Genomic DNA, 144,179 nt, shown 5'->3' with positions numbered 1-144,179 from the left:
GTGGCAAACTATAAGTAGGTACATGTATAAGTAAAAATTTTACTTTATATCTAGGCTTAGGTTTCTTTGATTTTTTTTTAATAAGTGAACTATCTGATAAACAAAGACTATCTATGCATGCCCAACATGGAAATATAGTTATATAATTTAGTAACTTACACTAGGTACATTTTTTGAAGGATTAAATAGGAAGAAATAAACAGTCCGAATACTGACCGTACTTACTACACTTAATCTCTCTTTTGGTTGTTTCTCATTCACTTAAATCTTCGAGTCTCCTTAGGAGACGCCCCGCGACTGTTGTTGCGTAGTCTTTGCGGCCTCCACGGCCCACGTCCTACTTCGCTGTGAAAGCCAGGGCTGCTAACAGCACAGAGGAGGTTTTAGTCGGTATGGGGTGTCCGCTAACGCGGACACTCGAGTCCGACATATTACGCCCCCTTCCGGGCCGTAAATACGTAACAGTATTTCCTCCTCTCAAAAAAAAAAAATTCACTTAAATCATATTACATTCTTAACCTTTATGGCCAACCTTATAGTTATTATATGGTTGGCCGTATTATAATTCTGATATGCGAATAAGATCTTCATGTTACAGTATCTTCACCAACTTTCGTAAAGCTTTTGACAGGGTGTACTTTTAGGGCATTTGCATATTTATTAAGCTTGTTGCGATGATTATATATTTTAAGTTCTCTTATACAGTTTGTAACCGAACACAAAAAGTTGTTATTAATGGATAGCAATCGGAATCTGTCTTGGTGAGCTCAAGTATCCCTCAGGGCTCAATTTTTCGGCTGCTATTATTTATAATCTTTGTCAATGATATGCATACTCTACGATGATGATGTGAGGATTTATCACAGTATCGAAAGCTATGATAACCACTGTACATTTCAGGAAAATCTAGATCAATTATCTAATTACTGCTGTGATAATAATTGATAGTTTTAGTTGAATAAGTGTAATACCTTCACAAAAAATAAAATAATAAACAGTTTCATATTTCGCTCTGTAATAAGTTCACCCAGCCTTTTTCTTTCCTCAATATTTATTAATCATAAATTCTGTCACAACTTAAATTTCCTGTACCCGTGTACATACACAATAATATTATAGTATATACAAGGAATAAATACACAGACCCGATGATATGACATGAATAAATTGAGAAAAAGTATTGAATGAATGGTTACGCGTAAGAGACTTTAATAAAAAGGATGTAGAAATCTATCATGAAGAGGTAGTATTAAGTTAATATAATGCAATAGAATTATGTTCATATTATAATAATGTATAAGCCAACTCAAAGTACAGTTATTGTTATCTTGAAGTTGAAGAAATTTTTTGAATAAACCATTTCCAAACTACCATATCATCAAGTAACAACAATGCCGAATTTAGGATATTAACAGATAAGTTTTCTAAAAAATTTAAATATCAAAAAAATTTTACAAAATCATATTCTTATTAGCACTGAAGGTAAAAAATACTAACAAATTTTAATACTTTCACGTTCACGATTATGTTAGAAAAATATACGCAATGTATTACGTACATCATTTTACACGTCATGCCTTGAATTTAGCGCCTGTTTTATATGATATTTATAGAACCATAATAAAGGTTCCAGGGCGTACCTTATCTCACAATGTATTAGCGCTTCGTACTTTACTTTTAAAGGTAAATTTCTTAGAATGAAATTTTGGTAAAACTTTATTAGACGGTTTGCATTCTACCTATTCCGAGAGAGATCAAGATAGGAATCACAAATGAAACATTCCTTGGTTTTTTGGTATTGTTTGAAATTTAATTAGAAATGTTGAATCACTTTATAATAAACTACTGGAAGAACCAATTTGAACATTATTTTAATATCCCAATTTCAAGGATACGAAGCCAGTTAGTTGCACCTCTCAAATAAGAAAATGTTTTAAGAAAGATGGATATTGTGTGATAACAAAATATTCAGATGATATTGAAGATATAAAATACATATTTCATGGAATAACTATAATATTATTTGAAGCCGAATTTTATTGTACTCTCCATTGAATTTCAAAATGGGATACTCTCCGAAATACTTTCCTTTGTGTATGTAAATACTTTTCTCTGATCTATTTTGTTATAATAAAATATAAATTCAATACAAACAATTTCCGCTTCTTTATTTTATCTACTCAGCATATTGCAAGATATTGATGTTGATTAAATGGAAGTAAGTATTTTCTTTGATTAACGGGAGTGTTACATATTATAGAAAACAATTATTAATTGATTATAATGCGAGAAATTTAAATTGTTTTCAGAGGGAGAATTTTTGTACATGTAAAAAAAACTTTTCATCTCTTTGCAATTTTTGAGCACATTTACCATAATATAAGTAATGTTTATTTTTACACAATCAAAAAGTAAAAATTTCAACAAACAAAACACTGACATTCGATTTTTGAAAAAGTATATTTTGTTGTGAGAATTTCCGATTGAATATTGTTCTTTATAGATATTAATTCTAAATTAGGCGAAAAATAAATAATTTAAAAAATACAGTGTATCTGGGATATGAAAAGGTAACTTTTCACCAAATTTTCAAAAACAAAAAAAAAGAGTGTAAAAGTAGAAGTTGCAGACCTTTTTATTACCTACAACTTTGCTAATTAACTTTCTTCCATAGGACTCATAGTTTCGCCAGAAAAACGATATATTTCAATTTTTACCCTTAAACGTTATTTATTTTTCCTTTTTTATTTTATTTTATTTTATTCCCTACCTTTTCCAATGGGTATCATCCTACTGTTTTTGTTTTTTTTTTAATTTTCCATCATTTTTGGAAGGCTTCAGCTATCTATAATAAAAGGCATAAAAGGCATTTATTTTCTCAAAATTGAAGAATTCTTTTTGATGTCATTTCTTATACTACTAGATACTACTACCGCTTCGGAAACAAATGGCGCTCTGAGAGAGAAGTAGCGGCGCAAGAAACTCTCCCAGCATTCTTTTTTTTGCACTCTTTTCAATAAAAATATACAATATTGTACAGTCATTTCTATCGCTATAAAATACTCACAATCTAGTCCCAGGCTGTCCGATCATTTAGATATTCAGCAGTGGAGTAATAGGATTCATTTAAATTTATTTATGGATAATGCCTGAACAGTGGCTGGGACTTTATTGTAGAACTGTAATATGTAACAATTCGAGGATCCACACGAACTCATTCGATTTCTCGCCTTATTTTGTTATTAGGAAGTGTTATTTTCTTTTAAAATTATAGTAAAATAAAAGTCAGTTAAATTCTGTACAAATAAGAGTAAATACAATAGGATGTTGGCATTCAAAAGTTAACAGAAAAGGGTGCGAGGACCTCTTTATCCGCCACTGACGTGTTAGTGAAGCGGATGCATTTTTGTTTTTTTTTTTTTCGAAGTTTCACTCAATATTTGGCAAGTAGCTATTTTTATAATACATCTAGACTATTATATTTTTAAGACATTAGATTAAGTTTAATTATATGATATATAGTATTTATTGATATAAATTCAACTTGAAGTAGCACCCGTTCAATTTTAATAAGGACTTTGATACGTCGTTTACTTTGTCTGTTTATTATTAATTATTTTTTAGCAATATGTTGAAATAATGTTTTCTTTACTTGAAAAACTATCTATATATATCTATCAAATATATTTCAGTAGCTATGTTGTCCACATATAGAAAAGTTTATATATGTATTTTATATATATATGCCATCCCGCACTTCAAAGTCGATTAAGGTCAAGGTATTTTTCTTAGTCTTTCGGAAAGAATATCTATTTATTACTATAAAGCATGTATATTTTACTTTGGTTTTAGAAAGAACACATTAAGTTGCTTTTTAATCCATAAACACTAATTAATAAAACCATTTATCATACTAATTTGTTCTAAAATATAACGCTTTTGCAACTTTGTGTCGTGTGTGTAAAATAATACATAACACAATATGAATAATTCATGCATGGTCTTATAGCTTATTTCAATACTTTTGACTGTACAATAGCTTAGAGGATCGGATCGCGAAAGGATAATTAATAATGTAATTCGGCTAATATATCCCTTACATCATAAACATATCCTGATTATAAATGTGATTCAATCCAGTTCATTCAGATGCAAAGTGCAGTGACGTTCTTGTTTCTACGCCATTCGTAATGTGGAAAATAAATTTATGCTAGACATGCTGAATGTAGCTTACATCTGGATCATTTTGATCAATTTGCCGAAAACTGCTGTTTTATCAAAGCTAAGTTTTATTGTATCAGATTTTCTAGTGAAATAGATAAAGTAACATAATATATTTCATGAAACAAAGAATAAGAAGTATACTGTTCTGGTCGAGTAGACTGTTCTTAATTTAAAAATCTCATTGTACTATTTATAAATGTAATGTAGAATTAATGGCATATTTGTGAAAAAAAATTAATATGTATACGAATATAAATATTCCATAAACTTAAGTCACGATTGACGCAACTGTTAAATTCTCTATTAAAATTGTACAGGTAATAAATCTATTTCCCTAGAAAGCAGAAACTTTTTTCAAATCTTCTATTGAAATGTGAATCTCCTCGTTGAAGAATAGACAACCTGTCTTCTTCTCGAAATGTTAACAAAACCTAGACGTTACTATCTGTTATTTTTTATTCTAGTAAAATTGAGTGGTCTTGGAAATGTTTCTTCATTTTTAAATGAAAAGATATTTGATATTGAAGAAAAATTTTGCAGAGGTTCACAGCTTAAGGACTTAAATCGAATGTATAGTATGCAAATATTTTTGTAGCAAACCCAACTAATATTATATTCTTTTTAAGTGATCCATAGATTCAAAGATTAAAAATGTTTATTTCAATTAGGCCATGACAGGCACTTTTGAATATCACACATTAATATTTTTTTGTAAATAATGCATGAGCTGTATAGGGACTCATCAACAGAATTAATAATTAACAACTAATTAGTTTTGTCCATAATATTATCCTGTGCAGCATTCTTCCAAGACTTCTTCAAAGAGGATGTAAAAACTACGTAATAAGAGGTCAATAGAGGTATACTGCCTAAGTAAAAATTGAAATTTAGTTTAGTATGAAACATGCAGTAATTTGACATAAATTTGAAATAGTAGTAATTACAGTATAGTGATTGGCCACGATGTATAATCCGGCTAAGTTTGAAAGCGAACAGTTGCCCGTTGCGAACAGAACGTAGTCGATTTGAGTATCTCCGTTTTTTACAAGATTAAAGCAGTCGTTTGTCAATCTATCAATGACTACACGTTTCATACAATTAAGTGAATCGCTTTTTTCTTAGAGAGTTTCGCTGGATTTCTTGTCTTCCATGTATTCTTCTAAGTTGTAATAAGCTTCCTTAGAAAGTGTATTTTCAATATAAGTTTTATTTTTTTTACCTTTACTTTCATAGTTATAGGTTTTATTGCTACTCATATTGGACATTTTAAATATTTCGGGTGAGTAATTAAAACGTTAACTTAAACAAAGCTTCAACGTATAAAATTTCGTTGTGTCATTGCGGTGATTTTAGAATATCCTGAATAAAAATGATTGATTATTTGAAATTATGTGACCCTGGTATTGTTATACGTATAATTCTGGATACTAGATCTGAAAATAAGGTTACTGATAATAACAAGCATATATAAAAATATATAAAGGGTATGCATTCTTAAGCCGTCTCACTTAATTGTAATCATATTTTTAGTGTGAAAGTATTTGATCTCTGTTTTGTTGTAAGTAATAGATGTCATTACAGCATCGTTCAACTATTATAGATAAAACGGGTACATGTAACTATGTGTCCCATTTGTCATGTAGAACATTACAAGCAAAACATCTCTACTGAAATAATTTTTTACCAGTGGATGGCTCCTTTGCACAGGATGCCTAGATTATGCATACCAGAACGGCGCCTATTTCTGCGAAGCAGTAATGTGTAAACATGCGCCCATTCTTCTTAGGTCTGAGGCAGTCTCTTTTGAATGGCTGGTAGTTTTTGACGTTCAATAAGTGATTTTGAATCCTATTTTGAATAAAAATATTTGAATTTGAATTATTGTATTTCGATCTAAAGGGCGCCGTAGCTAGTGAAATTATTGGACACATCAGAGTTAACATCTTATGTCTCAAGGTGACGGGCGCAATTGAAGTACCGCTCAGAATTTATGTGGTTTTTCAAGAATCCTGAGCGGCACTGAATTGTAATGAGCATGGCGTATCAATTACAATCAGCTGAACGTCCTGCTCACCTCGTTCCTTATTTTGCAACTGCAATGTACGATGCGGGCTGCATAAGCTTTCTAGCGTAATTTACATAGTAAAAGCCCTTAAATTGTTTATAACAAATAAGACCATATTTTAGGGAGATAACTGAACTCAGAAATGCTAATTTTGTTTATCTACACATAATTGCGGTACGAAGGTAATCGGAACACAAATCATTTATCGAGTTCATACTCACATAATTGGACCGCGCTGTTTGTACGAATATATTATTTATTCTACCCTCTGTATTGTAAATTTGCGGTCGTTGATACTGTATTGTTGGTTATTTATTATTAGACGCTTAATAATTTGTTATTCAAGTCAATAATAGCACGTTACAGATTAACTAAAGTTAACCGAAGTTATACTTTCGGATATAAGTGCAATTTTTAAAATGAGTAATAGATTTGAGCTTTGATCTCAGTTGAGAATATAAGATGATTTTTTATTGATTGAGTTTTTTCGGTTATAATCCAGGTTGTAGATAATATTATGTTACGTTGATGGAATCGGATGGTAATATGTAATCCAACAATAAGAAATCCAGAAATTCAGCGAAAGCATCAAAATCTTGTCATTTGTTTGTCAACCACCTATCCAGAACTTTAATTTAAAATAAATAAAGAGTGTGATAAAACGACCTTAAATCTAATGTTTGCTTAAATCATTGACATATAATTCTCAAAATTGTTTAATTTAAGAAAATTTTGTTAAGTTACCTTTGAATATTAATTGTCGCCTAGAGATTGAAGACAGATTAAAGACTCGATATTACTCAGCGGTCGTTAAGTTGTAAACCAATCATAAACTTCTGTTACATAAAATAATTTCTGTAATGTTTAATTTTTAGATAATATGGTCTGTATAGTGGAAACATTTTCATTTTAATAGTTAAAAATAATTTCAATGTGAAAATAGGCTTATTCTTTCAGGTGATATGGCAAATTATGCTACATTTAAATTGAAGATTAAATGCGTAAATTAAATATAATTCTCGAAGCCATCTTATATTAGAATTATCTTGAGCAATGAGACCACTTTGGTGGAGAGTCCACCTCAAAAGAAACCGAATGAGATACTTATCGTCGACCGAAACATACTTGGAACTTACTTAAGCGCTTGAAAGCATAGATTGTGATAATATGCAAGGTATTTCAGAACGAAGAAAATTGGAATAAAATATTTTAGAAGAACTATCTAACCCGACAGATGTTGTTCTGTACATAATAAATAAAGTGCTGTTTTTTATGCATTTGAATATTTCATAACATGAAGAATTATTTCGTAGAATATGCTTCCTGTTGTTATAATGAAATTGTTTCACAGCAGAAATGTCAAACCTTGCGTAGAAAATGCTATATCCATACAAAACAAATACTGTAAATAAAAATATTTATGGGTCCCAAATTGAAATGAAAACTATCCTATCTATAAGTTGGACTAAGTTGCACTTCATGAAGTAATTTCCATTAAAGTCCATTCATTAGTTTAGGAGTTCACTGGAAATAAACATCAGGACAATGGATTTACATTATAAAGATGTTTTCAAAATATTATGAGTTACTTTACGTTCAAATTTTATGTCCTCATTATTTCATTCAGACATATACTGCAATGGAAACCGAGGGAAATCAAACGAAGCTGAATTTTTTATCGGGCTTAAATGCATGTGCATTGGCTGGCAATAAAACAATGGCATTAAAACATTTTAACTCAACAAAATTAAAAAGCGTTTAAAAATACAATTGACTATTTTATGTCAATTCTTCAAAATTTGTATCATATTTCGAAGTCCTAAGTAATCATTAATTTCCATCCGATCGTAGACTTTTACTAGTTCTCCAAATATTTTGCGTTTTCTTGAGTGTTAATTCCACCAATATTTGTTTTCAAACAATTCGGCACGTGTTTCGCCTCTACACGAGGCATCCTCAGGAGATGTTGGCTCGCCAAATTCTGGCACGAAACTGAATTCAATTAACCGGAAACCGCTCTTCTATACCTTTGTCGCATGAGTTGGCGTGCTGTGATTGGTCGGCTAGTAGCAACGGTGAAGAGACCAAATTTGTTTTTTCATTCAACAATGTAAATATGTTACTTTTGTGTTTTGTTATTTCTAATTATTGTAACACATTTAAGCGGAATCCTTTTCACACGACGTATGTAAAATATTAAAATTATTATTGATTTCGAGTGAGTGACCGGTGTCAATTAAATGTTTCGAATTACATCTCAAGAAAACTTAAAACACTTGGATTATTTTGGATTTCCGCAAAATAAAGTCTACTTCAATAAATTTAAGGAGTTCATCTAAAACATTCGAAAATTAGTAGGAAAACATATAGGTCATAATATATATACAAACATTCAATAACGGAAGAAGTCCAACACCTTACAGATAACTTAAATTACATAATTAATGAAAAACAAGACCTTGTAAATAGCCCTAACCGTAAGAAAAGAATCCGTTGAACATTTCTCTCGTAGAAAGTTCGCTGGGTGAGTTTATATATCAAAATAGGTTTAAAAATCTAAACCAACACCCTAAATCTAAAACCTAAAACTACCACCCATTCCAAAGACCATGCAACAAGAATGAAAACTTATTTTTTAAAAGATATTGATAGCCATATTGTAGAAGTAATTAGAGATTACAATAAAACAAGTCGGAGCTCTACTATGAATTAAAATGGTTTCTAATTATATATAAGAGAATACAATATTTGACATTACATAATTGTGAATAGTGACAGAAGACATTAAATACTTTATATTGATTTTAGGGGATAGTTTTGGTCTTATGGGCTGCGTTCATATTTCTAACACTCAGACCTGAGAAGAACGGGAGCAAAAAACTCGCGCAAGAGTTTACGCACCATCAGGCAACTCGTAGGTATGCTCATTTGACCTCGTCTTAAATAAAAAAAAACGACTAAAATGCAACGTACGTTAAGTTGATTGTTTTTAAAGCTTCTAGGGCCATTATACAATATGTTTAGAACCTGATGCTGAGAGATAAGGGGCTTTGATAGAGAAAAACAACTATAGCGAGATATGCTTCTTTTTTTCTAAAGAATAACAAAACATTAAAAAAAGATTAAAAAAAATATTTTATAGGCGGAGATATTGATATGTGTGCTAATAATTATATAACACAAACAATTTGTATTGATAGATATGTTCTAGGTTCCATTATTAAGAGAGGTGTGACGAACGCACACAGATCATTAGGTATCGGGACTGTGATATTTGATAAAGCTGCCTGAATTGCAAACAAAGATGCAAATTTTTTAAGTTGATTGTCTTTTCTTTGGTTTCATTAAGATTAGAGATTTCTGTGTATATCAACTATGAATCGGAGAAACAATTAATATGTTTTTTCATTAGTATTTTAAGTACTTCTAAAATACTAAGAAATTAACATGAATGTTCCTTTTTCATAAATCAAAGTAACTTAATATTATTTATACTCTTTGTTATGTATAAAGGAAATCATACATTATTATCTTCTATATATTCTGTTACACTATAGCTAGCCTTATATATAGCGTAATATGAATAAGTTTCAATATATTTCTTATATGTGCTCATTCGTGGTATACTGTCTGTCATTTTATTAAAAAACTGAATACCTATGAACGAGCCCTTTCCTGTAGCTATCCGATTACATCCCCTGATAAAAACTCATACATTTTTTTTACAAAATAATTCACATGCTTGACTACCCTTCAATTACATAACAGTTGATAGAATAAATTTGTAATTCATTGCCACAATATCATTCTTAGCTATAACTTTCTAAAGAATGAAAGAAGTAAATTGTTATTTCAAGTCAAAGTGGGCTCTATAAGAACGCCGTTTGATTTGCGACTTCTCGTTGGCTGGGCTATCGTGCAATTAGAATTTGTTTTGCTGAAGAAAACATTCAATTCTGTTGAACTTGCATTCAATGGAATATTTTAATGGAAAAATAATACTCTTGTTTTAATTTAAGAATTGTGTATTCTATCTCTTCGAAATATTTTCTGCATCTTCGATACATAATAAATAGAATAATTATTGTTTAATTACTCACAGTTTTTAAATAAAAAAATCACAACAAAGATCTAGAATGGGCGACGCACTTAATTAAATACCTTTGAGTAACCCACACTCAAAATACACAGTCATGAATGAAAATACGAAATAAAGCTAAATATAAAGAACAATAATCATTATTTCAGCTGGAAGACGTCCACTGCTGGACAAAGGCCTCCCCAAAACAACAGTTCTCTAAAAATTTTAAAAAAGATTGTACTATTGCCAAGTCAAGGTATAAACGAGATAAAATAATCAATAGTTCTAACGTGATAAAAACGACTTGGAAAATAATAAATGAAGAAGCCGGAAGGGTGACCCATAAAATATCCGAGTTAAATATAAACTTTGATAACAGGTCTGTAAAGTCGAATTGCGTAGTTGCAACAATTTTCGAAACATTCTTTACAGATATACCTGTTACCACTACAAATTCGTTGAACTCATCACCAGACTCCGCTCTTTCACTATTGAAAGATAACATTTTTGAATGTGATAAAATATTTAAATTTGATCATGTTTCTGGCTCTGATGTTATAAAAGCTATTAAATTTATTGAAAATAAGGCGACAAATGATCTTTGGGGCATATCAGTTAAACTTGTTCAGTCTTCGATTGATATAATTGCGCCAGATTTAGCTATAATATTTAACAATTGTATAGAATATGGTGAATTTCCTGACCTAATGAAACATAGTAAAGTAGTTCCACTATTTAAATCAGGTTGTACCAGTGACCCTATTAATTATAGACCAATATCTGTGCAACCCACTTTTAGTAAAATCTTTGAGAAGTTAATTTTAAATCAATTGCTTCGTCATTTTTTCCATAATAATTTATTGCACTCCAAACAGTTTGGTTTCACCCAGGGTCGTTCAACTACCGACGCTGGTATTGACTTGATACATAATATATTTGAAGCCTGGGAGGAGTCCCGTGATGCACTTGTCGAATTTTGTGACTTATCCAAAGCGTTTGATTGTGTTGAACATGAAACATTGGTTAGAAAACTTCACCATTACGGTATTAAAAATAATGCATTGGACTTAATGACATCCTATTTAAATTGTAGACTACAAAAGGTGGATATCAGTGGAAAGCGGTCCTCTGGATCAGTAGTTAAAATGGGGGTTCCACAGGGGTCGATTTTAGGACCTTTTCTATTCCTTATTTATATAAATGATCTCCCTTATATTGTAAAGGATAAATATCAAATTGTGTTTTTTGCTGCTGATACATCACTCATGTTTAAAATAAATCGTTGCATACCAAATTTTGATGTTGTTAACAATGCTTTAACTAAAGTTGTACATTGGTTTGAAGCTAATAACTTGTTACTTAATGGTAATAAAACGAAATGCATTGAATTTACTTTACCTAATGTGAAGCAAGTGTCAATCGATATACAGCTTAAAAACGAGAAATTAGATATAGTTGATACCGCTGTTTTTCTCGGAATAACGCTAGATGCCAAACTCCAAATATAGAACTCTCCATATAGAAAATTTATCAAGTAGACTAAGTTCTGCTGCATACGCAGTAAAAAAGATTCGTTCCTTAACAGACATTGAAACTGCAAGATTGGTTTATTTTAGTTACTTTCACAGCATTAAGTCATATGGTATATTATTATGGGGTAATGCTGCTGATATTGATTCTATTTTCGTGCTGCAGAAAACAGCTGTTCGGGCAATTTATGGTATGAGACCAAGAGAGTCGCTTAGGACTAAATTTAAAGATTTTAAAATTATGACTGTTTCTAACCAATATATATATGAAAATTTAGTGTATGTTCATAAAAATGGCAATAAATTTCAAAAGGTATATGAAAAACATAATATTAATACTAGAAACAAAAATAAACTGTTAATGCCCACTTCTAGGCTTAGTAAACTCGAAAAGTCATTCATCGGTAATTGCGTTAGATTTTATAATAAGCTTCCTGAGAACATAATGGAAATGTCCCTCAACAAGTTCAAAGCCTACATTAAACATAAACTTATGGAAAAATCGTATTACAATTTAAAGGATTATTTAGACGATAAGAAAGCATGGGTATGAATTGCTCTAAAAGATTTGAGCTTTAGTTACCCTTAATTAAACATAATAGTATTTATAATTATGAATAATTTTTGAAAAATGAATAATATATGCTAAAAGCAAAATGGTCAAATGATAAGTAGAGGTGTTCAGTGATTGTTGTTGAATATATTTTAGATGAACATTCTTGTTTTTTGTTGTTTGGTTGAGTTCCTGTGACAGTTTTCATCATGCTCGCTTAAATGTTACTGCTTGTGGCGGCGACGTGGGACGGGTCGTTCCCTTCCCTAAAATATGGTCGAGGGAGGCGATGGTTGGCCCATGCGTCATGCTCGTGAACGGGCGCTGCTTGTGGTGGCAGGATGATCCTGTAGCCGGAAACTCTGCCTCATGGTTTTAAATTAAAAATTATATTTTTTTATAATTGCTAATAAAATGGTCGCTAAATACCTTTATTTATTTAAGGTGTGTGTGGATTGATGCATCTACTGTACCATAGCCTGGTATTATTGTTGATACAGTAGGAGTCGGCCGTGACTGTACTCAATAGCTCTTGTTTTTACGTATTAATTTACAGTTTTTTTTTTGAGTATTTGTAGTTTGAGTATTATTGCTGCATCACTTTACATATATTGTAACTGAAATGATTTGTGTGTGAGTGATTGTCACAAAGAGTTTCTTGCCACTTCTTCTTATTAAAGCTCAACCGTCAAAGGAGGTGGATATAAAAAGAAAAGTCATTTCCTTGACCTGCCTGAATAAGATGAATTTGATTTGATTACCCTAAAGGATTGAGCTTTTGATTACTGTTAGTAAAAATATAATATTAATTACAAGTTTAAGCAGAATTGTCAAAATGTAAGTAGAGGTATTTGGTGAGTATTGCATGATATGTAGATAAGAATTATTTTTATTGTTGTTTGCTGAGTTCTCGTAACAGGTTTCGTCATGCTCGCTTAAATGTCACTGCTTGTGGCGGCGACATGGGACGGGTCGTCCCCTTCCCTAAAATATGGTTGAGGGAGGCGATGGCTGGCTCATACGTCATGCACGTGAACGGGCGCTGCTTGCGGTGGCAGGATGATCCTGTTGCCGAAGACTCGGTTTCAGATTCTTAAAAGTTATTGTGTGTATATATATGTATGGATATATACATATTTATTTATTTATAATCGCTTATAAAATGCTCACAGAATGCCTTTATTTATTTATGGTGTATGTGGATGATGCAGCTACTGTACTCAATAATTTTTGTATTAATTCACGTTTACTTTTTTGACTTACTCGTGTAAGACATTGACTATTTGAAGTTTGAGTGTGTCTGTTTCATCATTTTACATTTTATATTGTAATTTGAAATGATTTGTAAATCGATGTACTTAAATGTAAATCTTGACATAAAAGAATGGCAATGAGTTTCTTGCTACTTCTTCTCATTAGCTCAACCCTTTACGAACCATGCCGGTGAACTTGTCCAGATCATCGGTTCATCTTGTGAGGGGGCCTACCAACACTGCGTCTTCCGGTACGTGGTCGCCATTCGAGGAATTTTCTGCCCCAGCTTCCATCTGTCCGTCGAGCTATGTGCCCAGCCCACTGTTAGTTCAGTTTCGCAACCATCTGCGGTATGTCGGTGACTTTAGTTCTGCAACGGATCTCTTCATCTTGATCTCGCAGGGAAACTCAATTGCAAGGAACTTTCCTCCATGTAAAACAAACTAAAGGCTGGGCTACCTTGGGCGGTGTTTTCAGGATCAAATATTATGGGTACCTTAAAAAAATGCATACACTTTTCTTAAAGGCCGTCAACACTCCTGTGTTTCCTCTGGTGTTGCAGGGGAATGTGGGCGGCGGTGATCATTTAACATCAGGTGAACCGTACGCTCATTTGTCCTCCTCTTCCATAATATATCTGAAGTACTTGCTATGTTATCATTTAGTTATAAATTATTATCTTTGTGTAAATAAATTACAATGAGCTTTAAATATTTGCTGACAATATATGCCTGAGGAATTAATAAATAATTTAATATACTTTTATTTATTAAAACTAACTTATAAAATCTTCAATATAAAGTATCACTACTAAGTCTTCTGTCTAGACGGTGACCTCTCGTCTTTTGTAATCAATATCGACATTCAAAGGGATGAAAATTGAAGATAAAATCATGTACCATGAAACGACTAAAACGGATGATTGGATAAAGAATGAAAATGCATGGAACCTAGAACTTGGAATTCAGTAATATTTCTCAATATACAAGATTATGTAAGCCAGAAGACATTACTGAACAGCTATTACTCTGATAATGTTACATATTAACAGGATTATTGTATCTATTAAATAGGTACATCATTGCGCCAGTAGTTACTACTTACTTCCAGGTTACAGGAAGTATTGCTTGCCATTACTTTGCAAAAATTAAAACACAAACAATAATTATTGTTGAATGAAGAACAAAGGATTCAGAAAGCTCTTAACATGAATTTGTGGATGTATATGGAGGTTGCATTTATCCAATCTGTGATCTATAATATATCGATATCGTTAAAAATAACAATTGTACTAACAACCTAGATTGAGCCAATATTATGTTCTAACAAAATCTAACAATATCTAACATTTTAAGTATTTTTAAGTGAAATGGAAGAAATGCTTTCATCTAAATATTTTAGATTGTAAGTAGGCAATATGTCCATGTTTATATTTGATTTGTTTTTTTTTTTGTAAAGGCATTTGCTATTGCTATTTCATACATACTTAAAAATTCTTTCTTCAATCTTTATATATATAATTCTTGTGTGCGTGTGTATGTCACTGAACTCCTCCTAGACGGCTGGACCGATTCTAATGAAACTTTCTATTTGTATTCAGGTGGATTCGAGAATGGATAAGATTCACAATTGAACTACCTCCTAAACGGCTGGACCGATTTTGATGATATTTTTGTGTGTTCCAGTGAATTTGAGATTGGTGTGTGTCTTCAGGTGGATTCGAAAAAGGCTTAGATTCACAATTAAACTACCTCCTAAACGGCTGGACTGATTTTGATGACTTTTTTGTTTGTTTCAGTGAATTTGAGATTGGTTTAGATTCTCAATTCCGCCCATATAATATAATTCTCCTGCTCATGTGTATGTTAGTGAACTACTTCTAACGGCTGGACCGATTTTTCAAATTTAAAACATGTGTACAGGACAACGTCTGTTGGGTCCACTAGTTATATATAAAATATAAGTCACATATTTTCTGAACTATCCGATTAAATAGTGTGAGTACAATTTTGTTGTAATTGCCAAAGCCTACATTAATAACGTTAATTTATACTTTAGGTCTTTTCAGCTATAAATAGTAATAGTAAATAAAGTTGAAATTTCTCTACTACATTCCAGAGTCGAGGAAAAGTCAAACATGAAAATTACTCTAGGCCCTTTTTGTTGTAATGTAATTCGCATTCGCGCTTTATATTGATCACACATAATACCTGCCAGTTTTGAAGTCGGTTAGTAAGAAGAGGACACAAAATATCTATGATTTCAAAATGTTATCCTTGCAATACTTGATAACGTACATACATGCGACTTACACAAATAGTACAGGGGCTGATAAATGATGTCTGAATCTGAACCACTGTCCAGCACTGATAATATTCATAACAAATGAAGGTCTGGGACGGACAGATCCTTCTGGATTTATACATACCGCTTCTGTTTATCAAAGGATAATAAACTCGTGTGTAGGCGACATTTACCTTATTGCATATTTGCTGAAAATGTGACGTACTTATTATCTAGATCGTTCTTATTTAACAATACTGTTACAAAATGTAATTTTTTTTTTCGTTTATATACTCGTAATCACTGCTGCCTCCTAAAAGATTAGGCAATTATAAGAATATTTTGTACATATATTAAAGCTTTAAATAAAGTTCTGACCTACATGTATACCTACTTGCTATCTTTACTAAACCTGGCATATTTTAATGCAGCCCGGATACCCTAGAGCATATAGCTAGATGGACTTTTACCAAAACTTGGAAGTACACAATCGCTCTATGAATTGATGCAACTTATCTCCCTATATATTTAATATTATGGAAATAAGTTACAATTTTACTTACACTGGATACATAGACCATGACTAAAATTGTTTAAAGTTTTAATACGTAAAATTAATTTTCCCACAAGTAAATAATTACTGATACATTGGAATATCTGTGAAAGGGCTATGGTGAGTTTCTTCCAGGTCAACGACAGGACCTTTTAAAGAAGTGCACAGCCCACCTCAAAAATCGCCAACGCTGCTGTGTTTCCTATTCTAATAATTCTAATAATAAATTAAAATATTTTATATTATTTTAGTTGTCACTAGCATTAAACTAGGCCGGGCCTTTATTTTAATACTAGCTACTTCCAGATACATTGTTTTTTACAGTTATTTCAGCGTTAAGCGTATATAAGAATTTAAGTATAAAACAATTTTTAGCAACTCTACGAGAAAATAAATAGCATTTATCTATCATGCATATTACTGGTTAGTACTTGAGCGGTCAGTAATAAAATTGAGTGTATTCTTAAAAACACTTGCGTTGACTACAAAGACAACAGTCTTGGTTTATTTTTATAGAATAATAGAGTAAGGAATTATTGATTGGGTGTATTTTGAACTTTTAAAGGTAATAAAAGAGATTTAGAGAATGTGAATCAATCTAAGAATTTGCTTCTTCTTTTCCAATTAAGGCGGCTTTATCAGAAACGGCAACCGGGGAACCTAATGACGTGTGTACTTTCGTTACACCTCACTTAATAGCAAGGAAGTTAAGATAATGGCAGCAACATTGATATTTCGCATTATGTATTATCGCAGTATTGACCTCACTGCGATTGATTATAGTCAATAGGTGCTGGGTCATCCTACGTCCGAGCCAGCTGTGTTATTAAACATGGAAGCGTGATAAAAATGGTCTAGAGTAGACTAGATTGATGCCGTATAGCCGTAACTTTAAACGCTGATAGTGAATTTAATAACTCTGTAATATATGTCAGGGTATATTTTACAGTCAATAATATTACTCAATTAGCCTACGTTAACATTATAATCATGTATATCAATTGAATGGCTGATTATTATATAAAAAAGCAAATATATTTTAAGATGACCCGACTAAGGCCCCAAAATTAGAGAGATATTTTACTAAGAAACTTTAAAATTTTCAGCCACCTTTTCGAAGAATCTAGGTGAAGACTAGAGTTTTATTTGAGTTACAATATTAATGGATGTAGGATGTGACAACTCATTTAGTATCGCTCGATCCATTTGACCGCGTGCAACGCAGAGCAGCTTGAATTGTCGGGGACCTAGTGCTCTGTGAACTGTGGCTGGATCACTTTGCGTTGCGTAGAGACGTCGCTTCATTGTGTGTCTTCTACCGAATTTATCACGGGGAGTGTTCCGAGGAGTTGTTAAACCTGATTCCTACCACAGAATTCCACCTTCGCACAACACGGCACAAGTTAGGATACCATCCCCACCATCTGGATGTGTGGCGGTCCTTCACAGTGCGGTTTTCAAGAAACTTACTTCCTCGTACTACAGAGCTGTGGAATGAGCTTCCTTGTGAGGTGTTTCCGGGACGATACGAAATGCGTACCTTCAAAAAAGGGGGGGGGGGGGGGGAAACTTTCCTTGAAGGCCGGCAATGCTCTTGTGATTCCGCTGGTGTTGCAAGAGAATGTGTCTATTCCATAAAAAAAAATCACATAAGATCCTTACTAAAAATATTTATCATTAAATTTGTGTACAAGCCGTTAAGAATCTAGCTAGCTGAGGCTTTTTAAGAATATATTAATTCTAAATCAATATTAATTTTCTGTCGCGCTCATGCGGGCGGAACTTAAATCAGCGTGGCCAGGATAACTAAATCTGTTCAAAATGTTCTCTACCATTTCCTTCTCCTCGGAAACTTAACGAACGAAATATTTTGTGTCGGACTATTTTAATTTTTCTGCTCATTATATTTACACAAATTTATGAATGGTGCGGGACTCGAACTTGCAACCTCTCGTGTTCTATGCGAGCGCTCTTCCACTGAGCCATCCTTTCGAGTGACGCAAAGTATATAAATTTTGATGTGTCCTTGTAGAACTTTCAGGTTAATAACCTTCTTAACCGTAATAATTTGCTTATTAGAAAATTTACTTGCGATGTCGCTCTTTTAAATCTTAACAATGTGTTATTTTTTAAAGTGATGGCCGTAACTTTTGGGATTAATCATTACACAAATTTAATTTAAGAACAAATTTAAATTTCCTAAAATGCAAATAATCAGCACGTTTTCAGCACTGTATATAAAATAAGTAAAAGAGATAGTTATAGATAATAATGATTATGATCTTATTTAAAATCTAGGCTTCAAACCTAACGAGAAAACAGAATGCTTGTGTGGAATAATCACTGCTACCAAATATTACTTGAACTTTACTTTACCAAATATTATTAAACTATTCATTTGTCATATAATTACCATTAACATCTGTTGTACTGCACACGGGTAGTGTCGATGTAAACCATTCTGTGGTGTAACAGCGGTCAGTAATGTGGTTCATAACACTCATTTAGTGCTTTATGTTAAATAGTTTTCAATTATTTAAAATTGCAAATGATCATTAATTGTAGCACAATGCTATATTAGTAAATCTAAAACTAAATAGTCCAATAATAAAAATTTTAAACTTTTATATTAGCAGATGTGAACTTGAAAGTTTGGTTACGATGAAATGAGTAATTTGGTAAAAAGACGTGAATGATCAAATTAAGTCACTGATAAAATTTCTTTGCACTACCAATTTCAATAGAGTTTGGTTATAATTATATTATTTAGCCTTTTCTTCAAAATAGTGCGAACAGGCGTGAATCTTTTATATGAAAAATATTTTAACAAAAAACAACCGACATCAAAAACACTATTCCAAAACAATAGATATAATATGCACTAAAAAATTTTAAAATTTGTGCATATTTTTATACAATCTAATTAATTAATCTAATTCAAGTTTTTCCTTTTAATTTTGTTTAATAATTAAAAATAGAAAGAAAAAAAGATCCTTACTTATTTTTAGGTCACTAAATCTAAACTTTAATTCAAGACAAGGACTGAGTATGAATTGGCTCTGTATTACTCTCCTTTCAACACTTTTAAGAAATGTTCAAGCATGAACAAAATTCTTGCAACCCATAATATGAATAATATCTATAGTTAGTTTATTAAAATATTACGTCCATCGATTATTTTTTTAATTTAAGAAAAGCATAAACGAGCTGACGGTCATCTGATGTCATATCGTCATGCACAACACAGCACAAGAATGCTCATTCCACAGCTTGGTTGTACGTGGAAGAAAGGTCCGGGAGAATGGCACTGTGGAGGAACGCCGGACATCCAGATTGTGGGGATGATTTCCTATTAAACTTATTGTTTGGAATAATTTAATAGCTAAATAAGGAGTCTGAGTGACGAATAAGCAAGCTTTGTTATATGAATTATGATTATACAGTCGTATATTACAACCCATTAAGCGTATTTTTTTTACTTTTTTGACAATTCTGTTGCCAGAGTGCTATTTTTTATGGTAGAGAAGGATATGAGCATACGTGTCACATGATGGTATATGATCACAGCTCGTACTCTCTGGTAAGACCAGAGGACCAGGAGTGTTGCCGGCTCTTAGGGAAGGTATCCGCGCTTTTTTGAAAGTATCCCGGAAACAGTGCACAAAGGAACTCATTCCACAGCTTTTTTGTATGTGGAAGAAAGTTCATTGAAAACTGCTCTGTGGAGGAACGCCATACATCCAGATGGTGGAGATGATATTCTAATTTGTGGCGTGTCCTGCGAAAGTGAAATTCGGCGGCAGGAATCAGGTGAAAGAGCTCTTCCAAACACTCCCTGATAAATGCGGTACTTCTACCGCACACACAAAGAAGAGATTTCTCGACGCAACGCCATGTGATCACCGTTCACAGAGCACTGGGTCCTAGACAATTCCAGCAGTTCAGCTTTATTAATTTGATAACAACTATTACGCTATTATCAGCACTACCTCATAAGTGTGTGGATTAAACATGCTAATTATCCACTTCGTATTTCTAAACGAATTAAAAATTTTAAATAAATACTGAAAACTGTTAATACTCTTATGCAAATAATTTAGTCTATGGAAACAATTCAAAAGGTTTCTGTTACGATAGTTGCTTTATAAAAGTCACGTAGGAGTCTCAGATATTATTTGTCAAGCTCGCCACGGCCTTCTAGTAAATAAGTTATATACAAACTGACAGTGAGAGACATGATTTCTTCTATAAATTTTAATGCATCTCGAGAATCATATGTTACGTTTTTAAGATTTTTTTTTTCAAATGAAGATTAATTTCATCATAGATAAGGTTTAGATTAGTAAATTTTATACCTCACGTAGTTAGTGTTAAATTTAAAATTTAATATCTGTGAGCCATAGAATTAAAAAGCTATCTGGCTGGGTGGCTTAAAAAAATATTATATTACTTAGTTCAAAAATCATTCCCGGTTCAATCAGACAATTATTTAAAAATATTTGAATGCAGTTTTAATTGTTTTTTAAATTATTGTGTGTCTTCTACCGCATTTATCACGGGGAGTGTTCCGAAGAGCTGTTTAACCTGATTCCTGCCGCCGAATTCCATCTTCGCACGACACGCCACAAGTAAGGATATCATCCTCACCGTCTGGATGTGTGGCGGTCCTCCACATTGCGGTTCTCAAGGAGCTTTCTTCCACGTACTACAAAGCTGTGGAATGAGCTTTCTTTGTGCGGTGTTTCCAGGACGATACGACATTCAAAAAAAGCGCGTACACCTTCCTTAAAGGCCGGCAACGCTCCTGTAATTCCTCTGGTGTTGCAAGAGATTGTGGGCGGCGGTGATCACATAACAACAGGTGACCCGTACGCTCGTTTGTCCTCCTATTCCATAAATAAATAAAAATAAATAAATAATAAACAAAAATTAAAATAAAGTCTTCATATGTAAGGTTTTCCTTCCATGTGGCATAGGCGTGGGCGCCGTTATATATATAAAATATATACTTTTTAAAATTATAAGCAAACAATCTGTGTGAAAGAAGATTTCATAACTTCCACGCTATTAAGTAAGGTGTGATGAACATGTTCAAGTCATTAGGTTCCGGGATGTGATGCTTAGTGAAGTTGCCTAATCTGTTAACAAAAAAGCAATTTGTTTGTTTCCTCTGTTTCTATGAAATAATTCCTCCAATAAGACTATGCAACCTCTTTCTCTTTACAAAATGTGATTTTATGAAATAGACATCATTTTATCATTATTTTGATAATGTTATTCAAAGGTTAAAATTTATCAGTGGGAGACTCCTTTGCACCGGATGCCGGCTAGATTATGGGTACCACAATGGCGCCTATTTATGCCGTGAAGCAGTAAAGTGTAAGCATTACTGTATTTCGGTCTGAAGGGCGCTGTAGCTGGTGAAATTACTGGGCAAATGAGAGTTGGTAAATAATGAAAATATATTTAATTATTTGATATACTCAAATATCATAAGCCCTCCATGATGCGTACAAGCACCGTACTTTATGACCACCATACAAATATATGTTTTGTTAGAACAAATATCTTACCTGTAAAATTTTTATTATTGTTAAATAATAACATCGATTTGCATTAATATTATTTCATTCAAAATTCGAACATCTCTACAAAACAAAGAAATTTTATTTTTGACTTCTATTCTATTAACAGTCCAGTTGATGTTTAGTTCGAAATAAAATGTCAGTTTGCATATAGATGTGACAAATGTTGTACGTAAGAAAGGTATCAAACGAGTTGGGGCCAACTCTAGTTTGTCTCTGAATTCAAAAAAAAATATGACAGCTGCCAGAAAATTTTTCATCACCGCCATTACTGGTTAAAATTTATGGTGGTCAAAGTATGCGACTCCTCCAATGCATCATGGAGGCTTATGATATGTGGGTATGTACACAATTAGGCGTTAAAATAATCGTGTAATGTTGTTATAAAATTCTACTTTGGTTCATTTCATATGCCTACACTTGTGTTGAATGCCATTCATTATGTATAGTCATATGAGCTACTATTAATTCTTTTATTATTTACAATATTTATGTGACTATACACAAATAAAATTTGAAAACAAAATTTTCATAACGATGCGGGACTCGAACCCGTTCTCTAGGTTAGGGTTCGAGTCCCGCATCGTTCATAAAATTTTGTTTTCATATTTTATTTGTGTATTAATCCTATAAGTGAGGGTTATCACTTTAAAAATATAACAAATTGTTAATGTGATTATATCAAGTAAAACCCGTCACTATTAGGAATATAATACTGTTAGCATTTCTGCTTGTTTTCTAAGCGAGGCTGATCCGTTGGCTGAAAAAGTTGCCAGCGCTTGGGTTTCCAGTATACCGGATTGATGCAATGATAGCTTTTTGTAGATTCTCCGTGTATAAGTGTCTCGACATTAGAATGCAGAAACATACCAGATATACCAAGATCGACACATTGGAACATTTGCTGTCGTACCAACTGTATAAGTAGAGTAGGAGACAGAGTGTTTAATAAAATTACATTAAACATTCATAATATAACCCATGACGCGGAAACAAACCTTCATATCCATCTACATTTGATTCGCACGCGGTATTTCTAGCTTTTTAAGCCATGAACACCATTAGGTATTATCAGATTGCCCTGATTTACAGATTTGACAGACTTTGAATTTCAGTTGTTCAATATCAGATATGAATACTTTAAAATTTTATTATTATTTAAAATACAGTAAAACTAAATGTTCAGTTGACATATTATATTATTACAAAGAATTTTATGATTTTTCTCCTTTACAGAATCAAATCAAATACGCAATCTTTCTGTCACAGTCACAAAATATATAAATGAGTTATGCGTGAATATTTTGTGCAATAACGAATATATTCACCTGATATGACTTAAGTTACATATGAGAGACGTTTTTTATTAATGCCAAGGAAATTTTTGTCATACCGACCCTTCGCAAATTATTTATTATTGCATTGCCTTGTAACGTAATATTGAAACTTTTCATTTACAGTTTAATCGCTGAAACTGTTAGATTTTGATAAATTATTATTATTTGAACATTCCATTACGCAAGAATTAATATATAAAATCGTAATCCTGCCTTATTCCCACTAATATTTTCAAAAAACAAATTAATTATTGGTTGTCGGTACTTAGATATGCTATAATATATTAAACTAACTAAACCGGTTAGAATGTGGTTTTCGCTGATTTATTGTGGCAAGCTCCCCGTTACATTAGCGCACAACAGTGGATCTATCGCGACGGACTTTCTGCAAATGAATGGCCTCTTCGCATGCATTCACCGACACTCGGCTTGCAAAACGTATGTATACCTTCTCATTGATTTTAGAAAATAAAAAATATCAATATGCAGGATCCAGTCCTTCATTTCTATATTTGCGGCCTTCAAAAACTTATTCGTTTCCTTAGTGTTAGCTTGCCGTGATCAAGGATGACTTTGCATTTTACAAATCCGTAATTGTTTTTCAAAAGTCTATCGGTAATCGGTATTTGGTAGTGGGCACCCTTTTCTGCTCCTGCCAGAAACTAAGATGTTTCATTTCCTATCGATAGTAAAATACTAAGATCTACAAATTAATCCGTACACTCGAGCAAACAAGCTTTAACAATAGCAAGATTTGGATAGAAATTATTTAAAAAAAATTCCACTTGTCATCTACAGTCACTTGTCTTACAGACACCACTATCTATTTCAGCACCCTCGAAATCCATGAAAAAGACACGCGTGACGAAAAACTTGATAATTTTTTGCAGCCGCCATCTTAAATTTTCATTTTAGTAGTAGGTACTAGCTGGTATTGGTTATAACACTCGCGAAAACCATGACAAAACACACGTAGGTAAGTATTTTTGTCCAAAATAAATAAATATAAAAAACATCCTAGAAAACCATTAAACCACACTCATAAAAAATTATAATAAATATTGCAGCCATCTTAGAGTAAATTGTGAATTAGGTTCACGAATTTATTATAATAGATCTCACGGACTTATAATTCGAATACATACTAATTATAATAATAATATAACAATAAATCATTCTTATATACTATACAACTTTATAGTTTAAATAACGAAAACTGGCGTTTTGATGGAGCCGAGTTCAAACAGCCGTATACCACGCGATACGCTGGCATTTTTAAAAAGATCGCGGAAGCAAGTTACAACGTGACTCGCTACTGCAAGACCGCGAAAACTGCTTAGGGGCCTCGTCGATGCGTATGTTTGTGTGAGTGTGTCATTTCGAACGATTGTAGGTAGTTTCCGTACTGGTACATGTGTCAACTGGATTGGGCTTTTGGATTGGGCTGTCTTATCTTAGCTCAGTATAATTTCAGCTGTCAAATTCAAAAAATCTTAATATTATTACTATAATTATTCACTTCTACTTGTCCAAATATATATTTTCTCTGTCTTTTTCTTTTATAATACTACCTTACCTAAAGCTAGTTTTAAAATCCCTATTATTGTTGTATTTTAATAGTTATTAATTTATGCTAAACATGCTGAGTGCACACCCTCGTGGAGTTATAGCCTATCTTGTATTTAGCTGATAGTTTTTTTTGTTTATTATGTATTTGTTGTAATTCTGTTGTGTGTACCTATTAAATAAATAAATAAAAAATTACTATAAAAATGAACGACATAAAAGATTATTACACTCAGGTACTCAGGTAAGTTTTATGTAAGTAAGGCCTGAGCAAAGTCTAAGTAAGCTCTATAGATCTAAGCCTAAATTGTGTGACATAGTGCAGAAGGCCAAATGGGAAACAAACTAAGATCACTAACGAGATGGCTGAATGATATTAGCAAAACAGCTGTCAGGATGAATACAGAAGACACAGGATAGAAAAAAATCGGCTTATTTGTGGAAACCATCTTGAGGAGGAGGGATTCCTTAAAAAAATGTGATAAATTGTAAATGTATGAACTGAAACATGTAAAGAACGGCGGATAAATATGACATCATTTAATATTTTGTAACACACTTGGAAGGAAAAACAAACAAGTATTGCATAAATCGTTCAAACAAAATATGAAAATTATGGTAAATGGCGCACAAGTTTTTATTTGCACGCGCCAAATGTAAGGTGATTGATTACATAAAGGACTAGTTCTAGACTAGTTCAAAATTATAATTTTAGTGATTAAATGCATCAGGATAATTTTGAATCGGACATAAATCACGCCTTGGACAAAACAATATTGTGGCTTAATGCAAATAAATCATTAGTAAATCTAAAAAAAACTAGATTAATGCAATTTTATTAAAGAAATTATAAATTTGGGAATCTGCAAATTAAACAAGAAGATCAATGAAGATTAAACAGCTAGATTCTTAGGTATAACAATTGATAATAAACTAACCTGGAATCAACAGACGGACACAATTGTAAAAAGGGTGAACTCGCAGGCATACGCACTATTTCATTTATCCAAGAGTACCCATATAAAAGCCCTACTGTCTGTAAATTACGGGTTAGTTGAATCTATACTTCGCTTTGGTATTATATTTTGGGGCAACAGTAGCGGAGGCCATGCACTACTTTTTTTGTTGATTTGACTTGTTTCTTTCACAGAAAAGCTGTATAAGAGCTATGTTTAAATTAAAAAGGACAGAAAGTTGCGTACCCTACTTTAAAAAACATAGTATTTTAACGTTACCTGCGCTATATATTCTGGAAGTACCTGTCTTCGTAAAAAACAACCCCCTCCTATACACAACGAGGTCCGAAGGCCAAACGGGAAATTTACGTTTTGAAAATCGCTTATGTCTGGAGAAATCAAACATTACCTTAAAACACTCAAGTATAAGCTACATGGCATAACAAATTTATAATATATTACCAGAGCATGTGAGAAACTGGCCTAAAAGGAAATTTAAACATAAATTTAAAATATATTTAATGCATAAATGTTATTATAAGATCAGTGAATTTTTTAAAGAAAATCACTTTGAAGCCTTGAAGTAACATTGACAAATAAGTATTTAGTTACTGCCTATTTTGAACATAATTTTTAATTTAACTATGACATTTATAATAATTTTTCTTAATAATGATATGGTCGCTCTCATTTTTAACTTCATGATGCAATTAATTTAATTTAACTTTAATTAATGATTTAATCAATTTTGTTTTAAGGTAATTATTTTGATTTGATTTGATTATAATATCTATGTGTCAAATATTTGTATGCTCAATAACGGGCACGACTTGGAGAGTTAAATGTATTTAAATCATCTATAATCCTAATCCATCTAAAACCCTAGTCAACAAATAAAGATCTTACTTTTATTTAATTTGTGAATTATTAACAATTACTTTTTGTCTTAATTACCGACTCATTTATTTATTTCAAAAATGTAAATAGATTACCAGCGGCGTAAAACCTCTTTGTTGTTACAAAATAATACTGCTTTACTTGCTTAAAATGAAAATGCTTATTTTACGAGTAAAAATATTTTTATTCAACAATTGAGTGTACATGTGACATGAATTACAAATAACACTATCAGAACTCCTTCTGTTATAATATTATGTTATTTTAACCACAATTATTTTCCTGCGTCAAAACAAATTTCCCGTAAAATAGATAATAATAATAGTGATATAATGTTTACTTCAACCAAACAATTAATTATTTACGTTGTACTACAATATTATTTCAGATTTCCGACGAGAAACAATAGATACGATCCATCATTTCGCAAGTAAAGACGCTTCATTAGGTTGAATTATTATTTCTTATGCCAAAACGGATGAAATTCATTCAACAAAACATCAAATTTATTGGAATTCCATACCAGTAACATACAAAAAAGTACTAATTATGGACTGAATGTGAAACTTTTTTGTGTATGTTTTACAAATCCACCAGTGCAGAAAGCAGTACTAAGCATGCTCTACTATAATATGAACTATTTGCTACTAATTTTCGAAACTTTTTCAAGGTTTGATTTTGATTTAAGATTTAATTTGATATTCATAAGATCCTCCATGTCGTAATTTTTATATTCGACTAGCAAACCCGGCGAACTCCGTTTCGCCACCAGATGGCTTCGTTTTATGTAACATTTCTTTTGGTGATTAAAAGAAGAAGAAAATTTTTTTTTGTTTTATATTTGTAAAGGAAATATTTTATTTCATTTCACAACAGTAATGAATTCGAGGAATACATATATTTTCACCTGCGTACTTTCCGTTAATAATGGTTGCCTCAATCAAATTCGGCATAAGTCTTTATACCGAAAGTCGAGTATCATTGCAAAGTCGCGGTGGATTCAAATTACGCAATATCATAATAACTATACCAACTTTGAGTTGCAAGTTATGTGGTGGAAATCCTGGTAACAGAGAGTTCAAAAACTCCGTTGGATAATTTACATCATCGGGATTTGTTATGGAATCAACGGATTTGAATGTCACCAAATCGCCAGCAACGGCCAGCGCCGTGTACATCATTATTCTTTGCGGCCAGAATTGCTCGTTGACCTAACCAAGCATAATTCTGATAATTCTCACTAATGTTTGGAAAAACATTTTCAATAAGAGCTAATTGATAGTCTACAAATTGGCAAAAGTCGTTGGTAAGAGTAATTAATCCAGATATCGCATCAACTGGGACTTTTCCATTTCCAACAGCTAACAATTGTTTGGAAAATTATGAGCACTTTGATCATTTTGAAGTTGAATATAGGTGATGCCTTCAGGCAAGCATTCAATTCATCTGCAGGCGTTCCACGGGGAATTACTGGCAACGTCTGCCTGAAATCGCCTGCCAACAATATCATCAAGCCGCCAAAGATGTTGTTATTTCGTCGAAGATCCTTCAGTGTGTGTGTGTGCTTCAAGTGATTTCTTATGTGCCATTGTGCACTCATCCCAAACAATGAGCTTGCATTGCACCAACAATTTTCCAATTGCACTGGATCGGGAAATATTGCATTTTGGAGTATCAATTGTGTTTAAATTGAGTGGCAACTTAAGCGCAGAATGTGCAGTACGACCGCCATCTAGAAGAGTGCCGCAATTCCAGATGATGCTAATGCCAAAGCTATGATCGAATAGTGGCCAAAATCAATGAAATGACAAATGTTTTCCCTGTTCCTCCAGGTGCGTTCAGAAAGAATAAACCACCAGTAATTATTGTCCACCGCTTGCATTAATGTTTCGTATACTTGTCTTTGCTGTTCATTTAGCAACGGCACATTATTTCGAACGAATTCCTGCAATGTATCAACATTGTATTGCAGCTCTCGATTTAATTCTTGGTTGAATTCATCGTGAATCGATCGATTTGGCGCAATCATTCCTACTTCAATCAGTAGCTTGTTTGCAATAGTCAAGCATTGATCCTCAATCAGAATCAATCCTTCATTGTAGATTTCATCGGTTATTTGGATGTCAGGATTATTCGTTTGAATGCGCAAGCGATGCATAATCGATATTCGAACAATAATTGCAGCACTTCATTAACGGTGGGTGCATTGAATCTTCCCACATGTTCACCTGTTGGGGTACAATCCGCTCTTATGACAAATTTGTGCGTATCCGATGGCATTCGTTCCAATGCTGTTTTGAACATATTAACCACAGAATTATTAGCGTGAAAAAATGCTTGCAACTGTTCAATAATTCGTCTCTTTAACTGTTGTGTTCCCTGTATATTGCACCGCACATTCAGCTGATCCACCATCGACGAAATGAAATATATTTGCAGAAATTGATGCGGTTCATCTGGTGTTGGCACCATTGAACCATGCTAATGATATATTTGTCCTTGTATATGTAATTGCAAACAATCATTTGTTGAAGAATACGGTGTAACTTCTGATCGTGTGATGGTGTAGTGTGTGGTATATATGTAGTTGTTATGTGTTGCAATTCATTGTGTTGGTGTGAGTGATTGGTTATGTGTGTTGTATCTTTTACCTTGCAAGTCACATGAAGCCGCCTTCTCGAATGATATTAGCTCCAAAGGAAGTCATGCGAAAGCAGTTATTGTATTCAAGGATGTGTTGAAGAAAATGGCTGGAATCGGGATCACTTCCATCGAACAATGGTTTCAGTGGCTGTGGTGGTGTAAGTAATAGATCCAGTTTGACTTTGCCACTTGCGCAGCACAATCCAGCCGTTTCTCTTTTGAACTTTAACGTATTGCAATATCGGCATATAGTCGTCATTGGTCCAATATCTAAATTTTTATCATCACTGAAGTTCGCAGTGGGATCATATTGGAATGCCAAGCGATTGTATGATGCCAATGATCTTCGTGTGCTCACGCGTTGTCTCAATCGGGCATTTTCTCTTATTATATTTTGTCTTTCTTCGCTTAAGTTCTATGAATACACTTGTTGCTGGCTTGCATGTCTTGTGCGGCGGCCGACGTTCGCACGTCGTCCTCTAGGCATTTTGGACTATGGACAAAGTAGTGAATTTAACCTCAAATGCACGATCCACATAATTTACACAGTTCAACTTACCACCTTAAAGACAAATGCCTTCTGTTGAAATTCAATAAAAATTTGCACAATACACGTGATTGATTTAATGGTTTCCAATTGAAGTGTTAGGAAACGAATAACTTATTTTTAATCACAATTTTACAGTGAACACAATACTGGTTTGTCACATGAAATTAACTGAGCAGAGAAAAATGAGTAGCTGTCAAACAATGTGTCACGCACCGGCGCCATCTACTTAAAATATTGGTTTGTAGTACATGCCAATGCCAACCAATATCAGAGATGGCGGTGTATGTAAAAAGAGTTTCCCGCTTTTCTGTTGAAATTTTTCCTGAATTTTCTTTGCTATAAACCTCACGGAGGCATTCGTTGGAAAGGTCTCGGACCTTTCCAACGAATGCAAATCGTGGAAATCGGTTCGTGCGTTCTGGAGTTATAGCGTCAGGAAGGAAAACCCGACTTATTTTTATATAGTATATAAAATGTATGCTATCTCATCCAACACTATGTACGAAAGTGATATATGCTGTAAAGGGCAGTAAGAAGCTCAGTGCACTCAGGCAAATATAAATAGGACAATATGGTATATTGAAAGATCTACAGAATGTACCTATTCAAAAAAAAAATTAAATTTTTAAGTAACTTTTCCATCCCCATATGATAACAGTTTTTCCATTTTCAAACTCCATATTACTCGTATGTTGTTTATTTACGCCAATCATGTGTTGAAAGTATTGTTGAAATCTGGAAGTTTCGACGACTATAACTTTCAATAAATTGTTTTTTTACTTTTTTGTTTCCATGCTAGGGTAGTAATAACACAAAATAAATAATTATTACTTTTCATTTTAAGCATACACCGTCATACAGGGTAGTAATCACCATTCTACGTTTGTATGGAAGAACGGCCGGCTAGCGAGACCTTAAAAATATTTTACTTTACATAATCGTAGAACATTCACTGACTGATAACCCTCACTTCTGAGATTAATTACACAAATTAAATTTGAAAAGAAAATTTATGAACGATGCAAGACTCGAACCCGCGACCTCTCGGGTTCAGTGCGAGCGCTCTTACACTGAGCAATCGTTCAAGTGACGTCACCTTCATAAACCTTGATATGTTTTGTTCAACTGTTGTAGCTTCATGAAGCCCCAACCTGAGAGCCGCACGAAACACAAAAGTTCGCGGGTTTAAGTCCCGTATCGTTCATAAATTTTGTTTTCAAATTTAATTAGGATATATTATTATACTGGACAACTTATATATGTAGGTCTTTTATCTATATTTTTTCATAAATTTAAATCTTTGTAACCTTTTTATTAGTTCCACAAAGTTTCTGAGACAACAATATAACATCATGATATGAATTCAATTATTTGAGTTTGAAGATACGAGTATGTCTTTTACTAAGACTAAACCGAGTCTTGTGCCAGAGCTCCGCGAGTCAATATCTCCTAATGATACCTCGTGTAGAGGCATACACGAGTAATTTTTTTATTTTATTTAATGTCACCTGGTGCTAAGTGATCACCGCCGCCCACACTCTCTTGCAACACCAGGAATCACAGGCGTTGCCGGCCTTTAAGGAAGGAGTACGCGCTTTTTTTGAAGGTACCCATGTCGTATCGTCCCGGAAACACCACACAAGGAAGCTCAGTCCACAGCTTTGTAGTACGTGGAAGAAAGCTCCTTGAAAACCGCACTGTGGACCGCCACACATCCAGATGGTGGGGATGATATTCTTACTTGTGGCGTGTCGTGCGAAGGTGGGATTCGGCGGCAGGAATCAGTTTAAACAGCTCTTCGGAACACTCCCCGTGATAAATGCGGTAGAAGACACACAATTAAGCGACATCTCTACCCAACGCCAAGTGATCCAGCCGTTCACAGAAGACTGGGTCCCCCACAATTCCAACTGCTCTACGTTGGTCAAAGACAGTCTTAATGAAATTAACACACAAGAAAACAAAAAAATAAATGATATGAATAGCTGTATAAGACCTACCCATGACCTAACTGCCGTAATATGAAATAGCTTTATAGTGTCCGTTAGTAATATCCAGATATCGGATGCATCAAGCTCCGCACAAGCTGTGCTAATGGCTTGAACGTGATGCCACAATCTGAGTTAGTGCAACTTACACGTAAATGTGCTATTTACTGAGCTGTTGCCACCGACGTTGCAGCGGCAATAAATAACAGGAGATTAATCATTCTGCTGCTTGCTATTTTCTTTTGGGTTGCTAATTGTTCTTGTTATTCTATGTTTATTTGCAATTCTATTTATGTTTTCTATTTTTAAATACTTTTTTTGTGAGCATAGAATCCTTTTTCAAGTTACTCAATAATTTTATTAAGGCAATGAATATTATTATTAATTTGTTTGTGATTATAATTACTCTTTTATATTAGAAAGGTGTATTATTCAGTAAGTGAGTACAAAAATGATGGACCTGTTTGGTCTGGGAAAAATTGAAACTAATAAAAATTGAAAATACTAATAGGGAATAATAACTCTTTTTCTATGTTATACCATAATTGTTTAAGTAGAGTTTTAATAAGTTAACTTGAAGGGTTATTTAGTTCTTCATAATTATTAAGACCATTTTATAAATGTTATTGTTTGTAATTATAGCTAATAGTACAGCTTCTTGTATTACAAGTCCTTACAAGTAGGTAACTTAACCCTGATAAAATTCATAAACTACAGAGATAAATTATACATATATATATAATAAACTATGAGAGCGGTTATTCAATGTATTGTCGAAATTTATTTGATAAACATTCTTACCAATCTTGAAAGTCTTTTAAATTAAGGAATATATCACAAAAAGTATATGGATTTAGACAATCTAAGATTTATACTAAACATACGAGGAGTATATCAAATCAATATTGAGGTAAATTGAACAAAAAACGTTTTATAACTTGGTAACTTAATGGTAATATATTTTGTGTATTTTATTCTGTTGTTGTAGTAGTCGAATATGCTAAGAAAATTATTAAAGTTGAATATAAGACCGTTTAATATTAAAAACTTTACTATAAAGTTGACTTATCATGTTACAAACAAAGTTTCAGGTCAAGCTTTATTAGCCTGACCTGGAACTTTGTTACAAATAAATCATAAAAAGTAAAAATAAATTGTAGTCAAAGAAAAAAATTTATCATTCCAAAATTAAAGCTAATGAATTATAATATTTCAGTTAAGTAATTTAAGCCTTCCCATAAATTAATTTATTTGCAAAAAAGAAACGGGCAGTTTTAATTTTTATCAATTTACTTTACTTTAATACAATACCAAAAGAGGTTTTAATCATTTAAGAATATTACTGGCACATTTATAAAGTGTTATAGTGAAAAAAAAGTTTACCCCAACTTTAAATTTAAAACATATAAGTCTGAATTTAACAAGAATTGCAGTTAATTGCGTATCGTGGCGAGAATCAATGAGAGTTCGAATTAACTCTTAATCATTTTTATATATTTACTGTCGGATTGTCTTATTTCCTTGATATTTTTAAGTATTGGTAGATAGAACGATAACAGCGAGCGAAAATATAGTGCTACTTGAGGAAGGGTGTAGTCAATGTTATGGATCCCAGAAGCAAAATGAGAGTCATTCGAGTGTCCAAAGCACTTGGCGACGATATCAAGGGACTGGTTCTTTCGATGCCAACTCAATGCTTGAGAAACCGCAAATCTTCTTATGTCGACTTCAAAAAGACTCTAGAGGAAGTGAGAGGTGTGTTGAGCAGCATATGGACTGTCAGGACTAGGCTTCTCGCTGCCAACATCATATGCAGTCGCCGAAATTTTGCTACGTGGACTCAAGAGGACTGGGGTAGAGTATTGTACAGAATGAAGCCAGAATATTACTATAATTTGGTGAAGACCGCCGTCGACGAGTATTGCAAAGGAACGTTTTGCAGAAGTTTGTTTTGAAGAAAAAACCCCTTGCGGTGGAGGCTCAGTTATGTTTTGGGCTGCGATTAATGTATTGGACCGTACGGAGTTAGTCTTCATAGAAAACGGCACTTTGAATGCACACCAGTACATATCAGAAGTTCTAATTCTTAACGTACAACGCGCATTAACGGTTACGATAACGCTCGCGCTCACCGTTCTGGCGATGTGAAAGTGTATATAAAAGAGGTAGAGTTTGTATTGGCCAATTCGAAGACCCAACCTTAATCCCATCGAGCACATTTGGGATGTTCTAAAACGAAAAGTAGGATCGGTGCAGCCCGCTCCGCAAAACATCAGGGCATCAAAGCATCAGGTACAAGAAACAATTAAGATTTGCGTCGATAGTATGCCCGGACGAATACAAGCTGTCATCTTAGCAAGAGGGGGCCATATTCAATATAAATTTTTTATGTTAAAAAAAAACTTAAGTTTTTAGCCATCTTTTTTATTTAATGAACAGATACGCAACTAGCTGTTTCGACACTGGGATATTTTTTTATTAATACCATTGAAAGGTACGAAATTGACAGTAACTACTTTTTGCTTATTTATTTAAGGTATTATGATTCCAGTGAAACAGATTATTTACCCAGATGTCGTTCTTCTTCTTCGTGTATCTGCTTTGTTCACAATCCTCCTATGAATTATTATTATTAGACGTAGATCAATAATAAAATTGCTCGAAATAAATCGTGGGTAGATGTCCAATATATTTGATTTACAGCGCGAGTAATCTCCGTAGTGACGCGATACGCGTCAGGTGTCAAGAGGAACCACATCGGGCGTTATTGTCACGTACAATCGATTGAAAACACACGGGAATACTTTAAAGCGTCTATGAAAATAATAATATAATAATTTGCTCCTATAAAACTCTCGCCGAGGATAATCTTGTAAACTATAATAATTTAAAAAGTAATTATATTTACTCATTAAATTATTACTATTTATGGTAACAATTTAATGAGCAATAACAATTTGGTTTTTCAAGGGGTCGCTCAACAACAGATGCTGGTGTTAAGCTTATTCAGCAAATTTTTGAAGCCTGGGATACTTGTCAGGATGCCGTTGGTATTTTCTGTGATTTATCAAAGGCATTTGACTGTGTTCATCATTAAATCCTAATCAGAAAACTACATCATTATGGTATCAAGGGAGAAGCGCTTAGCCTTCTGAAGTCTTATTTAGGCAACAGGGTTCAGATGGTTGAAGTGAACAGTAAGAGGTCAGCTGGATCTCCCATTACCATGGGCGTTCGACAGAGTTCGATTCTTGGGCCATTCCTATTCCTTGTATACATAAATGATTTACCATACTTTGTACAAAATAAACATGAGATAGTACTGTTTGCAGATGATACTTCTATACTTTTTTAACTACATAGACAGCATACTGCTTTTGATGATGTGAACAATGCTATCTCCAAAGTAGTGGAATGGCTTACTACGAATAATCTCCTTCTTAATGAAAAAAAAAACGAATATATTAATTTTTCCCTGCCTAATGTTAGACAGGTTGACACAAATATTGTAGTAAAAGACGATGAATTGAAACCTGTAGATACAACCGTATTTTTAGGGATTACCTTAGATACCAAACTTCAGTGGGGTCCTCATATTATGAATTTGGCGAAAAAGCTTAGTTCTGCAGCATACGCAGTTAAAAAAATTCGGCAACTTACGGATGAAAATACCGCGAGGTTGGTCTACTTCAGCTATTTTTATTGTCTGATGACATACGGTATTTTACTTTGGGGACATGCTGCCGATGTTAACACCATTTTCACACTGCAGAAGCGAGCTATTCGTGCCATCTATAAATTAGGACCAAGAGTGTCACTAAGGGAAAAATTTAAGGAAATAAAAGTTTTGACTTTGACATCGCAATACATATATGAAAGCCTTGTTTATGTAAAAAAAAATATAAATTCATTTAAAAACATTAGTGACACTCATAATGAAAATACTAGAAATAGGGATAGGCTTGCTGTTCATGTAAGTCGACTTCAAAAAGTCACAAATTCATTCAGAGGTCTATGTATACATTTTTATAATAAGGTCCCTATTGACATTCAGAACTTACCTTTAAATGAATATAAATCAGTGCTAAAGAAAAAGTTGTATACAAAAGGGTACTATAAAATATCTGAATATTTGGATCTAAAGAACCCTTGGGACTGAGCTGCTAGGCTGTAACATATCTGTCTTAGTTTGATAAATGTCATTATAGTTATATAATTTAAATATTAATATTGTTTCTGTTTTTTAATCAATTTTAGTAAGAATAATAATAATTATCATGAGTTATGTAATTTGAAACAAAATTGTAACTAGAGGCATTTAGTAAGTATTGCATAATATGTAGATGAACTTGAATTGTTTTGTTATTCGGTAGATTTTTCGTGACAGGTATCGTCATGCTCGCTTAAATGCCTCTGCTTGTATCGGCGACGTGGGACGGGTCGTTCCCTTCCCTAAAATATGGTCGAGGGAGGCGATGGCTGGTCCATGCGTCATGCTCGTGAACGGGTGCTACTCGTGGTGGCCAGATGATCTTGTTACCGGGAGGTCTGCTTGGTGTGTTTTTTATTATTATTATTATTTCCTTTTAAGTTAAAGTTATTATATGAAATGCTCACATAATGCCTCTATTTATTTACGGTATGTGTGGATTGATGCATCTACTATAGTCAATAACTCTTGTGTTTATAAGTATTAATTTACTTCTTATTCTTTTTTTGACTTACTCGTGTAAGCCTTTCAGTTTTAGACATTTGAGTATTTTTGTTGCGTCACTTTGCATATATTGTAATTGAAATGATTTGTAAAACAATTAAAATGTAAATCTTGACTTAAAAGAGTGGCAATGAGTTTCTTGCTACTTCTTCTCATTAGCTCAACCCTTTACGAAGTAGCGCTAAATTCAATAAGAAACAATATTTTTATTTTTTTTGACATTCATAAGTGTCATTTCCGTGACCTACATGAATAAAGTGTTTTTGAATTTGAATACTATATGATTTTGAGATACATAAATGTTTATTACGCATTGTAAGTATATAATAAAAAATGAAATGGCTTTATTAAGGGAACCAAAACACTATTTGTCGTATCACTGCTCTTCGGCAATATTGCCTTTGTGCCTAAAAATTTCGAGTTATTGCCAATCCCACACTCATCTTAAAGACAAAGCCAAATTGAATTGGTAAAAACTTTGAATTATAAAAAGCACATAGCAATACTTCAAGCTACATATGGAGTATAGATTTCGTCCTTTATGGTATATCCCAGTCTGAGCCTGAGCCATGTGCAGAGCTGCTCAATTTGTTGGCGATACAGCGCTGTCTTAACGACTCGACCACTTGGCATTGCGCAGAGACGTCGCTTCATTGTGTGTCTTCATCCCCATTTATCTAGGGGAGTGTTCTGTAGAGTTATTTGACTTAATTTCTGCCACCATCACACGATACTCCATAAACCTGGTAATTGACCTCAACCAAACTATGGCATAAAAGCGTTCCTGCGTGGTATTTCCTGGATGATACTAAAGGTGAGCTGAAGCGCGTACACCTTCCTAAATAGCCGCCAGTGCTCAATACAAGTCGGTGGTGATCGCTTTTCTTCTTATTTTATAAAAATTCTATAGAATTACAGAGATTTATCGCGTGTATTTTTAACTGTATACAAACGAACAACAAAAAATAGACGGATTAAGGCCAGATAGACAATGAAGCGGACTGTCATTTCTCTGTTTACTTTTGCGCGATGTCAAATGAAGCTGCACCGAGAAAATTTACTGTTTCGATTGAAATATTATCATTAGAATTTATTGTCTTTGATGATTAAAACCCTAGTTTTATCATTTTAATTACATACTAGTCTTCTTACCCTATTCTTCTTGTCTCTATTCAGGGGAAGACACTATGATCTTGTGTTCTTTACACTTAGTACAGGTTAGTTTCACTATTGACTCACTATTTTACACAAGATTTTCACTACACTAAATCAAAAGGTTTAGTTGTTTTGAGTCTTTTCACTAAGTTCGTGTTGTCGAGGAGCTGGATAGACCCGGCATTCACATGATGATGAAGTCTTAAGTTAGCCCGTGCATATTTTTGAATAATTTTTACGACGAAGTCCACCATAAGGCCACGATGACGGCCGTCGTTTCTCATGTACCATGGTGTATTCACAATACATTGAAGCTAGATTATTTGAATTAGAAGAAATGGAATCTGTATTTATAAGGTGGGCTAGAATAGTGTTGACTAAGTGGTAGTACCACGTTGTGACCTTAGGCGCAAAAGGGAAAGGCAAAAAAGTACTCCCGGAGATTTGCTACTCTTCCACATAAAACCAACCTGACATAGGGGCTTAGCATAACGTTTAACATTCTGTGTTAGATTGTGTTGTTGTCAGCAATACTCCAAATAAAGAAACATTTGACTCGTAAATACTGATTCTGATTATTTCGTACATGTGTAGGTCTAAGAAAACCGATTACCGATCTACAATTTGTACTAGTATATTATGTATAATAAATATAAGGATGTTTTGCTGGACATAAAAATAAATTACCATCATACTATATCTCAAATCCAAATTAACATCTCAATAGTAAATCTATACTCAGATATATGCCGATAGCTGTGTATTACAAGAAATGAACTCCCGCAATAAATCTGTCAAACTCAACGTGAAGGGTAAGTTTTAACAAGGAAGTACGTTTGTAACTTTCACAAACTTAGTACTAAGATCATTAGAATATTCCTGATAGATCCTACTGGCCCATTTGGCTTTCAGATTTGGTTAGTTTAAACCAGTTCACTTACAATCATTATTATTATCAAATAACAAACATCATTTCTCCCAATTGTTTTGCAAGGCCAAGAGCGATAAGTTAATAGGGTCGTTCCATCTACTCGTATGTATAGTAAGCAAAAAGCAATATCGGATAGGTATGTGATTATTGGAAATTGTGATTTAGTTTACTTGCTACTTTATCTTATATCTTTAATCGAGCATGTCTTGAATATATATATAATCTGAATCTCGGAAACGGCTCCAACGAATTTCATAAAACTTAGTATACAGGGGATTTCGGGGGCGAGAAATGGATCTAGCTAGGTTTCAAATTTTAAAAATGTAGTTTTATCCGTGTTTTAGTGAGAAACAGCTACAATAACATTAGAATAAAAAAGTAAATTTCGTCAAGATATAAGACTATAATAGCTCAGATGGGACATTGGGTGATCCGGAAAGCAGAAGACCCCGGTTCGAATCCAGATGTCCTATTAGTTTTTGTTTGTTCAAGTTTTGTACATTCTTAACAATCTCAGCAAGGCTCGTCATTTGGATATGTTATTTATTATCAGAGTTGATAACAGCAGCCAAATTCCTCCAGACATTACGTCATTATGTCATGTTGACGTCTGGTATTCTACAATCGTGTGTTTTGCGAGAAATTTCTTGCTTCTCTTGGCTACTTTGTAGACCCAATTACTGGCTGCAGTGTTCCTGAATCGATACGACTTATGTTCTTTCAAGTAGAGCGTACTCCCAAGATAAAGACTGGCAACGCGTTTCTTACCCCTGGTATTGCGGATGTCCATGGGTTGGCTCACCATATCCCATCACGTGAACTTCTTACGTAAAGGGTTTTTTATATAAGAGAGGAAAATGCCTCTAATAATTAAAAAAATATTTATGAGATACTTCAACAGAATCATTTTCATACACAAAGTTAACATTATTAATAGTTTTATAATTAAGTAAAAATTGAAGCTTCAGAGAAAATTTGTGTAACTTTTTTGGTATTTTATTTTAAAGTGAGCCAGGAGAATTATTGAATACATCCATATTTGAGTATTTTATAACTGATGCAGAAGATGTTGTATATTATCTAATATATAAAAATCTCGTGTTGCGGTGTTTGTAACCAACCTCTCCAAAACGACTGAACCGATTTAAATGAAATTTTGTGTGCATATCGGATAAGTCTGAGAATCGGTCAACATCTATTTTTTATACCTACCCCCTTTTTATTTTTTATTTTATTATGATTTAGCATTGAAAAATACATACAACTCCAAATTTTCACTCTTCTACGATCAACACCTATTATTAATCACGATTTTATTATTATTCTGTTCCATCCACAGATCCGCAATAGGTTTCCTAGATGGTAATCGAATACAATAATTTCGTAGTACGATAAATTTTATAAACGATATATTAGGTAGGTCTGAGAATCAGTCGTCACCTATTTTATATACCCCAAAAATGTAAATTATTGAATTTTTTTATTACTTTAATTGGCAATACAACGTTCGCTGGGTCAGCTAGTCTAATTTATAATTATAAATTATAGATAGATTAGATATGTGTAATGATAATTTATAATAATAATATTATTTCTGTAAAATTTGAATTTGGAGCCCCGTCAAATTTTGAAATTATTATTGTGTACTGGGCTTGCATTTTACGGTGTATTACAGTTATATTATATACACTGGCCTGCAAAAGTAACTATCACACTTTTCAAGATTTTTTTTTTCTTAACTATGGAAGGTAGAGATTTAGATTAAAAACGTTTTGTTGCAAATTTTATAGGCTTTAATTCTTAGAAACTTTAAATTATACATTAGTAACATTTTTAACTTAAAAAAGATAAAACAATGAAAATAGACATTTTTAGTTTAGTGTAAAAAAAATCAACTAAAATGTATTACATGTTATTTAATTTTTAATAACTGGTATTGCCTCATCGAGCTCTGATTACAGCTTCGAGCCTTCGCTTTACCTTCTGGTCCTTTCGTACCGTCACACCCACCATTCTTGCAGTGCGACGCATACTGATGCCTAGATCCAGAAAAGCCATGATCCTAGCACATTCTTCAACTGAAAGAGGCATGATAAATAAATGTTATGTGCTTTTTAGCATAAATTTTTAAAACAAGACCCATCGATCTTGAAAAAAATTTAAAACAGAAAGAAAAATGTGAATGGTAAAATTGTAATTCGGAAACGTCCACTTTGAAAATGGAATGGTTTTGTTTTTTGAAGTTTTTTTCAGCCAATTCTTAAAAGAAGGTTACCGACTATAAAGTTTTTATGTACAAAATTAAATTTTCTTTGGAGTCCTTTTTATTTCGAAAGTATATCTTGTGAACCTAAAACTTTATCCCAATTTTAAAAGTGTGATACTTACTTTTAAAGGCCAGAGTATATGGACTTACTTGAAAAATCCCGGGTAATGTCTCCACATGGCCCGGAACTTTTCTCTGGGCTTGCAAATGGTTATAACATTAATACAACAATTTATATAGCATTAATTATGTAACAGTTATTTAGGGAAACCTCAAATTGTGGGTATTAGTGTACACTTTTTTAATTGGATGTCAAATTCAACACCCAGCGATTTACATGTAACTTTTTCCCTCGCTTAATCGCTTTGTGGAATCATCAACGGGTTTGGTAATACTGTGGACGATATTGACTACTCTTTGCAACACAGCTTTCAGTGTAATCATTTCATATGTATAGTACTTCTTGACCACAAAAAAAACACGGCGACGGCCAATAAAGCAATATTTAAAATTCAATATAATTTATAAAGATTAATAATACTTAATACGGATGGATACACCATTAGTACACATTATTAGCTAGCACACTTCCCACCCTACTGGAAATAATACATACAATAACATTGATATCAGTTTTTCTATACGTTATGTTTGCGTAGTAAGAAGAAAAATAAAAGAAAGAAACGTAAGCATTAAACAGTCCTTAAGGCGATGAATAGTACAAATATTTTGGGCAAGGAGGCTCGTCACGTCTTTGGGGGTACAACCCTCCCCCTCCCCCCCGTCCTTATAGAAATGCCGACGTGTGCTCTATGCCTACTTATATAGGACGACAAGTGTCAATGAGCCTAGTGGATATAATTATGTACAATATTGGTTATTATAATTTATTTATGTGCAGTGTGTGTTGATTGATTCATCTAGTTTACTGTAATAGTCAATAACTGATATTTTTGAACTAAAGTAATTATTTACTTTAGCTTGTGTTACGCATGACGTTTAAGTATCGTTGTAACAGCGCTTTAAATTATATTGTTGAAATAATTTTGTAAAATGATAAAGCAACTTCTCACGTATCTAACTTCATACACATGGGACTTGCAAACAAACTTTCAACCTCTGTATCACCTTCCTAGGGGGTAATTTTTCAAAACCACTTCTTACTTGACACCTACGTCCTAGAAAGAACCTACCATTCAAATTTCAAGTTTGTAGTCTTTATAGTTTCTGAGATTTTGTGATTAGTCAGTGAGTGAATCTCTCAGTGAGTGAAATTTGGTATTTCTCTTTTATATATAGATTGTGAGGCAGGATCAGGCTACACAATTCAAAAGTAAAAATTCACAACTAATTTGACAAAAAGTATGCAAACAATTTCACGTATATGACATGCCTAAATACGAGTACCGCAAGGGAGACGCCCGGTCCTACCGCAGACGGTGCGGGCAGGAGAGACCCTCGTTTTCCATTATATAGCGTCCGATCTGAATAATTGTTAACATAATTGACATACATAAATAACTTAAATGACATTCTTGTTGATACTACAGATTGGAAATGAAGCGACCGCCCTCAGGCCGAAACCGAATGTGTAGTAGTTTTTTACTTTCAATAAATGATTTCATATCCAATTTTGAACAAAAATATTTGATTTAGAGAGAAAGAAAGATAACAGAAAAAGAGAAATGAATCGTTGTGTATGTAGTGTATGTAGTGACCGAGTTGACCTGCTGTTAGTATTTATCACACATGGTATTGCGCCTCTGTCTCTGATGTACAGAATTACTCACTGACTGTAATTAAACCCACACCCCTAACATTGTCACTAAAACCTTCAGAAAGAAAAAAGTGGATTAGTTCTACTGCGACTTAATAGTATGTATTTCTGTTAAGTAACGAGTAATATTTTTACAAAATTAGAATGGTAACATTAATTATTGAGCGGATATCCCAGGTTGTTACAATAATAAAGTAATCACTCATGACTAGGATAAAGTTAGAAATGTGAAATTATAGTGGCAAAAGAGGCTCTTATTATCTATCATACCAAGTTTTATTGAACTCAAACTTCAAACAATGCTTACTCCTACAATTGCATCATATAAAAAGTTATTTTGTTACCCGCATAATACAAGAACACAACCAGCTAAATATACTAACACTTTATAGACATAAATAAGTTTAAGGAAGGGTATAATCTGTTCTCTTAATGCATAATCACTGTTCATTTTCTCAACAAAAATAAAAGTTTACGCCTTCGCATATTTTATCTTAAAATTAATCCCAAAATTTCACCGCTCAAGTATTAGTTGAGCTATTAAAATTAGTCCAAGTGGAAAGCTTGAAACAAATTTGCTCTAATTAATGAACAATAACAGCCGCTGACTGAATGAATAAACTATAAAATTATACAGCAATCCTCCTCAGTGAAAATTAAATTCTCCTTGCGGTCTTATGCTAATACATTCGATGAGGTTTTGTAAATGTTGGGAAAAATCTTATTACGTTCATGTTGTTTCGGTGATTACATTACAGGCAAATCCCAAGTGTTACCTTCGGCAGCGGCTTTGCAATTTAGTTGGTGCGAAAAAAATTGTGGTTGAGGAATAAACAACGCATGCGTATTAGCTTCGGGTAGATTGTGTACGTATAATTCCGCAGTTAGAAACACGGGTTTATCCGAACGCTCGTATATATCCTCTCAACGCGTTCACATTTCGCGATTGTTTTCAAAAACAACTAATTGATCTTCGCACTCCCAACTAACAGCTCTATCATGGCGCGTACTATTTAGGAGTGTGTGATGAACTTGCTTGAAGTTTGGAGAAAATAACAAAGTTTTAAGTGATGTATAGGTAGGTGAAATTATTATAAATTCATGGCAATCTGTCTCGGTAGTGACACGGGATGAATGATCGTGAGCATTAGAAGTCTGAAGCGAAAGTTGAGTCAGGATGAGTTGAGAATGTTAATGGATTTTCGTCGCATTGCATGTTAATAACAATATTTTGTCTGTAACAGAATATTATCATGAATAGGCAAGGATTATTTGTTTATAATAATATGTTTATGTGTGTATATCATGTCAATTGTAAGCACGTTTAAATGCAAGATAATGACGTATAGTTAAACAATTCACTATGGACGAAAAATACCTATCCCTAGCATTGATTTTGACAACTAATAAATATACTTTCTTTAGTTAATTGAATAATTTATGTATATATATATGGGCTTACTAGAAAAATGAAAAAAAAAAGTAAGGGAGACTTTTATTATTAATAAATTATTAAATACATACACACAATAGTATGATATTCATTCATTCAGTATTTGACATAAAGAAAGTAATTATACTTTGTATAAGTCTAGAATAATATTAATAATAGTCACATATACGTAAGTATCCATCCCTTCTCTGTGGTAATATCAAACATAATACAATTAATAGTTTAGTTACAAAAAGCTTACACAATAAATAAAGACGTTATTTAAGTATATTTTTTATTGCTTTATTAATTTTATTTATCACAAGTCAAAGGCCAGGGAGCCTTTTGGATACGTAACTAAATCAAATGAATTGCATTAGCAACGTAAAACAAGCCAAAAGTTAGGAAATATAAGCTGATAAATTTCATTTTAGTAAATCATATGTATTCACATGAAAGGTTCCATTAATCGCAACTAAATCTAACATATGAATCTACTAACTGAACTATTTTACAACTTAACCGGCGGGAGGAGGCTATTTTGGACAAGATACGGCTATATACCAGGTGCCATTTCTATTTGCTGTCAAACAGTACATAATGTGCAAGCATTATTGTGTTTCAGTTTTGAAGGCGCCGTAACTAGTGAAATTACTGGGCTGGTGAGGTTTTACATTTGACATTTTACGTTTTTCACGGGATAACTTCTTAGGCTGCATTTAGTGCTCAACCGACGGTCAGCGCTGACGTCGGTCGAGCGTAGCACGTACCACACGTGCTAACCATGTTGCGTTTAGTGCTCAGCTGACAGCAAACTTCCGCGTGTACGAAATATGCGAAGAAAAATCTATCCATTTTAACCCTCTCTAATATGTGCGTACTACTTACGCAAAGGATTACGGAATAAAAGACGGAGATGATGTCATGTTTATCCAATTATTAAACAGAGTCAAATTGAAGGATAAATTTACACAATACATTCGAATATGCCAGAACATGAATTTCTGTTAAGGATTTTTGATTACGGTATTACAGACGCACGTACGGTCGGTCACTCGGTCAGCGTCGCGTCGCACTGAACGATCTAATTTACCGCCATATCGCGTAAGCGGACCGACGTACGTCAGACCTACGATTCTCGTCAGCGCGACGTAGCTCTACCTGCGTAGCAATTCATCAGCGCTGGACTGAACGCGTTCATAAGTTTTCATAGTTATAGCTACGCTCGACCGACGTTAGCGCTTACCGTCGGTCAAGCATTAAATGTAGCCTTATCAACCAATGCCATACCTTATCAGCCAAATCAATGAACGCCGGCTGCACGCACGATACAGTGTTACGTTCCGCTTGAGATGACCGTCAAGCGGGAGCGCGAAACAAGTGATGGAGAGGCACGATCGCCCTACGGTGTGGTTTAATTTAAGTAAAAAAGTATTTGAATTAACGAGTGCAAATAAATGTTTATGAGAGAAGAGATGAGAGATGTTGAAGTTGAACAAGTAATACAAAACTTACGATCTATGCGTACTCGAACGGTTGGCTCAAATGGAAAGAGCGCTCAGATGGAACCCGAGAAATCTCGGGTTCGAGTCGAGTATCAATCATAAATTTGGTTACAAATTTATTCTTATATTTTTATTTTATTAGATCTTTCTTTAGATACAAATATGGTTATTGCATTTTATTCATAATAGAACTCCGATACAGACTAATCTTCTTTGATAAATTTTGATACTACTATTTATTTTAAAATCATTTGATTTGGTTGGTAATTGATACTAATTAATAACTGGTATTTTTTTTCTAAGAAATGTAACTAGTCTGACTATAAATTTCATAACAACTGTAGTTTCTATTTTATTTTTTTTCAATTTGTATTTAATATTGTGCTGAGATACTCAATGTGTATATTTCACATTTTCTTAATTAATATTATAAATGAAGAAAGGTTTCAAGATCGGTGTTGCCATACATAGAACAAATAAGCTCTGTTATAGCTCTTGTACCTGTGGTGATCACACATCAGAATATGACCATTGTCCATTCTGAAGAATACAAATTTGTTTAATCTGTATATGTAGGAAATAAAGAAATGTAATATAAAGATACAAAATATAACGCTTCACTGAAATACGAGAAATAAGATTGAATATGTAACAAAAGAATTATTTAGATATAATATTTAATAAACCTTAGCAGTGATAATTTGTAATACCCGAAGTTGTATTTAATATGAAAATACCCAAATCCATATTGGATAATTAAATGTCGACTTGTTAAGGTTTCTTTCCATTAGCCTAATTAAATAACATATAAAATGATTACCTTTTGGGTGTGACTCGGTTGAGCAACTTGGGTTGTGGCTTTTAATAATGTTGTATGTGTTGAAATACTAATTTATTAACATTTCATCAGTGAATTTTGAATGTTCAACGCATTTTTTCATGAATTTATAAAGTGTTACTATTATGTTTAGATTTTTTATTGTTTTTAATATAAATTGGAGTACAAATTTATAACTATTATGAGACCTATCTGAATTAGTAGCTATCCGTTTATATATTAATGTGATAGTATACATTTTGACTGTTTGACTTGATGTGACTGACTATGGAATTCCAACTCCGCACGATACGCCATAAACTTGGACATCATCTGGATGTATGTATGTATCCTCTATTTTGCAGTGCAGTGATTTTCATGGAACATTGACTCTGAAATGAGCTTCCTTGTGTTTTGAAAACGATATGACTTAGGTAGCAGAGAACACTTTTCTAAAAGTGCCACGCTCCTATGATTCCTCTGGTGTTACAGGAGAATGTGCGACAGTGATCCCTTATTAGGTTACCGGTAGTACGCTTGTTTGCCCTGTTCAATATAACCCATAACACAAATTATTCATTTCGATATATGATTTTTTCTGGTCTGACTATTTTTTATTTTAACTTAACTTTTATAGATTTTTTTGTATAACCAAAGTTTGATAAGAATTTATTCGTACGTGATCATATATCTAAATTATGTTTTTTTCCTACAAGTAATTCATCAGTATATAATTTTCTGATCCGGGCTTTGATATTTAAATTAACAGTTTTTGGCATTTTGCCTTCTTGGCTGCAATAAAGAATGTGTAATATTTAAATGGAATATTTGTCTAAGGCTTGGCAATGTGACATAGCTTAATGGAGAAATAATACAAGCATTCTGATAAAGCTACTTTTTTCCTGACTTCCCTAAACAGAGAATAAAATTATGATATTATGTTCAAATTTATTGAGATGTATTCGGAACAGTTTTAAAGTGAGCCTTCTGTTATTACTAGGAAAATCATAGATAGTTATTTTTACTTTAATTTAGGAACTGTACAACAAAAGAAACCTTAAAATATCTTCTTATAGAGAGAAAAAACAAATACACTGACTTCGTATAATTGTTAAGTATGTAATTAATACACAGTCAGTTCTTATATTTTCTGCGAACCAGCTCTCCAAATCTGTTCAATAGGACACCATTAGAGCAACCGTAATTGATTTACCTGCCATAATACAGGTAACAAGTAAATTTTTTAATTAATATAATTATCTAAAAAGTTTGATGTAGTCCTTCTATCAAAACGTTTTTTCGGGAAATGGATATAGGATGGGTTTGGTTTGAGGCCTCCTGATTCCACAAGGAGGACTAAGGAGGAGGAGTCTAAGCTCCTAAGTTGAGTCATTTTGTATGCAGTGTTGGTCAATTACTGCAGCTAGCCCAGCTCCTTCCAGAAGTCTAGAATTCCCCAATCTTGTATTGACGACCTACCTGCCCTGTGCTTCCCCGGGGCGTAAAAATAATAGGGTAGTCCCAGGCCCAAGGTTGTCGTAAAAGGCGACTACGGGCTTTTTGAAAGTGGGAGAGTCACGCTGACGGCTTATGACGTCAGCACAATCGGGCCAGACTCGTCCGGGTTACTTACCACACCCGCACAGAATACCGGTGTGAAGTAGCGGCCTAGCGCCGCTATGTTTCGCAAAGGTTAGTGTCGAGGACCGGAGGCCATCCCTACTCCCTTTCTACCCCCTCCCAACAAATATGAGAGTGGTCCTTAATAAGATATTACCCCAGGAGGGTACCGGCTCTACCAGAGCCGGAGAATCCCTCCCCGAGCATTCGCGCTCGGGCTGCCCCTCGTATTCTGGGGAGGGCACAGTATCGCGCATTTCACAGGACAAACAAGGCAGCAACACCACGGCACCCCGCTCCACACTTAATGTGGACTTGTGTAACATCAGGGGAATTCACTCCAATTTAAACGCCGTCCATCGCCACCTTGAGACGGCGCAGCCGGCCTTGTGTTTCCTTACGGAGACGCAGATATCTCGACCTAGCGACACGTCGTATTTAACGTACGCCGGGCACAAAATTAAGCATAATTATTTGCCTCATGCCGGGGTTTGTGTGTACGTTAGGAGAATATCTGCTGTCGCCGTCTCGGTAATTTTGAGGATAGGGACCTGTCTACTCTCTGGCTCCGCGTAGATTTAGAGGACCACGTCCGGATCTATGCGTGTACTTACAGGTCCCATAGTGAAATCGTAGTCTTAGGTGATTTCAACGGACACAATGCCGAATGGCTTTGATCACGTACCACAGACTATGCAGGGCGATCTGTGCATAATTTTGCATTGGTGTATGGTCTGTCCCAATTGGTTGAGTCGCCAACGCAGCTCCTGGATGTGGATAGCCACATGCCGTCTATATTAGATCTTCTGCTGACTACACATCCCGATAGTTACCAGGTCTCTGTCGACGCCCCTCTCGGAACGTCCGACCATTGCTTGGTCAGGAGTGTAGTGCCTATCCGACGCCAACGTCGCAGACCACCAGCGACCCGCCGCGTTTGGCACTACAAGTCAGCAGATTGGGAAAGGATGCGTTCCTTTTTTTGCATCCTACCCTTGGATATGTGATACTGCAGGGAATGGATATTTTTATACCAAGCTCTGTAGTACCAATCGGAGGTAGATCACAGCCCTGGTTCGATGCGTCAGTTAAATCAGCATCTGACTGCAAACAACAGGCGTATCGAAGTTGGGTTGCGGCGCTGGGCTCAAATGATCCGAACTGCAAAATTCTGAAGAGGAAATATATCCGTGCCTACAGATTTTTTAAGCGACAAATCGCCCGTGCGAAATCGAAGCATGTCGTCAAAATTGGCGAGCAGCTTTCCAGTTACCCGACCGAAACACGCAAGGTTCTGGTCGTTGTCGAAAGCTGCTCTTGGTAACTTCAACCAGCCGTCCATGCCGCCGTTGCACATGAGGAATGACACCCTGGCCCATACGGCAAAAGAGAAAGCCAATCTTCTGTGCACTCTTTTTACCTCCAACTCGACTCTTGACGACAACGAAAAAACACCGCCGACCATCCCGCGGTGTCAGAGCTCCATGCCTGAAGTACAGTTCAGACAGAAAACTGTTCGGCGAGCTCTGTTTTCGTTGTCGTTCTCCAATCGTGCTTAGAACATGTGCCCCTGAGTTGACGCCGGTGCTAACGCGTTTATTCCGTCACTCTTATTCAAAAGGCGTAGTCCCTGACTCATGGAAGTCAGCCCTTGTCCATCCGATCCAAAAAAAAGGAGACAGTACGGATCCAGCAAACTACAGGCCTATTGCTAATACCTCCCTGCTCTCCAAAATCATGGAGAGCATAATTAACCGCCAGCTCTTGGTATACCTTAAGGGTCACCAGTTGATCAACCACCGGCAGTACGGCTTTCGACATGGTCGGTTGACTGGTGATCTTCTGGTATACCTAACACATAGATGGGTGGTGGCTTTTGAAAGCAAGCGGGAAGGCCTGGCAAATGGCCTGGATATAGCGAAGGCCTTTGATCGTGTATGGCACAAGGCGCTCCTCTCAAAACTTCCACCATTTGGGCTTCCTGAGAGCTTATGCAAGTGGACCTCCAGCTTCCTCACTGGGCGCAGCATACAGTTTGTTGTCGACGGTTATTGATCGAATCCCAAACCCGTGAATGCTGGAGTGCCCCAAGGCTGTGTGTTATCTCCCACGCTGTTTCTTCTGCATATCAATGATATGTTGGACACCTTCAACATACATTGCTATGCAGACGACAGCACTGGTGATGCCGTATACACGGGCCATGCAGGTCTCTCTCGGGAAATCGTCGACGAGTGCCGGGAGAAACTTGTGTCTTCTATCGAGTCCTCTCTTGAGAAGGTCGAGGAATGGGGAAAATTGAATCTTGTCCAATTTAACCCCCAGAAGACTCAAGTTTGCGCGTTTACCACTAAAAAAACCCCATTTGCCGTACCACCGCTCTTCGACAACACTTCCCTTAAAGCCTCGCCTAGTATCGGAATACTGGGTCTCGAAATCTCGAGCGATTGCCAATTCCGTGGCCATCTGAAGGGGAAAGCCAAATTGGCTTCCAAAGAGCTGGGGGTCATTAATAGAGCACGGCAATACTTCAAGCCAGCCCACATTCTAGCGGTCTACAAAGCGCAGGTCTGGCCACACATGGAGTATTGCTGTCATCTCTGGTCTGGCACACCCCAGTATCAGCTCGATCCATTTGACCGCGTGCAACGCAGAGCAGCTCGAATTGTCGGGGACCCAGTGCTCTGTGAACGGCTGGATCTCTTGGCGTTGCGTAGAGACGTCGCTTCATTGTGTGTCTTCTACCGCATTTATCACGGTCCTCCACAGTGCGGTTTTCAAGGAGCTTTCTTCCTCGTACTACAAAACTGTGGAATGAGCTTCCTTGTGCGGTGTTTCCGGGACGATACGACATGTGTACCTTGAAAAAAAGTGCCTTCCTTAAAGGCCGGCAATGCTCTTGTGATTCCTCTGGTGTTGCAAGAGAATGTGGGCGGCGGTGATCACTTAACACCAGGTGACCCGTACACTCGTTTGTCCTCCTATTCCATAAAAAAAACCAAGGTTGGCCACTCCTGTACATTTCGGGATTACATGAGTGACTGTTTCTTCGTCGAGCAGACGTCCTCTGCACATATAGCTGTCAGTTACGCCCATTGTAAAAAGTTGTGTTTCTGGTGGTATGTGCCCCGTCGGGGTGCCCAGTATGATACGAATATAGTGTCAGTTTAAGCTGATGAATCAACGTGTCAGTTTGGGCAATATGCCGTTGTCGCTTGTGTCAACAGTCAGCAGCTTTTAAGGTTTATTTCCCATCGGATATTGTGTAGTCGGGAGAATTATTTATAACCTAGGTCCTACAAAATCATGAAGAGAAAATTTTTAAGAAATAAACATTTTGACTATTGCTTCTCAATATAATCTTGATAATGTTATGTATGTTCATAATAGCATTGAGGAATTTGTTAGAAATTGTGACACTCATAATGTTAACAAGACGAACAAACATAAACTTGTTATGCCTACTACTCGGTTAAGTCGAGTTAGTTAGTCTTTTATAGAGCGATGTATATGCTTTTAAAATATGATCCCAGAAAATGTACAAAACAATTAATGTGTTATGAAATTTAAAAGAATTGCTATAAAACGTTTGTGTGGGAAAGCTTATTATAACATAAACGATTTTCTTGATAATACCACATACTGGGAATGAAGCGGACACCCTCAGGCTCTTTAATTGTAAATATTTATTGTGCGATATTACATTGTAGTCTATTTTGAATGGGGTAGATTTTGACGTTCAATAAGTGATTTGAATCGTATTTTGAGTAATAAAAAATAATTCGAATTTAATGGGAGAGCCTATCAATGAACGCATTTAGCTGAAAGTCAGTTGCAACAGTGGCATTGGTAGAGTGCAAATCAACCACATTTTGAGTTTTTTCATTGCCTCACATAATTTCCGTTTTTAATAGCTTTTTTCTCTCTAATTAACTCAGTTGAATCTTTCGGGGAGGCCTTTGTCCAGCATTTCACATCATCCAGCTGTTGATGATGATCATGATGATGAACTCAGTTGAAAAGTGTTTCTCGTTATTAATGTAGTGATACGCATCATACAACATAGGGCAGAGTGAAGTAGTGCGAAAAACATAAAAGAAATAATGCATCCCAATGCGCAAATTAGAGCATCTTTACATTTGATACCAAGGCAATAAGGTTTATTGCTTTTCAAAATATTCTCCTCTACATTTTAAACATTTTTAAAAAAAAAGTTTAAAACAGGAGTACCACAGATCTGAAGGCATGTCTTCTACGCGCTGATTGAACGCTATCACTGCCTCTTCGGAATTGGTAAAAATTGAAACCTTTACTTACTCTTATTTTAATTTTAATTACTCTTATGAGAATAAGATCTTTGATTTTGGGGAAAATACAGAAATCACAGGGGTTTAGATCAGGGCTATGTGCAGGATGGGTGACGAGTTGTACTTTTTCGGAAGCTAAAAATGACTTAGCTTTCTTGGCCGTGTGTGAAGAAGCGTTGATGATGATCATCATCATCATCATGATGTAGGAGAGTGTGGCTTTTTGGTCGTCTTTCGCGAACTTTTTTTTAACACCCTGGGTGAACAAATGGTAGAATACCACTCGGCATTAACACTCTTTTGATCGTCAAGTGGAATTGTGCAGATGGGACCAGTAGCTCAGTTAAAAAAATGCTATCATTTTTTACGCTTTAATACGCTTTTGCAAACAAAATATCATTACACGTATTCACACGATACCCTGTCAATGACAGTGATTGTTTTCACACAAGGACCATAAAGATTATCGACGTTATCTGAGCGACATTCTAAGCAGTTTAGATTTGTGAATGATACCGTGAGTTGTGCAAACAGTATTCGATATTGAATACCGAAAATGAAAAAGTATGCCACATTGATATTATATAATAATTCAGGAATTCTCTCCAATGCTAGGTTTTGCAACTGTGCTATTGAATACGAAATAAAATTCCCTAATCTATATGAGATAAACTTATAACAATATAATATCTCTTCTCATCGCATCTTTCATTATATTGTTTTTGAATATAACAATATTATAAGAAAAAGTTGTAAATTTAGGTCTCTTATTTTTTTAAAAGACTTCATTTTAAATAAAAAAAAATAAGAGACTTAAATAATATATTATGTAGGCACAAAAAATAAAAATAAAAAGGATTGTGAGGTTTTATTAAACCACGGTAAAAGTGAAACTTTTTTTCACATTACAGACATTTAACTAAAAATGTTTGGAATAATATTCCATTAAAGGTATAAAAATCGCTTTATCAATTTTATTTTTATACATGGAAAATTGGAATGATAATAATAAAAAAGGGCACAAATGAGTAATAGTCTATACACTACACGGTCAGCTGCTGCGAACTATAGGCGCTGCCCGACCGTCACGCGACATGTAACACACAGATGAAAAAGCTTGAGACGATGTAATTAAAGCTTCACTTTAAAAACAATATTTCTCGCAAAAAACCCATTACTTAATTTCGTATTCGTATGTAATGTTGAAGTAAGATTTCTTGTATTTCGAATTATTTTGGGAATGCTTACTCGAAACCGGCTGTCGAATAACTTTTATGTATATTTCTAACAAGTATGTTTTATTTGATAAGCGGCCATTGGGGTATAACTTACACATGTCAAGTAAGTTACAATACATTCTAATTTTAATGAAAAGAGAGTAACGCGAATGTCTCCCGATGAATAAATTGTATTTTTGAGTAATTACAATGGCAACAAAAGCCTGGATAAGTTAAGAATGTTTTTTTTTTTATTATTATACAATCACACTCGACACTGTGTAGGAACTAAGTGAAAGCTATTTTTCGTTATTTCCACCCTCATCACTTTCGCGTTTTTGTGATTTACGATGCTTTATACGTTAGTATCTATGCATACTCTGTGCCTACATATATTTAGATGTTGTTTTTTCATTTAAATTCATTTATAACATATTATATTTACAATATCACAGTTCTTGTTCAAACCAAACTTTATTACATACATTTACAATATACAATAATATTTAAATTTAAAGTGCAGTTAACTTTAAAATATCAAAGAAAAAGAAAACAGCTTAAAACTACTTTCTTATATTAACACAACAAAATCATAAATTCTAAAAATATAAGAACTACATTCTTCAACATTGGAGACTTTGACTCAAGCGAAAATTATTCAAATAGGCTAAAAGTAAGCCCTTTTGAATAGTCACTAAAAATTTTCTTTTAAATTTCTGAATCGACAATAATATGTTCGGAAAGAGTAGAGCTCGTGAGAATAATATACAAGATACTTAACAAGCCACTCTTTTAAATCCATGAGAGTATTTTATAATGGCTCTAATTTTTTTGCTATAAAATGGCTACTTTGTACATGATGCCGGCTAGATTATGGGTACCACAACCTCGCTTATTTCTGCCGTAAAGCAATACTGTGTCAGCATTACTGTGTTTCGGTCTGAATGGCTCCGTAGCTAGTGGAATTACTGGGTAAACGACTTAACATATTATGTATCAAGGTGACGATCGGAATTGTAGTGCCCATTGAAATTTTTGCGATTTTCTATAATCCTGACTGACACTACAGTGTAATGGGCAAGGCGTATCAATTACAATCAGCTGTACGTCCTACTCGTCTCATCCCTTATTATCATAAAAAAATATATACATAACAAATTAGTTTGTAAGGTGCTGCATCCAGTATAATATATTATAAATTGTGTTTAAGTTAAGACTGTATTTATATAAATTAATTTATATTGTATGCATCAAATGTGAGTTTTTTCATCTCTGCATTAGTTTTATCATGAATTCCAAGCCATTCCTTCGTATGATCTTAGAATTTATTAGAAAAATCGTAATATTTTATTTGTAACGCGAGTGTTACACATTTAAATAACAGTACACTTTTAATAATTGAAACACGTGTAATTTGTTACTGTGTTTTTAAAAGTAAAAGTTACATTTTTATTATTATTTTAATCAACCTGACGAAAATCATAGAATAGTTGGATACTCATACATGGCATTATCATATAAGTCATATTATTAATATTAATTCGTGATTGAAGGTTTGCTTAAGACTAATATTCTTATTGTTTGCACAAATATTTTTAATTAATGAAATGACTTCAAAATACATAAATTCTATAATAAATGATTCTCAGGTCGTGCAGTGAAACTCATGTCTTCATAGTGATAGAGCGACTAGTTTTTATAGAGCCGGAAAAGTTTTTACCGAAATTTCCTCTATCACAAAGAAAATATTATCTACCAGAAGTGGCTGTTATTATTGACGAGGCAAAAAGTATCCCCTTGTGGTATGGATTTATACTCATATATCTCATGCTTCTATCATGGCTTTGTGTTGTTACATTGAAGGTTGTAAAATAACTTTATTATCCATAATTTCAACAGTTAGTTGAATGCTCGGTTACATTAAAGTTATTAATTATATTACCTATTACATACAAGTAAAAGAAATTCAGTTAAATTAACCGATAAAAATAATTGATTTGCGACTACCTTCTGAAATATTGTAATAAAGACTATATTTTTTTGTTTTAAGAAGCATTTCTGTAAAAAAAAATTAACAAAAAAACAAACGACTTCACAAACACTATTCCAAAACAATAGATATAAATTAATATGCACTAAAAAGTATAAAAATAATTGCGTATTTTTATACAATCAAATAAATTAAAGTATTCTAGTTACGATTATTGTAATCACTCTCACAACTCAAGCACAAGAAAGTAACTACACACGTCATAGTTATAGGTGAGATGTGCTTAAGTCGTGAGAGTGATTACAATAATCGTAACTAGAATTAGTTTAATTTATTGGATTGTATAAAAATACGTTATTATTTTTATACTTTTAAGTGCATATTATAGCTGTTGTTTTGGAATAGTGTTTTTGAAGTCGGTTCTTTTTTGTTATTTTTTTTTTATTTTTTTGATTTTTATAGAATTTGAAGTACACTAACTAAAAATTTGTGTAAAAATGTGTAGATATACCTACAAATTTTTTCAATGCAGCAATGAACGTAAGCTCTTTGCAATTTGATTACAGACGGTTGGAAATTCTGCCACTGATCGCGCCCTTACTGTAAGTCTTTAAGGACTCCCATTGATCATCATATTCGACGACGATAATAACTTGACCATCACTTTGTTATGGTGGATGACCTAAATATCTGGATAGCATAAAAAAGATTTGGCCGAGTATTGTAAATTTGCTCCTAAGAATTGAAGAGACCCGTTACTTTATCATTAATCATAATTAGAATCCAACCAAACTCTCACCAAACTATCTTTGAAGTATATTATTTCCAATAAAAAAAGAATAATTGAAATCGGTTCACTTTGCTATAAGTATGAATACCAAATTTAAGACTTTTATGGTTTTCTCATGGATACCACTGTCAGATCTGGACCAAATTACAATGGGACCACACGGGAAGCTTTCAAGAATTATCAAAATCGGTTCACCCAGTCGAAAGTTTTGAAGAAACAAACATAAAAATAAAACATATCGACGAATTGAGAACCTCCTCCGTTTTTGAAGTCGGTTAAATATATGAGTCTATAAAATTAAAAAATATTCAATATATATTTTGACTGATTGTACCAAAAGCTAAAATTTTACTATGTTATAAATTTTAATTTATGATAATTTGAAGTGTGGCATTCCTCCACATTGCAGTTGTCAAGGAGCAAATACAACCAAGCTATGGAATGAGCTTCCTTGTGCAATGGTTCCAGAACGATACGACATAGGTAACTTCAAAATAAGCTATCACGCTGACGTCTGGCATTCCACAAATTTCTTGCCTCGCACAGCCACTATGTGGTACCGGCTGTGTCCCCGAGCAGATAAGACTTAGGGACCTCCAAGAGAAAAGGATACTCCCACGTTAAAGGCCGACGCGTATTTTAACACCTGTTGTTGCGGATGTCCATGGACGGCTGCCTTACCTCTCATGTAAGGCTAATGTATCCAGAACGATACGACATAGGTAACTTCAATATATATACTATATTTATACTATATACTATATTTTATGGGATCCAGTGCTCTGTGAACGGATAGATTAATTGGCGTTGCGTTGAGACGTCGCTTGAAGATTGCGTGTCTTCTACCCGATTTATCACGGGCAGTATTGCAAAAAGCTGTTTGACCGAATTCAGCGGCAGGAGCCGCTGAATTCCACCTGCGCACCACACGTTACAAATAAGGATATCATCTCCACTCCTCCTTTATGGAAGAGGAGGACAACTGAGCGTACGGGTCACCTGATGTCGGGTCACGTCCACATACAATCTAACATACATAAGAGGGGTCTTATAAATGAAAAAGTGGGTGTTCCTTTCTAAACACCAGCAACGCTTCTGTAATTCCTCTGATACTGCAAGAGAATGTAATGTTAGATTTATATGAATGGTTATTCCAATGATAAAAAAACAAAAGAAAGGATAAAAAATTCAATAAAACCAATGCATAAAGAAATAAATCACCAATAACGTGATATATCTCCAACGGCACATCACACGAGCAATAATATAAATTTATGTGCGGGAAAATAATCACATAATTCGTTTATTATGTGCTTAATAAACAACGAGTAATATATAGAAAGAAACCTTTTGATTATACATTCAATGCATTATTCATTGGAAAAAACAAGTTTATCGTTTACTTCGTATGACAAATTGGTGTATAGATCACACACAAATAAACCGAATACATAAAATCAAATTGAACTAACGAATATAATATCTCTGCTTCCTTCTCCATCCTACATCTCGCTTCCCTTAATTCATCTGTTATTGTATTTGTTTTATTTTATGCTGTCGCTAAATAAGTCACAGTTTCTTCTAGTTATCATTATTTGTATACATGTAGTTATTTCTTTTATTTTTTTTTCTTTTCTCATTTATACCTGTTCATTAGTTATTAATCGTTAGTTCGCGTTATTTGCAGTTTCCTTTAAATTTACATGATGTTCCTCGCCCAACAAATTTAAAATTTTTATAATTTTCATCAAATGTAACTATAGTTAAAAAGAATTCTTAAAACAGGACATTCTAAACAAAAAAAAATATCTATAACAAACTTATAAATTATATCTATAGTTTATTTAAGCCAATATTCTAAAAACCATCATTTAAGCAAATGCAAAATAACTTCGTTCACGTTAAATGTAAAGCCATAAATTTGAGAGCTCAATAATGGAACGGCATGGAACTAGCAATCAACTAAATTGTTTTTCCTAACGTTGTGGTCGCAACCAAACGTAATTTTAAACAATTTATAAAGTACATGCACACATATTCATTCTACAACATTCATTGATATAAATTGTATTGTACATCTTTATATAATTGTATTGACTGGTGTCCGACAGACTTAGTTCAAAGTTAGCCACGTAATACAAACGTATTGAATGTTCCTGAAAGTGAAGACAGTAAATTATGTTTGTTTGTAACGGAAAGAATAGTACACGTAAATATTGACGACTTCTTATTTAAAATAAAAGAGAAAAAAAAACTTTGGAATATCTTTCAACGTTTCCACAAATAAGTTTCAAGTCAGCGTGTTTGCTGGTTTGAACACAAACTCTGGTCTTCTGTTGGGCTATTATTAGTTGCTGTTTAAATTGTTCTGGCTTACCAGAAAGTGTCTCAGGAAGTCCATGGAATGTCGGTTTGTGCCACAACTGATCCAACACCTAGATGTAGTGGTCCAGACATACTGCCCACGCCTCTCTCTTCGAGTCAACTGCTTGAGACCATTTATGAGTGATATAAACAAAAAGAATACCATCTGAGAGACAGAAACTGTACTAGCGATTGCTGAACAGTTGGTGCTCCTTAAGGCATCCCAAGTGCTAGCGGCTAATAATCGATACCATAACTTTGGATAAAATTGAAGTTTTGGCAATGGAGTGGTAGTTGGACAGAGCAGAGCATTGTTAGATTACTAAAGTTGCCATTCATAATACTGGTATTACGCCTAATGAATTGGAGAGTGGGAAAAGACGGGTAAGGATGCAAGCCAATTATGGAGCACATGTCCGTAGCACTGTCGGGGGAATGCCATCGGTCACGCTCGATTTAAATGTCCTGAATAAGGTACGTATTGAGATTCCTTTAGGAATAAAGTCAGGATCGTCAATAAGCTGGATGGAATTATCCAGAATGATTTTTCCATAGAAATAAAATAGAATAAACACAGTTGAAGACAGTATTGCTTTCAAGAGTTATTAACGAGTCGTCGGGGATTAAAGGCGACTTTTATCGAAATACTGACGTTTTCTAGTGTTTCCTGTTCGTGTTAGTTAGAACACAGCTTCCTGATTTCAACGATTTTAGTTCCATGTGGCAACATAAAGATGCTCTTAGTTGTTTGTCATGGGGCTTATAATTATATATCACGTATACGTATAGCCGTGTATATATGCGTAAAAATATTTTTTCGCGGCGGCCATCTTGAATTAAAAAAATCCCATCCCCCATTATTCTCCCATATTCGTTCTCTGCACCCTCGAGAACCTCGGATACGATATCCATATTGTTGAAATCATAAAATTGAGCGGCGGCCATCTTGGATTTCAAAAATGATCTCGAATTAATTCTCTGTACCCTCGAGAACCTCAGGTCCGATATCCATATTGCTTAAATCATAATTTGCCGTGGCGGCAAAAGTAATAGTTTTATAAGTAATAGCTGGCAACGGCGCCTCTATCGTCTCGCTTTTTCGTTTCACCGAGTTTCAAATCACAATGACACTACAAAAGTTTCTCTTCAATAATAGCTTTCTATACAAAAACTAAAATCGTTATAATACTCACTACTGCATATTCAAATTCATCAAAGGCTTGTTCAAAGTTAAAACGCTGCTCGATACAATTCTTTGACGTGATGTATATTGATAGTTCCTGTATCGCTGATTGAATCACTCCAAATCCGATGGCGCTTGAGGCAATTTGATTTTCCATTTTTACGTAAAACGTACTTTTATTGTATTTTTTTTAAAACGAACTTTGCTGTATCCATTTCAGTGAGAACAAGTTTACAATACATATAATATACAACCAAAGTGCAGTGATTGGTCATAATCGTCTGACACATACGACTACTTTTAAGAAGTCCACAAGCACTGACTAGTAGCTGGCAGTCTGCGGACGACCGTATTATTATTCCTCACTGACGGTGCTCCCGCTCTCATCATCATCTCTTAAGTCATTCGATAGATTGTTGATAAGTTTATATATTTAGGTCATGTGACCTAAATATATAAACTTATCCACAATCTTTAGTTTTTCATTTGCGATATAAATGCAAGACAAGTTTCATGGCTGCTGTTTAAAATGCCTTAATGCCTTGCCTGTTTAAATCTTACATAATTCTTTACATTTTAATAGAGCTGTCCCGTGCTATAATTAGTACAATAAATAATTAACAAGAAATAATTCATACAGATACGTAACGTATAGGTGTAGCTTGAGCCTTATAATTCCCCGGGGCATAAAAAAAATAAGGAAGTCGATACGATACGATACCCAATGGTGTCGTATGAGGCGACTTAGGGCATTCACCAGTGAGAGGCTCCTTTGCGCAGGATGCTACCACAACGAAACCTCTTACTGCCGTGAAGCAGAAATATGTAAGCATTATTGTGTTTCCGTCTGAAGAGCACCGTCGCTTGTGAAATTACTGAACAAATGAGACTTAACATCTTATGTTTTAAGGTGATACCATCAGCAGAAAGTCCTGCTCGTCTAGTACTTTACTGTCGTAACAAAAAGGTATGGACTTAATTATCCCTAATCAATTGCTTATTAGGAAACATAAAAGTGTAAAACAAAACACTGTTATAAAAATACTAAAAGGTAAAAAGAGTGTCTTCTAGGAAGAACCTGATTATGATGTATTTCTTGCTAACTCACGCCAAAAACTGTTTATTTTATTTATCATACATTTCCGCTAATTGTCTTACTTTTCATCACAATATTGTTTTACATAGTAGTAGTCTCTGATAGCTTCTATATAATTCACCTGAGCACAAACGCCTACATTATCTACATATATATGAATTGCTGTTCGTTTGTCTCGCTAAAACTCGAGAACGGCTGAACCTATTTGGCTAATTTAGGAATCATGAATTATTTGTGGAAGTCCAGAGGAGGTTCAAAAGGTAATGAATGCTCGAAATTGAACAAAAACAACAATTTTGTTTTTCCTTCGATGTGTCCCCCGTCGTTCAGAAAGCAAATTGAAAGAATGGTTTCAATTTTTATATCTTTCACTGGTAGATTAACTATAGTTGTTAACTATCTATCATATTATTTTAATGTAAATTAATAAAACTTAAGTTTTGTCGAAATATGACAACGAACTATATGTAGATTGATGAATCATAATATACAAATGATTTAAGTTTTCTTTAGTGTTAATTCCGCCAATATTTGTTTTTAAAACAATTCGACACGTGTTTCACCTGTACACGAGGCATCCTCAGAACGTGTTGTCTCGCCAAAATCTGGCACGAGACTCTATAAATAAATTTTCTGAATCATAATATTATGTTTAGTCACAAATTAAATTTCTGAACCTAACCATAATATTTAACAATTGGCAACCAATATGTCGATCCATCTTCTATGTTGATCGATACCCTATACGAAGAATCCGTCTATCTTTGTGAGTGACGATTACCGCTACGTGCGCGAGAACTTTCTTTACGGTTATCCTTTGTGATAGTAATATTTCAAGTGATGTGCTCTTTTTACACACTTTTAATTAGCTTCACCTGTATACATGTATGTTTGTTTGTAACCCACTCATTTGGGCGTGATTTTGACCCACTTTAAAGGGCCAGATTTAGTTCAAACTTCGTAGATATATCGAGGACCGATGAGAGCACATTCATTTGATAAAATTTTTCAATTTGCATAATAAGTTTTTTGCCAATTTATGTAATTTTCATCTATCGTCTATAAAGCAGGATTTGATGTTAACTTTAAATTTCATCCATTATCTTTAACAATTTTCAAATACACACCTGCCGCTGAACACACAAGGAGGTTTAATTCACCCACCATTGACGAAGTGGCTGTTGTCATTGTGGGAGAAAATTTCAATCTAAAGCAATTTTTCTTATTTCCAACATTTGTTTTGTGTGGACATATTTTCTATGCGAGAATTTATTGACGCTGGGTTTGACTGTTCTGCTGTAAAACAATTTCATTATAACAACAGGGAGCATATTTTACGAAATAATTCTTGATGTTATGATATGTGACAAATTCATAAAAAAACATTATTTTATTTATTTTATACAGAACAACGTCTCTCGGGTCAGCTTGTATCAAATAAAAATCTGAATAATACTTGAGGCTCTTCTCACTTTTAGTAGAATAAGCACAAAGAGACTGAAATGCTTGAACACTTCACTTAAGCACTTTAATTACTTATTCTTAAGTTACTGGGCGTCAATAGCTTTAGTCTGTTATGTTATTAACTTAAAGCACTTTGTATCGTAAGGACGATTGTTCATTACACTTAAGAAGAAAAAGTATTTATTTACTCACAACAATTTCTTTTATCGTATTATGATTGAGCTGTTGGCTGAAATTATTAATACGAGCTAACTGAGTTAATTTAAATTTTAAAAGTGAGAACCATGATACAGTTAATATATCCAACTCAACCACAATTTGACAGATGCATTTCATAATCATGATTTGGTTGGAATTTCCCAGAAATAAAAAAAAACAGTTTTTGTGAATTTACAATTATATATCCAAATGAATAATGGATGATAAAACAATAGATAATATTAACAAAAATATGGATCTGGGGTGTCTGAAATCATTCCTGGCTTACTGGTTTGCACCGGTTCTCATCTGGGAGGTGCCATTTCAATATCCACCACGTAGCTATATATATTTTTTGTAACCGTAAGTACTTTAATTGTACCTGTAGCCCTGAAGTTGATTGCTTCAACAACGTTGGTTTACCCTTAGAAGGAAAACCAACTGCAAGCCCTAGGAAACAGTAGATGGTTAACAACGGGAATGGAAAACAGAACTGAAGTATCTAGACAAAGATCTTCATGGTAAAGTGCCACAACTATAGTTGCGCAGTATCTAGTGAAGCCACTCGCGCTTACATGATCTTCATCTCATCAGATGAGCAGGACGTTCAGCTGATGATAATTGCTACACCCTGCCCAGTACAATGCAGTGCCACTCAGAATTCTCGAAACACCTAAAAATTCTGAGCAGCACTACAACTGCGCTCTCGCTCAGTCTCATTTGCCCAATAATTTAACAATCTACGCGCCCTTCAGACCAAAACACAATAATTCTCACACATTACTGCTTCACGGCAGAAAAATACGCCGTTGTGCTACCCATAACCTAGCCAGTACCCTGTGCAAAGGAATTGAATTTACTGACTGGTGTTACATACCCTATTATCACATCGTGCGTCTAACGTAGATGTAAAATAATCGTTCACTTATTGCAAAGCTTGGCTGCATGACACGTGCCTGAAATCCGATCCGATCCCAAATTTATTTGAAAAAATGTTATTTGACGTTTTTACGGTAAATGTTAAATAACATGTGGCGTGTCGTGCGAAGGTGGAATTCGGCGGCAGGAATCAGGTTACACAGCTCTTCGGAACACTCCCCGTGATAAATGTGGTAGATCACACACAATGAAGATACGTCTCTACACAACGCCAAGTGATCCAGCCGTTCACAGAGCACTGGGTGGCCGACAATTCGAGCTGCTCTGCGTTGCACGCGGTCAAATGGATCGAGCTGATACTGGGGTGCGGCAGACTAGAGATGACAGCAATACTCCATGTGTGGCCGGACCTGCGCTCTGTAGAGCGCTAGAATGTGGGCCGGCTTGAAGTTTTGCCGTGCTCTATTAATGACGCCCAGTTTTTTTGAAGCCAAATTGGCTTTGCCCTCCAGATCGCCACAAAATTGGAAATCGCTCGAGATTTCGAGACCTAGTATTTCTATACTAGGCGAGGCTTTAAGGGAAGTGTTGTCGAAGAGCGGTGATACGGCAAATGGGGATTTTTAGTGGTAAACGCGCAAACTTGAGTCTTCTGGGGGTATATGCAGAATAAACAGAGTGGGAGATAGCACACAGCCTTGGGGCACTCAACATTCACGGGCTTAAGGTTCGAGCAATATCCGTTGACAACGACCTGTATACTGCCCACTGAGGAAGCTGAAAGTCCACCTGCACAAGCTCTCGGGAAGCCCAAATGATGGAGGTTTTGAGAGGAGTGCCTTGTGCCATACACGATAAAAGGCGCTCGTCATATCCAGGCTAACTGCCAGGCCTTCCCCCTTGCTTTCAATAGCAGCCGCCAATCTATGTGTTAGGTATACTAGAAGATCGCCAGTCGACCGACCATGGCGAAAGCCGTACTGCCGGTCGTTGATCAACTGGTCAACCTCTAGGTATACCAAGAGCTGGCGGTTGATTGTACTCTCCATGATTTTGGAGGGCAGGGAGGTTATAGCAATAGGCCTGTAGTTTTCCGGATCCGAATTGTCTCCTTTTTTTTTGATCGGATGGACAAGGGCTGACTTCCATGAGTCAGGGACTATGCCATTTGAATAAGAGTGCCGGATTAAACGCGTTAGCACCGGCATCAACTCAGGGGCACACGTTCTAAGCACGATTGGAGAAATGCCATCCAGCCCGCTCGACTTCCTGACGTCCAACGAAAAAGAACTCGCCTAACAGTTTTCTCTCTGAACTGTACTTCAGGCATAGAGCTCTGACTCCGCGGGATGGTGGGCGGTGTTTATCCGTTGTCGTCAAGAGTCAAGTTGGAGGCAAAAAGAGCGCACAGGAGATCGGCCTTCTCTTTTGCCGTATGGGGCAGGTTGTCATTCCTCATGTGCAACGGCGGCAGGGACGGCTGGTTAAAGTTGCCAAGAGCAGCTAGCAACAACGACCAGAACTTGCGTATTCCGGTCGGGTAACTGGAAAGCTGCTCGTCGATTTTGACGACGTGCACGGTTATATTTCCTCTTAAGAACTTTGAACAAGTTCGATTCGCCTGTTTTTTGCAGTCAGATACTGCTTAAGCTGATGCATCGAACCAGGGCTGTGATCTGCCACCGATCGGTACTACAGAGCTTGGTATAAAAATATCCATGCCTGTAGTATCACATCAGCTTCTGCAACGGCGCAGGCACGTAGGCTTGTAGTGCCAAACGCGGCGGGTTGCTGGTCGTCTGCGACGTTGGCGTCGGATAGGCACTACACTCCTCACCAGGCAATGGTTGGACGTTCCGAGAGAGCGTCGACAAAGACCTGGTAACCATCGGCTATGTGGCTATCCAAATCCAGCGACTCAACCAATTGGGACAGTCCATACGCCAATGTGAAACTATGCACAGATCACCCTGTGAAGTCTATAGTACGTGATCCAAGCCATTCGGCGTTGAGCCCGTTGAAATCACCCAAGACTACGATTTCAGCGAGGGGGGTCTGTGCAAGCACGTCGTCAATTGTCGCTTGAACGCAGCCCGTGAGATTATCGGTTTCTGCGTTAGCACTATGGGACCTGTAGACATACGTATAGATGCGGACGCGGTCCTCTAAATCTACGCGGAGCCAGAGAGTAGACAGGTCCCTACCCCTAAAATTGCCGAGACGTCGATATATATATCCTCCCTAACGTACACACATACCCCGGCATGAGGCAAAAAATTGTGCTCAATTTTGTATCCGGGGTACGTTATATATGACGCATCGCTAGGCCGAGATTTCTGCGTCTCCGTAAGGAAACACAAGGCCGGCTACGCCGTCTCAAGGTGGTGGACGGCGTTAAAATTGGAGTGAATTCCCCTGATATTGCAAAAGTCCACATGAGCGTGGAGCGGGGTGCCGTGGTGTTACTACCTCGTTTGTCCTCGGTCATGCGCGGTTCTGTGCCCTCCCCAGAATACGATGGGCAGCCCGAGTGAGAGTGCTCGGGAAAGGATTCTCCGACTCTGGTAGAGCCGGTACCCTCCTGGGGTAAAATCTTTTTTAGATCCGCTGTCATATTCGGGTGGAAGGGGAGGGGGAATGGCCTCTGGTCCTGGACACTAACCTATGCGAAACATAGCGGCACTAGGAGGCTACTTCACGCTGGTATTCTGTGCGATTTTTTGTGATAATACGTGAAGAGAACTAGCGGAATTTAATTCTCGCGAATTATTTTTTGTTTACTTTTAGGATTTACGCGAATTATAGCTTTATGAGCCTTTGCATTTCTAACAGCATGCCGCCGCACCCCTTTTTAATGGTCTCGGGCCTAAGCTAATTTATAAGTCTAGATAGAACATTTTGCTGCTAGGCAACGCATGACAGCAGGCATTAATTTGGTTTGCGTGACAAGTCTTACAATCGCGATAAGTATGTTACTTTGTTTAGTGTTTTTTTTTTTTTATCATTTATTTCTGATACAACATTACAAAGCGATGTATACATATTATTCTGCCAAACTTCGCAGCAGTTTGTCGGCAGTAATTCTCGTGTTTCGCAAATTATCAAATCAATATTATGTTTTTGTGTGTGACAATTTAAAAGTCCCTACCAGTATTTCTTAAGTCTATTTATGTATTATGGACTTTGTGCTAAGTAGAACTTTCGCAATAAGTTTTTCACCTGATTTTTTGTTTTACAATTCGACAATTGTGACGCTATATGGGTAGTTAATTTATTTATTAATGTAGGTATTACCCATTGCATGCTACGCATACCGTAAAAATTACATATTTTAGGTACCACTAGCTTGTTTTTGTTAGATAGCCGAGTTGAGTAGGTATGCACTCTCTGTACTACGAATTTATTTATATCTCGATATTGTTCGATTAACGTTAATAATTTTACCTTTTTATCAATTGGAATAATATTACATATTTTAAACAAGCGTTCATAGTTCCCGTTAAGTTTGTTTTTTATATTTCTGTTCACTAAGAGCTTTAATGTTCTTATTTGCAAAGTTTTGATTTTATTTTGATTCGTAGTAAAAGTTAGTCCATAGCTACTCAATCCGTAACTAATTGTTGCCTCGACCAAAGAGTGATACAGGTGTACAAAATATTTTTACTCACCGATGACTTTAAGTGCTAATTTTATCAAATACTGTGCGGAGTTTCGAACATACTGAGTTATCATGTGCATTCCATGAGAAATTTTTATCAACTATGAGCCCTAGATATTTATACGACGTTACCTGTTCCAACTGACTACATTGACATATTTGTGAGGAACTATGCAAGCAAGAGTAACTATGTCCTATTATTTTTATTTTAATATCTTTATATTGGACTATATGGTGAGAATATAGGCATACATTTTGTCTTTTCCATATTAATAATAATTCCATTGTCATGTGCCCATTTATTAATATTATTAAAATCTTGTTGCATTATGGTTTGAATAAGATTTGGGTCTCTACTACTATACAATAAACATGTGTCATCAGCATACATATATGCTTTACAATTTTTGATAACTTTGCTCATACTGTTCACATGAATAATATATCCTATCGGACCAAATATGGAGCCAGTTGGAACACTATTTAATACTGTACCTGGATCACTCTCTGCTCCAAGAACATTTACTTTAAGTAGCCATTTATTGTGTTTAGGATTGTGAGTGAGTTGCTTAAAATACAGGTTAACTGTTTGCCGCAATTTTTCGACGTGTTCACAGCTGTCACTGTCTATCTAGACGTTATCCTTACGATAAATTATGTAAATCTCCTTCATATTATAAGACGTATATTAGTCAATACTACAATATACGAACATACGACTGATTTATATCTATCGAAGTGTCTAGTAAAATTACTGACGGTTCTATACCCACTTTGTGCAAGACAGTCACTGCAAATCTTTATTGTAGTCTTGTTTACGGTCAGACTTGTTATTATCCGCATTGAGGTTATAATATGAGGTTATAATATCGTCATGTTCACTTAAATGCCTCTGCTTGTGGCGGCGACGTGGGGCGGGTCGTTCCCTTCCCTAAAATATGGTCGAGGGAGGCGATGGCTGGTCCATGCGTCATGCTCGTGAACGGGTGCTACTCGTGGTGGCTGGATGATCTTGTTACCAGGAGGTCTGCTTGATGTGTTTTTTATTATTATTATTTCCTTTAAAGTTAAAGTTATTATATATTTTATTTTATGAAATGCTCACATAATGCCTCTATTTATTTACGGTATGTGTAGATTGATGCACCTACTATACTCAATAACTCTTGTGTTTATAAGTATAAATTTACTTTATTTATTTTTTTTGACTTACTCGTGTTAGCCTTTCAGTTTTTGACATTTGAGTATTTTTGTTGTGTCACTTTGCATATATTGTAATTGAAATGATTTGTAAAATAATTAAAATATAAATCTTGACTTAAAAAAGTGGCAATGAGTTTCTTGCTACTTCTTCTCATTAGCTCAACAGTAAATTCAATAAGAAACAATTTTTTTTTTTTGACATTCATAAGTATCATTTCCGTGACTTACATGAATAAAGTGTTTTTTTAATTTGAATTTGAAATATGTGTTCCAAAAAGTAATTTTGGGTGCAAAACAGCTCTATATAATTCTTTTTTTCGAGATGTAAATCGATAGATCGCCTATCGTTAATTGAATCACGTCAACTCCACTGACGCTTGAGGTCACTTTATTATCTCATTTTTCTGTTTAATGCCAGAGCGAACATTTTACAATTCGATTTAAAGATATATATTTTATTTTAGTCGTAGAACACAAATTGCCACTTGGGTATCTTAATAAAAAACAAAAATCGAATCTTATATCTAATCTGTGTTATTAAAAATGAGAAGTTTAAAATTTAAGACTTTTTGTTTTTATCTTACCTTTCGCACTACATAATTAAATGAAAGAGAGAAATATATATAAAGTGGGAGTAACATTGCGGCTATTAATAAGACAGTGAGTTTACCTAGTGCAGCTCATGGCTTAATGTCCACTGGGAAAAGAACTGCAAAGAAAAAGCAAAACATTAATACGATTTTATTTATCTGTATGTTTCTAGAAACTGTGACATTCATAATGTTAACACGAGGAACAAACATAAACTTGTTATTCCTACTACTCGGTTGGGTCGAGTTAGTAAGTCTTTTGTTGGACGATGTATATGCTTCTACAATATGATCAAAGAAAATGTACAAATCAATTGTGTTACGAAATTTAAAAGAATTGTTTATAAACGTTTGTGTGGGAAAGGTTACTATAGCATAAACGATTTTCTTAATGACACCACGGACTGGGAATAAAGCGAACACTCTCAAGCTCTTTAATTATAAATGTTTATTGAACGATATCACATTGTATTCCATATTTTTATATAAAAAAAATCCCGCTGAGTTTCTTGTGCCCATTTTTCTCAGGTCTGAGGCAGTCTCTTTTGAATGGGTGGTAGTTTTTGACGTTCAATATGTGATTTTGAATCCTATTTTGAAAAAAAATATTTGAATTTGAATTAAAACAGAGGTTATATGTAACAGATGGGTGTCAGTTGATTAGTTATCTTTTGTTCACTGCTGTTTCAAGGCTTCTACAACGATAAATTTTATTAATTCTTTATTTGCATTTAAAGTGAGAAAATGGAATTTAAGCATTTAACCTAACCAATAACTCTACAACCACAATCTATGTGACAAACTGAGAATTTAATTTCCTAAGGTTTCATTTAAAACCATACTTCAGCGAATAAAACCTGTGATGTACTTACAAATTATACACAAAGAGGTTACCCAGCAATGACACAAAGAATAAATATTATTTTAAATTATATTTTTAATTTATTTTAAGAATTTTTAACAATTTCCTCAAAGTTTTAGTCTCACCTGAAAAACAGGCTTAAATAACCTCATACTTATTCACAACGAAATCTCCATGCAGCGTTAACGGCTGAAAGTTGGGCATTATTTTTAAGACTTAAAGTAGTTTTATAGTTCATTTGCACATATTTTTAATTAGCATATTTTGGAGAACTTCTTAATTTTATGCTGTTCTAGATTACCTCTTAATTTCCGTTGGTTAAATTGATATGTTAAACAACACTCAATTAAATTAAGGAGGAATTTTTTAACTATATTTTTAGCCGGTTTTTTAATCTGCTCTGTGTTATAACCTTATAGGTTTAAGCCGAGGTCTGTCTGTCAAGACTCTTTCTCTCAAGCACAAATGCCCAAATTCTCAAAGAAAGGTATCAATTTCCAATGGAAAGGTAACTAAAAAAATTACCTTACAATATTTTTAAGTTATTGGTATTTATCAGTCAATAAGTTATATATCTCAACTAATAAATAGATTGGATGGAAAAAACGGCTTTTTTCCTTCGGTTATAATGCAAAAACTACTGAACCAATCGGAATAATACTTATACCATAGTATGCAGCATGTTTCGAACATAGTATTAGTATATAATTTAACGTGATTACTTATCCAAAACCGATATTTTTTGAATTAGAAATACCTATTTTTTATATCTGGTTAAGATCGCCGGAATACGTTGGATTAGAGCAGCGAAGGACCGAACGCCGTACGGGTATTCGGCCTTTGTCCAGTGGACGACTTCCGGCTAATATAATGATGATGATAATATGCGCAATACAAAATATTCATTCAGTGACATTTCATGTCTTGTGACAATTCATACAATTGATATTCTTAATTAATATGGCAAATTAACTGCTTTCCGAGTGATATTCTGGTGTAAAATATTTATTTATCAAGCTGTAAAAGTAGTAGAGAAATTTATTTTTAAATTTTTTAAACCTAATATTAAGAACAGTTACAATAACATTCATTTAATTAATTCATAAAGTATTTTATTTTAAGTATGGCACTCGCGTAAATCAAAGAAAATAACATACACTGAAATCGTTCGCTAAAATAAAATACTTTAACATAACAGCAATATTGTGGGCAACATTATTTCGATATGACGAATGGTGCGTTCGTGAGAAAATCGACACCATTTCATGACTATTGTGTATGCTTCCAGAATAAATATCTTGAAACGTCAAGGAGAAACGCTTTTTAACCGACTTCAAATAAGAAGGGGATCTCAATTCAACTGTATTGTTTTATGTTTGGTTTCACAGAAATTGTTGAGTTGAATAGGACATTTGTAACTTCATTATACGGTCGTTATAAATTGGTTGGCTTTTAGGCAGGCTTATATTTTTTTTTTATTTTCGGAGATCTCTAAAAACAAGTTGATTATAAAGTTGTAGAATTTGTTTGGAATAGTTTTTTTTAAGTCAATCGATATTTGTTATTTTTTTTAATAATCTTTAGAACCATTTAAATCAAATACTTCAAATTTATTAAAGTGTACTTTTCAGAGCAACAATGCAAAATTATTTATAAATAAAGAATCAATTTTCACATAGCCGAAAGCTTTGTAATAGAACAAAGAGAAGTATTAACAAAAATACATAAAATTGTAGTATCATTAAAAATTATTTTTCACTTTATAGATAATATTCCTTTATTTATACAAAATAGCGCCAAAATAAAAATCTTACGTTGATAAAAATACTTACTGACATTGCAAAGATATTGATTATTATTTTTACGATTAAAACTAAGAACAAACAAAAATGTGTATATCGTCTCATAAAGCCGTAAAGGCAAGTCGCTTCGACTTACAAACGCTTTCTGTCGAGTCCGGTTTAATGTACAGAACCCTAACCGTCGTTAGTTGCAATGTTTGTATCGAACCACTAATTGCATTCTGTCATTTACGTGAGGTAAGACAAAGTAGGCTGTCGTAATGTAATTGGCTGATTTATTGAGTATGTGATGTATTTATTGTGCTTGGATTTGATTGAATTGATTAGATATATCCGAACAGCAATAAGTGGTTACAATAAATCTGTCGGTAACATGTCTTGATTTGAATCATTATAATAATAAAATAATAAAAAGCCTTTTACTTGTTACAAAATATCTTAAAACAAAGAAACTAATTTTGTTGTTCATGTTAGAAGTCTTAAATTTTAAAAAATATATTTCTAGGTAAGTTTATTTATGTCGAATGTTCATTTTGTAAGAACTCTTCCACAGGTGAAGGCCTCCTCCACAGAAAGCCAATTATGTCTGTCTTGAGTTTCTTACATCCAGATGAAAGATATGAATTATTACTAGATTTTATGAGACGGTGCTGATAATAGGAAACCTTATATTTCATCCAGTTTCACAAGGTCCTACAAAATTTTGCTAACGGTTATTGAATCCTCAATTCAATGGCTTGGTAGATTCTCGAACTACTGATAAACGCTTACCTTCAAATGCGACAGTTAAAATAAAAATATTTGAATAAAAGCAACCAAAGACAAAAGTGAACCACTCTTTGTGACCTAACAAATCTTTCCAGTCAAAAGCGACCTCGCTCGTTCAAGATATAAAAATGATTCATATTCAGCCATTTATACGTATGATTTATTTCAGGAGCGAATAAGGACACATGAGAGGATGATTATGGTGCAGACGTCGAGTGGAATAAGGTCAACAGTGTGGCTATCTCTTCTACATGGATGCCTTTTCTTCATAGGTAAAACGTTATTCACAATAAATTATTAATGTGCTGACACTTCTTTGGTAGAGTTACTTCAATAAGTCGTTAACGCAAACAGATTAAGTCGGGTTATATTTTTTTAATAGAACACGAGGGTCAGCTTTCACCAGTGGGAGGATTTTGCACAGGATGCCGGCTAGATTAAGTGTAAGCATTACCATGTATCGGTCTGAAGGGCGCCGTAGCTAGTGAAATTACTGGTCAAATGAGACTCAACATCTTATGTTTCAAGGTGACGAGCGCACTTCCAGTGCCGCACAGAAGTTTTGGGGTTTTTCAAGAATCCTGAGCGGCACTGCATTGTAATGGACAGGGCGCATCAATTACTTGTTGTTACGTGTGTGTCTATAAACGCGTGACACGATACTGTGTGTTCAAAAACTGACTGTCTTAGTCTAATATTATTTATTTAGAATATTAATAGGTGTTTTGCGCTATAAAATTAAAAGTCAAATATTTGTGAACAAAATCCAATTTCATGCTCAGATTTGGATTACATAACTGTAGTCTAAACATGCTACAGTTACTGGGGAGAAGATATACTTAGACCATTTGATACGTACAATTGTTTTAAAAAGATGAAATAGTACATTGTTCACAAATAGGAGAAAGTAAGTTCTTCCTAACTTGAAGGCAGTTTGTAGAGAAGAGATGATGATTCCTCATTACGCCCGAATTGTGGAATTGAAATTTCCCCCGAGCAATACGTACTGCTTTATACTAGATCAACAAAGTAATTGAATTATATAATTTAAACTAACAAATTACAAATATATATTAAAAATTAAACACTTAAAGCTATTTGAACTATTTTTGATAGTGTTGTAGTCTTCAAAATCCCACAATAAAATACAAATAGGTTAGTAATAAAGTTTCAGACAACTTTTTTGCCCACATAATATTATGATTATAATAAATAAGGCACTTCCCACACAGTTACATCAATACAAAGGTATTTTCCAAGAAATTGTTAATGATATATAAGTTACCATAGTTAAGATAGGATTAATAAAAGGCTAAGCGATGACCACTGACAATATATTAGTCCTAAGTCCGTTAGGGAGAGACAAAAGGACGGCCAAATATTTTTGCATAGCCTTCCTAAATAGAGGTCGTTCATTGAAAACTGCTGGAGCGTAAAGGAATAAATACGCGGGTCTCACACAATGGCTTGAGTTGTATGATTTACGAGAATCATCATTCAAATGAACAATTTATTTCGTTCCGCCAAGAAATGAGAACTCGAGGATTTGAGATAAGTTATACTTTTAATAATACTTTGTCTAATTACTGATTCCATTTCATGTGAGTTGTACTTCGTATCTAGAGAATAACTATAGTATGGATTGTAAGACAAGTCTTGCCTATCTATCGGCAACTTTAAAAATATTTTTTCATTTTATGATTAGTCATTCATAAGAGTAATGCCAAGTCCAGTATTTTTACCAGCTACAGCACCGAACCACAACAAAGCCTGCACATAACTTCACAGAAAAAGACTCCGTGGTAGGGCTAATTACCCAATTATCCGGAATTCTGTGCAAAGAAGCCTGTCTACATTACCGATATAGCTCAAATATGTAATAACGAAACTGAAGTGACAGTGAGCAGGGCACATACCTCAACGGTCAGATGGCCGTTGGGACAGCAAAGTCCTAATGTCCTCGAATTGGCGACCACGTACCGGAAGACGTGTTGGTAGGCCTCAAACAAGATAGACCAATAGTTTGGAATGGCCAGAATAGGTTGGATGAGAAAGGCGCAGGACCGATCACCATGGAGATCTTTGGGGGAGGCCTTTGTCCAGCATTGGGCGTCTTCCGGCTGATATTATGATGATGAAGCCTGTTCAAGTAAGATTTGACAATCATTTATATTATGTGTATTAAAAAACGTAAAAGATCTTACAAAAAATTGTGGTAGAAAAATCTTCAAGAAACATTATCAAAATAGGGCAAACAGATGCAGTAGTGATGTGATGTATTATTTAATAGAGTTGAAATATATTTATTTACGAGATTAGAGGTAGTGACAATAATATGCTATGTACTTATTGGAACAACATGGTAAACGTCATAAATAATAACTAAAACGCCTAACAGATTTCAAATCTGCCCTTGCTGCTTATTATGCATATGCACATTCTAGATTATCGTATGGAATATTAATATGGGGAAACTGTAGTGAAATAAAAGATATATTTACTCAACAGAAAAAATGTATCAAAATTTTAGAAAATATTCATGTAGACCATATTTTATTAAACACAAAATTTTAACTCTTTCTTCAATTTACATCCTAGAAGCACGTAAATTTGTTAAAAAACATTCGGACTTAAACTCAGACAACACTCCCAAATAACAAGCGAAATAATAGAAATTTAAATAAATTAAAAATTCCCCAAACAAGTATGTCATTAGTGTCATCGAGCCCTCACCACATGGCAATAAAAATTTATAATCACATCCCAAATGATATTAAAAATAAAGAGAAGCCTTCTCTATTTAAAAGACATCTTAATTTTTTTTAGTTTCAAAATGCTTCTACGATTTACCCGATTTTTTTAATTACACTAAGTGTGAGAATTAGTTACAATATAGTATAATACTGTATAAAATATATAAGACGTTGATATTTATGTATAACATTGCTGTGCCCTTGCAGGGCGTCACATATTGTCTACCCATTAATGTACCTACCACCCTACTGTAAAATGTGACTTGCAATAAAATATTTTGATTTGATTTGATAACGTGATCAGTTGTAATAGTTATTTATGCAACTTGTGTAATAAGGGGTATTAAAAAACGAATATGAGTTTATACAATAGTATCACATGAGTGTTTTAATACCTAATTATCAATCAACAGTAGCATACAAGACTTTTTATATACACCCATAATATGAATCCTCTATAAAAGATTCTGAAACAGTTAGCTTACTGCTAACATTAAAAAAGCCAGTCCTAGTAACCATAATATCATCCAAAGGAGTGTTATTATGAAAACGGATAGTATAATGTTGTATTGAGTTTCATTACAATACTCGTTTGGATGATGTAATGGTTATAAGGACATTGGGTGTTTTAATGTTGGCAATAAGCTAACTGTTTTAGAATCTTTAATAGAGGATTTAAAGCATGGGTGTAGATAAAGGAGGTTGACATCTCTTAAATCATCGTAAGAACATTGGTTAGCCTACGTAAGAAATATTAATTTAATCGTTTCCTAATAAACGATTATGTAATTAGTAACGATGTTTATCTCCATGAATTCCCTCATCAATTTCATTTATTTTTTTAAGGTTTGACTTCATAGTTGAAGAGTAGCTTTTATATATGAAGCTACATTATACAATTCAAAAGAGAGATATTATTATGTAACTAAATAGCTTTAACCATTTTTAGTAAGATTTTAAATATTTGTTTATGTATAGTTTATAAACTATAAACACTACGTTTATAGAAATCAGGGTTTGAATACTCCAAGAAAGAAATTAAAATAATTCAATCGTGATACATTAAAATTAAAGAACTAAACCTTCAGATAATAAATTTCAAACTAAATAAAAAGCATTGTTGAAAAACACAGAAAACTGTATCATAATAAAGCACTTAAGTGTACAACAGTTGAATTTAAAAGTCAAATTATAAAGAAATATGCATTCTTACAGCGAATCCTCCGCATTCGTTGGAAAAATAGCGAATGCGCATTAAGTGAGATAGTTTTCATGAATACCTAAACAATGAGATATTCAGGAAATATTTACATATCAACCGTATAAATCCCAGCACAGCTCTGGAACAAATATTACGCTCGGTGATATCATATTTTTATTACTCACACGTGAAAAAATACAATTTTATCTTTGAAAGTACACCTACGTGCCACATCATGATCTCCATAAGGACTATTTAGAGGTACAACACTCATAGAACTACCTTATATTGGGAACTCAGCGTATATGACAATTTCCTAAAGTATTATTCAACTTAATGTAAGCGTTGAAATAGGAAGTGTAAATGTAACAACTTTGCTTTATTGATATTTAATTATGCTATATGTTATACTAGCTGACCCGACAGACGTTGTTCTGTTCATAATAAAAAAACTCTTGTGGAATTTTGGTCTTAGCTGACCTCTGCTCGGTGAAAAGAATATTCCTACCAAATTTCAAGTCTTTAGTTCTAATGGTTCCAGAGATATCGTGATGAGTGACTATATACGTGGAAATCTCTTATATTATATATATAGATTAAATCTCACTTAGGAGCTCTCATTGATTATATTATTAGATCTGTTTCCAATACAAATTCAAAAGTTTTTTTACAAATCACTTATTTAAAGTAAAAACTAACACCCATTCGAAAAAGAATGCCAGACCTGAGAAGAACGGACGCAACAAACTCAGCGGGCTTCTAGCGGATTTTAATTAAAGAGATGTAAACATAAACCTTTTCAAATTAAGAAATTCTAAACGGTGGAGATCTGAGGAAACAAACATAAATACACCCATGGCTTTATGAAGTCAGTTTAAATCCTTGAATCATGATAAATCGTTAACAATGCGTTAACACTTTGTGAGAGTACGGATTTTTGGTATTATTTAAAGTATTAAAAAACTCAAGACACACAATTCTATAATAAAGTTACATTTAAATCGTTTCTCATTTGCTTATTTCATTTTATTAAAAGTAAAACTTTTACGTGCGTGACGGGTAGTAAAAACGAGTCTAAATAAATTCGAACACTTCGTTAGAAATTATTATTAAAAGAACATTATACGTTCTTGATTATATTGACAATTTACTAAAAAATTATAAATAAATTATAACTTTTAACAAAAAGAATATTTACCGTACGTTGATTGTGGTTCAGTTATAATATAAATATCTACTAGGAAATGCGAATTAAAAATTTCCGCCGGAATTTTATGTCTGTGTTCCTAAGACGTGTTAGGTTAGTATTATCGTGTCTCACTCAATTTGAGCTCTCCATGTATGATGTTTCCTCATCTCTCCATGTATCAAGGATCATGTAGTTACAATTATTAAAAAAATTTGGAAAACGGTTGACTCTAAAGGTCAAGTCTGCAATTTCCCGCTAATTCCATACCTAAATGCTTCAAATTGTACTTAACCGATTTTGAGCTCTTCGAGCTCAAAAATCGGATATAAGTTTAATAAAACCCTATTTTATAAACTCTTAAACTGCAATTACTATTAAATGAATAAACCAATTTTCACGCTGTAAAGCCATTTTGAACTATTCCGAAAAACCACATTAAGAAAATAATTAAAAAAACAAAAAGATCTGATGAAAAGTCAATTTTTGACAAACGGGGTAGAACCAATTAATTCCCGATTTTTTTAAATTTTCAGGAGGGACGTTAATAAAAAAATATAATACCTAATACAATAAAATCAGGTCACTGGAAACACACCCTCTGGCCTCTATAATTCCGGTCAACGGATCAGCTTAGCTATCTTAATTTGGTGCCTGTATTCTTGGTATACTTTCCCATTCAATGTTTGTTTCATTTTTTTATTTTGACTCCCCATTCCAACCCCTAGGGGGTGAAGTACTTTTGCATTACGTTGGGACTCTCTGATCTAGTTTATCCGTAATCTAAGATTATAGCAAAATACTGACTATCCCTAATAATTTAGGGCTCTTGTCTATAACGAATAATTGTTGCTTAATAGTACAAGTTACTTACAGTACTAATTCAAATATTAAAATCAAACTATGCAATGAAATGCAATTTAAAACTGAGTTACTGCAACAATGCTACAAAGGAGGCTCTACGTAAGCTTATGATAAATACAAAAACAAGTCCTCCCCAAAACTTGTTTCTCTATACCTAAAAGCTATTTTTAGTGAAAGGATTTTGAACTAAAAAGTGTTACTACGATCGTGAAAATATAAAGTAACAGTGGCTGCTAATTGACTTGAACCAATCTGCATAACCTTATTATAGTCAGCTTAATCCGTTAGTCTCAACGATGCTACAAAGCCAACGCTTAATTTTTAATAATATGAAAAGGTACTGATCATATTTTCCAAATTGTATATGTTCCATAGTTGTTAGTTATTTCCAAAAATGTCTCTTTCGTAAATATTTTTACAAAATTTTAAATAATTATTTATGTTTATAATAAAATCAAATGGCCGGGGTCATATTGATGAAAAAAAATTTTCGAAACATTAAAATATGCAATAAATAGAAAAAAAAAATTTATTATCCGTATTCGTCTACAACTAATAATTAAGTTATTTTTAGAGGTCTCATATTTAAAATGAAAATAAAAATATTTGACTACCTTAAAGTCGTTGCGCACATACTTAGTGAAAAAACAGGCATAAAAGGAATGGGAATCACACGGCAATCACCAGCTTTCAAATAAAAAATATTCATCAAAATCGGTTCACTTAGTCGAAAGTTCTGAGACTACATACAAACATACATAAAAAATACCGTCGAATTGAGAGCCACCTACTTTTTTGAAGTCGTTAAAAATAAAAAAGGACTAGATAATGTTTCTTAAAATTGAGTTATACGTATTAAAATCGATAAATATCTCTTTGTTTATTTAGATATTAAAGTACGAGGGTCAGACAGATCAGAGGTGACAACAATACTACAAATTATATCTTTTTGGATCTTTAATTTTCAGAACACGCCTACGATATCTCCAGACTTCACCAAGTGAACTCCTCTGAGTGCCTTTTAATTTTGGAGAATAATAAAAAGTCGTGGGGTGCTAGGAATGTTATGGTGTGGGAGTCTCCTGTTCCCACTAATAAACTCCTTGAATTGGGTGACATTATATAATTGCCCAGTTATTGGACTGGGTTAAATGAGTAACCGTTTCGTCTTCGACCAAACAGTGTTTACACTTGGGGTTGTTTGTTACACCAATTGTTAAAAGCGTATTTAGTAGTATATGCCCCCATAGGGGTGATGTCTGGACTATCAACAGCCAATACCACAACTTCCGCAAATATAACATGATGTCCCGCCAGGCGAAGTGAGTGACAGCATCAAGTTTATTTTGGTAAAATCTTTACGAATACAATCGTCTAAAATATTGACATTAAGAGTCTCTTTATCCTGCATCCCGTCTCAACTCGACCAAGGCACTAGACAATCACATATTTCCTTATTTTCTACTCTCATTTTTTTCCTTATATATATTCTATAGCTGACCCGGCAAACGTTGTTTTGCCATATAAAGTATAATTCACGCGATAGTTTTATAAGTAATAAAATATTGCCTATATTATAGCCTGTACATCATTTTGTTCTATTGTCAATAGTTTTTGCAGCGCACGCAAAAATAGGTTTTCGATTTTACACCTTGTGTTACAAAATAGCAATTTAATTACGGATCCCTAATTCCTAAGCCTTCCTCGATAAGTGGACTACCCAACACTGAAAGAATCATTCAAATCGGACCAGTAGTACCAGAGATTAGCGCGTTCAAACAAACAAACAAACACTGCAGCTTTATAATATTAGTATAGATAACTAAAAAAAGATTTTCAAGACCAACTAAAATAACAATTGAAAAAAAAAATTGTGAAAGGCTTTTCAATATTTATATTTTACCCGTATCAATGGTACTGTTACTAAAATTCTTACGTGGGAATGTTGTAGGTGATTAAACATACAGCTTCAGGATTTTGCATTCCACTCTGCGTCTATTATTCGATGTATTATGAACGTACAAGCCCAGTGCATAGATCAAAACTCGTAGTGTACATTTTTCGTCGCTTTATTTAATTCATTTATCGTCGCTAAGTTTCAAAAATTTTCGTTTAACGTTGCATAGAAGTCTTTTTGAAGATACTTCAACTCTATAACTGCCTCTTTTTTTTGCTTTTATCATGGAAGAGGAGGACAACCGAGTGTACAGATCACCTGATGTTAAGTGATCACCTCCCCTCACATTCTGTTGCAACACCAGAGGAACCGCAGGAGCGTTGTCGGCCGACAACAAAGAATTACGGAGAAGAAGAAGAAGAGAATAAAGGAAGGTGTACGCACTTTTTTTAATGTACCCATGTCGAGTAGGCAGAAATCGCACAAGGAAGCTAATTGTTAAAGCCACGGCCGCCTAAGTATCGTTGTAAGTAATGTCATTGTAAAGTTTAAATAGTTAATCAAATTTTCTTTTTAGCTGACTCCGGCACTGATGCTCCAGATTCAAGCACAGACATGTCTTCACGGCAGTTTAAGGCAGAGTTTCTCCACGAATGGCAGGGCACGCCTGACGCTCCCTACTTCGACCCGAGCACTCCGAGGAACATTACCGGTTTAGTTGGACATCCCGTGCGGTTGTTGTGCCGAGTTAAAAATCTTCAAAATAGAACCGTAAGTACTGTAGTACGGCACCAAGTTCTAATTAGAGATAATAAAAATTTTATTCAGCCATTTTTTTCTGATAGTTTGTTGTTGTAATTTTTTTTAATACATTAACGTTTTGAAGACCCCAAAAAGGGGTCCATATATCGGATTCGGGTATCCACATCAGTAGACACCTCCTGCCGACTAAAAACCTCCTCTATGTTGTCAGCTCTGAAAGCTTTTACAGCGAGGGAGGCCGCAAAGACTACGCAACAACTCGAGACTCAAACCTCGGACCGGCTTTGTGCTTGTGGGAAGGAGAGAAACTGATGATGAAGGTGAAAAAATTAGAAGAATACAAGTTTATAGTTATGTATGTGGTGTATGTCAGTCCGTCAGTCAGTCCGTGTGCGAGTGTGAGTGGAATGAGACGTTTACTGGACAAAGACTAACGTCTCGTCGTGTATCAAAACAGTGTGTGTGCTTGGTTGACCGTGCCTACGCCTGCGATGGCGATGTGTATGCGTATGTGTCGATGTTTGTGGAGTTATTTTAAAAGTAAATTTTAGCATTTTTAATAGCTAACTTGTGTACAAAACTTCATTGCTTGTTTTTTTCAAACACGGGACGTGTAAAGAATATGCGCTAGTCCGAGCAAATTTTTCGTTTCAATTAAAGCATTAAGCAAATAGTTATAAACTAAAGCAAAAACTTTTTCGCTTTAACATGGCAACTAAAAAGGCAAACCTACCTATTATATTATACTTATTTACTGGTTTATAACTTTTTAAATTATTTGATTTACGGCCTTAGGTTCTAGCCCTTTTATCCTTATGATTAGTATTCATATGAAACAAATCATTTCATTGTAAATATAATTAACTTTTTTCTGTAATACTTTGCTTGTAAATAATGCATGATAATTTTTTTTTTATTCTGTACGTTTTGTAACAAGCTATACAGACATCTGTTGATGTTCTTTATCCGTTGAGTTTTGTATGTAGCAGAATATAATATTTTTATTACTTCTTTCTAGAATAATGTATTATCTCAATAAGTATGTTAAATATTCGTAACATTATAATTAATTATAAAACATTCGAAAATGCAATAAGATTCTACTTTATGTAAAACACATAGGAGTCAAAAGTAAATTGCATGCGTGATATCCCAATTCATTCGTACCGTAACACTTCAACCTAAACTGGATAGCTTATGTGTCAAAGTGATTCAAAAAAAGTTTCTACTGTCGAAGCGGAAAGTGAATCGTTTTGTTAATAACTTTTAAAAAATAGTGTACATCTTTTACAACATGATCTTAAAAGTCTAATATTTGTTAATTCATCAAAACTCTGTTTAATAACTGACTTAAAAAAACATGTTTTTATGTGCTTGCACTTTTTTGGTTAAGATAATATGATATGGACGTGGTAAGCACAGATCACCTCTTTATATTAATAAAGCTTGATGTGGGAACCATCAGTTTTTTTTCGAGAGGAGAAAAATACATTCACGTGCTGTACATGCCGTACGCCCTGAAACAGGGCTCATATTTCAAGCTTACGTGGATGCCCCTTACCGTCTAAAAACCTCATCTATGCTGATAGCACGAGACCGTTTACAGCGAAGCCGGGTGAGGGCCGTGGGGGCCCAATTTGTACGGACTACTCGCTAGGATGGATGGAGGGAATATCTGTAACGATTAAATATATTTCTTAGTCCAATGGACTCTAGCTTGGAAAAGACTTCGCACTCGTGTGTGTGAGTATTAGTTTGCGTGCGAGTGTGTTGAATTGCGTGAAATGATTACAGGACGAGGACTATCTCGTCGGGCATCTGACAATAGGTGTGACTTGTATTATATCAATATGCTGGACGCTGCCCATCGTCAAAGTGACGTGTGCCATGGGTATCGTGTACATGGGCGCGCCTCCAAGGGTGATGTGGTGGAATCATCAGCTCTGAAGAAAATGTTATTTTTTTACAAATTTAGCTTATAGCGTCATAATAATATGCTATAATATGAGAGAACAGTTTTACATAAATTGTTGTTTAAATTTGAGTTCTACACTAAGTTAAGTAAGTGAGTCATGATTGAGAAAACCAATTTATTTCCACTTACATAATATATTATGCAGCTTCTATTGAAATACAGTCTGACTATTCAAGAATATTACTGATACAAAAGTCTCTTTTTACTGATTAAAGTTGTCTTTTCTTTTTAAATTCAACAGAAGATTTACAGTACGGAGCTGGAAATGGGAACGTTAACTTACTCGACAGTATTTCGCCGCTATTTGAAACAATCAAAGGGAATGAAATTAAAATAAAGCTATTTCCAACAGTTTGTTATTTATTGTTGTATGTTGACATCAACGTTGATTATATAAATAATGTTTCTCTCTTTGTTTACCAAATTAATATTATATGTGAATTTTCTGTCTGTATTTGAATTTTCTCTTAGATAAATTGATTCGTTTGTTCACGAAATACACTTGTCATAGTTACATATTTTACCATTTAACATTATCAATGTTTATATAATCAAATGATATAATACAAATTGATGCAACAAGAACACTAACGGCCTTCCATCCCCCTGCCATTCCCCTTTCATAAAGATTCTTTACAAATTTATCTCCCGCAATAATATTAAATTGTAATTTCTATCCTCCATACTTTCTTCGCTTCTATTAGGCACATATTCCCACTTACATTCACACATTTCTCCCTTAAACTTAGATAAGTTACTAACAAGGTAGTTAATATTGTTGTGTTATGGGTGTTTATTACTAACCGTACTAACTCTTGTCGCCTATTCTTCAGTTCACAAAAATTTTAGTTCAAATAAACTCTCGATGACGGGATCAGCTAGACAACACAAGCAGCGCCGAGCATAAGACGTAGGGTCCGAGGATGAATCTCACGAGAACACAATCATATAGCAAAAAATGTGTGAATAATATACAATGCAATATCAATTCAATATAATAATAATATAAACTCAGGGTTTCGTAATGACAAATGTTAACTTTCTTGGGTCAAACCATTTATATATTATTTGCCTGCGGTCACAAGGAAGTACTCTGATTTGCACCTTAACTATTTTTACAAATCCCGATATTCATGAACAACCACGATATTTTGGCGTTTTATTTTATAAAAATCTTGAACAATATATAGATATTTTCTTATTTTTAACCTTGGATATTATTTAAACTCTACTTTTCAGAGTGAAGACATTAAATTCGACAGATTTCAAAATAGCCTTTCTACTCTCAACCCTGTTACAACTATTCTTCATTCCTTACCCATAACCCGATTACAATTATTTGTAGTCCTTCAAACTTGTCTTATCACCCTTATTTAAACACCTTAAGGATGAAATATCTAATAAATACTTTCTAAGATGGTGTCTTCATCATAAAAGTCACTCATTCTCAAAGCTTTCATTCATTTCATTTTTCAGCATTAGATGGGGCTCACTCATGGGGTATATTAAATGTGTTTATACTATTTTGTATCGGAATTATTTTCGGCGCCAAATAGCAGATTTGCAACAAAACTACAAAAACAATGCCGTATATTTAAATTCTCTTCGATCGCCGAAATATTTTAATAGCTTTATACAATATGAAATCATTAGAATTTTGTGTTAATAGAGAAACTTTCCACCTGGTCAGTGGTTTAAGAGATTGATTTACAAATAAAATATAATTAAAAACATTGTAGGGATCCATTAAAGATATTAAGGCTATTAAGGCTATGAGAATTGTTATGCAATAACAATTTAACTTTAATATGAAAAATTCTTATTATTATATGTAAGTTCTAAAACTTTTTTTAAGTAACTTGCTTAGAGTTTAAAAAGTCTGTTCTGACTAAGAAACGGGCTTTTTAACTGAAGTATTATTATATCTTTAAAATGATATAACTGGTATATTAAGTAACTGTTAATATTACAATTTTCTGCAAATTATCCATCAAACCTAAATGTATACGAATATATTTTTTTTGTACTTTGGATCCTTTAAAATGTTTTTAAAAAACGTCAATGATTTCTACATAAGAAAATTTGAAATGAAATTTTGAATTCGATTTATAAATTTATTAAATTATATAAAGCCAAACCGCTTCCTTCAATTTGCATATTTTGAACTATCCAAAGAAGCGTTTGAATTCAATTTAAAACTTAGTTCCTTGATAACTTGTTTAATTTGGATGTCTCTTGCTATCTTAAAGTTCTATTAGATTTCACTAAAACGAAAAGTTTAAGGAGCCAGATTTTAAGGGGTATTTACAACACTTTATATATGACTTTTTATTTTTGATGACAAAAATCACATTCGTGATAATTTACTAATGATGACCTTAAGTATCAGGGCTCTGATAATTCTTTTTAATGAATTTGGAATAGGAAACCCAAATCTGAAATCCAGGCACACGAAGTCGCGCGTAGATTCTAGTTGTATGACAAACTAAAGCATAATTTCATTAAAATAATATAACAATCAGCTAATCCATGTTTTTTCTTCTTTCTTCCACGTACAACCAAACTGTGGAATGAGCTTCCTTGTGCGGTGTTTCCATGCTCCTGTGGTTCCTCTGGTCTTGCAAGACAATGTGGGAGGCTATAGATAAATAAGAAAAATAAAAATAAATATAGATAAAAAAGTTACAAAATAAACAATAGTTTTTGATACATATTCATTGAGTACATACTGTTTACAACATAGGAATATTCTACAAATATTATAAATTATTGTAAAATGATGTTTAGATGAGATATATGCGCGCTTCTTCATTTTAATCTTATTATCTTAAACCAACATAAATTGATTTACGCAAACACTGATAACACAAGTTAGATCTTATCATGGGTATCAGAGTTTCAATTCAACACTGTATTTTATTTAAGATAAGTTAAATTTAAGACATATATTTAAGTGTTGTGAACCTCTGTTTTTGTGAAATAAAGTTTATTATTATTATATATTACATATGATTGGCGCATAAATAGAGTTCATTCTTGTCTGGTGTAGCGCAGGACACATACAATTGTATTATATTATTTTAAGTAGGCTTGAAATGAAATGAAATTTTATTTGCAAGAAACATTGTACTTAAGATGTTAACATAATATTATTGATAATCCAATATGTTTCGTCAATTGACATGCAAAATATGTTATAGAATTGTCTAAATACCAACACACTACTGTTATACCGAAACATGTCGGATTTCACAATTCTATCATTAATATTTATAAAATTAAAATTTAAAGATATTATAATAATATAAGACGTAAATAATTTAATAATTAATTAAGTACCTATGCATAATGTTAACAAATCTAATGTCATAAAAGTATATAATTTATATATATTTTGACGACCTGTATAGCCGAGTGGTTAGCGATCCTACCTACAAAGCTAGAGGTCCCGGGTTCGAATCCCGGTAGGTGCAAGCACTTATATGATGAATATGGATGTTTGTTTCCGAGTCATGGATGTTTAAATGTATTTACGTATGTTTATATGTATGTTTATATGAATTTATGTATGTTTAAGTAAGTATATTGTATTAAATATATCATTGTCTTGTAACCCATAACACAGGCTATAGATGCTTAACTTGGGGCAAGATAAATTGTATAAAAAGTGTGTCAATATAAAAAAAAAATCATAATAATATATTATTATCAAATAGACTAATTCATAATAATAATTCATTTTGTATTGAAAAATTCATTTAAACTATTGATGCACTTAGTTATTAACAACTGATGCAGTCTTCTTTTAAAAACTTTGAAAGGTAAATCTTTTAATTCATTAGGCAATTTATTATATATGTTACAGTAACCTTTACCAAACAAACGTATTTAAACAATTCTTTTGATCAACGTAATACTTTTGTTTTGAACATTTTCTGGGATCTTGTTTTAAAAGCACATACATCGCCCCACAAAAGACTTACTAACTCGACTTAGCCGAGTAGTAGGCATTATAAGTTTATGTCTGTTCCTGGTGTTAACATTATGGTTATGACAGTTTCTAGCAAATTCACTTATAATAGATGCAGTTCTACAGAAGGGAATTATGAGTCTATATGGATACCATGTGTTTAAAACCTTCTGGCTTTTTTTTTGTATAGAAATCATATATATGTTTTTGAACAAATAGTCTTATCTCATAAATGTATAGGCATGGCAGCTATTGAATTTTAATTTTTTTAAATAGAGGTCGACAAGAATCTATGGGGCCGGCTCCACAAATCGCCCTGATACACTTCTTCTGTCCATTAAACAAATGCTCTATGCTCACCGAGTTGCCCCATATGACCAATCCATATCTTAAAGCTGAAACCACGAATGCATGATATGCATTTAGCGCTGTCTTTTCACCTATTGTTTTTGATACGCGTTTGAGGACAAATACATATTGTTTAATTGTTTTGCTAATTTTTTCACTTTTTCAGTTGAAGGACAAGTTGCTGTCTAAAGTAATACCAAGAATTAGTTGTTATGACTTAAAAGATGGGCTGTTAGTTTCTTATCAGTTCTTCTCCCCAAAGCCCCTTTACGAACTAATGTAGCTTCATGTTACAACATGTTATGTTAATATCACTCCCTATGGTAAGTAAAATATATATTTAAATTCCTATTTGTTAAATTTTATTCAGGAATATTTTTCAAAACTACACTATCAAGCTATGTTATTATTAAACGTGTAATTTGGTAATTTTAAGTGGTAGTTAATCGCTATCCTCACAAAATCCCGCTCACATAATTTATGTAGGTGAGTCCTTATGGATATTTGAAGCGTGTAAAAGGCTCATTTGCATCGATGTCCCGTCAGTAACCCCGAGCAATGCGTTTGACAAACATAAAGTACTTAACATTATATCGTGCGGTGACTTTATAACTTTATTTATGTTCACCAATGTCGTCAGTGGCTTATCTTTTCGAATAAAATAAAAGTTTGGTGTTACAACAATTGCTTCAAATTTCTCTGTCAAAAGAATTTGCTCGAGTGGTTAAAGTTCAACAACTTACCAGCATAAAATATAAGTGTATACGTATTATCATCTACTGTAAGTAATTTAAAATAGATCGTCATTCTTATTACTTACCAAATCATGACAAAGAGATGCTTTAGTCAAATTATTCTCGCTATTCCATAGTTTTGATGGCAATAAGCCAAATTCGTAAGACGAAAATACGAAAACTACTAATTTACATAAGTATTAAAATTAAAAGTTCTGTTTTATTTCTGTATTAGTTCATGCTCGCGTCGTTCGCGTAGATAAAATGTTTTAAAAAATAATAAACAACTTTGGAATTGAAGATTATCTCATATCCTATTCCTGTTCGGTATCCCGGTTTCGAGGAAGATTGCTATGGCAAACTGAACCTACCATTTTTGCGGGATAAAATGTAAGCTTTCCCAAGCTCTAGTCTATCTCGGTAATAAATTTCATCAAAATCGGTTCAGTAATTTAGGCGTGAAAGCGTAACAAATAAACTTACATTCACATTTTTAAAATTATACTGAAGAATTATATATATATAAAGATATGTATTAGTAGGGATTAATTATTTGATAAATGTCTATTTATTCCACTCCGATCCGGTCTACAGTAAAAACAGAATACTATTTAGTATGTACTAATATTTTATGTAGTTCATAATTAGAAATAAATTAAAAGTATTGATGCGTATTGTCCAGAAATTGTATTGTTAAAAAAAATAAAACATTTATAAATTTTACCGTTTCGACTTAAATGCAACTTAGAATAGCAACCAATCAGGCAATAGGTTTGCATTATATGAAATGTTAAGCACACATTAATTTAATCTTCTGTTTAAATTTATTAATTTAGGTCAGTGACGAAAACAGTATAATTTAATATTAGAGGTAAAAATATTTATGAGGGCCTGGTTGTATTAGGGCTAAGATACATTAAATTTAAGTTTATTACAGTGTACACAAGCCCGCAACCTGTTAATTATGATTTGAATTAGTAATTAAGGAAATATAACACAAAGCTATTATAGCTGTGGCATAACAAAAAATGTTTTAAACATAAATGAGTTTTGGTGCTTCAAAGTTAATACTGGCTATAAGTTCTGTCATAAGTAAATATGAATTTATTTTTCGACGTATTGTAATCTCATAGAGCTTTAATTTTCTTTCTTTACTGAAGTCTCAGCAATGAAATAAAAATAATTCTAGATTATCTATCAACTGTAAAAGAGATCCTTTTGATGGAGCCACAGCCTGAAGGTTGACCAAGACATACGTAATTTACGAACCATACATCACTCGAATGGCTGGCCCAGTTGGATGTGCACTCACACGGAAACCGGGAGGTAGCGGGTTCGAGTTCGTTCATAACTTTTGGTTACAAATTTAATTTATAAAAAAATTCTATTCGAATCTATAGATTTACGCACTGTTTCCATGGAAGATTCATTTACTGCTCTTGAGGATTCCTAAGCAACTTGATGTCGATGTTTCGGTTAGAGCAGGCCAAGTCTTCTAAAATGATACCAAATGGTTCAGATTGGGGCTAGACGAGGGCCAGTCTTCAACTCTTAAAATATCTTCAAGCTTACGTTGATCATGACATGTGACCCGTTGCAGACTTGTTAGAAATACCAATATATATTTATAAAAGCGATTTGGAAATGAAAAAAACTTACCGCCGTACCCTTATAATGTAGTTTCATATTACGCGATTTCAATCCCGGCCGGGATTCATATAACGCGGGGATTTTCCACATACATATTTCTGTACTGTGAAATTTATAATGATTTGTACAGTTCATAATTAGCTTCGCGTACCTTTGTAGGTGTATCAATTGTACTATTACAACCTTTTTATTAAATTTGTTTATTAAAAACCTTAAGAAAATAGGAAAACTAGGCAAATAATTGGAAATACTTGTCATGAATTGTGATTAATTATTATTATTACGAATTTCGAGGTCGTAAAACGCGTTTTCCTATAACACGGAAACACTTTACCGCGTTATGGGGTACCTGTAGTCATAAAATGTTTTCAAAAACAAGTGCACAAAAGCGTCAAATCAGTAAATTACGTAGGTAATTAAAAGTACGTTTAGTAGTGGATGTTTACTACAGGGTCGTAGGTCGCGATATGCAAGGAATCGTACGCCAAACTTCTTTATCATCGATATACTCTTATTACATTGCTATGACGGTCTTAAATTTAGGACCGAACTTAGTAGGATACTAAGGCTTAAGCCTTCACTTCTTTTTCCTAAAATCAAGTTTCGAGTCCTTGTTAAAAAATCATAATATGATACAAATAAAATACCAAAATAATGTCAATTTATTCGTATTGGCCACGAAATATCTAATAAAAGTCACAATAAAAATTGAAAGTTTTTACATAAACATTTTTGTATTTAATATTTTTCCTATGTCAATATTTCTTCGTTCTTTAGAGCCAATCACGTCCATGCTTTCTTATAATTTAAATATTACTTTTTAATGAAATAAGATTTTATATTGAAAATATTTGCTATAAGTTTTCGTTTTAAACAGGTTTTGAACCTGTCGAGTGACATTCTCAATACGTTTTCAGGAAGCTTATTATAGAATCCAATGCCGGTACACGATTTGTCGATTTTGTTATTTAGTTCGGTAATAGTTTTTTTTAATATTTCTGGTATTATAATTATGTGTTTTACATATTTTCTTAAATTTATTAAATTATTTATATGGTTGGTAGTAATAATTTGAATTCTTTAAAGCAATTTCTATGTAACTGTTTGGTCCCATATTTTATATAGCTCGAAAAGCTCTCTTCTGCAGCACAAAAATAGGAATCAATATCAACTGCATTACCCCATAGCAATACTATATAATCGAGTGTAGTAAAATCAGCTAAAATATATGAATCTTGCAGTTTTAATATCTGTTTTATTGAAGAGGAGGATAAACGAGCGTACGGGTTACCTGATGTTAAGTGATCACCACCTCCCACATTCTCTTACAATATCAGAGTGAAGGCATCCATGTTGCATAGTCCTGAGAAAACCTTCCAAGGAAGCTCATTCCACAGCATTCTTGTACGTGGAGGAACACCACACATCCAGTTGGTTAAAATGATAACCTACTTTGTGGCGTGATAAATGCGGTAAAAGACCCATAAAGAACAGACATCTTTTTACAAATGAATATTTTTACAGTGTTTTCTGCAGAGCGTATCCTATCCCGCTCGAATTTTAATCTGTACAAGGACCCGACTGAATCTTAGCATCTAACGTTATTCGTAGAAAAACAATGACATCCACTTTATCTAATTTATCATTATTAAGTTGTACAATGTTTGCCACTTCACAAAGTGAATTGGATACACTTTGTCTTTTTAGTTACCAAGTAGTAGTTTACTGGCTTCAATCCACTACACAATTTTAAAAATAACAGCTCGAGTGTTCAAAGTTTGCTGTAAGAAGCCTCGCAAACTTAACAGTATAAAATTATTCAATACTATAAGGAAAATTGATGGTATGTAGTGTAGAAATAAATATAAGTGATTACGCATAGTACTATTTAAACAGTAATTTTTTTTCTTATTAATTTCATAGAAAATATTTAGACAAAACCATTTCTTCTATTCTGATTTTCCATCTGTCCATATATTTTATTTTATTTCTTTGGGATAACAAACAATTCTCGCAATAAATATTTTTACAATTGCAAAGTAAATGTTAAGTACTAACTGTAAAAGTCGATTCAATGGAAAATATAACAGTAGAATTGAATGATTGCTGGCACAACAAAACATAGAAGTTTATGTTCTTTGTTACTTTATAATCATAGGTTAGTAGTAATTGTGTTTGTAGAATTTTATTAAAGACCGTACAAGTACGAGTCAGACAGTGAAAATCAATAATTCATAGAAATAATTAAAAATATGTTTAATGCCCCACATGACACACAATTCAAAATTTGGGTCACCGTTCCTTGCATAAAGACTAATGTATAGTTTTCATACTTTTCCTTTTAATAATTTTTTAATACCCTATAAATTTGAGAGTATTGAAATATACATTTTTGAGATATAAACGGCCGTGTCTTTTTTTCACAGCTCAAAAGACTGCAGTCTTGAGTATATTTTTTAATTATTTCAACTCGATACCTCCACGTGCTCCCGAGATAAAGGGTTTGCAGTTACAAAATTATTATGTATATTTGATAGGTATAATATATATATATATATATATCGCTACTTGCGTCGACACTCTGGCTCCTTCTCATGTCCATGTTACGTCAGTTGGTGCTGGGGCTGCTGCTTCGACTGCCGAAGACAGCAAGCGTCGCAAATATGTTGGTCTCAGTGAGTCATACATCTTTGTGCCGTTTGGTGTCGAGACACTTGGCCCGTGGGGCCCAGAGGCGCGGAGAATGATCAAAATACTATCTTCGCGCCTCAATAAGGCTACTGGAAACCCAAGCGCTGGCAGCTATTTCGGTCAACGGATCAGCCTTGCTATCCAACGGGGTAATGCTGCCAGTATTCTTGGTACGCTTCCACGTAATGATAGTTTTAATTTTATGTAGTCGTAGTATTGTAAATATAGTTATAAGATTTGTTTCATTGAATTAAATGTTATAATGACTTTGATAGGATAAAGACATTTTATTATAGAGTCAAAAAATTTTATCGTAATTTTTTTTTTAATTTTAAAATTTTATCAAAATTAATAGTATTTATGTATCAAGATTAAGATATCGCGTGTGTTGTAGTCTGCATCATGGTCACTAGCTATCAGAAAATGCATTAAAAAACTAACATACACACGGGCTTTATTCCATTTAATAAATATTTTATTTAAATTTATTCACAAACACCAAAGAAAATACCCAAAAAAATAAAATAAAAAATGTAGTATGAAACCAGAAAAATAAAACCACTATTTCACATTTCTTTAGAAGGCATATTAATTATTTTTGCCAACGCATTTAAGAGATGTACTTACATTTTTTATTTCACTGCCATTCATTTAAACATAAGTTTTCACTAATGATATCTTAGGTAGTAGATTTAAAAGTGTGCATTTTTTTAATGCAACCCTTATAATATGTCTAGTAGTAAGTACTTCTTTAAATCAAATAAAAATCACTTTATTCATGTAGGTCACGGAAACGACACTTATTTCTTATTGAATTTACCGTTACTTTGTAAAGGGTTGAGGTCATGAGAAGAAGTAGCAAGAAATTTATTGCCACTCTTTTAAATCAACATTTACAGCTTCATCTTTTTACATTTTTTATAATTTCAGTTACGATATATTATATAGAGTGCTGCAACAAAAATATTCAAACGTCAAATATTCAACGCCTTACACGAGTAGTCAAAAAATAAATAAATGTCAATTAATACGTAAAAACATTATTGAGTATAGAAGAACAATGCACACATAACGTTAATAAACAATCGTTTTGCGACAATTTATTAGCAATTATAAAATATATAATAACGTTTAATTTTAAAACCAGAAAGACTATCGACGTGTGAGAGAAATTTTAAAGCAATTCATCACGATTTTCGGTTACGCGCCTTGTTGTTTTTGTTTAAAGTGCCACAGTACGGACTGACAACTGACAATTCTGTCATGTAAAGTTTATTATTCTACGTTTGTCCAGACAACATAGATGACTTAAAGCTTAGGTATATAGATCACATAAAATGGACACGCATGTAGAGTACTTAACCATAATCATAAAAAAATCACAAAATTTAAAAAAAAAATTGAAATTTTTTAAATTTTCAAAACAATGAGATCATACATTAGGAAATCAAAATTTTAATCACCCTTACGTTGGGCGCAATTCACCTACGAGTTCTGACGGCTACGGCGAGGCGTGGAAGTAGTAAGTGTCTGTGCCTACGTTAGCTCGCGGCTACTTGATTACTTTCAGGGTGTTGCAAAATGATGTTATGGAAAATTTGTTTATTTCGGTGAATTATGTATTTTTGAATGTATTATTTTATGATTAAGTTTAAATAGCTCTACCCGTGTGTTTATTTAACTTTGCAATTGTAGCGCTACACTTTATAACAGTAACTAATATCCACAGTAGACAGTTAAGACTACGTACGATGTGTTATAATAATTATAATTATATATATATTTGCAAAAAACATCTTATATCATAAAACATATATAATGGTGTTAAAATATTATGAGATTATTAATAATAATGAGCTTATATGTTTTGCTAGCACTATTCCTAGCATGCAAAAATTTAACTTAATACACTTAATATGAGTATTTATTATCCATGAATTCCTTAACACTATTGCGATCTGACCAATGAGCATTCAGAAACCGAGCCCGCTCACCTCAGCTTTTGATTGACTGAATTCGAAGACCGAGGTCAATGAACTTTATATCAGTCAATAATAAAATTAATATTTTTTTCAATTCATATAGAGCCTCCAGAGATGTTAACAGCCTGAACGAATTATAATAATCAAGGATTTAAACCAGTAATTAAATTGGACATAACTGGATACTTAACAAAACATTTGAATTTCACAAATAAAACTGATTTTTTTTTATAAACGATGCGGGATATGAACCCCCGACCTCTCGCGTTCCGTGCGAGCGCTCTTACCAACTGAGCAAACCATTCGAGTGACGTATCCTATAAAATCTTCTTAAAATCCGATAAATCTTGTATGCTTTGTGCAACTCTCAGCGCTCGCACAGAGCGCGGGGGTCGCGGGTTCAAGTCCCGCATCGTTCATAAAATGTTGTTTTCAGTTTTATTTGTGTAATTAATCCCAGAAGTGAGGGTTATCACTTTGAAACATAACAATTGGTTTACAATATAATTTGTTTTTACAATATAGTTGATTCAAGCACAAGTCCAAAAATATCAAATATCAGTGGAGCTGGTACCAAAACAACTGTGGTTAATGATTTATTCATTTCGGTTTCGGATTTAGAATGCACATTCATTGTTGCGTGGAATGTAATTAAATCGTAATACTACTAGTTAAACAGCAGCGATAAACGTACTAATGTGATTTACTTGATTATATAAAATGATAAACAGCATTGTTTTTTTCTTTTTGAAGTTCACAGATGGCAACTAATACATTAAAATACACTATTGCTCATGATTTTCAATTGAACCCAAATACATAGGCTGCACTAAAAGTATCGGGAATGGTATATTTCCACTGTTCCTGTCATATTAAAATCTTTTAAATTGAAAACTCCTTGGTTTTAAAAATCGAATACCATTTATTTATTAAAAAAAAGATTCTCGTACTGAGTGGTCTCGTAATTGTTCTTGTTACTTTTTATGGAAGAGAGGACAAACGAGCGTACGGGTCACCTGATGTTAAGTTTTCACCACCGTTCATATCCTCTCGCAATACCAGAGGAATCACAGAAGCGGTGCCGGCACTTTAGAAAGGTACTAGCGCTTTGAAAGGTACCCAAGTATAGTCCTAGAAACACCATACAAGGAAGCTCATTCCACAGCTTGGTACGTAGAATAATGTTCCTTGAAAACCGCACTGTGAAGGAACCACACACATCTAGATGGTGCGAATGATAATATCCTACTTTGTGGCGTGTCGTGCGAAGGTGGAATTCGACTTTGTAAAGATGTCGCTACAAATGGAGAGTGATAAAGTTACTAAGATTTATAGATCACGTGTCATTGAAACGCTTAACTTAGCTGTTAAGTTTGGAGACAAAATCTGCAGAAGTTCCGGTACTAATCCCGCAACATCTTTAAATGTTGGTACATATTTTTTATTTGTGTATTGATTTTTAAGGTATGAATAAAAACAATAGTAATTCCACTTTTGCGGGGTTATCCTTTAATGTATGTTAGAATTTTATTTTTATGTAATGACGTGGAGCTAATGTAATTTGCATGCCCTTTTTGGCTAATGTGTTCATTCATATAGGATTTTTTGATAACTTTTATACACACATCGGGAACGGTATGACCATACCACGATTGTTTTTGACTCGGATGTTGATGATAGACTCTTATGTACTTAGAAGTTTCATCCTTTCTTTGCATAAAGAACCTTGTTCATTTATTATAAGTCTGATTAATACTTAAGATACTTTCATTTTTTATTTTTCTACACAGGTGTCATGGGTACGTCACCGGGACATCCACCTGCTGACAGTGGGTCGGTACACGTACACGTCAGACCAGCGCTTCGAGGCGCAACACAAGCCCCGCTCTGAGGAGTGGGCGCTACGGATTAGAAGTCCGCAGCGGCGAGACTCAGGACAATATGAGTGTCAGATCTCTACCACGCCGCCTGTCGGTCACGCCGTGTACCTTAATATAGTAGGTCAGTATATCTGAAGAGTGCCCCTCATGTTCACTTAAATGTCACTACTTGTGGCGTTGATGTGAGTCGGGTCGTTCCTTTCCCTATAATATGGTCGAGGGAGGCGATGACTGGTCCATTCGTCATGCTCTGGAACGGGCGCTACTTGTGATGGTAGGATGATCTTGTAACCAGAAACTCTGCTTTGTGTTTTTAAGATATGAGTTATTATATTTTTTTAATCACTAATAAAATGCTCACACAATACTTTTATTTATTGTGTGTGGATTGATGCATCTACTTTACTCAATAACTCTTCTTTACGTATTAATATACATAAACTTTTGGTTAGGCATTCAGTATTTTTGTTGCATCACTTTTTATATATTGTAACTGAAATGATTTGTTAATGTTGATTAACAATAGTGGCAATGAGTGTCTTGCCACTCCTTTTCGTTAAAGCTCAACCCTTTCGATGTGCCGGTAAATATAAAAATAAACAAAAAGTTTTGAGATTTTAAAAGTGTCATTCCCTTGACCTACACGAATAAAGTGCTTCTGATTTGATTGTGATTTGCTTTATAGGTACTATCAGTTGAAAGCTATGTGATTCACTGTAGAACACGCCATTTAGGAGAAAACTGTTCGCACTCTACTCGTAAGAGAACGCGAAGTAAAAATAACCATTAAACTATCAATACGTGTTACTTTTTATTCATTCGTTTTTCTTTTAATACTTGTAGTTTTTTAACATTAAATTTTCTCGATATTACATAACAATGCTTATATTTAACTTTTTTTAGAGCCAGAAACAATAATTTTGAGTGGATCAGAGCTGTTCATACAGAAAGAATCTACGATCAACTTAACCTGCATAGTTCGACACACCCCTGAGCCACCTACTTCCATAACCTGGAGTCACGGAGAGCAGGTCTATTATATACGTATTAATAGTTTTTTAATATTTTTAATAGCTTGTTATGGGATTGAGAGAAGAAGTAAACACGCTTAGGAGACAGGGGTAAACATACTACTATTACGCCATTGTAACAAAAGAGACATCACGAAACCATTACTGGCCTTTTAAGTAAGGGTAATGTAAAGGTTTTTAGCAAAACTATAAGTCTTAACGTTTGTTTGACGTGGAGGAAATATTTGTGTGTGTTTGTGTGGTGCTATGTTCATGTTAAATTCGGAAGAAGAAATTTTCGGATAGTCTTAAGAGGAAACGCTAGCAGCGTTATTCTATAAAAACGTATTTCCTTCTTCTCCCTGAATAATGATTCTAGAGCAGTGATTTCTTGACACAAAATCTAAATATGCTAAAGCAATGTCCTTGCGTTTTTTTTTTCAATCAACTAACGACATAATATTAAGAATGTCATTTTTTTATCGCCGTATTCAGACGAATACGAAACAATTTTGAAAGTTTTTAAAATAAAAAAGGAAACATAGAGACATGACTCGTTATTCCTGAAAATATTTGAACAAAAACTTTTTTGGTGGGTTCAATTAGGACATCGGAAGGAATCATCTAGGAGATAACAGGGGAATATGAAACCTTTATTTAGTGAAAGGTTTTGTAGGTAAAATAGGTCTGAGCTGCATTTGTCCCTATCGCACACTTCGGGGGAAGGCTGAAGGAATCTATATGATTTTGTATGAGTTATGCACATAATATAGTGCATCGGTACATACTTTGGGTAAGCTTGTCGATTTAGTAGAATATATTTATGGATAATTTTATCTCATATATGAATGTGGTGTGAATGAGAGATGTATGTACATAGTGTGTGATTGATGAATAAATGAATTTATACAGAACAAATCAATATAAGTTACCTACTTAGTACCTACAGATAGTCAAGCAGGTATAAATTATACACGCAATCACAAGTATAAGGGCGCGTTTCCACTGTGGTTTCCACGGTGCTGGGCGAAACTGAATGTGAATTGGTCAATTATAGCTGCTGCCACCAGCGACAGTTAAGAGATAATGTATATGTTTATTTCGATATATACTGTAAGTACATACCAAAATAAAATATGTGAAAGGGGGTGGTTATTGTCACACGAATTCAAATTCAAATATTTTTATTCAAAATAGGATGTGACATCACTTATTGAAAGACAAAAACTACCACACATTCCAAAATGAATGCCACAGACCTGAGAAGAACGGGCGAAACAAACTCAGCCGGCTTTTTTTTCATCGAAAAAATAAGTTTACTAAGTAATATTGTACTATTAAACTTATTATTTAACAGCCTGAGGGCGGTCGCTCCATTCCCAATCTGTGGTATCATTAAGAAAGTCATTTATGTTATAGTAACCTAGTAAGTAGTAATACTTTTGTTTTGAACATTTTCTGGGATCTTGTTGTAAAAGCATATACATCGCCCAAAACAAAACGCTACAAAATACTTACTAACTCGACTCAGCCGAGTAGTAGGCATTATTAGTTTATGTCTGTTCCTGGTGTTAACATTATGGTTATGACAGTTTCTAGCAAATTCACTTATGTGCCTATGAACATACATAACATTATCAAGAATATATTGAGAAGCAACAGTCAAGATGTTAATTTATTTGAATTTTGCTCTCAATGATTCTTTAGGACCAGGTTATAAATAGCGCGAATAGCCCTCTTCTGCAGCACAAATATTTTAGTAATATCGGCAGCGCTGCCCCGTAGCAATATACCATAGGACATAATACTATGGAAATAACTAAAGTATACTAGTCGCGCCGTATCTATGTCAGTTAATTGTCTAATCTTTTTATCCGCGTATGCTGTAGAACTAAGTCTGTTCGCCAATCCTTCAATATGAGGGCCCCATTTTAATTTGGAATCTAGAGTTATGCCAAGAAACATAGCAGATTCCATCGGAACTATCACCTCTCCGTTTAACAAAACACTTGCATCTACATTTTTGACATTTGATACGGTAAATTTAATGAATTTAGTTTTCTTGCTATTTAACAATTGGTTATTAGCGCTAAACCAGTACACCCTGTCAGATAGAATATCGTTCACTTCGTCATACATAGCGTGGTTTCTTTTCACTTTGAAAATCAGTGAAGTGTCGTCCGCAAACAATACTACCTTATGTTTTTTCTCTATAAGAGTAGGAAGATCATTTATATAGATAAGGAAGAGGAACGGTCTAAGAATAAGTCCAACACAAAATATAATATAGTTATTTTTCAAATTATAAAGTAATTTAAAGACATAAATTCTTTCTTTCGACTCTTTCTCATAGAGAGAATTCCTTGTGTCTCGTAGAGTAAATTTCTTGGAATATGACCTCTTATCGATTCGGATAGCAAGCATGCGTATGAATTTCTTCTAGTTTAGGTTCCACGTTTCGCCTTAACCTTTCATCTTTTTCCTTTCGTAAAGTAATTTCTTAGGCACCCATAAAATAAAATAAAATAATTTTTCACTGTGTTAACAAGGTAAAAAATATTGTGATTTCTTTTTAATTTTAAAATGTTATCGTAAAGTGTACCAAAATATTTTTTGTAGTAATTTTTTCACAACGGACTCATCATTTATGTGGCTGTCAGGATTTATACCGAAAAAAACATTTATTGCTGTCCACGAATAACCCGCTTTGGACAATGCCCAGTCAGTTTCCTAAGAAAATTGGTCATAACGCTTAATGATCTTTCTCCTTGCAATAGTCAGTAGTATCAGCAGCAACAGTATCGACTTGGGAGTACAACATAATTTTTCCCCAAAAAATTACGTAATGATATGCGCCTCGCTAAAGCCTACAATTCATCATCAGTCTGACCAGTTGTAAAATATTGAAGCTTTTTAGCTTATGCCTCCGATAAATTTAACTCATACACAGGAGACATATAGGCTCTAATTCTAGCCGACCTTATAACGTTTTAATCATCATCAGGACCAGTAACTTTTTAGTTACTGGTCCTGTTCAACAATGCGTCTGTTTCTGCCGAGTTAGTTCCACGCCGGAACTCGTATTCAAAAATCACTCCAATTTTCGAAGTATCCCTCTTTCTTGTCTAAGCTGAATAAAAAAATCAACTGATAGGCGATAATCGAATGTTAATTTCAAAATTTTCTTTCACATTTTTAAAAGAAGAACTACATAGGATCCATGTGAAAATGCCGGCCGTGTAAATCGTGTGTATGTGTGCATGCGTCGACTCTGGCACTCTAATATGAAGTTTAAGTACTGTTCAATTACTGTATTATGATGGCACCCTGTGTAAATTTATTAATTAAATTATGAATCTTCTTCTGTGATTTATCTAAGGTTTCTGATTGTGTTCAACATTCAACGCTGGTCAGGAAGCTATACCACTATGGCATAAAAGGAACTGCGCTCGATCTTCTGACTTCATATCTAAACAATAGAATTCAGAGGGTCGACGTGAATGGCAGGAGATCTCCTGGGACTCCTCTCAGTATGGGGGTACCACAAGGGTCTATTCTGGGACCGTTCCTCTTCCTTATCTATATAAATGATGTTCCTAATCTTATAGAGAAAAAACATAAGATAGTATTGTTTGCGGACGACACTTCACTGATTTTCAAAGTGAAAAGAAACCAAGCTATGTATGACGAAGTGAACGATATTTTATCTGACATCGTGTACTGGTTTAGCGCTAATAACCTATTGTTAAATAGCAAGAAAACTAAGTTCATTAAATTTACCGTACCAAATGTCAAAAATGTAAATGCAACTGTTTTGTTAAACGGAGAGGTGATAGAACCGGTGGAATCTGCTATATTTCTTGGCATAATTCTAGATTCCAAATTACAATGGGGCCCCCATATTGAAGGATTGGCGAACAGACTTAGTTCTGCAGCATACGCGGTTAAAAAAATTAGACAATTAACTGACATAGATACGGCGCGACTAGTATACTTTAGTTATTTCCATAGTATTATGTCCTATGGTATATTGCTATGGGGCAACGCTGCCGATATTAATACAATATTTGTGCTGCAGAAGAGGGCTATTCGCGCTATTTATAACCTAGGTCCTAGAGAATTAGTGAAAGCAAAATTCAAAGAAATTAACATCTTGACTGTTGCTTCTCAATATATTCTTGATAATGTTATGTATGTTCATAGGCACATAAGTGAATTTGCTAGAAACTGTCATAACCATAATGTTAACACCAGGAACAGACATATACTGATGATGCCTACTACTTGGCTAAGTCGAGTTAGTAGGTCTTTTGTGGGGCGATGTATATGCTTTTACAACAAGATCCCAGAAAATGTTCAAAACAAAAGTATTACGTTATTCAAAAGAATTGTTAAAAAACGTTTGTGTGGTAAAGGTTACTATAACATAAATGACTTTCTTAATGATACCACAGATTGGGAATAGAGCGACCGCCCTCAGGCTATTAAATAATAAGTTTAATTGTACAATGTTACTTTGTTAATGTTACTTTAATTGTAAAACATATTTGATGAAAAAAAAAAGCCCGCTGAGTTTGTTGCGCCCATTCTTCTCAGGCCTGAGGCATTCACTTTGGAATGGGTGGTAGTTTTTTTTTTGACTTTCAATAAGTGATTTCACATCCTATTTTAAGTAAAAATATTTGAATTTGAATCTTATCCAACCAAAATAACATTATTCAACTCTTTTGTACGGTCCATCTCAGAATACTGCAGCGTAGTTTGGAGTCCACAGTATTATATATTTTTTAAGCGTATTGATGACTTCTTTGCAAAAAAAAACATTGCGGTGTGATCCCACTGGCGAATAGAAGGATAGGGTTAGATCTTTTGTTTTTACACAATATTTTTAGCGGTAAAATAGATTCTCCATACTAATTATCAAAATTCAAAATAAATGTTCCTCCAAAATTAGTAAGAAAAAATTCGTTGCTTGTAGTATCACAATCTAGGACTAATCTGGGTCAAAACGCAACTATTTCTAGGCTCTGTAGGTCATATAACTCACTGGCCAAATCGCAGAGCATTGATTTATTTATTCAAGCGGAATGAATAAACAATTTAAAAAGAAAATACTTATTTTATACCCGTGACTCAGAAACTTTGATTTCATATTTCATTTTTATTTTAAATTATATATTACATATTTATAGATTTTAGTTTTTAAATTGTTAAAATTACTGTCGTATCAACATAGTAAAAATGATGATTGCTGTGGTACCTTATAAGTGAATTAACTCTTATCCATATTACTCGTATTATGATATTTTAAGTTTAAGCATGTAAAGAGTGTAATTTATTAGTTGCTCAAATAAATAAATAAATGCAATGACTTGGTTTGGTTTTTAATTGTACCAGTAACTTATCTAGGCCTCAGGCTAATCGTTGTTTAACTTGCAATAACTGCTAAAAGGTGGACTAAATGATTATTAATTTTTATATAAGGATCCAAGTTAAGGATATTGTGGTCAGTAGAGGTATTGATTATAAAATGTGTAAATTTCCGGTATCCTTGTCGGTAATTTGGTTGTGTTCTCGGAGCAGGTTTTGTCATACTCGTTTAATCACAAAAAAATACAAAAAACGGGTTTCAAAAATGATCACAAAATCGTTCTCTGCAACCTCGAGAACCTCGGACACGATATCCATATTGCTGAAATCATAATTTTGTTCGGCGGCCATCTTGGATTTCAAAAATGATCACACAATCGTTCTCTGCACCCTCGAGAACCTTGGACACGATATCCATATTGCTGAAATCACAATATTGTGCGGCGGCCATCTTGGATTTCAAAAATAATCAAAAATCGTTCTCTGCACCCTCGAGAACCTCGGATACGATACCCATAATGTTGTAATCATAATTTTGAGCGGCGGCAATCTTGGATTTCAAAAATGATCACAAAATCGTTCTCCGCACCCTCGAGAACCTCGGATACGATACCCATAATGTTGTAATCATAATTTTGAGCGGCGGCCATCTTGGATTTAAAAAATGATCACAAAATCGTTCTCTGCACCCTCGAGAACCTCGGATACGATACCCATAATGTTGTGATCATAATTTTGCGCGGCGGCCATCTTGAAATTAAAAAAAAAAATCTGCACGATACAAGGCTAGTAGGGAAGCCTGAGAGTAAAAAATACTCTCCCTCAATCGGTGTCAATCGCTCTCTCGCTTGAACAAAAACGTCTCAAATATCCGTGACGTTCTTTTTCGTTTAATTTGTAAAAAAAATTACCCTCATGCGCCTAAGGTAGTTTCACTTCAAAATGCATAAAAATATCACAGCATTTCGTACTCTTGCGCAACCGTTTTTATAAAATATTACGCGGTCCTTCGTTGACCCGCATAGCTCGGCTAGTGTCTCAGCCATGCCCGTGTCGAACGTATATGTACCGCTATAGATAAATACGTTCGAGTGAGTTTTGCCTAGTGTTGGGAAAACCTCGCCTTAAGTATAATAATATAGATTTTTCATAATGTCGATATCTTAATGTGTTTGCAGTGAGTATGGATTGATGCATATTATATTAAACTCAATAACATTTATGTTTTTTTTTATTATCTAATTTTTTTCGTGTACGTCATGACGTTAGAGTTTAAATTTGTTTTATCGCTACACAAAGATTGTTATTGAAATACTTTGTAAGATGATTAAGTTGTATAAATTTATTTTAGAGGCTATGAGTATCTTGCCTTTATCTTCTTATTTAAGCTAAGCCTTTTCCAAATGATAAAATATAGAACATTTGACATTCGTAAGTGAACCTTTTTCATTTGACTGATTTCAATTCAACCCAAAACGACATTCGATATGTAGATAGATTTAAATTTTAAGTGTTAAGGTTAAATATTAACAGAATGAATATAGAATTTGCCTCGATAAATACAAGTTAAAACGATCGTGGCTTAGAGTATCTAATTTGAATTATATATAACGTCAAAAACCAGAGAGTTAGACATTAAATCAAGTTGTTGGAAATTCGTGAAAGTTGCTTTTGGCGTTAGCGACTGCTCGGCTTGTGGCTTTCACACTCTCTGTTCAACTCAAAATGTATTTTAAAATTTTGTGACCGTTTTACTTAATAATTCGAATTGTTAAACAATTAGAGAATTGTAAATATTATTCTATACAAATGATTTAAGTTTTCTTTAGTGTTAATTTATTTATTTATTTATTTATTTGGAAACAAATACAGATACATCCTTAAACATAAAGTAGATAAAGTAAAAATAGAAATATGGACACAAGGATGTCTCCTTAAACAGTTTCACTAAGTACACTTAATATTTAAATTTACACTTACATTACACTTAGTTGCAGACAACCAGTTGATAAATAAATCTAACATAATGCATGGTAGACATTGTTACAATTTAGATGAAATTACGTGATTTCTAACTTACTCTGTTTGTGCCAGGATTTGTTTTATTCTGAGTTTGTAAGTTTTAGAGGAACACGAAAACATATCTACATCATTAAATCTAGAGTTATGGAGAGCAAACATTCTGTGCAGTGGCGTACGTATACCAGTATTTGTCCTGGTTTTTGAGAGATGAAATAAATTATTAGAGCGTGTAGCACGTATATGATATGAAAATCGATTAACTGAAGCAATTCTGAGGATATGATTTCACTCGTACATATTTTTCTCAGAGTGACTAATTCAATTAAACTCCGTCGCTGGCTTAATGAAAGAATATTAAATTGTTTTAAGAGATTCTTGTAGTGGTTTCGACGTCCACCCAAGCGAAAGTTTAGGATACGCAAGAATTTCTTTTGTATCATCTCGACCTGATGGTCATATACCTTATACAGCGGATTCCATATTGGGGTGACATATTCAAGCTGAGACAGCACAAGTGTTCGAAAAAGACACATATATGTATCTTTATTTTTAAATGCCTTAGAGACGCGTGTAATAAAGCCTAACATACGATATGCATTATTCGCTATGTGATCAATGTGGTCATTAAGTGTCAACTTGGCATCAAGGTATACCCCAAGATCACGAATACAGGTAACTGTTTCAAGTTCTTGATCGCCTAGTGTAAATCTCGTTTCAATTTTATTTTTGTTTTTCGTAAAAGAGATATGCTTACATTTAGTGTAACTTAAAAATAGTTTGTTACTTTTGCAATAGACATCTAACCTATTCAAGTCTTCCTGCATAAGCAGGACATCATTGAAGTCAACAATATGGGAATACAATTTTAAATCATCTGCATATAATAAAAACTTACAAGACTTAAAGCAATCAGAGATGTCATTAATAAAAAGTGTGAAAAGCAATGGACCAAGTATAGAGCCTTGAGGTACGCCTGACGTTACGTTAACTGTAGGGGAGATGAAACCATTAATAACTACCGATTGTACTCGGGCACTTAGGTAAGCAGCAAACCAACGCAAGAGGTTACCTTTTATACCGTTGTATGATAATTTTTTTAGTAACAGTAGGTGGTCCACCTTGTCAAATGCCTTTTGGAAATCTGTGTAGACTGTTTCAATTTGGTTTTTATTGTCAAGGCCTTTAAATAAATAATCAGTAAAAACAAGAAGATTTGAGAAAGTAGATCTGCCAGCCACGAAACCGTGTTGCTGTTCTATGATTGTGTGTTTTAGCTTTGTGTATACGACTTGGTGTACCAATTTCTCAAAAATTTTTGGAATAGATGACAGTATAGAGATCGGACGATAATTTGCGACTTGATTTTTTGCTCCTGCTTTAAATATAGGCGTAATATAAGCTATCTTCCAGATACTAGGAAAGTAACCAGAGGATAAACATTTATTAAAAATAATTTCCAAAGGAATAGATAGCGTTTTGCAAGTACGCTTTAGAAAAACCGGATGAATGTTATCAGGACCGGCGCCTTTATTGGGGTCGATATTTTGGAGTGCTGCTAAAATATTGGGTCTGTGGAGACGTACATTGTCAATTAGCGGAGTATGATCGGCGTCGCAACTTATATTTTCAAATTGGTCAATACTATATGCTCCATCGAAACCGGGTTCAAAGACTGAGTGAAAATATTTAGAGAACATATCAGCTATGAATTTAGGATCATCAGATTCGACACCGTCATACCACATTAAGCGAGGATAACCTGAGTTAGACTCTTTTAAAGAAGATGCATATTTCCAGAAAAATTTAATATTATTCTTCAAGGAGTTTTCAACGTTGTTAATGTACTTATTATGACATGTAGTAAGAAGCAATTTAACTCGTTTACGTAATAGTGAAAATTCCTGATAATCACGCAGGTTTTTGTAAGATTTCCAACGGGCCCATATTTTGAGTTTGCGTTTTAAACATTTTATTAAAGGTTTAGAGAACCAGGTGGGGAATTTAGATGAACTAATTTTGGCAAAAGGAACATGAGAGTTGATGATTATTTGAATTTGTGTGTAAAAGACATTCACGGCTTCTTCGGCTGAAAGAGAAGATAGGAGAGAAAACCAGTCCACTTCTTCTATTGCGCTGTTAATTAGATAATAGTCTGCTTTATAATAATTCCTTTTAATGTTAGCAATACAGGGCATAATATTATTATTTAAAGTATTTATACTACACGATATGTCCAAAGGTGGGTGATGAGGTACCGTATTGAGCAAAGGATCATCTGAACGCTCGATACGGTTTGTTAAAGTAGATAATACTAAATCAAGGAGTCTTCCATTTTCATTTTGAATATTATTGGTTTGTCTTAAATTCATAAAGGACATAGTGTATATTAGTAGTTTAGATGGCTCGCACCCGGTGGAGAACAATAAAGTGTCTTGACAAATGGAAGACCAGTTCAGATGAGGTAAGTTAAAGTCTCCAATTATAAGAAAATTTTGGTAACGTGCACTAGAATATACATCGTGAAGTTTATTAAAATATTGGTTATATAAATTGTTGCTAGCGGCCGGTGGAACATATAACACATTTAATAACAGTCCGGAGAGTAAAGGAAAGTATATATATATCTCTTCTAAGTTCTCAGCTTCAATATCAGGTATTCGGATAGCCTTTAGATATTTCCTTACCATTACTAATACGCCCCCTCCCCCTTTTTTACCAGACAGTGCCAGATTTCTATCACGTCGAAATAGTACATAATTATTATCATTATGAATTTCCTCATCTCGAATTGAGCCAGTTAACCAGGTTTCTACCAGTATAATTATGTCATAGTCGCAAGATAGCATATTGAGTCTTAATTCAGAAAGTTTGGTTTTAAGCCCTCCACAGTTTTGGTAAAATATAGTAAGGTTATTTGAGTTCATTTTTTAAGAAGTATATCATTTTCATAAATATTTTTAATTAATAATAATACGTTAACAATTCTTTTCAGTAGATAGTGTGCGTGTTCCTCCATGTGGTGAATAATTATTATAATATATGAATCAAGTGTTTCTAATACAGTACATGATGTGTAGATGATTTTAAAATATTGTGGCAATAACAACCTTATAATAATAAAATTAAAACATAAATTAAACACCGTAAAAAAGGAAGTATAGTTGTAAAAGCGTACATAAATTAGTATCCCGGGACATAAAGTGAATTCTAATAAATAAAATTTGTACATTTTTCTTTCAGCTGATGTACATAAGCAATACATTAAATCATATTTAAGCTTAAGTAACCGTGTATCGTCATCACCTGAGTCTTTCCATAGCACGTATATAATTTTAGGTAATATAAAGAACAAAACGTAATAGTTTGCAGTGACGATAAAAAACAAGAGATATAAAAGGTCTACCAATAAACATGTGATAATAATTTGTAGGAGTCATGATATTTTGGCTAAATCATCAACGCATCGCACATGAATTATCCTTGAATCATCTTTCTTACGTAGTAATATATTACTATTTCTTACCCATACATATTTATAACCCTTTTCCTTAGCTAATGTGCGAGTCTTACTAAAAAGAATTTTGTTTTTAAGAGTTAGGTGTTCGTTTATAAAGAAGCGGATATTGGTGGTGGAAACGGCCGCGGCGGCACTTGTTGGTGTACCAAACAGTTGAGCCGTCGTAAGTGACCTTCGCGATCGCGCTGCACCGATTAGGTCGTCACGTTGCCGTCGAGTTGTCAGTTGCAATATAATGTTCTTGGGGCGGGTCGTGGGTAGGCCTGGAGCCACGCGGTGCACGTTCCTAATATCACTATGATTTAACTCGACGCCTAGGAGCTTACTAATTTCTAACGACAATTGTATTAGATTTTCGCCTTTCCGCTCTGGTATGTTTTGTATCTCGACGTTACAGCTACGAGAAGCCTGGTCGAGCTCATCAAACTTTGTCGTCAGTAAATGTAGGTCTGTGCGAAGCGCGTTATTTTCTTGCTTCATATCACTACCTAATGCTTCATTTGAATGAAATGAGTGATCCCTCTCCAGTTGCGATAACCGTTCATCCCAAGAGTCCATACGCTGCTCGAGCTTGTTAATATCATCTCGAAGTGCTTTAGAAACTTCCAAAACAGCCGAGCTGATGTCTTCACGCAGTTGCTGCCTGAAGCTCGCCAATTTAGTGTCTATGTATCGGGTGAGGGTCTCGGTGTCAACATTCAAAACCGATGACGATATTATACCTCCTTTAGGTGAGATGGATGTTCCTACAGCACTAGTATTCTTTTTACCCTTGCATGTAGGACACTTCCATTTAATTTTGTTCATGGGTAATATCTTTTTGAAGTCCGTTTCAGTAAGTTCCACGCAGTAATAATGTGTACTCATACTACATAAAGAGCATTTAATAGTATCCTTGTCGTTAAGATTTTTTAAACATTTAAAGCAATCCATGTTCAAATATTTATGGTGATTGTTTATTTGTAGAAAAGCCACGAAATACTTTTTCGTGAAATATTGTTCAAGTATATCAAATATAAACTTTGAGGGTAAGTTAAAATAAAAACGCCACGCAAGATTTGTCGTCGCTTATACGTTTTGTTTGTGTTGTCACTTTATACGAATTATAAAGTAAAATAAATGATTAAAAACACTTACAGAGACTGTTTATATATAGATATTTCACAGAATAATTGTAGGTGAATGATTGCACTTGTGTTTTTATCACTAAAACTCGTAGTTATCACTTTAACTGAATTATTTTTAATTTACTGGTTGATCGCAATGTTTCGTGTGTGAGCGCGCGTTGACAAATTCCGCCAATATTTGTTTTTAAAACAATTCGACACGTGTTTCGCCTCTACACGAGGCATCCTCAGGACGTGTTATCTCGCCAAAATCTGGCACGAGACTATTATTTTAATTTAATCCTATCCTTTTACAGCGATCTCTTCCAGGTAACCTAAAAGTAGCGGTAAAGCGACACTTGACTAACGTGACGCACGTAATTTGCGACGCCACTCAGAATTTCGGGTTAAATAAAAAATTCTAAGCGACACAATATTTAAATGGGCAAACCGTAACACTTAATACCAGGTAACCTTCTTGGTTGTCTCTTTAAATTCTCGTAAAACATCCTATAAATGCCAAGTTTCTGGTTAATTGTAGAATTACTTAATGCCAGCATATTCATAATTTTATACCAAAGAGTGTCATCTGTCTTCTTCATCTTCCTTCATGGAGAAACCCGAGTTGATGATAAAATACTGACGATTTATACATCACCATATTATCAGTGATCTTACATCTTGAAATTTTTATTTGATTTCTATTATTTTTTCTATTGTCATCAACGAAGAAGGGGCATTTGACTTACGCTCTTTTGTAACAAAATAATCTATAGGACGATCCACGCTTCGAATGTGTTTGCTACGTTGGAAATACGGAATACACACACAAACGAAATTTATTTTCAGAGTTCGGTGGTACATGGAAGCAATTAATTCCAATAGTGCGTCGACAATCCTTGTTTTCATAATTTATCGACAAATTGGTGCTTGAGGATTTTATGTCTTTTGGATGAATTAATGTCCGTATATCGGGGGTAGTTGTGTATTTTACTATCTAATCTTCTCAGATCACATCTTATAATAAGTATTTAAAACATATTTAAAAAAAAAAAACAAAGAGACAAAGACGACATAAATGGTCTAAAAAAGCCAGAGCTAGAACCGAATCCAAAAAGTTGGAAGAGGACTTTGTTAAATTAAGACAAACAGATGCAGCTACCGATGTAACAAAATATCAAATATTTAGTAGTTAGGATATTTATTTATTTAATAATTACGCGACACGAAAAGTGTCTCAATCTTACTTTAAGACAATTTTCGAGGGCCTAAAATTTGTGAACTGTTAGATATACAACTTCAAAAACACACAAAAAATCATAAGTAAGTAGATTATTAAATATGATCATACAATTTTGTTGACAGGTAATAAATTTTGATTCAGCTAGAGGAGGAATATCATTAGTTACCGAGAAAGGGTTGAAGAGTACGAGTCGTCTATTGATACAGCGGGCGAAAGCATCTGATGCGGGAATTTATACATGTGGCCCGAACAACGCACCCCAGGCAGCTATAAGGGTTCATGTATTATCTGGTAATTTTAATATGTATTTCTATTTATATCAGTTTTCTAGTTTCCCTTAGATCATCTATACATCTAGATAGTGTGTGAAAGCTGTAAAAACGTTGAAAAAAATTTTCAGCAATGTACGCACACAAATAAGTGGCATAACTGACAATTGCGAGTGTAAGACGTAGCTTGTCACGGACACTAAAGTAATAAACATGGCCTGTTTTTATCAGTTGTCAAGCAGCAAAAGGCTCTATCTAGACGTATAAATTATCTAAGTATTTTCCATTTTCTAGATTCTCTCTCTAGACTCTATTTATTTACGGTATGTGTGGATCGATGCATCTACTCATCATACTCAATAACTCTTGTGGGTATAACTATTAATTTACTTTTTTTTTTCTTTTTTGACTTACTCGTGGAAGCCTTTCAGTATTTGAAATTTGAGTATTTTTGTTGCGTCACTTTGCCTATATTGTAATTGAAATGATTTGTAAAACAGTTGAAATGTAAATCTTGACTTAAAAGAGTGGCAATGAGTTTCTTGCTACTTCTTCTCATTAGCTCAACCCTTTACGAAGTAGCGGTAAATTCAATAAGAAACAATATTTTTATTTTATTTTTTGACATTCATAAGTGACATTTCCGTGACCTACATGAATAAAGTGTTTTTGAATTTGAATTTGACTAGACTCATTTTGTTTTAAAAGAATTTCATCGAATCAACATGGCGGCAGCTTCCAGTGACAACAGTCGGTGACTTAACTTGTGTATTTAAAATACACAAGTACCTACAAATTAAAACATATAAATATTGTATATTTAAAAATATGATATAAATATTTAAATAAATATACAACTTAAACCATCAAATCACTATGCATCAACTGTGAACAACATAATCCATTTTGATCAGATGGTTTTATTTTTAAACAAAATGTATATTATTCACAATTCATGAAAAAGTTTTAAATATCCATCTGTTCAATACTTAGATGTTTTACTCAAGTAAGACATAATATTGTCTGAATTATAATTTTTGTATTGGAAAACTTCGGGTATCAACAGAGATGTACACACAGATCATTGTTTGGCGATATGATATTTAAGAACTGTTGTTTGTATTTGCCTTGATTCATGAGTCGAAGAAAATCGCTAAGATTCAGTAATATAAACCAATTCCTCTAAATTATAATTTTTTCTTCGTACCAAGCAATGAAAGAACGTGGTAGCATAACTCTCTTTGCAATGACGTTCTGTACAGATAGACAAATCACGGCATGTAAAAACCAAAATATGTAATACGCCACAAACTACACCATTATAAGCTTCGACTGTTATGGCTATACATTGCCGCATTTACTCCAAATGATTAAAATATTCTTGGTCAATAAGCAGTAATTTAAAACATTTATTCAGTTCAACTTTGATTCGGACTCTTTTGCCGTTCCGCTATCAGATTGCGAATGATATGTCCTTATATGTGTATAGAATATCATTAGTAGTAAGCTCTAATAAATGTATATCTCGGTCTGAAAGTTGACTAGATGACATCGTTAAAACTTTTAATTAACAGAAATTTCATTTCAGGTGAGCACCCGGCAGCTATGCAGCAAGGATGCGCTAGATCTGTTCTAGAAACTTCAGTTTTATTTATTTGTATTATTTTAATATCATCTATATTACTATTAAATGATTTGCAGATTTTAACGTGAAAATAAAGCTGGCACATGGTTTGCTTTTTGTAAAACAAAATAAGGAAATTAAGTGTGAGTTATGCATAGATTTATAATTCGAATGGAATGTATTGTGTTTATATACATTTACAAATTCCAAAACCAATTCACTACAAGTAATAATTTATGAATCTCTTCTAAGAAAAACTTACTAAATGGAATTTGTAAGTGTTAAACCTATAAAAATTACTTTACATTACTTGCCCTGAATCATGAGGAACCCTAAGCATCCTACTATGAGAAAAGCTATTTATAATGTTTATTTATTGCATTTACATCGAGAGAAAAAATACTATAAAAATAAGTTGATAATATATTTGTACAGTGTAGTTTTACGCGCAAAATGATACAAGAAATTAATACATACAAACCGGTCAACGTAACTCGGGACCTGAGTCGAAAAGCGACCATTCTCCCTCTCCGCGTTCCCCACCCCGCCGTCGTCGTTTTACTATCGTCAGCAACTTAGCACACTGAGCACCTGTAGATTATTATCAGGCAGCGTTTTGTGATTATATGCTCAGTAAGTAACCAAAAAAACACTCGGTAAGTAAAAAAAAGCTGGACCGAAAATTTAAAATCTTATTTCACTGGCCTACTTCAACCGTTTTTGTTGGGTTTTTCTCGCTGACCGTACTTCCTAGAACTGTCAGTCGAGCCAGGACTCGAGTAAGGTTGACTTTTTTATATCTAATACATACAAATATTGTATTGTAAAAAAAAAAATTATAGAATAGATGTACAATTTACCCTGTAAAACGTAAAGTTGGTTGAAGGTGCATTTTTAGGTACCCATGTAGTAACGTATTGGAATATAGGAAGGTCAAAACAAAACTACGGAAAGTTTTGTAACTACACTGTGTAATAATGCCCTAACCTATATAGTGAAGATTGCAAACATAGTCTTAGATAATACTAGAGTATATTGTATTATATTCTTCCCACTGCACCTTTTGTTGAAAACACACCAGAATTTAGCCAATTTCAAGTTAGACTACCAAGCTTTGAGTGTTTTCTAAATTTATCGGTATGATAACCCGACAGCTCAATAATGCGGGAACAATTTTGTTTTGTCAGTGTGTTTATCTAGTGGTCAGCTAGTTCAATATTCAAAGTACAAAATAATTCCAAGCGTGGCTGACTGTTGACGACTTGTCGATTACAATATGTTACAGTTACAATATATTCGATTACTTCTCTCTTGCACGCTATGTTTTGTTGTTAATATGTATTTGAGCGGCCGAAATCACGTGAATCAAGAATTTTTGATAATGAATTAATCGTAGTTTCATCAGCGTAAATTAGTCAAATTCAAATTTAAATATTTTTTTCAAAATAGGATATAATATCACTCATTGAAAATCAAAAACCACCATTCGAAAGTATGCCGATCTGAGATGAACGTGCGCAGGAAACTCAGCGGGCGTTTTATTTCATAAAAAAAAAATGAAACAATCTAAATCAGTACAATTTGTTTTTATTTAATAGCCTGCGGGTGGTCGCTCCGTTCTCAACCTGTGGTATCATTAGGAAAGTTATTTATGTTATAATCCTTTACCACAAGTACGGTTTTTAACAATTGATTTGAATTTGTAATACATTTGCTTTGTACATTCTCTGGTATCTTGTTGTAAAAGCATATAGATCGCCCCACAGACTTACTAACTTGACTTAGCCGTGTAGTAGGCATTATAAGTTTATGTCTGTTTCTGGTGTTAGCATTATGGTTACGACAGTTTCTTTTAAAAAAAGGTACTGGTGCGTGTTTTCTTAGGCAGCTAAGTTTATTCACATTATTTTGGTTAGTTTAAACGTCAATAGCATAATAGGCAGAATTGTTGAGTCTCACCACGGAGCTGAGCATTGCGGGTGAAGATAGAGCCCCAGTTCTATCTTGGCTATGTGTTTTGACTCTTTATAAGGTCGGCAAAACTCTTGTGATTCTTCTGGTGTTATAAGAGAGTATGGGCTGCGGTGGATTATTTACTACCAGGTGACCCGTTCGTTTGAAAAATTAATATTATTGTATTAGTGTGATTTATTAGTCAGCAAACGCAGAAAAAGAAGAACGCCAGCATTGTATTTTTTAATACCATTATATTGAACAAGGGAAATCTTTTAGAATAATTATTGTAACAGATTACGCGCGAGTTGAATGTAGAGTTCAGGAATGCGATAGTGACGTGACCTAGTTATAGTTGATGACCTAAATCTTGAGTGTGTTGATAAATTGAAACAATGATTGAGGTTAATCATTTTACACAAGGTTAAAATGATTAAAAAAATATTTTTCATTGATTTTTTCATCATTGTAAATTAATTATTTAATCTCAAATTTTTGTTCTGCCTTTCTCCAACACACGAAGCTACTGAAAATCTTATTCGATAACCACTACTTAAACTAGTTATAGCATTTGATAAATAAAAAGCTAAACACATACTCACACACACACATACACACACAAACACACAACACACGCCCTAAATTATATATAAAATAGTTTCTGTGTTCATAATTTGTTGCATAACTTCCATTGTTAGACCTTAAAATACGTTGATGTTTGTTATTTGACATTTTACAATGCACAACTGGGAAGAGACTGACCCCCATGTCACGGGCTGTCCTAGTTTGGGGGTCGAGGGTAATTTTAAGCAAAATTGTATTTTTTTTTGCAACAAATAAAGATTTATTATTATTATTATTACATGTCTAATACATTTTTCGCTTGTCGGTGAATAAAAACAATTTTTTGTGGATCAAAATAATCTTTAATTGTAATTAAATAATCTTATTGGATCGCAACTTTAGTATTAACGCGACAAAACGGTATGACTACGATTACTGTCAAGGGCGGGATAGCACTACACTACAGGCGCGCCAGGTGAGGCGTGCGGACGGGGGGGGGGGGCAGTGCTCCCGTCTTGTACCTCATGCCCCAAATGCATTCAACTTGCGCGCTATATATGCTTGAATGCTTTTCATAGATCAGGCTAGCATATTCAAAAGCGATAATATTTACTCGCCGACTTATTATTTTAGATTTAGTAATCTACAGATAGTTTTACGTTATATAGATAACGTAGACATGTATTATAATATTATGGATAATTCAATAACTCCAATCGTGCAGAAGAACACGTCCATTATTTCTTCTACATCTATTATCGTCTGACCGATCCATCCATCAATGCGTCCCCATAATACAGTCAATTAACTCCGCCAGTATTTGATACATTGTCGTTAGCCTCTACATACATGTCAGTAATTTGTTATGTCGCATCGTATGATATTATTGTATGTAAGTACAAACTTTTATCTATTTTTGTTTGTATGGCATGGGTTTTGCATTGAATTAGAACGGTTAAAATTTAACATTATATTCTTCAACGTCAACTTCATACGTATTTTTTTTGTTATTGTAGAGGAGGGAAAGGTTACGTGATCACCGTCGCTCACATTCTCTTGCAATATCAGAGGAAGCACAGGAGCGTTGCTGGCATTTTAGGAAGGTGTTTGCGCTTTTTTAAAGATATGACATGGGAGTATCGTCCAGGAAACACCACACAAGGAAGCTCATGCCACAGCTTAGTTGTACGTGAAAGAATAAGATGAGGCAAATTACATTAATAAGGGACTGCATTTAATGAATTAAACATTAATTATTAGCTTATTAGCAAGTGGGTCGCCGTCTTCCCCAATGAGCGCAGTATATGCCTGTATAACCTTACTGTGATCGGCTTTTGTTCGCAACGTACACTCTGGAGTTCCCCAAGGCTGTGTACAACTTTATTTTATCAAAGGTCCTGTGATTCCTTTAGCATTCCTAGTGAGATATAAATTATTTACCATGAGGTACCTACCTACCCATCGTACGGATCACGCGCTCCGTCCGTTTGCCTCCTCTTGCATAAAACAGTAATGCTAGTTTATTTTAAAGCAGTGTTTCGTAAAGTTAAAAAATAAAATTATGTCCTTTATATATAGTGCTCGTCATCATCTTCCCATTTCCCATAACATCCATAATAAGATTTGGATCTCCAAAAGGCGTAGTGCTATCTACGTTTTCCATACCCGAAAAAAATGTTTTAAAACACCGATATTGTGACAGAAATAGACAGTACTTACTCAACAGAATACTGTACATACTGTTCATGCTACACTTTAGATAAGAAAGTTTTATTATTCATAATTAAATGAAAACTAAGATGTAAATCAAATATTTTTTATAATTAAAATTCTTGTCTTATCAAAATAGGTATCTTAAAATTATAATACGTTTTAATATATTTAGATATTATGACGGAAATAAATATAAAATTTAAAATTTTGCCAAGCAATTATAATAACTAAAAGATTGAAATTTATAAATAGAATATAAATTTCGGTTTAGCTAAGACTACTATAAATTACGATTAACAGATAAGAATTACAAAATAAACAGTATTTTAAGAAAATGAATAAATTTATATTTCATCGCAGGCGTTCGTTACAAAACCTCTTAAATTAGTAAGTAACGAAGCGTGATAAATTGGAACCTATAAATCAAGATCCAATTAGTACGCTGTCACGAAATAAGTATTGTATTATCAGGAAAATTGCTTAAAAATGATGATTCATAAAAAAAGTACAAGTTATATTTAGCAAAATAAAAATTAAGTTATAAAAAGCTAATTTTATATGATAAAAGAAATATAAGATCTAATTCAGACAGTGTATTAAAGTATTTTTTTATAAAATAAAATGTATCCAATTAAATCTTAGTTCGATACAATTTTACCTAGTAAGTTGTACGACGTCTGATCGATAGTAATAATGTTGAATTAATTTGTACTTGAATGTACGTAAATTGCTGTATATGATAAATTAAGCCAATGTCCATCAATACTCAGTAAGGTTCCGAATTCAAACTTCTAAAGCTCCTTTGCACTGGATGCCGCTAGATTATGGGTAGCACAACGGCGCCTATTTTTGCCGTGAAGCGCTAATGTGTAAACATTACTGTGTTTCAGCCTGAAGGGCGCCGTAGCTAGTGAAATTACTGGGCAAATAAGACTTAACATCGTATGTCTCAGAATTTTTGAGTTTTTTCAAGAATCCTGAGTGGCACTGGATTGTAATGAGCAGGACGTATCAATTACCATCACCTGAACGTCCTGCTCGTCTCGTCCCTTGTTTTCATTAAAAAAAAGCTATACTGTCTATATAATATGAAAACTGACGCTCTCGAGATTTCAAATCGGTGATTTAATTTCGCATTTAAAAAAAAACGGTGTATGGGACACATCCATATCTAAAGTGGAATTTTGTTTGGTTTCACTCAACATTTCCTCGAAAAATCCGAGTTGCTTCAGGAATATGTAGTATAATATTTAAGTATTATAATAATACTATTTAGGGGAAAAGTTTGAAACTGCTGTTTTGTTCTAAGTATTTTATTTCGAAGTATTCACCCTCGTTATCCCTACATTTCTGCCATCTCACAGAAGGGTCGTTTAACTTTTGCAGTAGAACTCCGGGGACCTCGACTCAATAAACTCTATGAGAAAATTTATATACCATGTAAAAAATTGTCCAACTCGCGGAATAACTGGTTGTCTTCTTATATTTTGGTAGGGGAAAATTTTATGGGTTCGCATCACTGACATGCTCACGCGATTAATATATAATTAAAAAATATTTATATTTAGTTAGACACTTTTTCGATGGAGGAAATCTCGTGAGTTCACGTCAACGAAATGCTTATAGCACTATATCTGTACAACGCTCAACATTAGTGCTGTGTATATCTTATAAGTGAAATTGAATGGATTTAGTGAAAAGTTCAATGTGTATACTGGGCATTGTTGAAATAGTGTTTTTGTTTGATTAAAATATTATTGAAAATAAGTTTTAAAAAAATATTGATATATTTTAATTATTTAAATGTTTAAAACATTATGAAATTTCAAATTTTAATACAAAAAGTTCAATATTTTAATTTCTATTGGCAGTCTCAACAACTGCCAATTTTTTGTTGTTGTGTACTGCGATTATCTTTTCTGAAAACAGTCTTTGTTGAACTACGTTCATTGTGTGGAGTTTTCTAAGAGCTTAAATTTGGTTGGAGCATATAATAGATTGGAAGTACTGGGCTAAATAGTCTATCTATAGTCTGCGAAAATCTCCATTTTTATAAAAATATGTTTTTTTTTGTAATTATAAATCGTCTAACTTACTTATTCTATACAGCCTTTGCTAAACATTATGCGCACCTTATTATTCACTTTTTTAAATATGTGTTATATAAAATTTATAGTAGGTACTTTACATACAACGTATTCAAACTCAAACCGAAATACTTTTATTCAAAATAACACCTAATATTAACCTAGCTTAAATCACCGAAGATCAAAATATCATGGAAAAGATTATTCTGACGAACAACACAGAACCAACGCGGGTCTTTGAATTAAAGACTGAATCAGTTTATTTTAATAAATTACCGACCAGTTTAATTCGTATATTTTTAAACTTGTTTGCATTGTTTCATTTAATTTCACAAAAATAATTATTCTTATTGTATGGGCAGAGGTGTTCTAGGTGTATACTTCGTACGTATTTGGTTAGATACACAGTCATACCTTTACATAAGTCAAACTCTAATATGAAAAAATGTAATTAAAATACAGGTAGATGAATATTCTATATATTAAGCAACTAATTTCAAGTGTGCCTGACTGTTAACGACTTGTCAATTAAATCGGTTATAGTAACAATATATTCCCTATCCATTTTTATCTTGCAGTATCTCCGTTTCAGATGTTCTCCTCTCTACGATGAAAACAGGCCAAGTTTCTTATTTTAGTGTGCGTCACTTGGTGTTACAGCGCGTGCATTGCTCAAAATAGTGGTTCGCTGTTAACATAATTTTTTTCATTGTATTTACATCTGTCACAGTCTATCTTGTATACGTAGAGTATAGAGCTTGAAAAAATTCTGGCATCGATGGAGTTCCCCTTCAACCTGCGATAATTGTTCGATCATAATTCCCTATGTTTCATGTCTAATAGGTCTTACAAGTTATCATGGTAAAAGAGAAATAATTACTAATATTGTAAATAATAATATAAGATATGTCTAGTAAAATAACAAGGAGTCCAATGTACAAACTTGCAATTATTAAAATAAAATTTATTAAATGTATTTGTTTGTTTTATTACAAATACCGGATTGTATACATATAATTCGATGGCTCCTACGTAAGTCGTATGTTTGATATGCAAACTTTTCAGGACAGAGCTTTAAAGATGTTATCTTGTATCGTATCGTTGAATTTATATCTTTTGTTTTGAAATTTACAATATGCATAGATAACATAGAAATTCACAATATGAAGTGGGAATGAAATACTAATTATTTGTAGTTTTTTAAATATTGCAGTTACGACAGTTTACATCGGATATGCATATGGTAAAGGAATAGTATGTCATACTTACGATTTTTTACGCCTGGTTGAAATTTTACTGAAATATCGTATATAAAACTTACGGTAGTTTACAATGATCTTATTTAAATAAATTGAGACGTAACATACACATGCTATAATTTACTTCGTACATAGTATTTTATTTTGATATTGTGATGATTAGGTTTTAAAATTGTATTTATTATTATAATAATATTAAAATTTGTTAGCTGGATATTAAGTATCATAATTCAATAGTTAAATAAGATTGTAAAAAACAGTGGGTGGATCCTTTGCACAGGATGCCAGCTAGTTATGGGTACCACAACGGCGCCTATTTCTGGCGTGAAGCAGTAATTTGTAAACAGTACTGTGTTTCGATCTGTGGGGCGCCGTAACTAATGATATTACCGGGCAAATGAGAATTAACATCTTATGTCTCATGGTGATGGGCGCAATTGTAGTAGTAATTAGTAGCCGCTCAGAATATTTGGGTTTTTCAAGAATCCTGCAAGCGGCACTACATAGTAATGGGTCGGGCATATCAATTATCACCAGCTGAACATACTGCTCGTCTCGTCCTTTATTTTCATAAAAAACAGTCAAGTTTACTTTGTAATATTTATTTTGAAGAGAACGTTTCTTATACAATAATAGTTAGTGACCAAAAATAACTTTCGATCATTTTATTTTCTATGAATATAACTAGAATAAAACCAATTATAGGTCAAAAAGAAAACAAATAATTTTTGTGTAAATGTCATCTTTAACAAACTAATAAAAATTTCTTTTATTTTTATGTAATTACTATTAGTTTTCTTTAATCACAATGATAATATGGTAATAAGGTATAAAAGCTTAATGTAAATACTAGATATTCTACCAAAAGAGTGCTAGTCTTACAATTTAGCATCACATTTTTATATAATAGTCTTTATATTAAGCATTTATAATAAGTTTTTTGCTAACAGTATTTTATATATATTTTATAGGAGAGATTACTAGATCTCTCTTAAATTGAGTTACATTTAGTTTGTAGGTGTCTGCAAAAGTAGTAAAAACTATAGAAGAGCACATGTATGCTTATTTACTATCACACAATAATCGAAAACATAATTTAAGGATTTCTTGTACTTAGGATAATCAAGACTAAGAAGACTAAGAGTAAGTTTCATGAGGATCAATCGGTATTTCCTATAAACCTAAGAGAACATACAAATATCTTAGTCTGAAGCCATTTCATAAGTATTTCTAAAGGTTGAAGTTTTTACTGGAAAGCCGGAATAACACCGCTAGCACTAATCAGATCAGTTTTTTGCTAGAGCTATCGGAAATACATTATTGTAAAGTAGCTTTACTGAAATGTTGATTTGCTGTTGGCGCCGGGTATTAATTTTTCTCACAAGTACCATATACTCCTTCAATTGTTCATTAAAATCATATTTATACAGAATATAATTAAGTTCTCTAGCAAGTATTTTCAATCTCGTTATCTTAGTCCACCGAACAGTACACTGTAAATTATTTCCCTTATTTTTACCTTGTAGGGTCTTTCATCTGTTTTATCCCACCGGACAAATGTAAACCATTCAAAAGGAGTTCATATATTCATTTTTTTTTAAATTCTCCTCTAATGAATGCACGCTGTCTCCTTCTTGCTGATTGTGTCTTTCTCTTGAAAGGTATGTTTGATCGTTATATTATACTTTTCTGCCAAAAACATATTATGCAGCGATCATGCGGTTCCAATTTTGGCCATTAAAGTTGTGTGAGAAAAACCGAAACTCCACTACCCCACCTTGTATACCATTTGCTACAAAATCAATTAAACAACTAGCCAGTTCGTTTGCTCCTCTTTTTCCTTCACCCACAAGATCAAATACGGTAAAATTAGTAGTCCCTTACTTTCGTTTATAATAAAAGACACTAATTAACCCACAGGGCGAGATTGAAACTTTTTGAAAATCAAACGTGTCTGCTATAATTTTGCCTTCAGGTGATATTGCGTCTTTTTTGTCTGCTGTTTTTAGCGCCCGTCGCATGATTTATTAGAAATATGAATTTTATGACCTCACGTTATTTATTTGTGGTAATTATAAGCGTGGGTTTATGGCATATGTCACATTAGTAATTTTTTGAGATAAAGAAACTCAATTTCAAACAAAGGATTGAACCATTCCTTATACATAACGAATAACTTTCGAAAGTTTCAATCGCCATCTAAATACATTTTTGATGTGTCTTTTCTTATACAGTGAGTTATTTAATCAATGATAACACTTTTCTTAACGTCATCTATAACTATGCGGGGGTGGTTTTCGTTCTTACTCCGATTATCATACATCATTTTCTAAAGTTCCACTTGATAAGTTGGTTTTACTTATTGTGGTATACACGAATTGCTCATTAATCCCAAGTGTCACTAGAAACTGCTTTTAACACACGTGAGTTATTGACTATGGTATTGTGTTCACAATCAGAAAAAGGTATTTCACATTGAATTGTGTATTTACGACGAAATTCAATATGGATATAAACTCTCCTCTTAAGATTTTGACTTAAGACGTTGACACAGTGCTGTATTTGCTTGAGGTGTTGAATAGGAGGAAAAAATGGAATGCGGGGACAGCGGTTCTTGTAAAGCAATAGCTTCGATAAAGTACGGACAAAAATTCGTTAGTGCAATCAGTAATGATTAATAGAGCAGCTAGGAGAAGAAGAAGGTGTTACGCTATTATTTACAGCCGTATATAATTATCTGCTGATGTACCTTCTAGGTACTACCTATTCGTAGACGATGTAATAATGTCGAATGATTCTTCATCTTAAATCAAAGTATAACAATCACCACACAATATTTACTAAAAATAAAAAATAAATTCATACCAAAATTAAGACTAAAATCATATTAACCATTATCATAAATAGTTAGACACGTCAATAATGGTGGAGTACATCATGCAAAATTTTCACCCAAAAGTCCAAAAAGGTCTGTAAGTTCAATAAGGTCGGCTTAGGTTGGAAATGGAAGGTCTGAAACAAAAGAAAATCTGACTTACGACACCATTATTTTTAAAGAGACCCATGTATACTATCGTATTGCTAGTTACGATAAGAGATAAAGCAACGTAAATTATGTTAAGTTATAAATACGATAGTAAACACTCTTATGCGAACAAAGTAAAAAAGTGTAAGTATTAGTATCAAATAACTTTTTATAATGAACGAAGTAAAAAATTGTTTGAGTTACATACGATATAATTTTAGAAGATAAAAACAACGTACATAATCGTAAGTGATACTAACCATAGTCTTGCTTGATTTGATTGATAAGTATTACTAAAAACGGTATTTTTGTAATCTACGAGTAAAAATCATAAAAAACGTTAAAATACTTATCCAATAGTCTGTTTCCAGTGTTATTGTTAGAAATGCAGTGATCCTCTTCAGTTTTATGTACAACGTCAAAAACATTCAAGGCATTTCAGACCGATACACAAGCAATATCATAGAGTTTTTATGCTCGGGAATATTTTATAATATTCGACTTTCTCAATGCTGAATGCTCAATGTAAAACCAATCAATAATTATCACATCAAATTAAATAAAAATATGTGATTAGAGCATGTTCAAGTTCAACGTATTAACCGGTAAGTGATACATACGATACGCAGCGCTTCACCTCATCCGCACACTCCTCCCGCATAAAGTATAGCCAGAGTAAATACATTCAGTTACGCCACATGGAAAAACATCATACGATTGAAAACTAAAACATTTTTAAAAGCCTTATTCTTTATTATTTGATTTTGAAATGTACACAGTTTATAGTACTCATTTAGTTCATTAAGAAAATAAAAATGGCAGTTTTGTGGGATACGATTATTTATTTACGTAGGAGCCATCGATATTATGGAAAAGAAAACGGGTAGTGGGGTTACCTACTACCCGTTTAATTCTAGGTTCTACTAGGAACAAATGAGTGATTTAATGGTTTTATTAATGACAATCAGAGACAAGACCGACTTCAAAAATGTGTCAGCCAAGATAGGTTTCTAACTACATACATAGTTATAGATGTGCTTGAGTCGTGAGGAAGAAAGAGGCGAGAGCGGGTCGCGGCGGAAAGACACCGATTCGAAAAAATAACAATAATCGTAACTAGAATTAGATTAATTATATTAGATTGTATATTATTGTATATAATATACGCAATTATTTTTATACTTTTTAGTGCATATTATATCTATTATTTTGGAAAAGTATTCTGAAGTCGGTTGTTTTTTTGTTAAAAAATTTTTTCCTATTTTGTGGTGAAATAGATATTACCTCAAAATATATAAGTAGTCTTCCAGTCCCTTAATATAATTAATGTAGAAATACCAATAGGAGGCTCTTTTGCACAGGATGCTGTCTAGATTATGGGTGACGGCGCCTTTTGCGTGTAAGTAATTTAAAAAAATTCACTTTCATTTCCAAATCGCTTTTTATAAAATATGTATATTGGTATTTCTTACAAGTCTGTAACTGGTCACATGTCATGATCAACGTAAGCTGCAAGAGATTTTTAGAGTTGAAGACTGACCTGACTTGGACTGCTCTAAGCGACATGTCGACATCAAGTCCCTTTGGAAACCTCTAGAGCAAGCAGTAACCATATCTCCCATGGAAACAGTGCGTACATCTTTGCCCTATGCTTGTAATTTTATCAAACAAATAATATGGTTGATTGTCTCCTTACACTCATGGTCACTCAGAGAGCAATAGAGCGGCTCTGAGTTATCCTACGAATGAGAATCAAGACAGAAAGAGAGAGATTCATTCGAGAACCAAGTCACCGACATAGCTCAGTGCTTGCGAGACTGAAATGGCAGTGCACATAGCTCGACGGACAGATGGCCAGTGGGCAGTAAAGTCCTGGCGATCACGTACCAGAAGACTTTGTGATGGTAGGCTCCCCACAAGATGGACCGACGATCTGGTCAAGGAATACGTTGAATGAGGGCAGCGCAGGACCGATCATCATGGTGATCTGTGGTGTAGGCGTTTGTCCAGCAGTGGACGTCTTCCAGCTGAAATGGAATAATGATAAAATGATCACCTCACATAAAGTGAGTATTGTTGTGATATAAAATCAAACATTATTATCCTAAACTTAAATAAATGTCACTTGTCTAGAGACGACCTTACATTCACTCAAAGCATAATCACTCTTGGTCCAATACTGTCTTAAAATGAAAAGTATAAATCTAAAGCGATTATGTAAATTTTATCTCTTTCTTGTATATTATCGCGATTCCATTATTAAGATTCGAGTCCGATTGTCATTCCCTTTCATTGCTTCAAATTAAATTTAAATGTAATGAGAAAGACGTTCGTCTCAGCCATTGAAGTCTTCATTACTTATTCTAGATTAATTGGACTTTGCCTTTCAACTTTAGTGCATTTTTGATGATTTTTCTCAATTAGTCTCAGACGTTGCGTTCTTTGTTTTTATTATCATCATTAACTTAATGAGAAAAACGAACAAGACTTTCATGGAATGGTAAGCGATGGGCTCTAGAAAAACCCAAAATCCTGAGTGGTATCACAATCGTTCGTTACTTTGAGCTTCTGCTCAAATTGACGTACAGTTAACAACTAGACTCCCAATCGCCTATTAAAAGGTCGTCGAAATATATCCGAGCGGCGCGGCGTTTTATACATACATTAACTTATACAGATAACATTAAAATATTCATTCAAATTAACACCTTATTTTGCAGTAATATTCAAAGTCTATTTATTGTAAACGCTCATTAGAAATAGGACCACTTCGTCACGCGAGACGGACGCGAACACGAGGCAAGAACATTTTGTTTTAGCAATTGAAATGTAATTATTTAGCAAAATGATTGAAAACATCAAGCTAGTTACAATAGCTAGATCCTTTTTAAGTTTGGATATGCTGTTATTTGGACAGTTTTTCACTTAACACTTTGTCATTGCGTTGCGTTGTATATGCGGAATAACCTGCCACCACCACTTCGAAATTTGCACTCAAAGGAATCTTTTAAGAATAACTACAAAAAGCTATTATTGGACGAGCAAAAACTAAATTAAATACATCGATTGTAGTGAGGATGGGTATCAAAATGGATATATTTTATCTATATAATATTATATTACTCATGCATTTTTTATATATATTTTTATTAAATACTTGTGTAGCTAGTGGGGATGTACTTTAATGCGTGTATCTGCATCACTACGTGATATATATTTTCTTTTCAGATTTATAAATTTATTAAGTTCTGAGCTTTGTTTGTTAGATATAGATATACGATAAATATTTAAATATTATAATTATTTTTTCACACATTACTGCCAAAATAGCTTGCATGGAAAAATAAAAATTAGGAAGTTCATAATATCAGTGTTAGGAAAATACGTCCTAACGTTTGCTGAGAACTTTCCTTTTTGCGAATCGCGCTGCTGCCTCGTTTTCTAGTTATTAAATAATCCTTACATGTTTTAAAGCATTAATATCTCTGTCTTTATTGTTTTTTAACATGTGTATTGTTATTTTTTCTTTTCTTTATTTAATGTTAATTGTTCATATCTATTGTAATTGTAAAAAAATTGGTGGCAGTTTTTCGCAAATAAAAAATTATTATCATTATTAAAGCGCAGTCGAAACACATCTGAACGAAAACTCTACCTAATAAAAGTGTAGGCAGAGTATTGCTCAGACATTTTTTGTGTTATTCTAGTTCTTAATTGTACATCAGTGGATAAATGTTGATAAGTCTCATTAGCCCAGTTATTTCACTAGATATGGCGCTCTTCTCACCGAAACACAACAATTCTTGCACATTACTGATTCACGTCAAAAAAAGGCTGCTATGATATCCGTTTAGCTTGGAATCATGTGGAAAAAATCCTAACATTGCTTTTTTAAAAGAGGGGGCGAACAGGAATACATAATGCTTTTGGTATAAAGACGAGCATTCATTGTGAGTTACCAACACTTCATTGTTTGAAGCCATCTGGTACCACTTTACGTCCACAAGTTGTCTAAAATTATGATTATTAGTGGATTGGAGTACAATGATTGGAGTAATCTAAAAATAACCAAGACGTGCTTATTAATGGCGTTTTCTGTGATTTAAATTGATACGATATTTGGGTAAGCCTAATTGTTAACGAGATAATTTAATCTCTTGATTTGTTTTACATTAATACTGTCGAAATAAAATAAGCAACCAAAAACCAAAAGATATTTATAATTATTAAATTTATAATCTAGTAGTTTATTCATTAAAATATTAAGCTAGTGTATTTTGTAATTTGTTTGTCTTATGTATTTCAATGGATTGAAATGATGATGATGAAGTCGAATCGATCATATTATATTATCGATTATGGCCGTACTGAAATACTATTTGGGCAAAAGTCTGAGGGCGAGCCCAAATATTGAAAACGATCCGAATTTGACTTGCAAGATACTTAGAACGATCAGTACAATAATTATTTTATGAACAAACTCTATTAATATAATAATTTTGCAGCTCACTTGATATTTTACACAAGGCCTTATCGAGGTTTGTGTGAGTGTGGTGTGTGTGTGAGGATGTTTCATATATATAAACATTATCATGTTGATAGCTAAAAATTTGTTACATGCGTAATAGAAGACTCATATTATGTAAAAAATGTACAAGTCCTGATGAAGAAAAGAGAAACGAGCTCGTGAATGGGGGCACCATTCACGTTTCTCTCACTTTGCATTCTTAGTATTTTTTTTCACTCAATTGATTATTTAATTAAATTATAATTTTTTTAAATAGCTTAAATAAGTCCACGATTAGTAAATAATTATTGCTAAATAAGGAATAAAGTTAATTTTTCTCAAACATGATTTTACCCCCTCAGTTCATCATCTATTATTAATTAAACCGGTGAAAAGTTCCCTTATTTCGTAATCGTGAGTGAAATATTCAACAGTCAAAAGTCTAATAACGGTGTCAAATTTTGTTAGGTGAAATGCTGCCGAACTATTGCCCATTCCGCTCAATTTACCTAAATGATCCATAAAACCTTCCAATAAATGTGAATCAAATCTAAGGGGCTCAGAACAAATTGCAATCTATGTAGAGATTGCCAATTGAATTAATTTCTGCGCCGAGGTTTTTAGTGAAATTGATGTAATGCTCCTACGGGCACCCTCAAAAGGGTTTTTGGCTTTGAATTGAATTAGGGGCTTTGAACTGAAGATACTTCTATATTTTATCTTATTTTATGAATATTTAGTGATAGGTATATATTTATTTTCACAATACCGATTTACTTTTTTTCAACTTCATGTTCATATCATAGTAAATTCTATGCTAGCCTTTTATTGTCCATTATATTATAATATTATTTACTAGACTGACTTAAGACTTAAATTTTTTTCCCATTTCATATACCTATTTTATTAAAACATTTTTATTTTAAATTTAATACAGTATATGATTTTCGATGACGTTTTTCCATTTTGTAGATAGTGATAATATGACCCCTTCACTGCAGTTATTTAAGGACTTCTGATAAAAAAGTCATAAATAGGTTGAGGAGCCGTCTCTTGATGTTCACCAAAAAATTGCATGAAGAATTATAAAAAATCAGCGAGAGTGTTTGTTGGACTACACAGCTTTCAAGACTTCAACAGAAGGGTTGTCGACATTGAAGATCGTCACTCGAACTCTTGTCTTGAGCCTGACGTGTAGCACCTTCCAGAGCTCTATATTGAGTCCGTCATTTTGTGTCCGCAATAAGAACAGCACTTCCTCTACACTCGATTCGTTTTTTGGGATGAAGGTCGTGGCCCTTTGAGGCTTTGGAAGCAGTAACAGCTCAGGCAGATTGGCAACATTAAGCCTTATTTTTTTAATAAGGTAAGTAACAAGGCAAAAAGTTTCACGATATTGTAATTTTTTTAGAGTACTCTTCAGAGTTAACACGTGGTTGGAGAGAGATATAGCGTCCTCTTCAACGTGTCTACACTTCCATCGTGGGAATTTTCTTAACATGAGGTGATCAAATCAAGTTTTTTTTTTGTTTTTGTTCCATGTAAGTCTCACGAGAACCCAGTGGAAGGAAGGTAACGGACGGCAGAGCCCCGCATAGCGCCCGAAAGGTTAAATACTACTCCGACTCGCCCTATTTTCAGAGAGACATCTTTCATGACTGAGCATCCCATCAGCCACGCATCCATCAGCACGGTATGTATCACACTGGGTTTTGAGAGATTCTTAGCCTTGAGTCAGCAAAAGTCAATTTTTCTGACGGAAGTTTGTTAACAGTTAATCAAGATGCATTGGCCATTAAACAGTAACATCGTATATCGAAGCTAAATTGTCTATTTTGTATTGAATAAATTTTTCATTATTGCGTAGCCTAATTTATTTATCCATATATATAACGGGGAAAGGTCGGTCACATGGTGAGAATCTTCGTAGTTGTCCCTTTTTTTTGGGTGTTGACCATGACAGCAAGTCAAACATCGTCTTACAAACACATGCTATAATAATTAGCAACTTATAAGTTCCACATCACAGAGATTATACTTTACTTCACTGCTATATATTACGTTATAAGAACATGGTGTTACATGCAACGCGACACAACCGCCTCGCTCTATAGTTCTTCCCCAACTGCCTGTTTGGCGCTCAACCAGCGCCCACTCTCACTCGCACTCGCACCGCATGCCACTTACAACCGAGCTTAGATTAATACTGAATCATCCACGTACTTGCTTCTTTTTTTAAACGTTCTTGACTACGATATGTTATATAATATAGTTTTACTAATATGAAATAAAAATAGAAGCTTGATTATTTTTAAGGGAACCTAAGGCCAGACGAGATAAAAGACTACAGAAGAAGATCTGAGACTATCTGAGAATTTAATTGAAATCTAAATCACTATTAGTTATTATTAAACAGTTCAACAATGCTAATTTTTATAAGATAACATCTGTGTATTACAAATAATATTCAGTTGTTATTCTAATGTCTTGTTATTCTAAAAGGTTTCGGGAAATAACATCATTGTCAGTTCGTATTCCTTTAATTACACAACACTATATAACTTCGTAATAGAGGTCCGGCGTCCCAGAGGAAAGAAACTTTATTGTTTGTCGGGATCGCAGGATTCACGACTAATTTAATCAGGAGAGTTACTAGTAAACATTATGAGTGTATTGCTACTATGTTACTCTTATTATTTTTATATGTACCATTAAAAATGAATCTATAAAAACACAAAGTAAGCGTAAAAAAATCAGTGCAAATTACAATCACATTTTGACAAAACCTCCCAACAATCGTAACAGGGAATATAAATGTTATGCTTAATAATATCAAATAAAATAATTTGAATAGCACAGACACTCATTAGAGTTATCCAGATACCTCACTGATTTTACAGGTGAGCCAAGGTCTGTAGGTCTACTCTAATTCAACGAAAAACGAAGTTTCGATTGAAGTTTCGGGTGTTGCCTACTATGTCTGTCTGAAATCCAATCTGAAAGAAGCAGGCGGGTTCCCTCTTAAACGGCTGCTTCTTCACCTCTACAGGCAGGTCGAGGGGCATAAGCTGCATTAGTACAACTGTTAGAAAGGATAAAGGTATAACTTTATTTTACTTATTCATTTCTAACAGTAGTGGTATTCCTATCTTTAGTGAAATTTAAACTAAGTTTCATTTTTGTTATTAATTAAAGAATATAATTTATTTTTTATTCTATTATTCTAAAGAACTTACAGGTAACCAAGGGTATTTTCCAGACATATAAATTAAAAGGTATAGCTTCATCATCGTATGTGCATGTGTACCTATTTGAAAAGATGTACCTTTAAAAGGATGGTTAGAAGTAGAGGCAATATTTTAGGGAAAAAAACAAGTAAGAATATAACTGATATTTACTTGAAACTTTCTGATAGAACGAGTAGGTATCGCGATTGCAAGGTGTGTTAAAAAGCTCTTTAAAAGATCATTTATTAGCATTATTTAGAACTCTTTTTAGAAAACTTTAAAAAAATTCAAAGTACTAATTCAAATCAATCTATCAAATCTGAAGTACTAATTTAACATGTTTACATTGCCTTTATAATTTCTTCTGCAGTACCAAAGGAATCACAAGACACGATGCCGGCCTCTAAGGAAGGTGTACGTGCTTTTTTTGAAGGAACCCATGTTGTATCGTCCTGGAAATAGCGCACAAGGAACCTCATTCCACAGGTTGCTAGTACGTGGAAGAAAGTTCCTTGAAAACTGCACTGTGGGGGAACGTTACACGTCCAGATGGGGATGATAACCTCATTTATGGCGTGTGGTGCGAAGGTGGTATTTGGTGACAGGAATAAGGTCAAACAGTTCTGTGGAAATTCCCCGTGGTAAATGCAGTAGCAGAAGACATACAATGAAGCGAGTCTTTACGCAACGCGAAGTTTTCTTGGCGTGCACAGAGCACTGGGTCCCCTACAATTCTAGCAGCTCTGCGTTGCACGCGGTCAAGACAGGGCCAGACATGACAGAAATACTATATTTGTGGACGAACCTGCGCTTTGTAGAGCGCTAGAATGAAATTACATTAGCAAAGGTACATCCATAAACATACATGCGTAAAATGTTTTCGTTGAAATAACGAATTATTTGAATATTTCTGTTAATTAAACTCACTGAGCGTCTGCTTTTGTTACTTGTTTTGTTGCTTGCAACATCTATACCAACAAATATAACATGGGCCTTAAAAATATAATTAGTAAGAGAAGAGCAATTCTTATTCCAAGCAAAAAGTAAAGAAAAACTAAGTATTAATTTTCACGTCCTTTTATATTGTATTCCCGAAGTTATTGTGCAGAAAAATGTAAAAGGACAATGCTGAGAAATTTAATAAGCACAAGTTAATGGCATATTCAATGTCTTTAAGGCCTAAATCAGTGTGATTTATAAACGGGTACCGGGTATGGCTTTACTTACGAAAATATTAGGAAATGAAATACGACAAGATGAATGCGGACCGCAGTTTTTGTAACTTAAGAAAAAATAAGGGTCGGAGCTTTAGTAATTCGAGGCTTATATATATACGAGAATAATTTGTAATACTAAGGACATTACTTTTGGCATTCGTGTTTTACCTTTTTCGAGAAATTGTTATTATAATATATTAAATAAAGACAATACACTCAGTGGTTAGTGACGATGCCTACTGAGCTAGACATCCCGAGTTTGAATCCCGGTAAGCACAAACATTTATAATATGATGAATATGTAGATTTGTTTCCGAGTTGTTAATGTTTATTTAAGTTTATTCCAATGATGTCCTTTACATGTACACAAAACATTACCTCGTTTAAAAACAAAGCTAAAATATGCCACAGAAAAAGTTTCGACTGCTATAACTATTATTCATTGCCGCATTTACTCCAGTTGTTTAAAATATTCTTGGTCAAAAAGTAGGCAATGTAAAACATTTATTCAGTGCAGGTTTGATTTTACATTGACAGTTATCATTTAACTAAGGAGAAAAGTGTGCTTACATTGTCTTTAAGCACACTTGTGGCGTTCCGCTATCAGACAGTCATTGGTTTATTCACAAGAAAATAATGCTTAAAATTATATTTAGAATACTTAATTAAAAGTACCACCCATTCGAAATGGTATGCCTCAGACCTGAAACTCAGCAGGCTTTTTTTCTTCATCATAATTTTGTTTCAATATATATTGTGTTGTACTATCGTACACTAAAATTAATAATTAAATAGCCTGAGTGCGTTCACAAATTCCCAGTCTGTGGTATCATTATGAAAATAATTAATGTTATAGTAACCTTTAACACGTTAACGTTTTTACACAATTCTTTTGAATTTGGTAACACAATATATTTTTGTACTTTTTCTTAGATCGTGTTGTAGAAGCATATATTATATATAGAATCGCCCCATTAGAGACTTACTAACTCGGCTTAACCGTTTATTCCTCGTGTTAACAATATGATTGTCGCAGTTTCTAGCAAATTCTTTATTGTGCTTATGAACATTGTCAAGAATATATTGCGATACAACAGTTTTTAAACTTTCATGTTTTCTTTTAATAATTATTGAGGACCTAGGTTATAAATAGCATGAATGGCCCTCTTTTGCAGCACAACGATGGTATTAAAATCGGCTGCCCTGCCCCATAACAATATAACATTCCACCCACGTATAAATATATCTGTTTTTGATGATAGATAATATCTAAAACATATAAATATTATGTGTTTATTTGATGTTTAATAACATCGGCAACGCTCTTGTGATTCCTCTGTCGTTACAAGGATAATGGGCCGCGGTGATCCTATAAAAAGCGATTTTTAATAAAAAAAATAATTAATCAACTGCTTAGTTAAAATTTACATGAATGCATCAAAATAAGATATTTGGCTAAGCAACAGCAACAAATACTTAAATATATTTTACTTCAAAATACACAAAGAGGAGTTTTAACTAATTTCTCTCAGATATTTTATTAAAGTCTGTAATTGTGTTCATTTGTCGGGTTTTTGATGTGAATTCGTGAAAATTATTTAATCCAATATTGAGCAAGACTCATTTAATCATTGAATTAAATTGAATTGCCAGCGGATTGCGAACTTTCATCGCGAATTAATTAACAAGCAATCTTTCGAAATCTACACGAGGTCTACGTAGTAGTTGTAAAGAAACTCATTACTATCGAAATTCTTTCAAGCTATTCAACGATTGTAATTAGATCTTTGATGAAACACTTTCTGATTGAGAGGAGAAAAGCACTGCGATGATGAAGTGAAGTGCGAAAAAAATCAGTTTTCATTTTTTTATGTTATAAAACTATTTTTTTTTTTTATTATTTTGTAAATTATTTTTTTTAATAAATAATGAGATAAATTTTAAATTTCTTTATAATTGTGCGTAATTAAGTATGTTAATATGTATAGTTATGTATCTTCTGGTCGATTCCGGCTGCTGTTTCTAACTTTAACTTTAGCTCCTCCGAACACTCCCATTGTAATAGTTACGGTAGACGATATAGAGAATTGAATCCAGCCGAAAGCAAATTGTAAGTAAATTGTCGATGATTCGAGGCACTTGGAGGAAGTGAGAGCAGTACTCCACGCATCACTAATTTTGCGCCAAATATGGTTGCACATAATTGGTTTGTGGTAAAAGAGTTGCTAGGCACTCCAAGCTTTCCAAGCCAAGGAATCCAAATTGCCAGTGGCCGGGTGATCAAGAAACTGTTGTTAGGGACTTGTATTCAAATCAAGGGGGGTACGACAGTGGGAGACTAATTTGTAATGAAGGCTGGATCTCCTTAAGGATCAACTGGACTAAATTTGGACAGCCCCAAGACCTCCACATAGCCCAAATACGGAACGAAACACAACGGACAATGGGGAGAATGGTACTTCATTTGAACAGTCATAGTAACATTGATAGTTATAAGATAATGGTGATGATGACGAATGATCAACTTTAAGGTTAATAAAACTTTGTAAACAAACGGAATAGACTTGTAAATTAACAATTTAAATGTCAACGAAATGTCATTGTAAAAGCGAGAGAATTAAGCAGGTACATGACTGAGCGAGACTAACTTTGTCAAAGTCAATTTGCGATCTAAATTCCTGTTCCGAAACCGTGCGACCATCAGAAAAATCTCATTAAAACTTATAATACCTACTCACTGGAATTCTCAACTAGATTTAGCGCTTTTATTGTTATTGTAGCAATTGATACTCGAAATGTATAATTAAATATTTAATTGTTCCGACTTTTACATTCGTACATATAATTTTTACAATTATTTGCATTAACCGTTATACCATCGCAAATATTTTGTCTTAATTGTTTTGTTTTGTAAAAATAAGTTTCATATTCAACTTAGAACTTAGTTTATTAGATCTGAATCACCTTTTTTATATAATACTTTGTCAAAAATTATATTATTATTTACTAATTTTATTAAAACTGACACTATTTGTTTTTTTGTATGCGTTAGTTTCTGGATTTATCAACCGGATTTGAACAGTTGTTTTTGCAATACTACTACTATTAACTTTTATAATAAAGTCCCAACCATTGTTCAGGCATGATCTATAATTTTTTTTTTTAATAAAATGGCTCTGTCGTAAATCCTATTACTCCACAGCTGAATATCTAAATGATCGGATAGCCTGGGACTAGATTGTGATTATTTTAAAGCGATAGAAATGACTATACAATATTGTATGTTTTTATTGAAAAGAGCGCAAAAAAAGAATGCTGGGAGAGTCTCTTGCGCCGCTTCTTCTCTCTCAGAACGCTATCTGTTTCCGAAGCGGTAGTAGTATTTAGTATATTAGAAATGACATCAATAAGATTTCTAATGGAATCAATTTTGAGAAAATAAATGCCTTTTATGCCTAATTTATAACAAAATTTGTTAAATTTTCATGATCATTATAATTAAGCATGGTACAATATAACACCTGCTAACGAAAGTTACTTTATCACCGAGAGATTTTTATAGAGATAAGCATATTTGAATTTAAGTATAATAAATAAAAATAAAAATTTAAAAGTGAAAATAAATATTTAAATACAAAAAGCATTATATAAAAAATTGTAAGGGATGAAAACGTTTATTTCTTTAAAAAATGTTGACATTTCTTCAAAGACTCAAGAACAATATTATTTACTGTCGTCGGTTCGTGGTAATTGTGCAATTTGTTAAGTAAATTGAACGTCCATAATTTGGGTGTTAAAAACTATCAATATTCCATGTTTTAACTAGATAAGTTTAAATTAAGCTTGTTGAAAGCGTATAACATATAATTCATAAATTATGTAATATAATAATATAATAAATCTCAGCTCGGGTCTGTGACTATATATACAATTTCAAATACTTTTATTCAATGTTGGATAGTTTATTATGTAGGCCGTACCTAATTAATTCTTTCTAAAGAAAATTTTTAAACAAAATTTATGAACGATGCGGGACTTGAACCCGTATACTTTCGGGTTCCGTCCGAGCACTCTTTCACCTGAGCCAACCGTTTGAGTGACGTATGGTTCGTAAAAATTGGTATGTCTTGTTCAACTCTTAGGTTGTTCTCTCAAATTCATACAAATTCTTCAATTCTTCAAAATTCAATACAAATTCTTTTTCTTTGCACTTATTTATAATTACTGTGTTTTAAGCAAAGAGACATTACATGTTGATTGGTGTGATTGTCATTAATTTTAACATTGAGCCATTGAATTGAAAATCTTGTGGCGGATGTGCAATGAATTTAACTGGAGAAAATATTTGCGCCCCGATTCTTTGTTGTGGCTTGCTGAAAGATATATTATACCAGCCATTTATTTCATGAAATAGCCTGGTAGTGATCGCTCCTCTTCCAAGACAATATTATTATCTATGTTTCTGTTATAATGTTCGTATGTACTGCAATAGTAGTGGCGTGACGTATTGAGGCACGTGGCCAGTTGGTCACCCTCAACTATAATCGAAGCGCAAGCAGACAAAAGAATTGCTCATTGTTGTAAATTGCAAGAAACAGATCGGGACAGGTGCAATAAACAGAAAGCAGTAACGTGAACAAGCCGATATTAAACACCAAAATCTAAATCTACTATGTAAAACTAATATTTGTACGCATATTACATTTTGGTAGTTACGCAAAGGTTTCGTGTATGCAAGAAAATCACGGTCAACACTTTAACAATTTATAGGCTTAAGTTTCTTATTTCGCAGTATTTGATGCTCAGCATAAAGGAGATAATAATAGTCAAAACGCAATTTCTTTTGAAATTCGTAACACATTTGTTTTGTACATTTAAGAAAAGAAGTACTAACTTGACTTAACTGAGTAGTAGTCATAACAAGTTTAAATTTTATCCGGGTGTTAACATTATGACTAACTTTAACTATTCTTTAAACATTTATATGTCTGCACACTTGGAAAGTAATATAAATTAACTTAAAATTCCCCGTAACCAGTAATATGTATGCACACTTTGATAATAATAATAGAAATCTTAAGCATTTATTAACCTGGATATAGATAAAAAAACTAAATGATGTATTGAGATTAGGAAAAAAGTTGTAATAATGTTAAGTTTTAAAAGTGATGATAATGTTAAGTAAAACAAGCTAAAAAAATATATAAAAGAGAGAAATATGGAAAAGTGGAATGCAATAGAATTTTGTAGGGTCTGGCTTACAGCGAGATTTTCCTAAAGCCTATTCAATTTATGGCTCTCTCAAAATAAACATTATGATGTTTATTCAAAAATGAGAGATTGTTAACAAAGCGATTGAAGACACGAGTTTGACATAACAACCGTGCTTTTGGAATGTTTTGAAAAATATTTGATTAATAATTATTTCATTTTTATATAAATTGTACACTATTTGGGAGAGTATTATTTAAATTAATAATAATAGTTTACTGCAGGGTTTCCCTGAATATGCTTTCATTGATGTCAATGTGGCACCCCACGAAATTCAACCAATTTAAGATCGTCTACAGTACTTTGCGCATGGGTTATATATATATTTTATTTTTGTTGCTTTTATATTATATAGAAATAAGAATAAAATAAGTTCTGAATTTGCTTTAATGAGCAAGAAATAGGAAAATTAAAATCAATGAAAATACTAAGGTTTATCAGGTTTATCAGCCGATCAATCGGACATCGACTGGGTCTCCAGAGTGGGACCTAAAGTGTCGTCCCAACGATCTCACCCAAGGCCGTTGGTTATTTGGTTCGTAAGAAAAAGCAAACGCGATGAATTTATGAAGGCAAGGAAAATTAGGAAACCTTTGACTGCAAAAAACCTAGTAGACGGCGGAAAAGATCAGCGCGCATACGTAAACGTACGCCTAACTAGAGAAAATCGGCAGTTATATCGCGAAGCACGCAAACGATCCCAGGATGCAGGATTCAAGTTTTGTTGGACGCATAATGGCATCGTACACATTCGCAAACGCGAAGGATCTCCAGCAATCCAGCTGCACTCTACCATGGAACTGGAAGAAAAACTTGCCAGCCCACCCACATACCCTATGTCTTAACTCGCTTAAACTTTTAGCTACAACAAAACTTGTTTTGTTTAAATATTATTCTATTTAGGTTCTATTTTTAGTTTGTATTTTTCTATTAAGGTTCTTTTTACCACTACACTTACACACACACACACACTCGCACACTCCCGAACAAGAAGCAAAAACAAAGATTTCTCTATATTTATTAATAGCGTGACTGGTTCATTCCATGACCAATATTCCATGATTTTTTAAATTCGGCCTTTATGGCCAACTTAACTTTATTACGGGATATAGAGGATAGCTTTAGTAGCTGCTGTCACGCTATTAATAACCCTGAGAAATGTAAAACACTTCTAAATGTAAATGGACTTAAATGACTAATTTTAACATAAGGAGCCTGCAAAAAAATTTTGAAGACTTTACTGTTGCACTAAGCCGTCTCAACATAACTTTTGACATCATTGTCCTGACTGAATGTCAACTAGGTACCTCCCCTCACATTCGATCTTTACCGGGGTATAACAGTTATTATACAGCTAATATTATTAATCGAGCAGGCGGTTTAGTAGCATATATAAGAGAAGGAGTGGAAGCTTATGTTTCAGAACCAAAAATCTCCGATGCAGACAGTCTTTCTATTGAATTTCCAGGCATGCTGAACATCCTTGCATTGTATCGCACTCCTTCTAATCCAGTAATCTTAAATTTTTTATACACTTTAGAGTAATATTTTACCACTCTAAAACCTACTATGGGCTTGGTTTTTTGCTGGTGATGTAAATATAGATATCCTCGGCTAAAATTATAAAAATGACTCGTACCTATGGCTTATTGCTGAGCTCGGTTTACAACCAGTCATTACAATGCCGACACACGGTAAAACTTGTCTAGACCATATCTTAGTTAACTCAAAAGCTGATGCCGTTGGGTTTGTCTACTCAAGTTCAATTACAGATCATGACATAGTTATAGCGAACCTTTCCTTTAGAACTACCAAATCAAAACGATCACGTGTTTTACCTGCTATCAATTATGCTGCGATTGAGGAAGATCTTAACACTCATGACTGGAATAATGTTTTAAGATGTGGTAATGCTTCAACAGCCGCTGAGAATTTCTCATCCACCGCCTCCCTACATAAGCACACTAATATGAAAACTATTCCACGATCTAAATTCGTATTGAAGGAATGGATCACTCCCGGATTAATTAAATGTATGGAGCACAGAGACAAGTTACACATGATATCGAAAAATGATCCCACTAGTCTTATCAAAAAAGTCATATATAATAGATATAGGAATTTCTTAAATAACCTTCTTAAGAAAGTCAAGTCTGAATATAATGACATCAAATTTGTCATAAACAAAAATAATCCTCGTAAGTTCTGGCAATCAATAAATGAGATTTGTGATATTAATAAAAAGAGTTCATCAAGTAACGAATTAACAAAAATCTGTGGATCTCCTGCAAATTCTCTAACTCTTTGTAATGACAATTTTGCTAATATTGAAAGTAATCTAGCTAATGAATCCCTAATTAACTTAAACAAAACAAAGCTCGAGCTGGCATCTAATATTTACCTTCCCAATACAACCCAACATACTATTTCATCCCAATCATTTTTCCTACATCCGTGCAATGAGCAAGAAATATACTCAATCATCCAACAGTCAAAACACAATTGTGCACCAGGTTTAGATAAAATTAGCAATGTTCTTATTGAAAAAATTGCTCCTGTAGTTCTTTTACCTTTATGTCACATATTTAACTTTAGTTTATCCACTGGAGTATTTTCTGAATGCTGGAAAAATGCGTTGATTGTGCCTATTCACAAAGGTGGCTCGAATATCAACCCTTCCAACTACAGGCCCATATCACTTCTGTCTGCGTCTTCAAAAATCTTAGAGAAAATTGTCGATAGTCGGCTTAGGAGATTTTTAGACTTTAAAAATATTTTATCACCTAATCAGTTCGGTTTCCGTAGGAAAAGGTCAACGGAAGATGCAGTGTCTCTTCTTCTTGGAGGGGTATCAAACGCGCTTGGCAATGGGAAAAGCTGTATAGGCGTTTTCTTAGACCTTTTCAAGGCCTTTGATACTGTGTCCCACCCTATACTCCTTCGTAAGCTCTAACTGCTTAGTATCAGGGGTGTCACCTTAGACTGGTTCTCGAGCTACCTTGTGAATAGGCAACATTGTATAAAAATTGATGGTTTCTCTAGCTCAACATCTATTGTAAAATTCGGTGTACCCCAAGGAAGTTCCTGGACCTCTACTCTTCCTAATTTATGTAAATGACATGCTAGACTTATTTAGAGCTAGCGATGACGTTGACATAATTGGCTATGCCGATGATATAGCTTTAATCTTACAAGACTCAACATGGCAAAATGTGTTCTGCAAAGCTGAAAACGAAATCCTAAGAATATCTAACTGCCTAAAGCATAATTTATTATCCTTAAACATTTCCAAAACCAACTATGTATGCTTCCATAAATCCCAACCATCATCCCCTCCACCAAATCTCTTCTTAAAAATTCACACCTGCCCTGATGACATAATTCCATGTTATTGTGTTACTCTGAATAGGCTTAACTTTGTTCGGTATCTAGGTGTATACCTAGACCAAAGACTAAATTTTTCTGAACAAATACAATCTATTTCGTTAAGAATTCGTAAAACAATTCATTTTACGAAACTTCTATGGAATGTTTCTAGTAAGGAAACATTACTTCTAGTTACACCCACTTATTATATATATATATTACACCGCACTTTGCCAATCTCTACTCCTCTATTGCATTGGTCTCTTGGGGTAATGCTGCTAAAACGACAATAAATAACGATATATACGACGATAAATTATTTATGTAAACCTTCTATGAGCTTCAACGAATCTATTACAAAAGATGTAATTGAGATCGGTCGAATAGTTTACATACATTCTCTTTTATATATATAGATGTGCTTATGTAATCAGATGTATTATTAAGTAAAACTCATGCGCAAAATTTATTTTTCTTGACCGGTGTTATTTTACCTTTCATTTATCATTTTTCTCGTTTTTCTTTAGGTTTCATTCTTATATATATTTTTAGTTTTTTAAATTATTGGCTCTGGTCTATTAGGATATAATAATGTAAGATAGAGCATTTCTTACTTCGTCAAGCTAATTTTCTTTATTTTGACATAGAGAAGTGTCACCTCCAAATAATAATGACGTTTTGCAGAAGTTATCATCCCTAAAAGTACGGGTTTTTAATAACAATGAATTGAACATCATTTCAATGTAATTTTTAAATTGCAAGGAAAAAATATATTTTAATTAAAAAGATCATTTGTCTTTGAAATTAAAACAACATTAAATATTTAAGATAAAGTTAAATATATAATGTTGTTTTATTTAAGATAAATAAAACAACATTATATATTTAATTGACCTCTGCAAGGATTAGTTAAAATAATCTTTGTCTGCTGGATAATAATATATCATCAAGAAGTACAAAAACTCCATTAAAACAAGATGTTTCAAAGTCTGCATCTGAGACTTAACTTTTGCTCTTAAAAACATAAAAATGGGTAATAAATAATAAATTCACAGAAAATGTAATATATGTGTCAGAGGGTTTTGATACCAACGATACCGTTCTTGAAACTTGTGTTATTTACCTGCTAAGGGAAAATAATTTGACTGATACACACACTTAAATGTCTTTCTAAGTATTCAAATGTGTGTGAATTTACTCTCAAGAAGGCTTGAATAATTTTGGATTTCCCCAAAATAACGCCTAATTCAATAAGAAAGTCTTTCTAAGTGATATATTGATAATCTGGACGAAAAAAACATTCTTACTTTCAAAAACCAAATACAGCAAAGGTTCTTAAAAAAAAATTAGTCAGATGTTATTATGCAGATATCCTTAATTATACAAATGTTTATCAAAATGTTATATGTTTTCTCGAATGTTGATTCCGCTCATATTTGTCTTTAACCAATTCGACAGGTGTTTCACATCTACACGGGGCATCCTCAGGAGATTATGACAACATTTGGAAAAGGTAAGTTTTATTTATTGTCAATTATTTGAGCTTTCCAATTAGCATAAGATATTATATGATTTGCATATATAATTTCCGACAATAAATAGAAATAGATACAAATTAAATCTACTTATATAAAGCATTAAAATAAACCATTAAAAATTCTCTATAAAAATATATAAAATCTTATTATATTATCTTACAAGATATTTTATCAACAAGCATCTTCATTTATCGATATTCTATGTTATTGACAATTAATATGCATCACTTTCATGTATGTATGCATTCATGTATGTCAAGGAAATTACACTTTTAAACGTCAAAAGTTTTCTTTTCTTTTTAGATTTACCGGCACTTTGGAAAGATTTATTGTGAAAGAAATGGCAAGAAACTCATTGCCGCTATTTTTAAATCAGCACTTACAGATTTATATTTTTACAAATCCTTATAGTTACAATATGTGTAAAGTGATGCAACAAAAATAATCCAACGTCAAATACTCAACGCCATACATAAGTAAGTCAAAAATAGTAAATGTGAGTTAATACGTGAAAAAAAAAAAAGAATTATTGAATACAGTATTAAGAACTTGAATATATTAATCCACATCGTAAATAAATAAAGATATTTTGCGAGCATTTATTAGCATTATAAAAATACAACAACTTTAATTTTAAAATCATGAAGCTGAGATTCTGGTAGCAGGATCATCCAGCCACCACAAGAAGCGCGCTTTCTCGAGCATGACGCATGGGTCAGCCATCGCCTTCCTCGACCATAAGAAAGGGAACGACCCGTCCCACGTCGCCACCACAAGCATTTAAACAGGCATGACGAAGCCTGTCACGAGAACTGAACCAAATAACAAAAAAGAATGTCTGCCGACATAATATTATGTACATATACTTAATTTACACAGACTTTATGTTTTCACTGTAACAATTCTTTTTTAAAGAATTAACGATGCGCACAAATCCTGCTGGACTTTTCATTTGTGAATTTACATCATAATAATTTGGTTCAACAGTGAGGTTTACCCTAATCTACATTAAATATTCATCACAAATGATGTATATGAGTACCTTTGCACAGTAATGACGAAGGGAGGCTCTTAAATCAAACACTCATACTTCTTTAACATTCATTTTAGACATAATTTTGTTCATTGCGACAATGTTATTAAATAACTATAGTTTTCCAAATGTTTTGAGTTTTCTTTAGTGTTAATTCCGCCAATATTTGTCATTAAACAATTCGACACGTGTTTCGCCTCTACACGAGGCATCCTCAGGAGATGTTGACTCGCCAAACTCTGGCACGAGACTGAATTAAATGAGTCGGAAACCGCTCTTTTATACCCTCGTCCCATGAAATGACGCGCTGTGATTGGTCGGCTGTTGTGACGTATTACCCCGGGAAGAGATACGTAACAATGATGAAGGGACTAAATCTGTTCTTATATTATATATATTAATTTATATGTATTTTTTAAGCCTCTGAGTTTTGTACTTATTTCAAGAAGCCATTTAAAAGTCGATTGAGCCTAACATAATATCACGTAGTCACAATAATATGATAGCTAAAAATTGTATTGAACTAATTCATTATAACGACCTTGATATAACAAATCAATTAGACATTGCAAAAACATTTAAAAATTATTTTATTGATTTGACTAATAATTGTAATCATAATTGGAATAATCAGTAGAAATACAAAATAAATTCAATCAATGATAGTATATTTTTCTCTCCATGTTCGAAAAACGAAGTAATAAAGATAATAA

At 33.6% G+C, this 144,179-nt stretch overlaps 1 protein-coding gene across 1 annotated transcript; it reads left to right on the top strand.

The window, feature by feature from the left end:
- The first annotated feature begins 43,822 nt into the window (after window positions 1-43,822).
- On the top strand, window positions 43,823-113,478 carry LOC126968026 (zwei Ig domain protein zig-8-like). The gene is made up of 7 exons (XM_050812809.1): window positions 43,823-43,985; window positions 72,822-72,924; window positions 81,131-81,324; window positions 96,456-96,666; window positions 97,449-97,576; window positions 110,936-111,104; window positions 112,671-113,478. The coding sequence occupies exons 2-7, from the start codon at window positions 72,846-72,848 to the stop codon at window positions 112,793-112,795; spliced, it is 906 nt and encodes a 301-aa protein (XP_050668766.1). The 5' UTR covers window positions 43,823-43,985; window positions 72,822-72,845; the 3' UTR covers window positions 112,796-113,478.
- Window positions 113,479-144,179: the final 30,701 nt, after the last annotated feature.

This window comes from Leptidea sinapis, chromosome 14, assembly GCF_905404315.1.
Source record: "Leptidea sinapis chromosome 14, ilLepSina1.1, whole genome shotgun sequence".
NCBI lineage: Eukaryota > Metazoa > Arthropoda > Insecta > Lepidoptera > Pieridae > Leptidea > Leptidea sinapis.
The sequence above is the reverse complement of the archived record's forward strand: the minus strand, read 5'-3'. Positions and strand labels throughout refer to the sequence as shown.

Bases quoted from the DNA above. Each gene is read 5' to 3' on its own strand.
- LOC126968026 (XM_050812809.1), top strand. From the start codon at position 72,846: ATGATTATGGTGCAGACGTCGAGTGGAATAAGGTCAACAGTGTGGCTA. The intron at 81,325-96,455 runs GTAAGTACTGTA...TTTTCTACACAG, and splicing joins AAAATCTTCAAAATAGAACC to GTGTCATGGGTACGTCACCG. The intron at 111,105-112,670 runs GTAATTTTAATA...ATTTCATTTCAG, and splicing joins AAGGGTTCATGTATTATCTG to GTGAGCACCCGGCAGCTATG.